This window comes from Netta rufina (genome assembly GCF_964035555.1).
Source record: "Netta rufina genome assembly, chromosome: 22".
Lineage (NCBI taxonomy): Eukaryota > Metazoa > Chordata > Aves > Anseriformes > Anatidae > Netta > Netta rufina.
The window spans coordinates 7916405-8038300 of record NC_140146.1 but is presented as its reverse complement, the minus strand read 5'-3'; the positions used below and the strand labels follow the sequence as shown (position 1 = coordinate 8038300).

Below are 121896 nucleotides of genomic sequence, written 5' to 3'. Positions count from 1 at the left end.
TGTGGAGTGACCCACCTCATGGACCCGGCACTCTCTGCACCGGAGGCAGTCGGCAGCATGAGGAGAATGAGCTGTGCCTAATTGGGATGGTCGCAGCTTCATGGGCTCGGTGCGCGTTTCTCTCGTGTTTTCCCGTGCTGTGTGTTGCAGAGGGTGACTTAAAGCTTTTGTAGAAATGGACACGGGCTCCCTAACCTCTTGTATATGCAAACTGGGGTGTGCCTGCACTGGAGAAACCCGGCTAAAGGCAAAGGGCAGCTGTGAGCATCCTTAGGAGAAAACCCTGCCTGCGGAGCTCGGAGGTGCTCGGCACCTCAAGCTCTGGTTCCCCTCTCAGATGCGGGCACTGCAGCTCCTGGCATGTGCCGCATCCCCAGGCAGCTTTTCCTTTCATGGCATAGAGGCTGGAAGGGTAGAGCAGGTGAAATAGCACCTGTGCTTGCGGGCAGCAGAGTTTTGTCCCTGTCCTCCAGGGCTGAGGCTGCTTTCTTAGTCAAAAGGTTTTTGGATCTGCTGTCTGGTGTCCAAAAGCACTTAGATACAGACGCAGATACAGACAGAAAGGTGTGCTGTTGCACTTCCCAACCAGAAATTATTTCATTTCTCCTTTTTGTCTGATGTGAGTAGTAGAAGCATGTACGTCCTGGGTTCTTTGTAATGCTGCTGCTTGGGATGCTATCACTGCATCCCTGTGGATATTTATATAGGTGTGTGTATGAACACATATAGATATATATATATTTGCATATACACACACACAAGCACTGCGTTGGATTTGTTGACATACATACACACAAACACCCATGCTTGGATTGGTCTGCTAAGAGAACGTCTCCAAAATTAACTCAGTCTTAAAAGACGAGTCAGTCATGTACTCACTTGGCTCTGTGTATCCCTGCCGGGTACCTGGGGGCTTTGCCTGGTGCTTTGTAACCAAAATGTACCACGAGTCGGATAGACTAGTGAGACTGCTTATAAAAACCCTATAAAACATGCAGAGAAATAGTATTAATTGGGGTGAAAAAGGCTTAAGGAGATCTTCTAATCAGCTACAGCTGGCTTTCGCACCTTTATATAGCCCAAGAAGCATCAGCTGACTCAAATGAACCTGATTCACTTAATTCAGGTGTTGAATTTTCTAGGAGAAAGCACTCTTTTATGTCATACATCTTCACTTGTACCAAAATTAACCTGAACGCTGCAGTTGAGGACGGTGGCCTAAGTCGGCCCCGTTCTCCAGCTTCCCTTCCCTCTGCACATCTCCAGCCATCCTCCCTGCCATTTCCAGGGGACGCCTTCCCTCTTTGCGCTGCAGCTCCAGCGTGCTAGCTCCCGAGCAGCAGGCATCGCCAGGAGGCAAAAAGCTTCCTGTTTATTTCCCATTTCGACAGGATATGAGTAACTGGGCCGGCACCCGCTCCTGAGCTGCCTGGCAGTGCGAACCCAGCCTGCTTTTGTCTGGCTGTGTCCATGCGTGTGCAGTGTCAGTGCTAAAAGTCGGCTTGTTTGCTCCTTGGTACTCTCCGATTATTCCTAAAAATCCGCCCGTGGCTGGGCAGAGGGTGTGCACTCCGCGTGTTCCCTGCAGTCCTTCCACGTCCCGGTCACTGCAGGAGAACAAAACGGTGCAGTCTCAATTTCCATGGGTTATTCGGGCTGTGGTTTCGCAGTGCTCCCTTAAAAATCAACAATCCTTGTTCCTCTTGTGTTTCTCCTCCTGTGCGACGTGCCTCACACCTCCCAGCCCCGCCGCGGTGCCACCAGGGCTGCCCCGTCCCTGGGGTCCTGCTGACAGCCGGCGGTGGGGGGCAGGCTCCCAGCTGGGTGGCAGCGGCTCTCCACGGGCACTTTTAATTCCCATTTTGCTGCAGTTTCTTGTAAATTTTTCTCCAGGTAAATTCTGGGATTGTGGAAAGCCCGGATGGGCGTTGTTTATCATTAGCAGGGCTATTTATAGAGCAGCGAGGAGGAATAGAGGGGTTTTTGCACATGTTTTTAGGGGAGAAAATGGCTGTATTTGTAAAAGCAAGTCGGATCTTGTTCAGCATTCCTCCAGTTAGTCACAGACTCCAACGACCTTGCGAGAGATGCAGACAACAGGAGAACTTTCCTGGGGAAGGATGATTGCGTTTAAGCCATTATACATCGTACGCGTTTGGGTGAGGTTTGGATCCCAAGTCAAAACACGTCTCTTGATTCCTAAGTTGTGAGCCTCGCAGCCCGGCAGCCTTCCGAGGGAAAAGGCAGATCACCGAGCCTGCTGCTCCTGGCCGGGGGTGGGCTGACAAATATCACTGCCTTCTGGTGCCTCCTGGCTTCCAGGGCTGCCGTCGGTGGTGCTCAGCAGCCGGGCGGCAGCCCCTGAGCAATTCAGGGATTGCAGATCTGGGGGAAAAACATTCTACCTGCTTGGCGAAGCAGTTAGCTTTAGGATTTTTTCTCTCTTTTGAATATTAGTTTACCTGTCTACCACAGAAAAAGGAAAAATAAAAGGTCTGATTTTCAGATGAAAGGTTAAGGCTGCTTTAGCCGTGCTAATTTTGAGAATGTCCTTTGCTGAGGCTACACCTGCAGATAAAAGAGCTGCCAGCTCTTTACTGGAAATATCTGATGATAATTGTTCAGAAGATGAATAAGAAAAAACAGTAAAAAGCAAGGTTTTGGCCCGGTGTGCATGGAACAAGAGCCAGTAGATGTGCAAATCGGGACCTTTGCTCTGTGACCTTATTTGCAGTGTGCCGCATCACAGCTATGCACTTGTAGGTTTGAGGTTTTCCCCAAATTAAACTTGCATCAGTGAAAGCCACTAAAAGCAAACACCCCAACTAGGAAATGAATTACACAAACCACCATTCAGAGCTCCTTCTTCATATTCATGGCAGGGCAATCCTTCCAGAAACGGTGCGCACGTGTGCACGCATGAGAGGTGAATGAATGCAGAAAATATGTCTGGAAACCAGGTCGGATTTTCAGAAATGCGATGGGAACGAGCTGTCGGCAAACAGGGTGGCTGCTCAGGGGTTTAGGTACCGACCAGCTCGGGTGGGCAGTGCCACCCGATGAGGCTGAGCTGCTCGCAGGGTCCAGCTGGAGGCGTCCAGGGGCTGGGGCTGGCTGCCAGAGCACCACAAAGCTCCGGCTACTGGGGACAGGGCATCTCCTTCCCGCTGCAGGAGCGAGGTCTTTGCTCGGGGCAGCCAGCATCCCACAGCCCAGATGGAGCCCAGTGGCTCCCAGCAGCTCCCAGTGGTTCCCAGCATCGCTGCGGGACCCTCGGTCCCCTCCTGCCCCGCGTGAGGTCTGGCCCTGCTTTACAGGGCATGGTTTTGGCTGGTGTTACTGCCGTGGAGGTGTGGCACTGAGCAGTCCTTTACTGGAAATCTGTAACCTTGATGGGTCTGGTGGGGTGCTGGGAACCTGCTGAACTTTGAGGACAAAAAGAGCCTTTCTGTGGTCCTTGCCTAGCAGAGTTTGTAGTGCAGCGATCATCGCTCCCCCCCCTCGGTGCAGTAGGACATTGCCCCTATCCTAGCAAAACCCCCAAAACGCATTCCTGCTCCCCCTGCTAACAACAAAAAAAAAGTTATCTGCAGCCACACGTGCAACAAATCCGGGGATCTCGGCATCTGGCTGCCTGCGGTGGGGATGAGGCTGGTAGAAGGGGGTGACTTACATGTATTAGGTTCACCCTTCACGCAAGTGGTGACCTGTTTAAAAACCACACGGACCCAGAACAGCTCCTCTGGCTCCTCTTCCCCGCATGCTGGCCCTTTAAGGAGGCTGTAACAGGACACCCGAAGTCCTGAAGAAGTGCAGCTGAGGTTTCCATGTCTCTAAACTGGCTGGTGTTGTCTTTTTTTTTTTTTTTTTTTCCTCCCTCCTCCCCTTTTCCCTTCCTCCAGTCCCAGTTTAATTTGCTCAACAACAGCATGGATCAGAGCATCGGCAGCAGAGCAGCCTCCGCCAGCCCCTACAGCTCCGAGCACACCTCCAATGTCCCCACGCACTCGCCCTACTCGCAGCCCAGCTCTACCTTCGACGCCATGTCCCCGGCTCCCGTCATCCCCTCCAACACCGACTACCCGGGTCCCCACCACTTCGAGGTGACCTTCCAGCAATCCAGCACAGCCAAGTCGGCCACCTGGACAGTAAGTTGCATGTCTTCCTCGCTCCCCTGGAGGGATGCTTGCTGCTCCAGGTTGCGTTTTCGGCCAGCCCGCCGCAGACACGTGAGTGCCCGGGTGCTGTTTCGCGGCGGGATGCACGGGGCACGCTGGCTCGTGCACAGCCTAAAACACGGGGGCTCTGCCTGCGCAGGTGACCCTGAGAAGCAAAGCGTGCAGGACACATCAGGGCTTGCTTTTAAGCCGGTTTTCGTTTGTTTTCCCAACTGGATCGTTAAACGCGGTGATTTGAATATAACCACCAGTGCAGGAATCCCCTAAAGTGAGGCTAAATGTCCACAAATATCACAAAGCTGGAAAAATGCACGGGGAAAAGCGCCTGCCACGTTCTTGTGGCAATTCTCAAAGCATTTTCCAGCAACTGCTGTCAGGTGAGGCAGGAGGTGAGATGGACCTTCGCTGTGATCTGCTGGGGCCGTTCTTAGCTGTGCCTTAAGTTCTTGCTTTTCATGCGTAGTCCTCTTTCATCCTGTGTCAGAAGGGTAACTCAATCTCTAGGAGTCACAGCAAAATAACAGCTTAGATTTGGAACCACAAAGGGATGGCTGCACAGCATCACGCGGTGTGGGCTCAGCACCTTGGTACTTGGGAGCTGAAGCACAGCTTTGGGCCAAAAGTCCTCCTGCATGTCCACAGCCAGGCAGGGGACTCCTCTGCACTGATCAAGAATTACCCTTAGCACAGGGCAGCTGGTTGTTGTGGAAAAAAGGTCGTAAAGTCCAGCTCCCGGTTTTGTGTAATGCTGTCTGCAGTTGTAAGGGCAGCACCCGCAGCTGTTACCGGGCATTGCTGCCGTGGAGGTTTCCCCGCCACGCGGTGAGCACCTTCAGCCCTCCTCACTGCCACCTGAACGCCTGCAAGAGCTCCTCGTGGGCATGCCTGTGGCGGGCGTTTGTGTTCCTTAGGGAACGTTTCAGAGCGGAGAGGCTGAGATGAGACAAGTGACACAGGGAGGGAGCAACCGGGCTTCCTCCGAGGCTGTCACTTGACGTTATGGTGAGGCAGGCAGGACCCATCGGGGCAATGCGTCAGCTCAAGGTGCGATAATGGCTTTTATTTTTGGGAGCTGATGTGTTTAATTGCTAAGAAAGTCCTTTCCATGGCAAATAGGAAGCATCTTGGGATGCTTTTGTGCAGGGACACAGCGAGCTCACTGCCCTGTGGGTGCTGGCACAGTGCTGGGACTTGTGCCCATGGAGCATACGGGTGGGATGGGATGGGATGGGATGGGATGAGGTGGGATGAGACAGCCTGCAGCAGCCTCAGCAGCGCCGTGTCCATCCCTCCTGTGAATCCAGGAGCTGACCTGGGCAAGAGGAGCCCCGTGGCAGGGTGTTGCTCTCCCCCAGTGCTGCGCTCAGCGTTGGGACCCCCGGTCAGGGTGAGGAGTCCCTGCCTGCCCCCCAGGGGACGGGCTGGCAGGGCAGAGCAGTGCAGCACCGCGCTGACAGCTCGGCTCGCTGCGGCAGCCACGTCTCCAGCAAGCTGTCAGCAAACTGCCGCTTGAATCCAGCCAAGGTTGTGGCTTCACTGCAGACTTGTGCTGACCCGTGGCCAGGATGAGCACCAGGATTAGATACGGCTCGCCCTCCTGGGAGTGGTTGGTCCGTCACTTTTTTCACTGTCTTTCCTTGCAAGCTACTGCTAAAGGATGCACGTGTTAGGTCTGAAGCTCCCTGGGGCAGGACATGGCTCCATCCCACTCGTACCCATGTTGGGGGATAAGTCCTGCCAGTTAAATGTAAAGCTGTGCAGAAAGAGAGGTGTTCAAAAAGGTATTCCCATGCCTCAAAACCACAGAGGCATCCGGAGAGAGGAGAGGAGCAGCCATGAGCCAGGACATCCTGCTGAACCTCTCGGGGTGATGCCAGCCGTGATGGGTAAAGAACCAAAGGAGAAGGTTGTGCTCCTTGGTGTGGGTTTGGAAAGCAGAACATCGGAACGGAAACCACACACCAGTGCTGTGTGTCTCACCCAGCTGTCCTGATGTGGAGGGAAAAGGCAGGGAAATGTCGTGTGCTTGCCTGCCACTGTCCCTGGCTGGACAGGCTGGGGAGACAGCTGGGGGATGCAGTGGGCTGGGCACTGCAGGGTACCCCTGGGCAGAGCTGTCAACAGGATAGGTTTGTGCACGCCAAAATATGGAGAGTGCACCTACTGAAAACACACCGTGCTCACCTTTAGTGTAGCAGGAAGACCCTTCCCTTGTCCCAGATGAGGCACATTGCTACTGCAGGGAGTAAACTGAAAAAGATCTTTTTGACTGCTTGTCCCCAAAACAGCAAAGGAGGGAGCAGCAAGAGGCTTCCTGAGCTGGTGCCATGCAGTTAGCAAGCCCGTGGTGGCACCTCTGCCTCGCTGGAGCCACCCTCGGTGGTGACACCACGTCCTGCTGGTGGCTGCACCCCAGCCTGCGAGTGCCCCATTGCTTCTGGGACGGGCTGGGAGGAGAGGGTCTGGCAGGCCCTGGTTCAGCTGCTGAAGTCTGTGCTGGGCATCACCTGCACAGGGCTAACTCCTGTGCAAAGCCTTGTCATGGGCACGGAGAGCTCTGCAGACAAGAAGGGGTCGGGAGCCAGGGTCTTTGACTCTAGTTGAACGTAGCCCAGCCTGTCTGAGCATCGCCCTGTGCTGCCTGCGATCCTGTAGCTGCTGTGTCCTGCTGGGAGCTGTGCTGATCACGAAGGGCTTTTAATCTCAAGGCTTTGCATTAAGGTCTCCTGTGGATGTCGGAGCACCCAGTGCCACAATAACCTCGGGGAAGCCCTGGGACACAAGAGATCCTTGGCAGATGCTCTGTGGGCAGCCGAATGTGCCACAGAGGATGCGCCCCACCAGCCAGCGCCAGGAGCTGACATTTCTGAGCACCAGCCCAGCTTTCACTGCACCACTGCTGAGCCTCGTGGCGAGCAGGAAAGCCAGCAGTGCCTTGCACCCAGCAGAGCGTGGGGGATGCTTGGTTTGAGACAGTGATGCTGCAGGACCCCCAAAGGACCGCTGTCTGGCTCCCTGAGGGCGCTGCCTGCCCGAGGTCCTGCTGTGCTGACAGGCAGATTTGCTCCCAATCGTGTTTCGTGTGCTGGAAGAGGGCTGCTTCCTTCTTCCCTCTCAGCTCAAAATCTGCATTAAAACTGCTTGAAAAATCCATCCTGGTTAAAAGCAGGGACGAATTCAGCAAAACATCGTACCCTGTATGTTGCCCATCAGTCGGTGTACAAATACCAGTGTTTGTATGCAGTGTGATTCTCTGCATAAGTTGTGGACATGAATACAGAGGCATGCAAGGAAGAAATGGGAAAGCTGTTAGGAAATACAGGCACCTGGCAATGAAAGCTAAAACGTATGGTCAGTAGGAACAGGGACAGTGACACTGCACAGCTCAGTAATGGCCCAGTGCTTGCCAGGAGTAGCTGAATTAACAATCCTGGCGTGGTAAGGGGCGTGTATGGTTTGCACACGGAAAGAAAAAGCAGTAAAATATGCTTCCTATTTCATCGGTAGCTAAGGAAGCCTCATGGCTTCTGAATATTTTAAGACTCACTGCACCAGATGATGCACACTAAGAAAGCTGCAAGCCACAAACTCCCCTGCACGGCTTTGTCCCACTTCAATTCAGAGCCCCGGGGAGCAAACCACCACGAGAGCAAGGCTTCATCAGACCAGCAGCTCCAGAGCCTCTTGCAGTATTGGGCTGAATCATTGAGAATCCAGCCAACAAAGAGCTGGCGGTGCACAGGCAATGCCAACCCAAGTAATTCAGCGCAAACAGCCTTATCAAAAGATTTGACATAGTTTTTTGATACAATCATAGCATGGAGCCTAACAGGCTCCTATTTTTGAAGGGTTTAGCCTGAATCCCTCTGGAGGCCATTCCTCTGGGACACGTACAGTTATCCATCCTCGGATAGCACAGTTCACACCGACGGATAGGTCACAGCTGGAAAAGGGAACGTGGCAGGGAACCACATCCCATATTCTGAGATCCCATGGAGCCCGACCACGCAGTTACCCCTAGGCTTGGAGACCTGTATGTGCAGCTCAAGCAAGCAATGGCAAACAGGTGAGACAAAACCGAGGTGAACGTGGCTCCCACATTTAGGAAGGGAGAATCCTAAGAGCCTAGGGCTCCTGGATGAGAATCCACGTGGACACGAGCTCTCCACGCCGCGGGTGGTCTGGGCAGGACGGGGTCACCCACCGCGATTGGGGCTGCCTCCAACCACGGCACCGCCGAGACCACGGCCGCAGCGTGTGCAGCTCGTGTCCACACCTCCAACAGCCTGTTGACAAAATAGAAACGGTTTGGGAGGCAGATCCAAAGAAGATGAAAGATTTGGAACAGATGCCTTGTAGGAAGATACCATACGGCATGAAAGGTCTCCCAGAGAAGAGTAAGGGTGGCTTGATCGCAGTCTGCAAGTACCTGCACAGGAGATGGTTTCTGATAGCAGACAGCTCTTTAATCTAACAGAGAGAGACATAATGAGATCCAGTGCTTGGAAGCTGAAGCCAGGCAAATTCAGACTAGAAACACGGTGGAAATTTTTTAGCAGTGAGGATAATTAACCATAGGAACAATTTACCAAGGAATGTGGTGGATTCTCCAACTCGTGCAGTATTTAAATTAAGAGTCTACATATCTTCTGAGAGATAAGCTCTACTTCAAGCAGATATTGTTGGCTCCATCCAAGATGAGTAGGCATGGGGCTTAGGCAAGCAGTGCAGGAAATCCAACCAGAGGATCAAAATTTGTTCTTTCTAACCTTAAAAATGTGAATTTGTTAATTTATGAAACGGACAGATGGATAGAGCTGAAGACTTTGAGCATGAATTTGGGGCCCACATTTGCCACAAACAGCTCTGTTTTTGCAAAAGGATGCCAGGCAGCCGGTGGGCAGGGGGTCCTGAGTCCCCGTGCTGGCCCTGACCGCTTTTGGGAATGACCACTGGCCCAGCTTTTGGGAATCTCACCAACCTCTGAACCGAAGTCACTGTGCTAGCCTGTTCCCTACGAAGCCCTCGAGGCTGCTGCCGCCTTCGTTTTCATTTTTAATGGCCTCTTATCAGCAGAGAGCGAAGAGCAGATGCTGAAAATAAGGTTTTTGAAGCCCCCCTCCAGCAGGCTGTGCCGATGGGGCTGGGAGGAGGACGGGGAGCTGGGGCTGTGCAAGACGAGGCACGCCGGCAGCCTGCCTGTTTGTTGGAAGCTATCAGGGCTCTCGGTTCCCCAGAGCTGCCCGTACATGCAAGAGCCGCGAGCTGATCTTGGCTGTTTTCTCGCAGGCAGCCCCTCGCCACGCCGGCCAGCTGGTAACTGATAGATAATTAGTATTTTTCTCAAGTCTGGTTCGAGGTGGAGCCGCGCGCCCTCCCCTTTAAAGCGCTCGCAGAAGCGTTAATGGGGTCTTTGGCCTCCCGTGGCCTGGCTGCAAAGGGGCAAGGCCTCGGTGCTGGCAGCTGGGGCTTCTGCTGCAGGAGGGGATGAGCCCAACACTACGCAGGGAATGGGACACCCCTAACCCCAGTGAGCGTGCATGGTGGTGCCCAGGCCACGTACAGCACCGTGCCTGCTGCTCTGGGGCACCAACAGCCGGGGGTGGAAATACTCCAAGGCTGGAGAGGGTCAGAGGCAAGGGGAGGAAGCCCTGGCACTGGGGATGTCATTGAGCAGCTACTCAAAGCAATCCAGCCAGCATCCTGTGCTCGGCCGGCCCCGTTCTGGTGGTTCCATCAATACTGCACTGGGAGACGGGGAGCTGAACTGGTTCCTCCGATGTAGCTGAACGGGGAGGATGGAAACAACTGGTGCCGTTGGAGGGAGGTTCTCCTTGCTGGCTGCTCTCTGAAGTATGTTGAGATAGGCAGGTGTAAAGAGGAGGGGGAGATCTTCAGGAGAATCTGTATTAAATGCTTCAAACTCCAGCAGCTTACCGCATTTCTGAGAGGTCTCCATACAACAGCAGTAGCCTAAAAATGAACAAGGGCAGGCGTAGCTCGGTGCTCTCCATCTGAGCCATAAACATCTTTGTTTTTACGTGAGTGGTTGGGCAGAAGAGCACGGGTATTTTGGCATGCCAGAAATAGGAAAGCAACCTCAGCATCAGCCTGCTCCAAAGCCATTGAAGCCAGCCCACTGGAGGCTTTCCATGAGCTTTTGCAGGGCGTGGATGAGGCTCCAGGAGCCCCAGACACAATGGAATTAAGAAAAAAAAGGCGAAGGAATTTGGTGTGCGATGTTCCAACACGATCACACTATCAGCCCCACTATCTCGAACGTGTATGGTATGCACGGGTCAAGGGAACGACTCGCTGGCAGCTGCCTCTCCAGCAGGAAGGTAGCACGGTCCCACGGGGACGGCTGGGAAGGGAGAGGGGACGGGGACATGCCGTGATGAAGCAGCAGCAGTGGCTTTGGCCAGCTCCCTCCTGGTCTGCCAGGAGCCCAGGGGTGGAGGACGCCTCCCGGCCAGCCGTGCCACCTCGAGCACAGCTGGTGGGGACCTGTGGAGCTCTGCAAAGAGCCCGTACCCAACGGCTGCACCTGCGAGGCTGCTCAGGGTCCTCTCTGTCCAGGCACCTTCTCGGGCTGGCTGCCTGGAGGGGGAGATGCCGTGCTGGGCACCGCAGCAGGTCCTGGGCTGCTCCCGTGTGTGTGTGCCCAGAGGAGCCAGCACCAGACCCTGCAGGAGATGGGCTTCCCTTCCTCCCTGGCTCTTCGATGTCCAGTCTTCATAATGCAACGTGAAATAACCGAGCTGGTAGATTCCTGGTTTCCTTTCTGGACGCTGCTGAGCACCGGTGCAGGCTTGGTCAGAGGACCCAAGCACCCAGATGCGTAGGGGAGGCAGACTTACCAGAAATGATTAAAAAAATCCCCCGGTGTGCCAGTGCTGGCTGCCGAGGCAGTGACTAAGAAAGGCAGCAAGCCCGGCTGGCAGTTATTTTAGGGATGTAGGCACTGGGGAAGGAAGGGAGAGGAGTCCTTTGGGGGTGCCCGATGTGTCCGGCACCGGTGGGGGCTTTTCTCTTCGGCACCGGTGATGCTCTGGGCATCTGTGAACCCCAGCTCATAGCAAACGAGCAGCGAGGTCACTCCGGGAGGAATTTCCAACTCAGTGAGAAGTTGTACAGGCTAGTGATTAAAAAATGGTTATTAAAAAAAAAAAAATTAGAAAGGGAAAAATAAGCTCTGCAGTCGGCATGTCTTCCAGGATCTGTCGTAACAGATTCGTCCGAGCCGGTTAACGGTATTTGCGGTTTGCAAGATGCTACATGTCTGGGGAAGATGACAGACACATTATTATCACCTCTCCACTGCGATCTGTCCAAACCTGTCCCAGGATGCAGCTCCGCAGCTGCTTGCTCGGGAGTGCAAGGAAATTAGCAGCCGGAGGCAGCACTTTTCTTCTCTCTCTCTTGCCAGGCTAGTGGCTTTATTGGGATCCATTGACTGCAGTCCTGGACACGTCTTGAGTAGAGCTAATGAGGAGACTGGAATGTAAAGGAGGAGGAGGAGAAGGCTGGTAGGGAGGAGGGGGGGAGGATTTGTGGAAAAAGTAATTGTTGAGCAAATCATTTCCTTCAAGAGAGAAAGGAGGACTTGGCTGCAGCCCTCCCGAAGCAGGCAAGTCTAGACGCTTCGGTGTCAACAGTTGAAGATAAATAAGATTTTATCAGCTCCGAATCTGTTGGGACACATCCTCCTAGCGGTTCTGCTGCCCTGGGAGGAGTGCAGCAGATGGACTTCTCTGCTAGGTCTCTCCACGCAGAAGGTTCAGGCTATTTCTTGAGCGAGGCTCTTAACATACACGGGGAAACACACCTCTGCCACCTCCTGCATCCTGCGTGGTGGCTGCAGGTCCAAGCAGGGCACTGGCCTCTTCCAGAGGGAATGTCTGCAGGGGGTGAAAGGACAGGAATCTGAAGACTTAATTCAGTGCTGTTTCACAGCAGCCACCGCATTAATCTCCCTGAATTTCTCTAGGGCATGAGGTCCTCGTAGTGCACAAACCATTTCCTTGGATGCAGCAGCAATGGCACTGAGATAACTGCTGGAAGGGAGAACCGAGGGGTCTCCACAGGGGCCGATTACACCATGGAGCTTCATCACTCCGGTGTGTTTGTGTCCCGTTGTGTTCAGCATGGATACAGCAGGGTCTCAGTCTCACCCAAGTAGCCGTGTTTCAAACACAAAGGTGAAACAAGTCCCATCCAGAGACCCTTTGGGATAGCAAGTTCCTTGAAAAACAGAGGCTCATGCTGATAAACGGCTAGCATTTAATGATTGTGCTTCTCCATTTGTTCTTACTGCTCTGGACTTGCACTACAAGACATTACAGTGGCAGGGAAGGAGCAGCTAAAGGTGCCGTTGAATTTTCGCTGCAGCAAACCAGGGTATGATGACATTAAGAGCCCCATGACTGTAGGGAGAAAATGGGCACGTACGTTCTGCAGGTTTATGGAAGCGTAGGGCAGGCTGCTCCTGTTTGCACCATGCTGTCAGCCACAAGCCACACCGAGGTGAACCTGTTGTGCTCCGCAGACGTACGGGCCTGCCTGTGCAGAGATGGCACAGCAAGAGCTGGAAGAACAAAACCGACGGTCCAATGCACAGACCGGGAATGGGAGGCACAGGAAGGAGGCGCCCAAAGGCAGAACAGACTCAAACTTGTGTAGGTGTGGAAGAACTCTTAGGGCTGACACCTTCCAGCCTTGCTGCAGCAGTGCTGCTGATGCTGGGGACTGCACTTGGGCATCCCGGGGAGCTGCTCCCAGCTGAGGCTCCGACACCGCTGCGCAGACACAGCCCCGGCTGCGCTCGCTTCCCACATACCAGGGACAGCTCCTCTGGCCGGGGGCCAAGGAGTTTCCGCAGCACGCTCCCCCGCCAGCGCATGAACCTCTGCTCCTGGGGGTGCAGCCCGGCCTGGGACAGCAACGGGAGCTTTTTACGCATGGATGAGAGCAGAAGTCGTGGCTGCTGCCAGCTTGCAAAGCCGTGCACAAACAGGCAGGACACGAGTGAGCAGCCAGAGGCTTGCCCTTAGCCCAGGTGGCAGAGAAGTGGCCATGGCAAAAAGAAGACTGAAGCATCAAGGTGACAGCACCAGTCCATGTGATAAGTGCTGGGATTTCGGTCTCCCAGGTTCTGCTTTTCGCTTTGCAGCCGCCCTGTTTTGTGCTTGAGGAAGGCTCAGCACCACTCTGCAAGCCAGGTGCACGCACTTCAGCTGCAGCTCATAAAGCACCAGCAACTCATAGCACCAGCCTGCACATAAATCACCTGTGCTGCATTATTGGTGATAAATCAGCAACTACAGATTACCAGAGAGGAGCAGAGGCACCTGTTTGCCTCTCTGCTTGGAGCCTGAACAGGACATGCATTTTGCTGTCCCTTAGGGAGAGCACACATCACTCTTCTTGGCTGAAAATACAGCTGGGGATGGAAAATAAGGCTGGAAGCATACTCTGGGGATGTGGAGTCTCTGGGTTGTAAACACGTAGTGAAATGAGATGCTCATTCCCGTGGTGGCCATGCAGAAGCTGGGGCTGCAGGACGGGGAGCGCTTTGCTCCAGCAGCTGCAGGGCGTGCAGGGGGCCCACGTGCTGCCGTGCTCAGCCCGCGCTGTGGGCACAGGCTCACGGGACGCGGCCCTGATCCTTCTTGCCCAGAGTTATCGGCACGGAGTTCCTTAAAAGAAGGGTTTGTTATTGTTGAAGGATCTTTGAAGGCAATCCTGGAGCTGTTAAGACACGATAAGGTTATCAGCGGAGGCATGCCTGTGTTGAGCGGCAGCCTTTCTCCCTGCGGGGCAATCGCTGTGCTATTTAACAGAGATTTATCCATGTCATAACATGGTATAATGAGAGAATTTGTTACCAAAGAGCTTGCCATAATGCACCTCTGCTCCTCCAGAGCAGTTTTATTTCCCAGGCATGTTGAGGGCTGCCCGGGAATGTCTACATGAAAGGATCCTTTGACAGGAGTTGTCAGTATTTTAACACCTGGCAAGGAAGAGCCCCCTCCAAATAACCCTTGTTTTGCCATGTTGTCTCCTCAAAATGGGAGTGCTGAATCCTGAGTGCACCCGTGAGAGCAGGTTACGTGGGCTCAGGCTTCTCTTCCATCCAGAGATGGGATCCGTGGTGCTGCAGGGGGGCTGCGTTCTCCATCTCGGCACAGTCCCTGGTGGTGCACAGGGAGCTGATCTGACCCCGGAGTCACTGTGTAGTCAGAGTTAGCTGGAACCCAAGGAAAATGTAGGGATTTTGGTGAAAGGCAGTGTTACTGAGCATCAGCCTGCTGGCAAGGCTGTATGCTCCAGATACTCCAGGTTAATTCTTGCTGCCAGGCTCAGCTTTGTCACATCTCCACATCACTGACAGCCTCCAGCAGGCACAGCATCCTCCTGCTCTGTCTCCTGTGCCCTGCAGCTTGCTGTGCCGGAGTTGTCATCTTGCTGGAAACGTGCTGCACCTTCCCAGGCTCCTCTTCTGCCAGAACGAGTCCCAAATACCCCCACATCCTACAGCGGCCCCATGTGCAAGCCTTGCTGCAGTGCCCCAATGCTCCTGCTTCAGGGCAGGTTTCCTGCCACAGGGAAAGCTCAGCAGCCCTATATAGCGCTGCACCACGCTGGCAGCAGGAGCCTTGCTAGCCCTTGCACACCTGTATTTTGATGGCTCAGGACAAGCTTTAACATCCTCACAAATATTCTGCACGGTGGTATTTTCTTGGCACAGAGCGCGTGTTGTGGGGATGAGATAAAACCCTCTGAGCAGAGGCATGCCCTGCCGTGCAGGAACTAGCTGCGCTCCGTGCAGCAGGGGTGGGCTCTCACACAGCAAACACATTCCTTGGGAGATGGAAAACAGCATGGCACTGGCAAGGCGGAAGGGAACTGCATCTCCTCGCACGTGTGCCCCAGACACATTTAAGGGAAGGCAAGGGATGAGCTGTGCACCCCCTGCCCCTGCTCTCCTGCCCAGCCTGCAGCTCCCTCCCACCCACCCCAGTGCACACTGCCACCACCACTCGACCCCATGGGGTCCTAAACTGCCCTGAGAAGTGTCCTGGGGCTGTGCACAGGGCAAGCACCAACAGACCCAAGAGCAAACCCACATTGTGACCCATCTCTGTAGGCTGTCCCTACCTTTAAGGGCTCAGAGCCCCCCATGCTCTCCGGCTTTCTCCGGCTTTCTCCAGCTTCCCCCGCTGCCCTGGAGAGGTTTGGGCTCACAACGCAGCATTCCCTTGCTTCTTCTTGTGCTCCATCCCCAGCTCTCACACATGTTGCCAACCCCTTGGAATTAGGGTGCTGCCCCAGTGCCTTTTGTAGGCTCTGCCCTCACAACTCAGCACACCTGAGCGGGGAGGGCAGGGGGCAGCAGGTAACCCCTTCCCGTGCCAGCCACGGTCCAGGGTGAGATGGGGCTGCACTGTGTGGGGACAATCACTGCTCTTGCAAGAGGAGTTTGTCCCTTGCTGGTGATCAGACAACCCCTGTTGTGTCTGCACAGTGAGTGTTTTGGTGCTTACAGCCCGTTTTCTATGAACACACCACTCCAGGGGTGAGCCCCAGCTGCTGCCCAGCATCCTCCCCTGCTGCTGGCCCTAGCTGAGCTGCTGCTACCACCACAAGTGAAGAACTGAGTCATGGTGAGGAGAAACCCTATTCAGCATTGCACTTGCTAGACATAATCAAACTCTGAGGTCTTGCATAATTAGCTGTAATTCTGTTACGCAATGGTAAGCATGGGTTCCTCAGCCGGCTGGGAAACCCTCCCTAGAAGGCCCCGCGCTGCATCAAGCAGTTGGTGGTGTGTGTGCATTAAAGCTGTGTGTTTCTAGGGAGAAAAAAAGTACTGAGCAAGAAGTTAGTGCCGAGACAGCTTCCACACGAGGTCCTGTGGCCTCTCCACGACACGCACGGGGGATGCACGACTGCAGGGCAGGGACCTGCTGCGCGGCGTCCCAGCAGCACGGGCAGCGCCGCTGCGGTTCCTCCCCCGGCACGCAGGGAATCTTCGCTCTGGCACAGCACCCCCGGAGTGGTTACAATACAATAGGCAGTAATTGGTTTTGTAACAAGCCATTATTTTAATTTTCTGGGCTGTTGCCACGTTGGCGGTTCACTTGGAGCATTCAGCAGCAGACGGTGGCTGGATCCGAAGGGCTGCGGCTGGGCTGCCTGGGCACAGGGCGAGGTGCTGCAGCTCTGCCCATGCTGGTGCCTAGCTGGATTTACACCCTAACAGCTTTACCCCACGGAAGCAGTGCTTTAGGGCTAGAGGCAAACTGCCCAGTGCAGAGTTAATGCAGTTCCACTCACCAAAAAGGAGGGAGGACGGCCGTGCGCACTGCGGTTAGCAGCGCAGCAGAGCTCACAGTGCCTCTGGCCTGCACATTTCATGGTTGAGCTGGTGGACAGGCATGATAACGGGGAAAGGAGTGCTGAGGGCAGCTCCTTCAGGGCTCAGTGCATCCCGCGTGCCTGTTTGAAGCAGAGCTGGTCCATACAGAGGTTGTTGGAGAGGATGTGACCTGTGCTTGTGGTACTTGTGGCTGGGAATGCCTGCTGTGCTTCCTTCTCCTGCTGAAAATGTGACTGCTGGCAGCACCCCTCCTCCTGCCGAGAACACCAGGGGAGGTTCCAGCTCCCTCGCAGGCTGGGAATTCCCAGTTCTGTTCAGTGAGAAGCCAGCAGCTGAAGAACAAACATGGGGTTTAGGCGGGGGGTGGCTGGGGCAGGCTCGGCCGCTGTGGGCAGGGCTGGCTGAGCTCAAGCCCTCGGGCAGGGACACGGGTCCCAAGCACACAGCAGCCCTCACACGAGGGGTCCAGCAGGGATCCCGCTGTCCTTATTACACGTTTGTGTTCTCCCTTCCCTGCTCCCAAGCTCTGCAGACACATCTCTCTCTTCTTTTCCAGTACTCCCCCCTGCTGAAGAAACTCTACTGTCAGATCGCCAAGACATGCCCCATCCAGATCAAGGTGTCCACCCCGCCGCCCCCGGGCACCATCATCCGGGCCATGCCCGTCTACAAGAAGGCCGAGCACGTCACGGAGGTGGTGAAACGCTGCCCCAACCACGAGCTGGGCCGAGACTTCAACGACGGTGAGCGCTGGCATCACCCCTGTGGGGAGCAGCCCCAGCCCTGGCCAGCAGGCCTCAAAACCGGGCGGCCACACGGCATCGCCGGGCCCCGGGACCTGGGTAACTGGGAGCTGGGTAACTGGGACCAGCACAAACCCCCCAGTCCAGGCTTGTTCGCCGTGTTTCCGCACCAGGATGGGGGCCCCTGGGTCTGGGGGGTTGCTGCAGCCCTCACACGGTTCCTCTGACTCCAGCACTTGCCTTGCAGGCCAGTCAGCCCCAGCCAGCCACCTCATCCGGGTGGAGGGCAACAACCTCTCCCAGTACGTGGACGACCCCGTGACGGGACGGCAGAGCGTGTTGGTGCCCTACGAGCCCCCGCAGGTACCCCACTGACCCCGGGGATGGTCCCTGTGCCGAGGGCTGAACCCAAGTAGCACCCCAAGAGCTCCTCTGCTCGCCCTGCAAAGGCTCTGGGGGCACAGCCCTGCCCAGAGGGCTGCCCCCCAGCTCCCTGCTCAGTGTCCGCTCCCCTCTCCCGGGCAGGTGGGCACCGAGTTCACCACCATCCTGTACAACTTCATGTGCAACAGCAGCTGCGTGGGAGGAATGAACAGGAGACCCATCCTCATCATCATCACCCTGGAGATGAGAGAGTAAGTGGCTGTCCCTGCACTGTCCCTGCTGCCGTGGGGGGAGAGGCTGCTTTCTGCCAGCTAGGAAGAGGGCGGGTGGCAGGGAGGGACCCAGCACCACGCTGGTTTCTCCCCGTGGAGCTGAAGCCTTCCTCTTGGGTTCTTTCTCCTCCCAGCGGCCAGGTCCTAGGAAGGAGGTCGTTTGAGGGACGGATCTGTGCCTGTCCAGGCAGGGACCGGAAAGCTGATGAAGATCATTACCGAGAGCAGCAAGCCCTTAATGAGAGTGCAGCTAAAAACGGCAACGCCAACAAACGCAGTGAGTCCCCTTTTTGGGACGGGGAGGGTGGCTCAGGGCTCTGCTCTGTCACAGTCCCAAGCTCCTAGATGCTTCTGAGAGCTGCAGATGCTTCTGCCTTAGCACCTTTACCGTTACAACCAAAATCACCATGCTCCAGAAGTTCTGGCCCAAACCTGCACTGGGACATGATGCTTTGATCCATCTCAACAAAATTTCAAATCCCAGAAGTAGGACCTATTCCCTCTTACCACCAGAGTGCAATGACATCAGTGCAGAGCTTTCCTGTCCAGATGTATTTGTTCTTTGCTATTTGTTCTTTGCTATTATTCTTTTAAAGGGAGACATCTTCAGTGAGAGAACACAGGTAAACAGCAAGCACCTTGCATGGCTTGAGCCTAAATGCTGCAGGGAACCAAGGTGTTTTCAGCTGTATTTGCTCTCCCAAGGACAGCCTACAAATGTCCAGGAGAATGGAAAGGAGGGAAAAGGGGAAATTTCATCAAAAACACACACAAAAATATCCTAAAGCCACAAGCCCTGAATGAGAGCACACATCTGGCATGTGTCAAGCTAATTCTCTCAGAAGTGGTTATTTCACTCTTCTCAGTGAAGGCTTGCAAGCACTGCAGGACATTGCTCTGCTCCTGCCCCACGGCTGTGGGCTGCACAACCCCACCGTGTGCCTGGAGGACAGAGCTGTTCCCCCAGCCAGACCTCACTTTCATTTTCCACTAACATTTTTCCTCCTCTTTCCTTTCCAGCATTCAAACAGAGCCCCCAGGGGATCCCAGCACTGGGGACAGGCATTAAGAAACGGAGACACGGGGAGGAGGAGATGTATTACGTGCCTGTAAGTGTCAGCGAGCCGCAGTGGGGAGCAGCTGCCTCTGAGGGAAACCCCTTCGGGATGCAGTTGCAGGAAGGATGGGGCTGCAGGTCTGCCACGTGCCAGCACGGGGGGTTAAGCAGAGAGAGCTGGAGGACATGAGCATCTGTAAATGCCTGCGTGTGAGAGTCGTGGGCCCCTGAGTAGTCCCTGGTTGCGGCGACACTGTGTCTGCGTGGCTGGGTGGAAAAAGGGTCCACAAGAAAGGTGGCCAGGTGAGACATGGGCTTGTTCCGTTCTCCAGGTGCGGGGCCGGGAGAACTTTGAGATCCTGATGAAGATAAAGGAGAGCCTGGAGCTGGTGGAGCTGGTCCCGCAGCAGCTGGTGGACTCCTACCGGCAGCAGCAGCAGCAGCTCTTGCAGAGGCAGTAAGTGCCAGCACGGCTCCCCAGTGGGCAGCACGGTGCAGGGAGGCTGTGGGGCTGCTCTGGCTCGGCCGTGAGGCTGGGAGAAGCCCTCGAGCAGCCCCCAAACCATCACAGAAAGCCTGGTCAGCCCGCAGGGAGGTCTGGGGCGAGGCCGGCTGGCTCCTCACCTCCTTGCTGGACGCTCATCCCTGCCTTCTTTTTCCCGAGCAGGAGCCAGCTGCAGACGCCTTCGTCCTACGGTCCTGTCCTCTCCCCTATGAACAAAGTCCATGGAGGAGGAATCAACAAGCTGCCCTCCGTCAACCAGCTGGTGGGGCAGCCCCCGCAGCACAGCTCCAGCTCGGCGCCCAGCCTGGGGCCCATGGGTAAGGTCCCCCCCGTGCCCCGAGCTGTGGGGCCAGCAGCTGCGAGGCGCGACGGAGAGACGGCGCTCCCCGCTCGTGGAGGCCCTGCCTGCCCAGCAGGCAGCAGGCTCCTCGAGGAGGACAGGGTTGTTCTAAGTGCGTGGGTTACGTCTAATTGATCTGTCTGTTGCGTTGACATGGCTGCTGCCTAGGACCCGGAATGCTAAACAGCCACCCCATGCAACCCAACGGAGAAATGAACGGGGGCCACTCGTCCCAGTCCATGGTCTCGGGATCACACTGCACCCCTCCTCCACCCTACAACCCCGATCCCAGCCTCGTCAGGTAGGAGAGGCATCTGATGCCCGTTTTGTGTTGTCCTCTGATGTTTCTTGCTGTTGTCCCTTACTCTAACCTTCGGATCTGTCTAGCAACTGGTCAACTGGCCACTGGTTCCAACTGAGAAATCACTGCTCATGAAATCATTAGTCCATTCTTCTCATCTCAGAAATCAAAGCCCAGCTACCTACTAGTTAGAAACACCTATTGCCCTCGTAGACCTCTGGTAATCCATCCTTGGTCAATTAAAAATCAAGTCCACCTGAACAAGAATCTTTTCCTGCATGTCAGACTGCCACGTAGCTTTGTGAGCTTCCCCTTCCTTCTCAGTGATGTCTGCAACTCAGTCCGCATGGTTTATTTCCATACGTTAACGGGTCTGCAGTCACTTTGTAATGTTCATCTTTAAAAAGAACATAGATGTTTCACCAGACATCCTACCAGGACTGGGGAGCCTGTACAGCCAGTCCCCAGTTGCACAGCCGCAGCCCAGCGCTATGTGCACAGCACCCCTGCACCAGGCATGCCCCCACTCCCTCCTCAACTAGCTCAAGCTCCCTCCAGTTATTCAGTGTAGGTTATTCAGCTGAAGCCTCTGAAGATGAGGAGAGGGAAAAAGAAAAAGAGAGTAATATTTAGAATGAACATAGTCCCATTCTTCATTTTGACGTTAATGGAAATTTAGGTCATGCTTATAGACTGCAACAGCCAGAGAAAAAGAAAAAACAAAAAGTCAGGCCAAGCATTCAGAGCATCCCCAAGCAAGTTCCCTCCTACGCTCATTTGCCCACATCCCATCTGTACTGCAGGGGTTTGGAAGTGTTGCCAGGGCTGGAGGCAGCAGCAGCTCGCTGCAGTCTCCTCCTGCCTTTTCAATGAGCTGAACATGGTTTGCCACTACAGTGACGGTTGAGAGCACAGCTTATATTCGTGAGAAGTTAATGCCACTTTATTTTCCAAATTTTTTCTGCAGTTTTTTAACAGGATTGGGGTGTCCAAACTGCATCGACTATTTCACCTCACAAGGGTTACAGAATATTTACCATCTGCAGAACCTATCCATAGAGGTAAATGCTTTGGGAAGATCTGTTCTTACCACTTGTTTCTATCAGCTGTTGATCTTAAAAGCAAGGACAAAACTGTTTTAAAGGAAAGGAAAAACTGTGCACCAACCTGTTACAGAATTATGCTCCCCATTATTTATGTTTTTCATTTATTCATCCCTTCTAGTCCTTCAGCTTTAGCAGTAGTTCAGCTGTTGGTAGCAACCACAATTGTCTGTCCATTGTTGTTTTGTTTTTTTTTCCAGACTGTCAGAAACGAGGTCTGACAAGCTCACAGGCTAATGGGGAGAAACAAATCAGTAACTCAGTGCACTTGTTCTTTCTGGGACATCTGAAAAGAGCTAAATAATCCCGAAACCAGACCTCAATTAGGTTTTGAAAGGAAAGCTGAGGTATTTGGCAAAATAACCCAAAGCCCACTGAATCAGCAGAAACACTTCCATTGGATTTTAACGTGTTTTAAATCAGACCCTAAGATCTGATCTGAAGTCTTCCCCTGTTAACACATAAGACAAAAGCAGGTGAAGAAGGGAGTCAAATGCAGGGTAGCTGTGTTGTGGGAACAATTGTTTCAGCCTTGGAATGAAATAGCACAGGTCAGGCACGAGCTGGAATGAAAAGAGGGAGACCTGTGTTAGCTGTACCTGCTCTGTGTGTCAGCCCTGCGCTGCTGGGAGGAGAGGAGCTGGCTCCTGCAGTTCTTGGTTAAACCACAGCCTCTGGGTGATGATACTGAGGCTGCTGAGCCTAGGACAGTGTCTAGGCAGGGACTTCCCCATCCGTCAGGGTAACGAGAAGAAAATACTTAAACCTGTGGAGCCATAGCGAGCCCTGTAAATCCTTTCCAGTATTTTGGCCAAGGCAAAGCTTCTGCCCTGATACCGTTTTGCCCCCAAGTGGTTTGTTTGTAGTAGTAATCTTCCACCCAGCAGCTACAGTACAGTAAGGGACCACATTTTGGTGCTGCAGCTGCTGAAGACACAATGATTTTTCATTGGTAGCTGGGGCCAGTTGCATAATCCTAGCCTGGTTTTGGACCATTCTCTGAACTAACGCTGTTATTACCTGTGAGCTGTCAAAGGAAACGTTTGGTATGGCCAAAACTTGGTATCAGGTTGCTGAGCTGTCTGTCCAAGTTGCCTTGTGTAATTACTAATTGCATACTCGCTGTCCTCTCCAGTTAACATTCACACGGGTCTCTGTGTTTGGCATTAACGCGGCGCTCTGGCAGCTCTCCACTACCGGGGGATTTGTGGTGGTGCAGCCCCCGTTGCTGTAAGATCGAACTCTCAGCATTATGCCCACAGCCTGTAACGCCTGTTAAAGCCCCCTGCTGCCTGCATCAGAGGCAGATATGACACAGGAGGGGCCCAGCCCAGCCCCCAGCAGGGGTTTTCAGGGAATACACCAAATCCCACAGAGCCACCGAAGCCCACATGCGGTGGCTGCCTGACGCCACCCCAGCCTCCTGGTCTGGGACCCGAGGAGACGTGGGGATGGGCAGCCAGGCTGCTGGGTCCTCGCCCCGCGAGCAGACAACGTGCTGCTCCACGTGCTGCTCTGCCGTCTGCATCCAGGGGGATTCCTCCCATTGTCACTGTAACTTTATGTGAAACAGTGAACTTACAGCACCACCCCCTTGTCCCCAAATACAAAGATACTCAGATATAACAGAAAGTTAGCAAAAAAATGTGAGTGGTCAGCTGGCAGACGGTTACAAGCGAGATGCCGCCCCTGGTAGAAGGACCCCTGGGCTCAGTGCTGTGGCATAGGGAGGGCCAGGACCAGGACCTCGTGCTCAGTCCTGGTGGCCACGTCCCCTGTGAGCCATGAGCTGTGGTCCCGGGGCTCCTTCCCGGCAGTGCTCGCATCTCTGCCTCCCGTGGGACACGCTTCAGAATCCTTGTTCTTCCAGGATCTCGGAGCACTGAAGATCCCGGAGCAGTACAGGATGATCATCTGGAGAGGTCTTCAGGAACTCAAGCAGAGCCACGACTACGGGGCCCAGCAGCTCATCCGCTCCAGCAGCAACGCCTCCACCATCTCCATCGGCAGCTCCGGCGAGCTGCAGCGGCAGCGCGTGATGGAGGCCGTGCACTTCCGCGTGCGCCACACCATCACCATCCCCAACCGCGGCGGCGCCGACGAGTGGGCGGACTTTGGCTTTGACCTCCCAGACTGCAAGTCCCGCAAACAGTCCATAAAAGAGGAATTCACGGAGGGAGAGATCAACTGAGGGTCTCCGGGGTGCGACAGTAGGAGACCGGACACGGAGTTAAAGGAACAGGTGGGGGGGAACCAAACCCCATATGAAAAATGGGAGAACACTTTCGGCCGTGAGCGTCTGTGTAATTTTGCTGGACAGATGGGAACTCTAAGCCATGAGAGAAGGCACGGCCCTGATCCGTTCTCTAGGGACCTTTCCCAGAGAGGAAATCCCAGCGGGTTTGTCAGAGGACCGAGGGAGAAGAGGGCGGCTGAGACAACTCATGAAATGGAGGACAGACTGACTGCACGTGGCAGAGGAGTCACCTGCTGGCTCACGACACTATTTTGTATTTTACTGGAAGATCCTTGCATCAAACAGATGCAGCCTAGAGATAGCACATTTTCTGTTAGTGAGACTGGCCTTGCCTTCTGACTTATCCCTCTTCTGTGTTCTCAGTGGCGTCAAAAACCAACGGGTTCTTTATCATGGTAAGAATTGATTTAGCCCTTACCTGCTCCATTTTCTATAAAAGTATCTGCCATTGACTGATGATACAAAGCATCAAAATCTGCTTTCCTGATGGACTGCCAAAAAGCATCTGTTTCATTCAGCTCCTTGTAGAGCAGGAACCAACCCGTTTGTCAGTTCCAGATGTGTTCATGTACTTAAATATTTGTGTATATAAACAGAACAAAGTGTACATACAGTATACTCATTGTGCCGCAAGGATAAGAAAAGATTTATTTTCATGTAAGCTATAAAAATTGATACTTACTCCTGAAACAATACGGTGTCAAGTAAATTAATTTCATGTTCTAGCATGTAAACATGCAGAAAATCATGTCTCAAGCCTTATCTATTCAGAATTCAGATGTGTTTTTTCCCTCCTCTGAATATCACACAATTGCAGAGGGGGCAGGCCTGTGAATTCCCCTCAGAAGGCAGAGCTCTGCACAATTACCCCGCACCGTAGGGGGAGTTTGGAGGCAGATTAATGAGGTAGGTGTAAATTTGATCCTACCTTGGAGCGAGGAGACGGACTAAGCAACCACGTGAGGTCTTTCCAGTTCTCTTTGCTGTTTCTGGTCATTTCTTTCCAGGCGTATGTAATTTGTCTGTTGATTCAGGCTGAAAAAAGCTCCGCAGAAAGCAACGACGGGAGCGAATGCGCTCCCTTCCCTCCCTCCTCTTACTAGCGAGCTGGTGCTGGACGTTTCGAGAGGTGAGATCTCCCGACAGGTCCCCACGAGGCACAGCACCGAGGCTGAGGTTTGGGATGCACAGAGGGAGGGAAGACAACGAGCTCCTTCCTGCAGCTCGGGTAGCGCAGGGGAGCCCAGGTGGGAATGCTGCTGCCCGGCACCTTCCCACTGCTGTGTCTCATCCCCTGCCCTGTCCCTGGGCCAGAGACCACTGAGGGCAGACCTGCAGCTATGCCCCAGAGCTGGCACCAGTCGGTGCAGCAGCAGCATCCCTGCCATCCCTCTGCCACCTTCCTCTGGGTGCCCAAGGCAGGGGGCTGCCACCTCTCCCCCATCCCACCCGGCCCCGTGCTGCTGCCCCGGGAGCGGCAGGGATGCGCGCACCTCTTCCAAGCCCTGCGCCCCCGTACACTACACCCAGGGGGATCCTGACCCCACTTTGGTCTCACTGAAATGTGAACGTGTCCTGAAGCAACAGCTGATTAAAGCACTTTAATGCTTTAAAGGTTTGGAAACAATCAGTCATGTCTTCAAAGTTAACTAAGGCTTCTTCAGCAGTATTAACTGATACACTCCGAACATGTTACGAGTGGTAATTTTTGTAATGTTATCTTTGGAAAACGTGTTATTTTTATAGCTGTGGTTCCTTTTTTTTTTTTTTTTGTAACACAATAAAAACATGTCTGAATTACAACACCTGGTAACCAAAGTCTTGCTTGTATTGTACCGAAAATGTTCTCCTAATACTACTGCTAAATCATGAACCATGACGTTTAAGGGCCTGAATGTTTTCTTGCTTCATCAAACAACCATAAAGCTACAAAGACACAAGAACAAGAACAAAGAACAAGAACACCTGGCAAGGCAAGAGTGCCATGGATGCACAGATGTGATCGCCTTAAAACACCACCAAAATGAGAACACCACCCTTGCTGTTAATAAGTTGCGATTGAAAGAGGTAAATGTCTGCTTCATCGTGGGCGTAGGTTGTTCTCCCCCCCCAGTAAATGACTAGAAAAGAGAGCACGAAATTAGTAACAATCTTTATCATTAAGACATCACTTTTCCGAGTTTGAAAAATTACACCATTAAAAACAATTTCCACAAGAGAGTTGTCTTTAGTTGTAACTGTCATCGCTCTAGTTTTAGTAATATATACTGCATATATTGGAATCGGAAATCAATTAACTAAAGAATCTTCCAAGGAGGGATGTCTATAAACACTCAAGGCAAAACTGTTATTTTAATACAATAAAAAAAACTTTCAAAAGGTTTTGAAAACCGACATGTGAGAAATAAACAACAGCCAAATCTATATACCAGCAACAAGCTCAACGTAAGAGTAAAAAGGTAGAAATAACCTGGTTTAAAAGCAGACTTGCCTCTTGTTGAAGGCACTATCCTTTTCTGTGCTGTATATTCCCAGTCTTCTAGACTGTAAAAAAATACCTTTAAGATATGCAGAGTGCCCTTTGTGCACTCAAAGAAAGTGATTATTAGTTCATTTTTGCTACTAAAATATTAACGTATGTGCTTGCACTTAGGCACAGAAAGCAAAAGCCTCCAGCCAGCTCCCCTGCCTTGCAGCAGGCGCTGAGGAACCCATGCAATGGACACGTCTCAGTCACAGCTGTTGTACAGGGCCCCTGCACAATTTACAAATTGCATTCTGATTTTTTTTTCTTTAAATAACACAGTGCTTATTATCAAAATGCCCAGTGTGTTGATTCTCTATGAAATGGTCTTAGTTTACAACCTTACTACGAAGTTTCTCACCTCTCAGCACTGTTGGAGGTTTCCCTCCCCGTTTTTTTCACTTCTCTCCACTATCCCCCAAGAAAGTTAGACCCTAACTTCTCAGCTAGGCATTTGCAATCTATAGCATAGATTTAGAACACCCAGTAAAAGCAACAAACAAAACAATAAATATGAGGCCGGGGCTGAGCTCAGCACAGCAGTCACACTCCAGCACACACCGATAGGAAGCGCACGGCCCAGCCGGGTGCTCTCCCTCCCTCCCTTGTGAGCACGGCATCACCTGCACAAAAAGCTGCCACAAAGCTGCCAGAGCACGGTGCCCACTGTGGCAGGGGGCAGTTTATGGCCCCTCACCATGTCCTGAGGAGCACTGGATGTGCTACAAGGCATCCGCAGCAGCGCTAAGCACTTCTAGTTTGAATACGCTTCCGTGCTCTGGGCATTTCCAGTGGAAATGCAAGTCTAAGGTGACAGTGAAGACATCACCAGGTGAAAAGACTTCACCGTAGCGCAGCTTAAAGATTATCCTTCACCTCAGAAATCAGCAGCATGAGTCACATTATCTCAGTCTTGACCACAGCCGAATCCATTGCTTCGTTGCGCAGGTCAACAGCGGATCCGTTTCTCCAAGACTGCTCGGCAGCTGCAGCCACCTGGACGGCCCAGAGGAACTGCTCTTTGGTTATCGCGGGAGGCTCTTTGCCTGCAGGGACAGAACGGAAGAATTCATCCCCCTCTTTCCTGTTCCTGAAACTCAAATCCTGTATTTTTGTCGCTGAGGTCAACAGAACGGAACCGTTTAATTCCATAAGGACAACCAGGATTTTGGATGAGGCTCTCCCACGCTATTGCAAACGGCTGCTTCCCTCGTAAAAGACATTAAGGTCCCACACAACGTTTCCTCCCCACTTTCATTTATTCTTGGAACACAAGTTTTCGGATCAACACTCCTTCCCTCACCCATCTCACTGACTCAGAAGTGAGAAAAGCCCCTGTACTGCAGCAGCACACCCCTATAATGCAGCTGACCCGTTCAGTTTCAGTCCCTGAAACAAGAATTGCTGTTTGCTCATCCATCGAGCTGCCACCTCCTCCTGCGGCCGTCAGGACAGCAGGCCTGCATGCAAAAGCCTGGGTTTGCTTACAGGGAGCTCTCTGACCACTGCACAATGCTGGATTAAGCCTAACCATGATGAATCTCACTCCTGATTTTCACATCTACGCATATTTTTTTCTGGGGATTTCAGACACAAACATCAAATTGCAGTTGCTACTGGAACAACTTCCCAGTGAAGTTTTCACTCAAAGTGAATCCAAAGCAATAATAATGCAAGCTTTCATCTTACCTTTCAGGGTTCTCAGAAAGTGTCGAAAGAGCCCCCGGTGTGCCTCCCTGTAACGATCAGCTTGGGTCTGTGTACATATGGACACAGAAGTTCCGTGCTCTGTAATCCCCAGGGGATTCTGGTTATCTACCCGTAACGTTCCTTGAGAACCGTGAACCTGCAGGGAAAGCAAAAAGTTAGAAGAACGAGGTTTTCATCTCACTGTCCGTTTGATCTTAAACCTGGCTAGTGTACAAAAGTGCAGGTTTGTATGACCAAGTAAAAAGCAGCTGCTGATTTTTGGAGTTGACAGGTGATAATGCCTCTGATTTTACACTTCTCTTCCCCTTTAACGTCTTTTATACTTGCAAGGCTATAGCCCTTGCTGCAGTCCTAGACACACCCTGGGAAGACAACGACAAGATAGAGAACAACACTGCAGCCTCGAGAGCTGACATCAATTCCTGCTCCAGCATGACCGCGTGCAGCTAATAACCCCTGCAGAATAACGTACAGGAGGCAGAATCTGGGTACCAGAAGAGAAAAGAGACTGTAAGTTAACCAAACACAAGCAGCTGCTGAGGTACAGAGGTGTTCTGTGACACGGGTCTGCGGGTGTATGCACGGGGCACAGCACATGCTGCTCCAGGCAAACATACACAGGGAAAACTTGTTCTAGCCTGTGGCGTCACGACAGACGTATCTTAAAAGCAAGAACGCACCTCTAGTCTCTGATCACAGCTTTTAGTGCAGTGCTGACTGATGTCCAAAGTAACAATTGCTCCGCTAGGAAATTTCATGCTGACTGCTACAGTGTCTGCGTCCTTCAAGCAGGCCATATCTGAGTGACAAAAAAGGCACTCGCTCACACCAGAACAGCAAACACTACTACGACACAGTGATTTTCTTCCTTTAAGAGGCAATGCAGGGTCCAGAATACTTTCAAACAGGAAGCGAGGAGACAGCAAAGTGCTTTTGGGAGCATACGCCAGCTGGTTTACCTTCACCATCACTTCTGGAGGAAAACTGCCAGGACTCCACTATCCAAGCCCACGGCTTTCCCTGCAGCTGACTTCACTTCCTCCTCCAAACACATTTGCTTTTGCAACTTATCAATACCAAGAATAAGCAACTTTCAGCACTTTGCTAGAAAGAGGCAGATTGTATAAATTCCTCTCCGGGGCATTTTGCTTGCTGCATTTCACAGATGACAGCATTGCATACCTTACCTCCTGACAGCAGCAAGCCAATGTTGGCAGCGGCTGACATTAATTAAAGCTTTAAATTTCCATTTAAAAACTGGAAGTTAATTTAAATTTGTCTGGTAACCCAGGGAGTGTTGGTCAATCCAGCACAAATTGACATTTTTAACTGTGTTGAGCTCAGCAGGAAAGCACTGGAGAAAAATTCAAGCAGAGAACTGAGAATACTGCGATAACGTTTGTGTAACCGTAAGGCTTTGCTGATTATTTTCTGTATTCTGGTTTTCAAGTGGCAAACCATCAAAGTTCAGCAACAGTTCTACGGCAACTATTTCACATCAGTGGGAAAGAGACAATTCTGAAACATTTGGTAAATATTCTGTCTAAAATGATTTTTTTTTTAGGAACTTGCTTCCTACTTCACTGACTATTTTTGTGGCAGTTCTATCATGGAACAATCACAGCATGGCTACCATGCTCTTCACAGAATCACAGAATCACAGAATTTCTAGGTTGGAAGAGACCTCAAGGTCATCGAGTCCAACTTGTAACAATTCTTCCCAATTTTAGTACTGAAGTAACTGAGAAGCCCAGAGGTACACAATAAACTATCAAAATATTTGGTCTTACCTGTGCAGAACGCATGCCCCAGTGAAAATATCGTGTCTGGTGCACTCTCTCCCAACAACAAACTGACAATATCTATATCGTGCACAGCAGCATTATAAAAAATTCCACCTGGAAGAAGCAAAACTGGTCATTAAGGCCTTCACACTGAAAACCCATGGCTAATGTACATTTCTGAACTGCACTGGGATTGATATTAAAGCCACCTACATCCCAGAAGCCAATACTAAGGGCAGATAGCAGTATGCAGCTGAAATCAATTCTAGTAAAGAAAATACTCTTCTAGAGAAAGAGACACGCACCTTACAGCCACACAGACCTAAGGAACCTTCCAGCAGCACACAGGACAAGACCCGTTTCCAGCCCTGTCAGATGAACGAGCCGCGCAGTACCTGACGTTTTGAGGAAGCCCAGGGAAGCCGCCGGGTACACGCTGCTGGTCGTCGCTATCCGGTGGATCCTCCCCAGGGCCTGGCAGCCACGCACCTTTTTGCAGAGGAACTGCAGCGCGGGGTCGAAACGCCTGCAGAGGGGAACAAGCAACGTGGAACACTGCTGGGGCACAGCAAGGTCGCTGGGCCCCTCTGCCAGCGTGGCGCAAGAGGCCGACTTGAACACAGACAGCGGCGAGCGTGCGACGCCTGAACCTCACCAGACTGGCAGGGTGACACCCCGCTTTCTAATTTGAGCCCCTCAGTATGTATTAATTCTGCCTCTGGCAAACGAGCCTCATGTCTGTACTTTGGGAGACTTAGGCTAACAATTTTATGGAAGAAATTAAACTCTGGGGACTGAAAGCCCCCCGCAAGTCCAGCAAGTTACCTACAGTTCTTCTCAGAGCCCTACTTACAGGTTTAAATTCAGTTGAGTGTTGACCAAAACCTCAGTTCAGATTCAACCTTATGGCTGGGGAACAGACCTGCACATGTAGCACTCAAATGGAAAAGGCAAATGTTAGGGCAAGCATTTTGTGTAATTACGCATTAGTATATATAATATACTAATATATATTTATTAGCATATATATACATAATATGTGTATCTCTCCGAGTAAGTTTTGTTTGCAATGAGATTAACTGCTCTCGAGAGAGAAGCACCAGGCAATCATGGTTGTTTACTAACTACCTACATCCACATTCACCAGAGGGTGTTAAATCCTGAGCGTAAGTTTAAAGCAGCATTCCTGCCTCGTAGCAGAGCTCCCCGAATCCCCGTAAGTTTAACAGTGCAGAAATTAATTGAAATTAATCTACTTTCCTTCTCTTTCAATTACTTAATCTTAAGGGTCCAGATGTAAAGTCACAAGTGGAAATATCACTTTATCAAGATTAATAGGTCTATTTCCACCAGATGGGCCAATAATTCTAACACCAACCAGAGGCTTCACAGCCTTGGAGTTTGCTGCGAGTGGCAAGTTGAAGTAACAGATGAGCTCAATGTCTCCCTGAAGATGGTGCTCTAAAAGGAATTGAAAAGGTTGCTGAAAGGTTCTTCTCTTAGAGTTACTCTAAACTTTCATTGTTATTTGCTAGCACAGGTATTTCAGTTTCATGGGATCAACGTTCTTCAAGTCAGTACAGTTAGAGATCTAATTAACAAATCAGTGAAAATTGGAAAAAGTTACAAAAAGAGATCAGTTTTTGGTATTACAAAGGCACATTCAAACTTTGAAAGAGTCTGTTTCTACGCTATTGTGAAGATTACAGCTAATGCCTTCTTCCCATGTTATTTCTAGTGTAGTGCAGCAGAGCTGTCAAACAGGAAGAAAGGACACCCTCAGAAGTTTCATGAAGAAGTCTACTTCATGAGCAAAGTTTAATGCCACAGCGTTCCTACGATGAACAGGGTTGTAAACCAAATGCTTTCCAACAGAGCAATAACAAACAGATCTCAGTGGCTGTATGCTTAATAAAACCACAGAGCTGCCTGACCTGGTGGTTGTATGTGCATAAAAAACTACAAAAGAAGATCCTGTTTTCCCTAAAACTACGGAGCAAGGAGTTGTCTCAGAGAATGGCACAGCGTCACCAGAACGTTTCCTCCTCTGAAGCTCAAACACGAGCTGTAGCATTTGCAAAACCTTGAAGGGACTGATGAAATCTGGACCCCCAATTACCATCGTCTATTCTAAAAATTAGAATCGAGCTTTCATGCCTTGAAAGCTTTGCTGTTTGACTATCATTCCACTAGATTTTATTTTAATCTCATGACAGCTAAGATTTTATCTCCATTAAGCATGAAGAAGCCAATTAACTCCCAGATAATAAGCAATGCTCAATAGGCAGCAGCAAAACTAAATGTATCTGAGGACGAATAAAGGACAGCTTGAGAAATCAATGCTACTTTCAGACATGAGCTTCTTAATGAGTACAAATCCTAAAGAAAAATCAGGTCTTACTTGTAGAATCCACAAACCAATGGTCTTCCACATCTGTTGGCTTCATCGAAGCACGTCTCTGCTGTCTGCCTGTCAAAACTGGGCAGCCTCTCACAAAATACACCTTTTCCTGTGCAAAAGGTCAGAGAACACAGAATTAAAGGCAGAACAGTCTGCACTACACATTTTCATCTTGAAATATTGTACATGTTGTTATATTCTAGAAAATCCGTTTCATGAATCCAGTGCTTCCTATCTGTTGATGCCAATAATTTCCTTTTTTCTGCCAGCTACGATCATTTTATTAGCTAGTTACAAGCCACAAGAAGCACAGCTGTTGATATAAGCAGCTTTCTTTTGATTCCCAGCTGTATTTCTAGGACTGGGCTTTCTGGGTGAGAAAGGTGTAGTACAGACCCCACTGGTGTTCAAGCCATCAATGTGAGTGCAGGAGGTAGCAGTTAGTAGGCTGACTTCTCTTCAACTGCACAATTAGTTTGCACAACTCAAGGGACACTGCTGAAATGAGAAAGCAGTAATTCTTAATTAAAATTAAAAAGGAAAAAAAAAGTAAAGAGCTGCTGCAGTTGCTATGAAATTAGGAGTGGAGGAGACAGACAAGTAAGGCAAATGTAAAGATCCTCCCAGTTTTGCTGAGCTTTGCAGCAACAGTATGAAGTCTGCAGCTGAGAATGGAAACAGGAGCTCTACAGCCCCAATCCAGACACTGAGCTCTCTTACACAGCCATCACAAGCAGAAAGTTTGGCTGATTTCCTTTAAATCTTACATCAAAAGATAAACTTTGCATTCTGCAAGCATTTAGCAAGCACACAAGGCCTCCTTCAGTGTGCGTTACCACTACAAATAAAAGCTGAGTTTGCAGCAGCTCCTCTTACCAGCTCGCAGAGCATCTATCACGACCTCAGAAGCTTCTTCAGGAGGTGAACAAACGATGACTCCAGAAACTCTGCAAAAGTCAAAAGAAAGTTCTTCAGTGAAGACAACATTTAGAGGAACAGTCAGTGCCTCCTTCCAACTACAGCTGTTTTTATGCTAGCTTTAACTTCTGAGGATGAATTTTAAACAGGCATAAAACCCCATCACTCTGGAAGAGCGTATTATGTTACAGAAGGAACTCAGTACCCACTTGCAGGGATGCAGACTGTAGGGCACTGATGCTCAGAAGTGACAGCAGTACAGTAATGAGAGTTTTAACCTGATCTCTTAATTCAAGGTCAGTAACCGCATTAGGTTTTCTCAAAAACCTCTTGTTAAAGTACACAATCCCTTAGCTAAAATGAAAACCTGTACAATGAAGCTGCATTGTTTTTCCTGCACCTTAAAGGGGAAAGCTTTTCAAGTGTCTCCAAGACTACTTGCATTCTGCTGGTTAGAACATGCAGTGAAACCTAAAACCATTTACAAGGCAGAGCTGTTGAAGTGACAGGTACATCTTAGCTTATTTTCATTTTTTAAATTTCTAATATTGAGCCCATCTTTTTTTAAAAAAGTCTGCCTTTCAGTTTTGCAATGACATTTAAAACACTCATTTGAGAAGTGGCTGGTACCGCTGGTCGTTGAGCACGATGTCGGCGTCCTGCTGCCGCAGCACCCGCGTGCCAGCCAGGAACTCGGCGCTGAAGGCACGTTCCACCTCGTGCAGCCGGTCCTCCACGACGTACAGCAAGCAGCAGCCGTTTTCTTCCACTAAGCTTTGGAACAAGGCGTTATCGCCGAGCTCTGTGCCAAAGAGGGCGAGGCCGAGGCCACCAGCACCGCAGCGTCCCAGCACCGCGCTGTCACGGGCCTGGGGCACGGCCGGGCTCCGGCTGCTCCTCTCAGCGGGCACGGGTGCGATCCTGACGCGTAAGGCGGTGAAGGCTGAGGTGGACGGGGCTTGGTCTGGGGCCGTGGTGGATCCGACGGCACCGGGGAGCAGCGAGGGGCCCCCGGCGGTGGTGGTGGCGAGGACGAGAGGCGGCTGGGCGAGCAGGGACGGGGCGTCGAGCTGCAGCGGCAGGCTGATGTCGGGGCCTGCGGAGCTGGAGGGAGGAAAGGGGGAAGGTGAGGGGAGAGGGGAGAGGGCAGGGAAAGGGGAAGGTGAGGGGAGAGGTAAAGGGAAAGGTAAAGGGGCAGGTGAGGGCAGAGGTAAGGGGGCAAGAAAAGGAGCAGGTGAGAGGAGAGGTAAAGGGAAAGGTAAAGGGGCAGGTGAGGGGAGAGGTGAGGGGGTAGATGAGGGGAGAAGTAAGAGGAGAAAGGGGCAGGTAAAGGGGACAGGTAAAGGGGATAAGTAAGAGAGTAGGTGAGGGGACAGGTGAGGGGAGAGGTAAGGGGACAGGTAGAGGTGAAGGTAAGGGGAGAAGTGAGGGGAGAAGGGGGCAGGTTAGGAGACAGGTAAAGGGGACAGGTAAGGGAGTAAGTGAGAGGAGCAGTAAGAGGAGCCCTGCGCCCTCCCTCACCCCCTCTGGCTCGGATCACGAAGGGACCCGTCCCCGGAGCAGCTCGGAGCGGATCCCCATGCCCCCTCCATATCCCCCCCGTGTCCCCCCCTCTCACAGCAGCAGCGGGGCGCGCTGCCGGGCCAGGCGGCGGTTGCGGTAGTGGCGGCCGGAGGCGAGGTGCTCGAGGATGCGGTCGCGGCGCACCCGCAGCGGCAGCTGGCAGGACGAGCACCACAGCGACTCGGCCACCGCCTCCCCCCCGCCGCCGCCGACGCCTCCGCCTCTCTCCGGCCGCTGCCGCTTGACGGCCAGCTCCGAGAACTCGGCGGCGTAGTCGTGCAGCGTCTTCTTCCTCCGCCCCATGGCGGCGGCGGCTCCGGCCGCGGAAGCGGAAGGCGATGCCGGGCACGGCGGGCAGGGGGCGGCCGAAACCGGGCCCGGCTCCACGATGGGTTCCCCGATGGGTTCCCCGAGGGGCTCCTCACACCGCCGGGACGCGGCCGCGGAGCCCCCCTGGCCGTGGGGAGAGGAGCGGGGCCCCCCCCGGCTGCCCCTCGCCCGCTGTCCCGGCACCAGCCACAGGGCGACGTCGCCGTCCCCGCCCGGTAGGGGCGGCCCGAATCCCCCCCCCCCCGGGCCGTTGGGAGCCCCCCGGGGTCGTTGGGAGCCGCTCGGGGCCGCCGTCTGAGCCCGGCTGTCCCCGCAGGTGGCCGCCGCGACGCCCCGGGCTCCCCCGGAGCCCCCACGATGGAGTGGGACAGGAGGGGGACGAGTGTAGGGGTAGGGCCCGGCCCCGACCCCCGCGGGGGCGACCTGTGGTGTGTGAGCACCGTCGATGAAAAGGTGAGGGGGAGCCCGGCCGCTGCCCCTTCCTTCCATCCCTGTCCATCCCCATTTATCCCCTTCCATCCCCGTCCATTCCCTCGGACGGCCTGGCTGTGTTATGGCCCCGTGTTCCCTAGGAACAGAGCCTGGCAGCGCTGAGGGAGGAGGTCGAGCGGCTCTCCAAGTACAAGGCGGAGTGCGCGCAGAAGGACGAGGTGATCTCCGGGCTGCTGAAGGAAACAGAAAGCCTGAAGAAGGAGCTGGAGCTGCTCAAGGGCGGCGGAGACGCGGAGCTGGTAACTGTCGGGGTGCTGAGGCTGCTCCCTGCCAAGCCATCGTCTGCTGTGGGTGGCAGGGAGGCAGGCTGCTCTTCAAGCACAAACATCCTGCAGGCAGGAGTGGCGGACAGGCAGGGATGTTTGGAAAAGCCACTGTGCCAGCGAGACCTCCGGGACGTGGGGATGCGATTTGTACTCCCCCCGTCGGGGCTCATCATCCCAGCAGGGCGGGGAGCACAGGGCTTCAGCCCCAGTTCTGAAACTCCCTCTCTCCACACAAGGCTTTAGCACAGCTTCTTAAGTCCTTATTTCTTCTTTACAGTATGCAGAAATGGAACAAGAGAGCTCAAATGAAGAAGCCGCCGAAGAAGCCGCTGAAGAAGCTGCCGAAGAAGCCACCAAAGAAGCTGCCGAAGAGGCCACTGAAGAAGCCGCTGAAGAAGCCGCTGAAGAAGCTGCCGAAGAAGCCACCGAAGAAGCTGTCGAAGAGGCCACTGAAGAAGCCACTGAAGAAGCCGCCGAAGAAGCACTCAGTGACACCAGCGCTCCAGGGCTCTTTCTGGAGCAGGCAGAAGGAGAGGAGACACTGATTGCCCAGCTCATTGCGTTCCAGGATGCCAACGAAGAACTCTGTGCAGAACTGCAAAATGCACGCGACGACTACAACCTAGCCACAGGTACCATGGGAGAAGGCATCCCCAGAACAGACTACTAGAGACCAAGGTTGTCTTCTTGCAGTTCTGTTTCTCTTATCTAGAAAACAATTCTAGGTTAGTTTCTCATGAGGGTGAAACCACCTGCTTTCAATTGTTGCTTACAGAGTGAGTCAGAAATGCCATGTATTTTGAAACCACTTTCGCTCTCCCCTTAGAAGTACAAGAAAATTGTGCAGAAAGGCCTGACTGGTATTATGGGGTGCTTGCTAGTGTTTCAGCAATCTGGCAAGCCCCTGTGCTTGTGTTACTGGCTCTGTTAGTCCTCAGAATTGCTTCTCCCTCACAGTGAATTGACTTAAATTTATTATATATCACAGCAAAGTACTATGAAATGCATTATTAACCAGTGTCATCATGGCTGTACATTAACTTCACCCACAGTCTGTTTGTGGATGGCAACAACAGCTCTGCTTCTGCTTACCTTAAAAAGACTCCATGAGGTCTCTGGCAGGAATTCTGTTTGCTTACAGTAGTACTCCAACGTTACAGGTGTCATGTGTTCCTTGCAACGACAACTGGAGATCCAAGAATCCCAGCTTCGGAAAACTGAATCTGAAAATGAAAGGCTTGAAAAGGAGCTCAGAGAGCGAGAAAGTCAGCTACAGGCCATGTCTGCCAAGGTACTACAGAGCTGAGTGGCCACAATCAGGAGAGCTGGCAGCAGGGAATTCAGTTTTTATGAAACATTTCCCTTCCTAATGAGACAGGAGTTGATTAGTGAACTACAAAACTGAAGTGTAAAATATTTTCCCTTAAGTTTTGCAGTCTGAGAGAAGAACGGAAACATGAAGAAATGATAGTGACAACAGAGAAGGAAAACTGCAGTCTTCGACAGGTGAATCTGGTGCAAGCCCAACATGCTTTTATGGAAAACTCTAGTGTCATCTGCTTCACTGTGCTTGTTTTAGGCTTGGAAGAGTGAATTTGCCCCATGAAAAAAACCCACACAGTGAAGTTATTTTGAAAATCTGAATTCTTGAGTTTGTTTTACCACTCATTTTTTTCCTAATAGCAAACTTGCCCCTTTTAGCTATTCAAGTACTCAATACAGTGGTTTTGGAGAAAACCCCAAGTAGTAATAGTTAGCTGTACTGACAAGATTGTAAGTCTGTAGACTGTCCAGGAAATACAAGAAGCATTTGACCCAGATACTGGGGAGATGTGGCCAAGTCTGCTCACTTTCTTCCTCACTGTAATGGCTTGATTTATGTATCTCCTCAGGTTGTCACAGAACAAGAATCCAAACTGGCTGAGCAGAACAAGCTGATCAGTGATCTGCAGGGTGCAGTCAGCCAGCTAGAGGCAGAGGCTCTGACCAGTCGATACCAGATCCACAAGCAGCAGCGTGCCCAGGAAGAGATGCAGAGCCAAGCTGAAACACTGCAGCACACGGAGCTGCAAACTAGAGTGGCACTCGAGTGCCTCACCAGCAGGGTAAATACAGCCTCTTTCACTTCAGATTCCTACCTCCCTGGTAAGAGATGCTTCAACCATTTCAAGCAGTCTGAAAGCTTAGAAACATTCCCAGGCAGAAGCACAGCAGGAGGCTCACTGGGGCACTGAAATCCTTTGCTCCCAGGGCTGATTTTCCTTTGCAGCTACAGGGCTGAAGGAGAAAGAAAATCAGCCCATTTGCTTGCCTGCTTTCTAGCACGCAGCCCATATTTCAATGACAAAGCACACTAGCCTCAAATACTGGAAACCCTCAAGAAACAGTTTTGAATTCACAGCAGTTCTGTCACCAGATTTCTAGTATCTTCCTGACACGAAGTAATAGATACCACCTTAAAGCCATTTCCTGCAGGCATGCTCACTCTGGGCCTCACTCAAGGTTGCCACAATGAGCACAGCAGCCCAAAAAGGGTCTGGGTCCATCCAGAAACACATCATTAGCACAGTACGTACAGTGAAGCCCAGTAAACCCGCCCAGTTTCACACGCACAGACTTCCCATTTCATCATCAACTCATACTTTTTCTAAGTCTGACAGTGTGGTCTCTGTCCTAGCCAACTCCATGCAAGTGACAAAGAATCATATATAAAGGCTTAACGGACCTCTTTTCTTTCCTCTTTTATCAAAAGTTTGAAAGATTTCGAAGCAAAATAATTCAGGCTACATTCGGTACAGCAGGCAACAAGCCTCCCCAGGCAGAACTCACTGATGAGGAGCTGCTGGAGGCAATGCAGGTAGGTAGCTCGCTGGAATTCTGCTCTCAGGAGCCCACGGGGAACTGGTAAGAGAGCACTACAGCACTGCTGTACACCCAGTGCTTTTCTACCCCTTTACATGTCTTTGATTTTCAGAAGATAATTAATGAGCGGATAGAGTTTCATCAGATGCTGAAACAAAAAGGTGTCAGGGTCCCATCTCTCTACAACATTGACACGGTTACTTCATCACCTACCAATTCTAAGGGTAGGAGGAAGAGTCCTGCAAGGTAGCTTCTCTTAATGCCTGCGAAATAGCCCTAGTGGTTAAGTCTCAACATGGCACCAACTTCAGGCTTCTGTTTGTTTGTTTTCTGGTGATGATTTGATAGCAAATTAAACTTATTTTACTTGATTCAAGTTGTGTGGAATTCAGTTGTTTTCTAATTGCTGAAACCGATTAAACAGCATTCGTAAATCACTGGTCTGTAGAATTATTCTATTTCACAGGGAATTGTGAAGTACTACTTAGGACTGCTCAGATACAAGTAGCTTGAAAAAGTTACCACTGTGCCAAGTTTGTACAGTTACACGACTGGAAAACTCAGCAATGCCCAAACAAGTGACAGTGACATGTGACTGCAAGAACCGTTTTATTTTCCATTCAATATGCAACACGTTGACATATTTGACACAGTATCTGAAAGTTTTGTTAGAGCTCTACATTGTTTCTAATGGGGAAAAAAAGTAAATCCACGGGTCACCCTAGTTTATGGACAGCTCTACATTCATAGTTAGCAGCCAGGATGTAAAAATCACCCAGAGGCTGCAAAATTTAAAAGAACTACGTGTATTTTGGAAGGAGTCCTCAGTCCTCAGCGCTCTCCACACTGGAGTGTGACTGAGTGCTCCACCAGCATCACTCTGGGCAAAAACGCTTACCTTCTGGGGAGGCGGGGAGCTTTAGTGGTGTCACTGTAAGACAGTATTGGCCCTCTGAACAGAACTGAAGTTCATAACCAAGAACAAATTCAGATCCTGACCAACAGCTAAGCTGATGAGTGCACAACAAATTCACCATGACTGGTATTTCCACATGGCTGGATTATGGCTCTAAAACATCCCGGGGAACACAAGCCCCTGCAGTCATTACCTGACTTCACTTAAAAATGAAAGCTGTGTTAAATGTGTTAACACGGAAAAAAAACATCAGAGTAAAACTCATTGCTCAAGTTCTGGCAGTGGTTAGGTTGAAGATTTTTAAAATAGGCAGAATTTTCAGTTTCCTGGTTACTCCAGATATAAAACTATGCAAAATGAGATGTTAGCTAAGTACTTCTGCATCCTGTCTTCAGAACTGGCACACAGAACGTAACTCAGCATCAGTGCTGTCACCTACTGGACTTCTCAGTTCAGCTACTAAAATAATCCAGGTAAAACATACCAGGAAGAAATAGTTACCTTGCAGAGAAATATGACTCTGTTCATTTTACAAACTGCTATGATGTTGTAATGATTCTCCTTACACATTTGTACATTCTGACTTGAATACGTTGACTACTTTTCTGTTTGCATTTGACGATGATCTTGTCTCCACCTAGTCAGAAAACTGATGACTTCCTATTAAGGCTGAGAGAATGCAACACTCCTTACCACGACTTGATCGAACTTTAAAGTTTTTACACACCCAGGCAGGACACACTCCATCTTTTCTTTAAAACAAACAATCTCACTGCGTGCAAGTTGCATTATTGAATACGGAAAAAAAAAAAAAAAAGAACAATTTTCTTAGCTTTGACAGCTGCTAGCGTATTACAGTCAGAAGAGAAGAAACTGTGGTTAGGTCAGTTTTTGAAGGATAAAGTACTTTCAGGTTCCCATCTGTGTCCACCACTCGAACCTGCTCCACTACCAACGGAAAACTCTGCTGTGTATTTTGGCCGGGGTTCACGTTCACTGGTCCACAAAGAGCATCGGGTTCGTTATCTGAGCCTGAGCCTTCTTCCTTATTTTCCAAGGTGAATTTGTTCAGTTCTGCTATTTTCTGTTACAAGCGAAACACAGAAAGCAAGGTTAATTCTGTAGCTAAGCCCTTGGAGCAACTCAAAGTTGTTTTCCACGATGTGAATCTGGCCGGCCTCTGGAGGAATATTTGCATGAAAGCATTCTACAGGGAGGGGAAGAAAGAAAAAAACACCAATTTCTCTCCCTCAAAAAAAACCCACAGCTTCTGTATTCTTCTACACATGAGCAATTAAACATTTTGCTGAGAAGCACCCAAGAACAGACAGGATTATTTTACTGAATTACTTACCAGAATTAGAGTGTCCATGACATCTTTGCATATCTGTAAGCTGGTATCACTTGTCACTTCCAGAAACAGATCATGGGTGGTTTTTCTAATCTGTAGGAGTATCACAGGTAAAGTGAGTAATGAATCAGAGCACACAGACTCACCCACAGCCACTTGGCAATATTTCAGTAGAAAAACATAATTAAAGGCTTTCATTCAGTTCAACCACAAGCAAAGCACTGCCTTTCTTTACAAGTCAAAAACTGTATTCCCACTCTTGTCTTGGCCATTCAATAAAGCCTCCTCTGCAAAAGGAGGCTGGTGCCTTTGGAACAGCTTGCTAGAGGTTTACAAATTTACAAAGGTAAAAATATAACTGAGATTCATTGCAATCCAATAGTCAAGCGGAGAAGAGTAGGGCTTTGGAGATTTGTGTTTGGAACACAATCACAAGTTTCTCTCTCTCAGGAGAAAGAAAGGCTGTTTAATTCTGATTAACCTATTTCCACTAGCAGCTAGTACCTTTGTTTTCTCACTGTTGGTTATTGGTGGGAAAGAAATCACAACACCTTCAGCATCCACAAGACACGGGTAGTTATCTTTGCCATCCAGTAACTGGAGATACCTGCCAAAAAAAAGAAAGGGACAATCAAAAAATAACTGAAACAGCAGCTGGACAAAGCGCCAGAAAATGGTGACAAAAATGAATTAGTGTGCTCCTGATCTACCACATGACAAAAACAGAAGTCAGAGCACTAAAATTCAGCAAGGTGATGTCACAGTGATGCAGCTAATAACACGAAAGCCACTAGCTACAGGAACTGATGGGCTAGAACCATGAAATAACTCACATCTTCATATCCACACTGTTAAAGTAGTCAGACAGGCTTCTAGCGCCTTCAGAGATTGCAGTGCTTGAGCAGGAGTATCAGAGTCCATCGTCTGATTCTTCCAGACAGCTTACTTATTTAATTCTCCCTCTTACTTACTATGGTGGTACACAGTTCTCCATTTTGTACTTGGCAAATTTCTCCAAGGTGCGTGACTGATGGATATGGGTGGTGATCTCTACATGAGCAGTAAACAGAACAGGGTAGCGTGATGCTCTGCTTCACAGCTCGTCTGCTCTTACACGCAGATTGGCAGCACCTCTGATTCGCTTCAGCTACTGAACATGCATGACAAACTTCATTTCTCTTTGGTACCCTTCGACTTGCTGTTTTAAGTACAAGAACTACTCTTAAAGGTGATAAATATGACAAGAATTTACTCTTGATATAACTAAAAATAATGGAAGTCACTCATCACCATCGTTTTACTCTGGGTTACTCTGCAAGCAAAGATTCAGCTCAGTGTTTTTCATACCACCTCCTACAAGCTCATGCTGAGTTTGTTAGCCCAATCACCATTACAGAACATACTTCGTCATACATTTGAGCACATTTCTTTCAGTGCTGTTTTTCCATGCAAGAATGAGTCGCCAAAATTGACATGAAGAAAAACAACAAAATACTGACTTGTGCAACCCAGAAACGTTCTGACGCTTCTTCTGTTTCCTCTGCTCCTCTGCTTCTAGCTGCAGCTGACGGAGAAGATCCTTTGCCTTGATCTCCTTTCGACCCAGGGGCGTTATCTACACCATACAAGAAAAAAGAAACAATTTTATGAGTGACTCGGACACCAGGATTATTAAAACTCCCTTGTAAGCAGGATGAAAATTAAAACCATGCATCAAGTAGAATTTCTTACAATCAATTTTGTATTTCTACATGTTGCATGGAATTAAGCAACAGCAAATTCTCAGGTGCTCACATGCATCACTGTTCTCCTTAATGGCTTTTCCAGACTTTCTGGTGCAGTTCTATTGTATACTTTAATTTGTTAAGGCAGCTACAAAATGCAATTCCTCAATGCATGTTCCATTTTTTGGAGCAGGAGTTGCACTTCCAATCATATTGCAAAATATTTGCTGCTAGTACTTCTTCATTTCTGCTACTTGATAACAGAAAACCAAAGGCCAGGCGTTACTCCCAGTTCTTTTCCAGTACTGAAGACTGTTCACCAGATTTTGTTACTATTCAGACTGTCCAGCAACAAGTTCATACATTTCACACCATTACTCAAAGCCTCTACGGATTGAAGGTATTTTCTATTTGATCACGCAGCACATTAGACCAAACAGCCCAGGCAATGGAGATAAATGGCTTCTCACCCTAACCTGGGGCACAGCGTTACTAAAACTAAAGTTTCAGTAAATCCTGTGCCTCTTTGCAACAGGATTTTCTAATGTAGAGGGTATCAGCAACAACAACACAAAATATCTCCAAGTTTCGGCTAGATCTCATACACAGGGAGGGTTTTTGTTATTGAAGATGTGCCATTGTTCTTAACAATTTATTCAGGCTGGAAGTGCACTTTCTACTTAATGTGCACAGAGCAGCTACACACAAGTCTAGACAGCAGAATGCAATGGAAACTTTGGGTCAACCCCAAAGTCAGAGCACCCTAACAGGTCAGTCTTACAGCAACATTGCTTCTGGAGGCAGGATATTAAAGGGCCTAAACAAATAAGGGTCACAAATTTGAAGTAACATTTTGGTGTTCTGGATTGCAAGTACAGCCTAAGAGTTTGACACGCAAATGTACTGCAATCTTTTTTTTTTTTTTTTTCTTTGAAAGCAGCAACATAAATAACCCAAGCCTGGGTAAACCAACAAAACCTGAATTATTTTAATTAGGTTACCTGGAAGGCTGCTGCCGATCGAGGCACACTCAATGAATGAGCACCTGCTCTGCTGTCTGACACTCCAGGCACATCCTAACACATACGAGACCTCCAGGGAACATTAAGATGGAAACACCACAACATAGGAGAAAGGATCAACAGTGAAACACCAGTACCTCAACCACCCTAAGCAAAGGCACACGTTAAGCTACATAAGAACGTTTGTAGAGGAAAAAAAGCCTATGCCAGCTTCCCTCACTGGTTTAAGTCCCCAGACAGATGGGCTTATAACTGGTCCTGGAGTACCACCAGGCAGCTGTGCAAGGCTTGCTCAAGCGAGGCTCATGACAGCAGGATGGCAAGAACATTAGCTTCAAAATTCCTGGAGTTATTTTTTTTCCTTGCATCTATGGGGTAAGAAGAAAGTTCCTTCCACTCTAAAAGTTCCAGAAAATTAAAGAAAAAAAAGAAAAAACAGGGAAAGATCCACAGTTGGCACTGCCCCCTACCTTCAGCTCACCAGGAGGCTGAACATCATATGTCAGGGGACCTTTGACCAACTGCAAGTCATGGGTGGCAATTGTGGCTGCTGTCCGCTTTTCACAGATGTCTTCGTGCAGTTTAGTCTAAAACATAAAGAATGCAATCAAAATACAACAAAGATATCAATGTGATTTACTCCTCCTAGGCTCAGCGTTCTCCTCTATTGAATGTTTGCAGCACTTCCAACTGAGCAACCCTCATTTGCATGGCGTCTGGGCGCGTCCTCGTACAGCACTTGAAAGCTCTGCAGTCTGCACGTTTTGTTTACCCTTTTGGACCAAACCCAGCGTTCCTCTTCACCTGCAGAATAATTTCACCCAAATTACAACCGAAGCGTAAGGAGAGTGAAGCAGAGCACACGAGATGTTTCCCAACCGGGCAGTAAGCACTTTGAGATGGGAAAGCAAGCGCCCAGCACTCGCATCTGCCACCCAAAGGGCCTGTGAGCAGCCCGCCAGGCCACAAACCGTCTCCTTTCAGCGCTGCTGACAACTTTCCCCTAATAAATGAGAATAAGGAGGCCCCAGCAGCTACCTGCGCAGTCAGGAACCTCTTCAGGGCATTGCCCGGGTTCAGGTTTACTCCTTTCAGCACGCAGCACACGATGAAGGGCCGGACGTCTCTGACGCCCGGGCTGACTTTGACAACCAGCGGCGTGGGATTTTCAGAGACGTGCAGCACCTTCACCAGCAGCTTGCTGACGGCCTCCAGCTCGTCCTGCTCCCCTTCCCCGCCGTCCTTTTTCTGCTGCTTCTCCCTTTTCTTCTTCCTGGCCTCCTCCCTGGTGTTCTCGCCCTTGCCCTTGCCGCGGCCGCCGGCCCGCAGGTACTCCAGGATGGCCTTGGTCTGGCAGCCGTTGACCATCTTCTCCAGCCGCTTGTCCCTCAGCTGGTTGCCCCTGAAGTTGGCCTCCTTCAGCCTGGGGCAGTCGGCCAGCGCGGCGGGCAGCTCCGTCAGCCGGTTGTTGGCCAGGTCCAGGCTCTGCAAGAGACGGCCACGGTCAGCGGGGTGACGGAGGATACTGGGAGGTACTGGGGGGTACTGGGGAGGACTGGGGACTGAGCTGCCCGCACCTTGAGGGCCGGCAGAGCGGCGATGTCAGCACCCAGCTCCTCCACCTCGTTGTCGGCGGCCTCGAGGCGGCTGAGGAGGGGGAAGGCGGCGGCGGGCGGCAGGAGGCGGCCGGGCAGGGCCCGCAGGCGGTTGCCCGAGAGCAGCAGCGCCTGGAGCTGAGGCGCGGCTCGGGCCAGCCCCGGGCCCAGCTCCCGCAGCCGGTTACCGCTCAGGTTGAGGCTGCGGAGCTGCGGGAAGGCTGCGGGTTGTTGTTGCTGCTGCTCCCCGCAGCCCTCCGCGCCGCCCAGCTCGGCGGGCAGCTCCTCCAGGCCGTTCCCGGAGAGGTCGAGCAGGCGGAGGGCCGGCAGCTGCCCGCCCAGCCCCGGGCCCAGCCCGGCGGGGCCCAGCGCGTTGCAGCGCAGCACCAGCGTGTGCAGGGCGGGCAGGGAGGCCGCCAGCCCCGGGCCCAGCTCCCGCAGAGCCGCGCAGCCGCTCAGCTCCAGCGACTGCAGCAGCGGCAGCCCCAGCAGCGCCGCCGGCAGCCGCCCGCCGCCCGCCGCCACCCGCTCCGACACCGCCGCGCCCGGCAGACACAGCTCCCGCCGCCGCTCCCGGGCAGCAGCCTCCAGCTCCGGCCACGCCGCCTCCATCCCGAGCCGTGCCGTGTTATTCCGTGCTGTTCCGAGCTGTTCCGAGCCCTACGGATCCGCCCCGAGCCGCGCCCGCCGCCACCGAGCCTGCGCCGGCAGCCGGGGGCGGGCGCCCCGCTCACTCCTCGCCCGCAAAAGTGGGTTCCCCCCGGCCTGCGAGCCCGGTAATTGGGTTTTAAAAAGAGGTTATGGGGCTGATGGAAGGGCTTTTTTCTCCCGAGGCGGTGGTGACAAAAGGAAAGGCCCTGGTTGAGTATCCAGGGACCGCGGGACGAGAGCACTGGTGCCGGAGCTCGGTGCTGGAGTTCGGTGAATCCCCGCCGGCAGGGCCGCTGGCTGCGCTCCTGCAGTCTCTGCTGGCCGGAAGGATGCAAAGGGTCTGGCAGAGCACCGGGTACAGCATGGAAGAAGCCATCGGATGGGAAAAAAACACAGGGTGGGAAAAAAACACAGGGTGGGGACCACGGCTTCATTCCTGCTTTAACAGCGATGCTCCATCACTCCAGACTCCAGTCTTCCACCCTTCTCTCGGTTCACCAGACCTGCTCACCTGTAACATGCCTTACTTTGGCCATTTTGTGGCACAAAACCAAACTTCACTTTGTTCTTTACTCCAGTGTTTATTTTGCCGTAGCAGAAAAGAGATGTTAAATGAAAGGCAGCAGCCCAGGTAAATTGTCCTTTTAAATTGACATAAAGGGCACTACTTTGCCCAAAAAAGGTCCTTTCAAGTCCTAAAAACTCCTTCCATCTTCTCACTTGGAAGTATTTCTCATTCTTACACTTGAGTAGTTAATATTATCTTTAAACCTTGCTTTGGGGGTGCAAAGTAGTCTAAAGCTACCTCCCCATCTCCCCGAATATTACACGCTATAAAATACATGTACGCAATAACAGATTCCTGTAAGATGTTGCTAGAAAGCCATTCCAGATTTGAAAAAAATTACACAGATCAGCCAGCAGAACACGACCCTCACTCCAATAAACAGCTTTTTAAACTTTGTTTGAATCAAGCCTTTTATTTATTTATTTGTAAAAACATGTTTAAAAAGGTTGGTACATAATATTACCAAATACAAGGACACATCCTGCTACATACAGGACAACTGATTAAGTATTTTAATTACGTGTTGTTTGGCTGGGTTTAAAAGCCATGCTTGAGGAGCAACAGAGAGCTGCATTTACCAATCTAAAGTATACACTGTATTGGTCAGTGCAGAAAATATGGAGGACCTTTGCAAACATTTTTTTTTTTTTAATTTTTATTATTATTCATTGAATTTGCACAAGGGAAAGCTCCCAGATTTGCTTCCAAAAGAAATGAAAATGCTCTGGGCAATAGCTCATGAGCCTGCAGCCCATTGCACAGCCTAATCTCTGAGCAAAATCCATGATTACTTTGCTTGCATAAGGAATAAGGTTCTAAAGTAGGAACCTGTGTCACTAAAGTAAACACATATATATATATAAATATATATATATTCATTGTGGTTGTGTATTTATTAATATATACTAGGAATAAAGAAAATTTATATAAAGACTTTGAAAATACAAGTGCACTGATCTACCTGTAAAAATCACGAGCTTGTAGATAGGCTGCACGCAAACTATAAAACCTGTGTGTTATAAAATCAGTGCTATATGTATACAAAGCAACACCACAAATTCACTCCGTGATAGCAAACAGCACCACCCCCAAATCTCCTACTTCTATCATCATGATCACTCATTCCTGTACCTGTGGTGGACATCAGCACGGGAGCAATTAATTCTGTCCTGGAAAGCAGTTGCCTAAACGCTACCAGCAGAAACGCTAGGATTGTTGCTTTAGGTCCAAGGCTTCACACATCGCGCCTCAATATAATCTGTTCTCTTTGAAGCTACTAAACAGTCACATGCTGATCTAACAGATCTAATTAGAGAAACTCCGTATTAGAGCTGCCTTTAGAAGGGAGCTGAGAGGACATACATTAAAGTAGAAAAAAAGGACTAAACTTACTAATTCAAGCTTTTCAGGCCTTTTTTTTTTTTTTTTTTTTTTTTCTAAGAGGTCAGCTCCTAGGTAAATATCTCAGTATTAACTGTATGAGATTTTAAAGCATGGCTCTAATTTTACAGTAGCTCCATAGGTACACACACTTCTTATATACCAAATGGGATTCTTGCAGTTTAGCTTAATCCTCTTGTCAAGCGGACTAATAAGGCACTTCGAGCACAGCGAGGCAGCACGGAAGAGCTGTTTCATGTTCCTGCCTGCGTAACGGCATGTCATGCAGCAATACTCAGCCAGCCCTTCAGCTTTTGTATTTGGTGCTAATTCTTGGTGTCCAGTAGCACTTTGGGTACCGTGCTACTAGCTTTGAGATTCTAAACCTGAAATATATGTAAAGGCCAGGCTTCAGCAGCGAAACCACATCTCAGCCATGCATGGGTTGTGTTACTCCCAGAGCCTGGGCTGACCCAAGGAGAGATCCATTCACTGGGCATTATTATCATGCTTGAACTCAAAAAATTACAGACTCTGGTATTCCTAAGGAGAGTGAAGTTATCTTTCAAAGTAGTGCATGCATTTTTCATTTCACCTTATGCCAGATACACAGCAATACCCTCATTCATCTGCTACAGTAAGGTAGTAACTCCATCCCACCAAGGGACCTGGACAACTGCCTCAAGTCTATTTTGCTCACTATATATTCATTTTTCATTGGTATTTCCTCAAGTTTAATTATGATGAAATCTCTGTAAATGTACAGATGTAGTGCAAAAATACATACATGATACCTATCTCCTCGTCCAGCCAGTACACACAGTGTAAACTCATAACCCATTTGTGTACTGCCTGCATCTGATGGGAAGACAGACAAAAATTGAAGCTAGTTCTTTCAGCACGTTATAAAGTTAATTTTGGCAGAAAACTGTTAGCAATATATGGTGCAATTTTTACATTGAAGTGACCAAGTGGTAAAGCCAACTAATGTAAGTATTATTTCCCAAACTTCCGGAATGTACAATGTCAAACAAGCATTAGACTTAGCTCAAAAGAAAATTTCTTTTCAGCTCTGTCCTGAAAGCCTAGTACAGTTTCTGCTTGGTAACTTTCTTGTGATTCTCCAAGAAAAAAAAAAATCAAACCAGAAATGACTGGCTTTTGGATCTTAAGGAAATTCCCCACTGGATCTCAAAACCAGACTGTGAGAACCACAGCCTGAGACTAAGCCACTAGCTAGGGCACAGCTCTGCTGCTGATTGTGCTCCATGTTAACTCTAGCCTAGTTAGATTTTTTTTATTATTATTTTTTTAATGCGAGGAACCAGTCATTGACCAACGCAGAGCCTTCCTTGTGCCAGCCACGAAATGAGGCAGGATAGGTCTGTCCCAGAAAACGTGCCTATTTCTAACAGGTACATTTCTAGGACAAAACCACAGTGCTGCACGGAAAGCGACAAAAGTTATGGATTGCAGTTCTCAGAGGCAAGTACTGCTCAAGGCTGAAAAATAACTTTGGGTAGTCAAATGAAAAAGATGATATGTTGCCCACAATTTTAAACAACTGTTAATAACTACATGGCCAGTTATTACGACAAAGAATACCGTACTTGTCCTGTCATCGCTTTGAGTATGGTTTGCCAGTGCCTTTATTTGGGCCCCCTCTTGGGGTTGGGATCTTGCTTCCCATAGAAGGAGGTCGAGCTTTTGCTCCTGAAGGATCTGGTTTCCTTAAATAGTGGCCACCTATTTTGCCTGTGAAGAGATCACACAGATCATTATTTGCAAGCACATCTGGTCTGAGCCTTGAATTTTATTTAGCATTCTGATTCTCAAGAAACATTAAGTCTGAACGACTAATATCAGTAACTAAAAGTTGGCAGGCATCCAGTCCAAGAATCCTTCACCTCTCAGTGTATCAAAGTGCATCTTGTACCAAAAGTGGTAGGACTAAATGGTCAAAGTTCGTACCTCTAGGAAATTGCTCTCAAGTTTTAGCTTTATTGAGGCAGGATTTAAGTTCCTTCTAACATCTTCAAATTCTAAACAGCAGCAAACTAACTAGCCTTCTCATTAGTGAGTAGCAACAGCAAGGCTGAAGACAGAGAGACATGACTGTAGGTGGCAAACTGTACTCACTTATGACAGCTGAGAGACAATTTAACGGTTCTTTCCAGGAATTTGGGAGCAGTTGTGAAATGAAGATAGGAGCAAAGCAAAATTCAGACAGAGAAGGTTAACTCTAGCGATGGCCTGAACATGCAATGGATTAAGCAATCCTGAAAATAGCCTGAAGGGAGGAAAGTTTTGGATGGTACCTGCCAAAACAGTTCTGGTGCTGCAAGCAGTGAAAATAGCTTTTTTACTTATTTTCTGTGTTCATGCAATAAGAGGATTTTGCATGTACTAAATAAACAAAGTCAACTTAAAAAAAAAATCTGATGAGCATCAATTTTGCTTTGCTGGTGAAGAAACTGCAGAGTCATAAATTCTGCCCAGTTCCAGGCTACAAGCTGAAAAGGAAAAAACAGTATACAGCAGCACTAACTATTCAATTCATCTTGTGGTTAGGATTAGATTAGCATTCTCTGATGGGTCATTAAAAGACAAAACAGGCTCTCAATTCACCATGTCAGTGTTCAGGGGCTTTCTGGAATGGTAACTGGTTAGCATCATTGCTGATTGTTCTATCCACAGCCATACTATTAAGTAGAAAGAAGACTGAAATGATAAAATTAACAGAAATGCCTGCTTCCTCCATCAGTTGACCTTTAAATTATTATTATTGAAATTATTGTTACTGAATGATTTTGAGAACTTGCTTCCTAAGTGTACTGTATTCTATAACAGCCTAAGAAATATCACTGATGTTACACAAACACAAAAAGCATGTAAAAAAAAGCCAGGTTGCTTTCAAGGGTGAAATACTTTTCTTAAGCAGTGGCAACATAGTAAGGAAGCATAATCGTTATCCCCCTTCCTCCCAAAAAAATCTTACCAGGCTGTATCAGAAGAGTTTTATTTATTGTGGGTAATCTCCGTGGATTCATTTTACAGCCATCTTTGCCCATTAGGTGAGACTTCCAGGCCTAAAATCAATTAAAAAGAAGTGATATTACAAACCCAGCAAAACTATCCAGTCTTTTATCTAGTCGCATAGTATGCACAAACATTTTTTCTTAAACATGGAGAAAAACGATATGGTGATAGATAAAGCATTCAATGAATAAAAAGAATATGAGCTGCCATTACTAGAAAGCATGAGAACCCCTTCAATCTAGAGAAACATTTGAGCAGAAGTAAGAAAAAATTATACATTCCCCAAATTCAAACACTACATACATTTCTCAACTGATATTCCAGGCTTGGTTACAGTATTTTCTGGGCTCCCCACCCTGGGCAAAGCCAGAAAGATTTAGGAAAAAAATATTTTTGAGAATAGAAGCACTACTCAATGGTCATATCTTGCTGGAAGGAAGAAAACGACACAGATGATGTATCACACTGACATTTAACTGGAACTAACACTCAAAACAAAGTTGCTGTTTTGAGTGTCAGATGATTCACAAAAAGGACAGAACAGATACGTTAAATGTTTTCTGAACTACTAACTTTTGATAGATTATCAATAGTTATTTTCCACTGCTGGAAGCACATTTTAGAGCTGAGATTTCATTCACAGCATTACGCTGTTAAAGGAAACAACACGTAGGAAGGAGAGAGAGGCCATCTCAACTATCTTGCCAATCATAGCCAGTCTTGCTTGCTTCCCTCGTATCAATTTTTTGTGACACCCGTATCAACAGCATCTTAATCCTGAATGCCCTGTTGGATGTGCTTAGTCCAGCATAATTTAAGCTTAACTTTAAGCTGCATAACTTTAAGCATAATTTTAAGCTGCATAATTCCACTTGGAATATTAGGGCTGGTAAGTGAACACACAGAGCCTGGTAGTAGTTGGGAATTGGGAAAGCTGTGAAGTGTGCAGTTGCCTGTAGAGGAGGAAGACCAACACCAAATAGCTTGTAGCCCTGTGGCTCCCATATATACCTGGGAGAGAAGACCCAGTTTCAAATATTGTACCCAGAGAATGAGGTAGCCGTGACAGACCCCACAATGTAATAAATCCCCACAATGTAATAAAATCAGACCAATCTAGAAGGCAGTCTTACCTCTTCTCCAGGAGCAAAGTTGTCATGGCACAGAGGGCAATGGTTTGCCACTTGTTCTGGTTTGGCAGCTGAAAGGATTAGAAAAAAAGTGCAAGAATGGCAAAGACGAGCTGATTTCAAATATACAAGGAGGATCTGCACAACAAAGAGCGTAAGGCTGCCCTATGACTAAACCAGCTTCTCCTCTATTATCATTAATTTCTCCCAAAGAAGTCCCATGTTTAATCATCAGCTATATAACAACGAGATCAAAAGGAATGATGGACAGTTATCACAGAAGTGTATGGGCCTTACTTTACAAGGATGTGACACAGGCTTTCTTTTCTGTTCTCACTCATCCTCCCCACATGCATTGATGGAAGCAAAGCAGTTCAAGCAATGAAAAACACAGGGATTTATTCTAAAAATGTTCTCTCCTGAAGATTTATTAAAATTCTAAATCCACAGTGCAGTACCTAAATAGAAGTGGTTTGACTTTCCAAAAATATACAGTACTAGAAAGTCTGACAGACTTTACTTTTTAAAGTTCAACCTTCCTGTTTGAAATTACTCACCATTGCAAATCTTGCTCTTAATATGTTTGGGCAACTCATCCTTTGGAAGGGCCTCACTGCATCTCTGACATTTCCCAAAGCTATCCTTTTTATCACACTCAGTCAACAAGTGCTCTGTCAGGCTTGCTATTTCCACCACCTTCAACAGAGCAAGAGGTAAACAAGAAGATTTATACTGTACCGAGTAAATAAGAACAGTATTTAAAAAAGCTGCTCGTATGATTTGTGGAAGTTAACATCACTTTTCAAAGTGACACACAAAAAAAGTGAGATTTTAGTCCAGTTGTTGATACAATTTATAAGGCTGTTCTCTTCTAAAAGTACTATCCAAGATCACACAGCTGTGCTGAGAATTCATCTACCTTAGTTTTAAATGTTTTACACCACCTTAAAAGCAGAATAAAAAGTTAATGACCCATAGTCGCTCTAGAAAGTTTATGTCTGACCTGTCTGCAGTGCTCACATCTGGTTAACATAGGACAATGTTTCCAGTAATGGAGATCCAGTCCTTCGTCTGTGAAGGATTCATCCCTTTCACCACAAAAAATGCATAAGCTGGGGAGGAAAAAAAAACAAAACAGACATATATCACAACAATATCAGTAACACTATATACTGAAATGGATGATCCCCACTTCTCTTAGAAATTATTCTGAAAAATAGCTAACGTTTTGATAGACCTTACTTTCCCTGTGTAGTGCTGACCTTAGGATAGGACACAAACACGTACTACTATATAATTTATGGTAAATAAAATTTAAAAGCATTTGTTCATATAGAAAGACAATTCCACAGAAGCACCGAGATAAGCTCAGTTAACTGGCTTTCATGACTCCAGAATTTTCAGATGCTTTCTCTGTGCCCTTATCCTACAATACACATAAAAACTTCCAATATGTCTTTGCCTTATTTTATACTGGTAGCGGAACGTTAAACTGTGGCAATTTTTCATCCCACAAGCAGCTACTCAGAAAACAAGTTCAAGGTTGTGCCATCCATGCAGTTAAAAATCAACACCTAGGATTGCTTGGTGATAATTCCATATCTATTAGAGGAGATTTTCTTTTTCATTGTTTAAATGTTGAGGCTTTGACCTATTGGAGAAATGTTATTGTTATTAGCAGGTCATACAAGGTACTTGAGGCAATTAGAAGCTGCTCATCTAACTTACTTATCCAAGTAATTTGCAACAGAGGAATGATCATCTGGGATCTCTGGCGCTGCAGACTGTGGACTTCTGTTTACTGGGTAACCTGTAAAAAGAAAACTATTAAAACCAAGATCACATTTTAATTAGTTTTTGTGCATGCACAGAACACTCCAAAAGCAAGGCACACTTCAGATTCCGTAGCACACTGCTTCAAAAACATCTAGAAATTGCCCTATTTTTCTTAATATTACTTGAAGTTACCTACCTTGATCCTTTGGCTTCTGAAAATCAGACTCCCTTTCCTATTGAACAAAGACATTTTTTAGTCAGAAATGTTCTTAATGACTGTGATGCTAACCATGGAGAAAAGTAATAGACTGTATCCTGATTTTGCTCTAGAATTAAAGGCTAAGAAGCAGAGCCAGCATTTTACAACATTCATGCCTCAGGTTCTAGAATTGGAGGGATCCAAATTTTAGACTACATTAGGAAAAACAAACCCCAGAATGAAACTAGACTGCTCAGGATGAAAATCAGTCTCTTAATGCATGTCATGGAGTCCCTCTTCCTTCTGCATCCCCTCGCCCCTCTTAAAATTGAAATTACTGTTGTCTCATTGCAAACTATCCAAGCCCAGGATACTTGAGGAACAAAAAAGGATTGGAAAAACACATCAAAATCAAACCCAAAACACCCTGACCTTTCCAGATTGAACTTCTGCTTGTATCTCCTTTAGAGCTGCCAGCTGATCTTGTAGAACTTTTATTTCTTCCTTCTTCTGTTTCTCTGCTTCTTCTGTTGCTGCCTTTTTCTGTGCCTGTCAAGAAAGACTCTTTCAGTCACAAAAGTTTTTGAACTGTATGTCATAAAGGAGAGACTGCAAAATATAAAATATCAGCATAGAACAAATGGTCAGTGCAGCACAAGAAATGGCCTGGTTGCTTTTAGATGCTCTCCTATGTGTGTCATTCAAGGTCTAACGTATCTATGAAATTGGTACATTGCTCAGTTGAATTCAATGTTTAAAGTAGCCAAGTACCTTCTACCTTCTTATTACGTACCCTGATTTCAGCGTCAGAAAGTTTACCATCTATTTTAGCAAATCCATCAAAGAGTGTTTTATAGAGAACAGTCTTGCGAATGCTTGCATCATCAGGAGGAAGATATTCCAGTATGGCAGCTTTGTGCTTCCTGTACATATCGAAGATAATCCGCAAAGCTACATCACGAACTTCATAAACTCTGTGTTCCAAAGCTCCTGTTGCAAACTTAAAAGAACAAACAAACAAACAAAAAGGCCTTGTTTACTAGTGTAAGACAGCTATACTGCAGTGGCAGAAATCTTCATACAGACAATTTTTTTTCCAAACAATTTTTGACCTAGTGATTATTTTTCCCCCCATATTAGCATTGTGCTTCCTCACAAGGCTGTGTACCACCTTGGAGGTACCTCTTGGAGGTACCACCTCCAAGAGGCTCATAAATTCTCTTTAACAATTCACCAAGCACTCCAAAACAGACAAACAAACACAAATCCAACAGAAAAGAACTTTAAGTGCTGTAAACTCAGGCTCCTACCTTCATGACGTTGCTGATGGTAAACCCAGAGTTTTCAGTTCCCATATCTTTCAAGAGGCATTCCACTAATTCCACTTGACTCATTGCCAGATGTATTGGGGAATTCGGTTTTAGTGGTTGAACCAAATGAACTGGAACAATCTGAAGAGGTTTAACTTCACTACACAGTGCCATTTCCTATAAGCAAACGGAGAGTCAGTGTGCATGTAGGAACACTAAATAAGGAAAACGAACCATCTTTGCAAAGCAGAGTTATTTTAAGTTACTTATAAAAAGTTCAGCAAAATGAAATAAGACTTCCATAAAAAGTGGCTGCCTATTTGTTATTTTAGCAGAGAGAATTTGTTATTTGTATTTGGTACCTTCTCTAGGGAACTGCTTATTAGGGCAGTGCATCCTCTAGTAGCAGTGATACAAAAAAAACCCACATCTTTCTTCTCTTCAGGCTACTTCCAATCTATGAAAATACATTTGTAACCATTTCTCATTTTCTTTCAAATATTCAATTACAAACCTATTGCAAAGAATCCAAGCAGTAGGAATAAAGTAATCAGTCATTTTGGGGGTTCTAGTGACAGGCCAGAGCATTTCATACAATAACCTTGCTGCAATTTTAGTTATATCCCCAGCAAAAAGAAAACAAATTTTTCTTCTTTGTATAGATGCAAGTCAGCTTAGATGTTACCCAGTTGTTATCTCTGTGATGTTCTTAATGCTAAACAAGCTGCAATTTGAAGAAAAACTCCAACCTGAATAAAGTTAGAAGCAACAAGGCGAAGACGGGATGAAGAGTCTCCTGTTCTAGACAGCAAACTTGGAAGTGTTTTTTCCACACAATGAGAAGTTTCTTGTTTTCCTAGTTTATGTTTTGGTATATATTGTGTAACAATCATTTTTAAAAGTTTCAGGGAAGCTTGAAAAACCTAAATAAAAAAGAAAGAAACACTGAACAAAAATACCATACATATCCCTGTTTTCAGAGAACACTGTGAAATCATTTCTGTAGTTCCTACGAAGAGCAGCAACAGAAAATAATTACGGTATCTGAAATAGCTTCCATTAACAGTGATAACTCTCCTCCGGGAAGCATGCTGTTAGGACATAGGTGAAAGGCTTCAGAATTCATTTTATAAACAGCAATATAGCTCTTTTCTTTTTTTTTTTCTTGTTCGAGTCCCCTTAGGCTAACTGTAGTCTCCAAAGTTGGAAACTAGAAGTTGCTCCATTGCTGTATTTCAACTTTATTTAAAAACAAACAAAAAAAACTCAACCACAGCATTTACTACATCAGCAGTTGTTTCTCAGGCTCATTACTCAGCCCAGGATGCTATTTTCCATGCTGTTGAATGCTAGACTTTGACAAATCCTTGATTCTAACTAAAAGCTGACATTCCACTTTTTTGTTTGTTTTTTTTAAAACTCATTTAATAGTAGTTTTACAAACTACTTGTTTAAATTATTTAAAATATCTTAACTACGGTTTTACAATTTTTGCTGTTCTTCACTGGAGCATTGTACATTATTTAAACTGATGGTTTTAAAGATATTCAGCATCTTTACTGCTGCAATAATAATTGCTTATCAGTCTCTGGAAAAGATACGTAATGTTAGGAATAGTACTTCACACAGATTCTATGAAAATTATTGCATACTACACTTGTTAATTCATTTTTTTCAATGCTACGAAGTGTACAGGATCTAGTCTGCAGCAATTACAATGTAAAAGGGGGAATACATAGCATACATAGCTGCTCTCCTCTTCTATGTGTGCACTTCCCTACATTCCAAGTGTAAGAAGTATATGCATTAACACTTTTTTCCATTATAGCTGTACTTTAAAAAAAAAAAGTACATTCCATAATATGACAGTATTTTTGTATTTAAAATTATTCTGCTAGTTTGGGATTTGCTGCTGAGTAATCCTGACAAAACACTGAGTGGGTCCTTGCTGATTTCACTGGGACAGAGCTGATGTAACACATGGAGCAAATTGCAGGCTAGGGACCTTTTCTTATCAAACATATCACTACTTACTGAAGACACTATGTCTTTTATGGCTCTCCTTACAAGAAAAATGGCAGCCCTCATCATGTTCTTTAAATCCTCCTTTGGAGTGCTCACTGACATTTCCATCAGCTTCTGATATACAGCTAGTAACGCATCTTCTCGATATGACCAAGTTTTGGAATATGCTCCTGAGACCTGAACACAGAACAAGATTATCTTTTAAAAGGTCAGTACTGATATTTCAATATTTATTCAACATTCATATACAGAAACAGCTTCAAAAGAGCACATGAACTTAAGTATCCAATCCCCAGCCATTTTCTACAGGAATCTGCCTTTTATTAAAAGTGGTGTTTCTGCGCATAGTTTTTGAGAAATGAGTAGTAAAATGGATTAACAGGTCAGGCTCTAGGAGCCACTTCAGGCACAGTAATGGTTTCTCTCCTTACGAAAGACCATACGCAGTGGCAAGTTACAGCTATTCTGGTAGGGGGTGCTCCTAAAGCTGACAACCAGACAACATATGCTTAATAGCTTATCAAGTAATCAATCCTAAAAGCTACATTGTCATACCACTGGTGAAAACAGACATCCATATTTCCAGTTTTTAATTTCAGAATTTTAGGTAACAGCTTTGAACTTGTAAAATTTGTATCAGTGAGTATTTGTTAACTGAGTGAAATCAAGTCAAAACAGGTCACAATAATCTACACGCTTATTTTGTTGTTCTTTACCAAGGCTTCTCCAAAAACTTCAATGGCAGGGCTGGCCTCTCTCAGTGCCTTCTCAGTTAATGGTTCTGGTTCCCCAGGAATGCCACTTCTTGGAGGATTATTGATATCCCCTTCAGTCATCTCTGGCTCAAGGTATGTAATTGCTTCCTCAGAATGTTTACGGACAGCTGGAAGAGGTCTCTCATCGTAAGGTAAAAATTCAACCTAACAGACAAGATAAAAATCTCCTGTTCTAGAAATGACTTAGATGTGAAGTTGTTTCATCATTAATCACACTTGCCTCAAGTCAATTCATTTTTTCCCCTCAAAGCGGTAGCACTTTACAATTAAGTACGGATGTTGAGGTTCCCATGAAAACATCACAAAGAAATGGAATCAGTGCTTGTAAGCAGTACTTATTTCTTATATACAGAATATCATAGAGCACACACAAAATGCCTTTTGTGGAAGTGCACACACCTACAGAAGAAATTATCTGTCGGTAGAAAGACAGCAAGTCTCAGAGCTTTGTTTGTTTGTTAAATTATTTCATGTCAACATTCCATTAAGAGAGAATATTACTGCTACTAAAGTCAAAGCAACTCTTCATTAGATTTGCAAAGACTGTGCTCCTTACCTTACAGTCACATTCCAATAAATTTGCTTCCTGCTGTAGATAAAATACGATCTCCAAGAAGATTTATTAAGCTACTAATGGAGCAGGCAAAATTCAGCTGCCTGTCCTGCTCCAAAACTGGCTGTGTGACCTCTGAATAGTTATTTAATGTCTATTTTTCATTCATTTGTTTGTAAATCAGGTATAATCCCTTTTTGCTTCAATCTCAATAAACATTTGTAACAAGCTTCCAAAGAAATTTGGGAGAGAAAGGCCAATACCAATGGTTAGATTGGCACTGTTCAGCAAGACAGTCAGTTTCAGATACTGTACAAGCAATGACGACGATAACCCTAACAGACCCTGTTGATTTGGAAGGCTGAATGCAAGATCATTTGCTGTGGTAGATTTTTGTGGTAATGGGTATGTTACTCACGTTTTCTTTGGGAAATGCCTCCCTGGAAGTTGTGGGATGAGCCACAGCGGGAGGAGAAGACTGATGGGGAAAAACGGGCTCAGGAGAAGCAGGCTGTCCTGCCTTTTCTTCTAGCAAAGACTCTGCATTCCAAACCTCTTCTTTTTGTGGTTCCATCTGCTCACAAGAAGGTGAATTTGTAGCTTTTATGTTAGCATAGATCATAGACTCCAAAGGCAATTCAGCTGGCTTTCGAATCTGAAAAGGAGACAGATAATTTGAAAGTAAGGCTAACAATGTACTAAAACCAAAGTTGTTACAGTTACAGCTTTGACAGTAAACAAGATTCTGGGGCTTTCTAATAAATATCAGACTTTACTCACAGATGTGCAACAACTTCCACTGGATGAAGCTTTATGAAACAATTTGAAAACAATTCCCTGTTGGGTGCGTGTGTGGAGAGATTATAAATGTTTCCATTCTGAGAACAACAGAAAATTTTAACCATCTTACGACATTTTCTGTATGGTTACTCATCACGGCAGCGTAAGCCTATTATACCCCCAATGAGAAATATGTCAAAATACGAAGAAAGTACTTTATGAATCTGCATTGGGTAGCCCTGGAATAATGCAGAACATTCAGGAATCTAATGTCATTTGCTTTAGACCTTAGCATTGTAATGTAATTTATGGAGAACTAAGCATGTTCATAAAATGACACATACAACTCTTTGGTTAGGGAAATCCACAATCCAAAGAGAAAGCTTAAAAATCCTTATGTAATTATCATAAAATATCTGTGCAACAACTCTTATTCTCTGAATTTATCTTGGATGCTCTGCCATTTCTATTTACAATACCCGTGCGACTGAATCAGGAGTAACAGCCTCCTGAATCAGGAATAAAAGCACTCACCATCAGCTCAGCATCCAGAAGGTTGTGGAGCTGCAGTTGCTGATACACTTTCAGGCGGTATGCTTCCATTTGTTGTTTTTTCTTTTTAGCAAGATCATAATCCTCTTTCTCTACAGCATAGCGTTTCTCTACTTCATACCGTCCAAGTCGTTCCCCTACCTAGAAAACATTTTAACAAGTTAGCTTGGAATCACATTATTGCGTACACATAGACATAGTATTTCCAACCAAATTATTAAATCAAGTTGTCTGAATTTACAATTATTATTTTTACAACATACTGGAAGTAATTACAATACCACATTAAGCTAGGGCTCCTGATGGATCACTGGAGAACCATGTGACTTCAGAGATAAACAGTCTTTACCAATACCTTTTGCAAGTCTGCAATTGCTTGTTTGAGTTTCTTGGCATAATCGTAGCGTTCATGATGGACAGCTTCACGCTTTTTCTCATCTAGTCTACGTATTATCTGAGCAACTTCTGGATCCTGGTACATATCAAAAGCCAAATCATCCAGAGGCGAAATGAAATCAGGTTTCCTGAAGATATAAAATGAAAAAAATAAATCCGAATTGACCTATCAGAGAGTTTGTTTTCTGTTTTCACTAGCAGGAAACCAACAAAATACAGAGACTGAACACTAATTCAGACCAAGAAGTTTCGGCAGGGTATATACAAAAGAGTATCTTTACCCGAGGTATGTTCCATCTAAGGCAGGATCATCTGATTTACTTCCTAAGTAGTGGTCTATCAGCTTTTCTCTGGAAGGCTTTGTGGGGAAAGAAATAAATCTTAATACATACTCATCAACAACACGTATGTTCAGGACAGAAATTCTGACTTACAACAATCAATGTAAGCTATGCACCTCATCCTACTTCTGTGTTGGGTCATATTGAAATATGAGAATTCTAAGATGCTGAAAATGCAAATGTTCCAATTAATTATCTTTTTTTTTTTTTTTTTTTTGCACCCACAAGTTAGGCTCAATTTTTGAGATCTTTCTGGCTTCAAAGTAAGATAAAAATCAATACAGGGCAGCTCTGCTGAAGCATGAAACTACCAGAAGAAAAATGCATTCATTATCTCAGAAACCCTGCAACTGAACATGTGTAGCAACAGTAAAAAGACAGGGATGCTTTGCACTTACATTATTATTGCTGTCATTACTGTAGTCTGCTGGATCTCCAATGATATTTATAGCAACTAGGGCAACCTGGGATAGATTTAAAGGAAATGGAAATGCAAAAGGTCATTAACTTTTCCTCATCTTACAAAAAATTGAAATGGCATGCTTAAATACACAAGCACAATTAGTCACTAGATAGTTTGTGCTGATATTCCTTCAGAAGTGTCATCATCTGAAAATTATCAAGTAGTGATTTATTTAAATTCATACCACCTCTCCTTTTTCCTTTTTTTTTTACTTTAATATAGGAAAACGTTTAATGTCAATATTGTCTACAAAATTAATCTGAAAACAACCATTTGGTAAAATACCTTTGGATGTTAACATTATTGTTTGTCCACTTGATTGCTGAAAGTTAAAAACAAGATCTGCTTTGAGGTTGTTTTGTTTACTTGTTTTGTGAAAAAACACAGACCACGTTTCTGTTATCAAACATGCCCTTTTTATTTAATATGAAGATACCCACATATTCTTCATATTGACACACTTGTTTTGTGTCTCTCTTCACCTTCCATGAATTTGACATCAGTGAGTTGGTAACAACATTTTTCTTAAGCAGAAGTACTTTCACTTGAAAAATACCTTAAGCAGTGGAAATATTTTAGCCACCATTTTAGCTCAGTTGGGACTGTTGTGTAAGATCTTCTGCAAAATCTTCTTATAGTGTTGCAAACAAACAAATTAGGACCTGTGATCTCCAGGGTGGTATGATTGCAAAACACTAAGTGAAGTGCTAAATGCACTTCAAGCTTCATTAAAAATTTATTACCAAATCTGTAGATCACATTGTACAGTCATCAGTTGTTCCCTTTCCTTGTCTGGGATGGAAGTGAATAGTCACTACAGAATTAAGAGGCCAATATTCACTTTTTCTGTATTTGGATGGCTGTACAACACCTTTGCTTAATGCCACATAAGACCCTAAAGACTAAGAGTGGGTATGAAGTGACCACAAAACTGTACTGAGAGGAAGTGCTTTGTCTTCAGCACAGAACCTGCTTTGCATGCTAAAACTCAAAATGAAAGAGAACCATACAACATGCACTTGACTCGTTTGTTCTAGATAAGTTGCATGCATTTGATCACGAACAAAAATAAACCCAGGAGCTTTCAAACAGCATTTTCAGCTTCTGAAATTAAGGGAGCAGATTTCTATGTCAGCTCTGTGCTACTGAAACCTCATCTAGCTTACAAAATAAGGGCTAACTCAACTTACCTGACTGTACAAGTTGTATTTATTGACATAATTTTTATGGAAAATCAGCTTCAGGTACTGGCCAACTGCATCCATATAAACAGATTTTAACTCTCGTGCTTTGAAACCAGTCTTTTCATTGTCTGAGAGAGGGACATAACTGAGAAGGAAAATGTAGCAAGTAAGCAAAGCAAATGTACATAAAAAGAGATGTGCATAAATAAAGAGAGAGAGCTCTAAAGCTAAAGTGTTTCAGAAAAAGCTCCATTAAAGACAAAAGGCAACTTGTGTGATTTGAACACCCGGAGTAAAATTCTATCCCCAATTATACCTGAGCCTCCTATTTAGCCTCCAGCCTCAAGGAAGTATGGTATGCTTTGGTGTATCAATGTTGCATGCAATACATTGTGAGTATTATTTCCTTCTGAGGCCTTTCTGATTAAGGTAATACAACAATTTAGAGCTTTTTGACTTACCCTAGTCTGTGAAACCTCTCTGACTGATAAGGAGCAAAGTATTCAGGTAAGCTTTCACTGATGTAGAACTCGATTTTGCTTGAAATCATGTATTGGTGGGCAAGCAACTGCAGTTTTCGTATTCGGCATCTTTCCACCAACTGCAGAACAATTTCCTGGGGATACTGACAGAGTCTGAAAGCATACACAATTTTGAGTCATCTTTTTAAAGGAGGACTTCACTTCCAACTTGAATAACATTTAATTATGAAACTTTCCAAAGTTTGTTGTCATTACATATACTGTAAAAACAAAGAGTTCCAAAGAGTTGAAACAATTTTTCTCTTCTCTTTATTGCATGCATATGTTAAAGTGCCCCATATGCCTCAAGAAGATGTGCTGAGAAGACTATACTTTTAATGCTAAGCCAAAGCAAATTCTAAGATGACTGACAAGAACAAAAATAGCTCCTTTTATTTTCTTTTAAAGGTCTCTTTTAAATGTAATGCTGTCTTCAGGTGGTAACCAAGGCTTTTTTGTCTTCTTTTTTTTTTTAACCCCAGCATAAGGATTGTATGGGGTTGAAGTAACTTAAAGATTTTTCGGTTTTATAATGGATTTGGATGTGGTAAACTGCTCTGAACATGCATGCTACACCTCCCATGCATTTTAAACTCAGTGCCTTAACACAACACACGTTCCTCTCCCTGGTAGTACCTTGGTGATCGCCAGCCGTTCACTGTTGGCGCGTGAACCATCAGCTCTTTTGCGCTGAAGCCATCTTCGTGTCCTGATGAGCTAACGACTATAAAACCGATCTTGTGTGGCATCCTGCAGAAGTGAGCTAGACAAAACAAGGATGTTTTAAACTTAAGCTAGATCCCTAGAAGGGCAATAAAGGAACACTGAAATACTACAGGCTAGGAATTCCACCTCGTGGTCCATCAAATCAGCAGCTGATGACTATAAATCTAGTTTTTCTTTAATACTAGCACCATAAAGCACACTAGGTATATTCTTATGCTGAGTGTTTTACTAGTAGTTAGTGTTTGGTTAACTTGTGCAGCAATTTGACTATAAACTCAATTAAATCTACTAGTCCAAGACAGAGCTTGAAACTACTTGCTCTGGCATGCCCAGGAGCAACCCCTTTGGTCTTCAGGGCAGCCTGAGGCGCACGGTGAGCAGCCAGACGTACGGAGTGCGTTTGAACCAAGATGAAAATAATAATAAAATAACGATAATAGAAAGGAAGAGAATTAATTCAGCCGAAAGCTGCCCGACACTGCTTCACAACTGTGCATGCATCCAGGCCGCTGACAGGGACAGCAGCAGAAGGAAGATCCTGACGGGCAGGACAGACCCCACAGACCCCCAGGCCCTTGCCGACATGAAGTAATTAATTAAGCAATTAATTCCCCTCCTCCCTTCCTCCCTCCTCCGCGCCCCCAGCCGGCCTGGCGTGGGGGGCGCGCACAGCGTCCCGCAGGCCTCTGCCACAGCGGCTCGGGAGGGAGCCTGGCCGGGCCGTGGACAACCCCAGCCCCACACAGAGACCCTGTAGGGTCCCGGGCAGGGCCCCTCAGCCGTTCCCAACCCGGTCGCCCCCCGCCATGCCCCGTCCCCCTCAGCCGGGCCGGGCCGAGCCCGTCCCCTCACCTCAGCGCGGCCCCGCGGCCGGGCCGCCCGTCGCCTTGGCAACGCCTCCCCCCCCTCCCCCCTCCGCTTCCCCCTGTGGCGCATGCGCACAGCGGCGGCGGGAGCGCGGGCGGGAAGGCGGCAGGAAAATGGCGGCCGAGGCGCCGCTGAGGGGGTTCCGCCTGAGGCGGGCGGGCAGCGCGCAGAAATTCGGGGTGGCGGCCGGCAGCCTGCGAGGGCTGCTGAGGAAAGGCTGCCGCCTGCTGCAGGTGCCGGCCGGGTAGCCGGGGAGAGGGTCCCCGGGTTGCCGGCACCCCCCCTGACCCGCCCGCGGGGCAGGTTCCGTTGGCAGGCAGCCGGCTGTGCCTGTACGAGGACGGCACGGAGCTGAGCGAGGGCTTCTTCCGCACGCTGCCGCCGCAGACGGAGCTGGTGCTGCTGGGCGCCGGGGAGAGCTGGCAGGGCTGTGAGTGGGCCGGGGGGGGAGCTCGGGGGGCGCTGGGGATGCCCCGTCCCTGAGGCGTCGGGGCTGGGTTGGGTGAGGAGCTGGGCGACGCGATCAAAGGATCAGACAGCTTGGAAGAGACCTCCGAGGTCACCCAGTCCAACCTAACACTAACCAGTCCTTCACTGAACCCTGTCACCAAGCTCTACATCTAAACGGCTTTTAAAGAGCTCCCTGGAGGTATTTAACCTCAACCGCTTCCCAGGGCAGCCCATCCCAATGCCTAACAACCCTTTCCGTAAAGAACTTCCTAATGTGGTTGTGGCATCCCTGCCCACAGCAGGGGGTTGGATCTGGTGATCCTTGAGGTCCCTTCCAGCCCAAACCGTGCTGTGAATCTATGAAGGACCCACACCAGCATCTCCCTGAGCTGTTCCTGCTTCATCCCCAACAGGTGTCAGCGATGTGGAGCGGCTCCTGGCCGCCTTCCACAGCCAGCGGGATGCTGTCGTCGAGGCTGCACGAAAGCTGCTCTCTGACGAGCAAGCGCCCAGGAGGCAGAAGTTGCTGGCAGACCTCATCCACAACCTCCAGGAGAACATCGCAGCGGAAGACAGGCAGGAGGACAGCAAATGGTTTGAAGGTAGGTGCTTCAGGCTGGACCTAGCTCCCCCAGGCGTGGTGTTCATCAGGAGTAACAGAAAGATTTTAAAGTTTTTTTAAAGTATGTACATATTTCTGTATCAGGAGAGGGTTTAAAAAAACCCTCCCTATTGCTTTATCCAGTACAGTTTTAAAATGCAGGTAACTTTTTTTCCCCACTGACATATCATAGAGCACATTTACATTCATCTAACAACTTGCTGATAACATGTTGATAATTTGCACACATCAGCCAGCCAATCTTTAGACTTTGTGAGTTCACTCTCCAGTTTCCAGGTCATTGGCACAGGTCTTTCAGTCATTTTCTCACAGTCTGAGTGTTCCATGTGTACACGTTAATGAAAAACATTTAACAACTAAAACATCAGCTACTGTTCTCGAAACAGATGGTCCTTTTAAGTCATGACAGCAGGATAGCCTTGAACCAGTAAAATAAATATGGAAAGGAAAAAATACCCATGCATACTGATTTTGTGAAAAGAAGGGATAAATATCCAGCTAAGCAGATGCAGAGAACTGAAAGCATTGCACTAAGTTACAGCTCTCTTATCTAACTCTCTCTAGGCCTAGAGTCTCGTTTTAAGAACAAATCAAGCTACATGCGGTACAGTTGTGAAAGCAGAATACGAAGCTACATGAAAGAGGTAAAAGTTTCTGTTGAGGTAACTTATTTTCAACTTGCTAATAACAGTAATTCTGTGACTACATATATATTAAATGATTTATAGTCCAACACGGTGGTTGTAAAAGAATCTCAGACTGCTATAAGAACTAAATTGTTTTTATTTTTTTTTAGGTTAATAATTTTATTTCAAACGTTCATCCTACAGCAAGGGATGCATATAAAAGGATAATAGACCTGATGTCGGATAAACTGAAATCTGCGAAATACAACGGCTGCTACTTTGACAGGAGAGAGGAGGAAGCAGTCCGCTTGTGCACTATGGAGGGATGGTTCTCCTGTCAGGTACGTTCAGCCCTGTTTAAAGCAGAGTCTCAGTGTGTGGCTTGGAGTGACAACATTAGATGTTAGGGGAAGGAGATGGTTATTTGGATGCTTGCGTAGAGAAGCAGGAGGTTTGGCAGGGTGGTGTTATCACAGCATGCATGATCTGTCTCTGGTCACAGCAAGTGGAAGCTGTGACAGTCCTGGGCTCGGACTGAGCTGGCACGATGAACACTTTACCTTTCATTGTAACTACTTTGTTTTACAGGGACCTTTTGACAGAGATGACTGCCCGTGTAAGCATTCCATCAATCCCTACAGCAACAAGGAAAGCAGAATCCTCTTCAGTACCTGGAATCTTGATCACATGTAGGTATAATGCATCTCCATACGTGTCCCTGGTGAAAACCATCAGACCTGTTTTCAGGCATTGTGCGCTTGTGAAGCAAATGGGATTTGCTAAACTAATTTCTTCAAGGAAAAGTAAACAACAAACCTAGTTATGGTGAAAGAATTCAACATCTATGTTGCCCTAAAAGGAAGATGAAGAAATATCATGAGACAGTTGTGCTGGCAATGTTGCTTTCTCTTTTGCATTTTACAGAATAGAGAAGAAACGTACTGTTGTCCCAGAACTGGCAGAAGCTGTCAAAACACGAGATGGAAGAGAAGTGAACTGGGAATACTTCTATCAGCTACTGTTTACCATAGATAATCTAAAACTTGTACATATTGCTTGCCATAAGAAAACGGGTCATAATCTCAGCTGTGACAAGACTAAAATTTACAGAAAAAGGAAGCAAACCCACGAGATTTCATAGTGCTATCTCTGAAAGTGACTTGTTTTTTTTACAAAATCATGTGAGATGGTGGCGTTTTTAAATAGCTCATTTCTTAAAAACTTATTTAGCAAGTCTATCCTGGCAAGGACTTCTTCCTTTATCACCACCAGTGCCTTAATTCAATTGCAATCTCAGAAAGCATACGTTCAGATCATGCCTGATTCTCCCACCTTCTCACTTACTACCAGCCTTCCTTAAACGACAGTGTGGTAGTCTGACTCATAACTGTGTCGCGTGAAAATGAGGCCAGGGGCTGACACTGATTATACCTTATGATCTCTTTCTCAGTATAAGTGTAGGCCTAAAACTTACAGTAAACAGAAACTTACACAAAATACTTCTTAAAAACTGAGTAGACTATTTTTATGAACATTATGCCAAACAAAGAGTACTTGAAGGTGATTATTTTGCGTTGTGCCTTTTCCAGGTAGACAACCTGTGTCATTTCAGAGGTGCTAAGTGATTCAGCGGCAGAGCTGCTGCCTCTTCTGTTGCAAAATAGCTGCACTCATCCATGATCCTTCCATTTACTGTTGCATAGCTGCAGATCCTCTAGAAGGAATCGCAAGGCTCTGGTACATCTTTGCATCTGCCACCTTTGTTCTTTATCATCTCTCTCCCTGATTTCCTTCTCCCTAGTCTTCACCTCTTTAGCTTGAGCTTGCTTGAAGTAGCGCATGCAGTTTTATTACATAACAATCATGTTTGCTGCCTTCAAAAATGTTGCTTCCGTAAAACACTCCCTACCTCTCAGGTAACAAAATCCAAATAGATCATTTTCTATTTTTAAATACCAGCTGATAACAACTGAACATTCAGGGCCCGTCAATGGAAACAACATGAGTATTTTTTAAATAAAAAAAATCACTGCCATCTTTGTGTGTGTATGTGTGTGTGTGCAGGTAGAGGTGCATGAGTAGTTAATAAGGTATAACGTAGCATGACCAACGCAGCCTAGAAAGATTTCGCATGGGGGAAGGTGCTTATGAATGAAGCAATAGATACTTTGTGCTGTGTAAATGACATACTTCACTTACTTCTGTGGAAGAGCTCTTTTAATTTCTCTTATCAGTGGTTCTGTTACTTCTCCGGGTAAATTCAGCTAGTCTAGACAGAATTGTATTAAGACAGTAGTGCTGTGTGAGCCAGAGCTTACATTTCTAGGTCTTGGAAATGCAATTTTGCTACAGACAGCATTAACCTACTTCAAGTACAAAATGTGATCCCCTTCCCAAACATTTCAACATGAAATCTAAGTAGGTGCATTTTCAATACAGGATTTCCAGTACCAATGTATTGAATTGATCCTAATCACCTTACTGAATATACACAAACTAACAGGTGAAAACACATACTGTTTTGTACTGTTTTGACTTCGGTGAAGGAATCGCAGCAATGTCATCTAAAACACCATTTTGCTCTGTGTGAAACTAAAATGAGTGTCTGTGTGTGAAGACATTGGCTAGAAAAAAGGCAACATATATGGCATTTAAGGAAAGCTGGGAAAAACTTCAAGATGGAGTAGTGCTGAAAACCGTGAATAAACTATTAAAATATTAAGATTTTTCTGTGTTACAGAATTAGAGTAAAAATGAGCCAAGAACTATCGTTGACAGAAACAATGCATCAACTGGAGTGGGAATGTGAATAAATTAACATGTCATGCATATACAATTTGTTTGGCTTTTGATTTTTGAATGTTTAACATGCTATAGCTGTAGAAATTAATATTTATTTAAACCATCTGCTGACTATATTTTCTCTGTATTTTTAGAAATAGTTTCTTCTACATTTATAACAATATCTGGAAGCCTATTGCATAATCACACTTTCAAAGTATTATCATAAACATTGGATGAGTTAGCAATTCCTGAAATCATCTGAGGCTGCTCACTATTTTTTAAAAATGCAGGCCAGAAATACATTTGGAGGACTGACCTACATCTCCCCAGCGATCAATATTCATTGGTCTATTGATGAAGTCCTGCACCAAGAGGACTTAATTCTTCCTTTATCACCATCAATGCATTTGTTTACAAAAATTTCATAACCCTTGGAAGTGAACTGAAAATACAGCACAAGCTGCATTACAAAACTATTAAAAAGAGCAACTCTTAAAGCTTATCTGATGGAAGAGGGAAGCAGTCAGCTTCATTCCATGTGGTGGTTGTTCAGAGAACTGAGGAGCAATACAAAGTTACCTAACATCCAGAAATTAAAACCACTGCACTCCTGTTGGCATACGTGCATTGAGTTTTGCCAGCAGAACTGCATTTTAAAGGTTCAGTCGTATTTTTAGATGAAAACAATGCAATGCAACAAAACTTACACAACAGAGGCTGGTGTCCCTCTTTGGACTGTGCTATCAGCTGGTTGCTTTACTAGCTATAATGGCAGGCATCACAGAATTAAAAGAAAAAGGACTGTGTTCTAAGATAATTTTTAGAAAGGAGGGAGAATAGACCAAATGTTCCCTGTAAGTATGAACTCTAGTTTATAACAAAATAATAAAAACTTGTGCTTTCCATGCTTTATTATAAGTAATAGTGATAAAATGATAAATTACAATTTATTTTCAAATTCACTGAAAATTCAAACTGCCACAGAAAATTGTGGGAGAACACTGCATCTGACAGTTCTAGGGAAACAAACTATACCCGTTCTCTGTTTTAAGAAAAGGCAAACACTGACAAATCACGCTAGTGATACAGCCAACCACCATTACACCATCAGAAAGAAAAAAGGTTTTTGTTTTACAGTTTCTTGCTAGAGCACATCCTCTTCCTCCTCCTCATCTTCCTTTGCAATGAAGTGTAGCCTTCTGAATTCCCGCCTGCTCATTGTTGTGCTTGGGAGTGCAACTGCTGGCTGATCCTTTAAGGAAAAGATAAAATCATTACGTCAAGTTGCTGCAAATAGCAGACCTCCCACATCTCCAGCAGTTCCCATTCTTCCACACCGATACACGAGGCATTAACACACACCTCTTCACTTGGAAGTGGTGGCATCCAATTAAACCCTTAGCTAAAGCAGAAGGGCTTGGAGGGGAGCCTGTCTGAATCAGCCAAGGCTCATGGTCAAAGTGAGGGCTGGCATTCCTTCTGCAGTCTTGAAAAGGATTCAGAGAGGGTTAAGCACTCTACAGACAAATCCTTACTACTCCCACTAAACTATAAATTGTCTCCCACTAAACACTAATCCTCATTAAACACCTGAAAGATGAAAGCATCATTTGTCCAAAGGCAAATAATGTTCAATGCAGACCTGAGATTCAAATTTAAAGTTTTGGTCCCTGAGCATTCCAAAAGCACAGGTGGCCACAAACCAATTTCCATCCCAAAGAATTAAAACATTCCTGGATAAGAACCAGAGACCAATGAAAAACTGTTTTGAAAGGATAACACTGTTCTACCGTAACACAGCCATGTATATTTTTGTGAGTAAAAAGGCTACCTCAGAGAACTGGAATAATAAAATCTAACCAAGAAGGATTTTGCGTCTGAAATAAATTCAGCTTGTCTCTGACAGAGACAAATCATTCCATTTGGTGGATGGGGATATTTCTCTATCCGACTACCAACACTGGTCACGCTTGCCAACAATTTTGAGACTAGCCTAATATTGAAACAGAACAGAACTGAGTCTATAAAAAGTGAACAGGCTTTCACCATCTTACCTGTATAAAGTCAATGTTTCCAAAGAACCTGTCCACTGGCATTGGCTGGTTACTGTCTTCATCCAAGAAAGCGCTGTTATCTAGTTCCGTCAGTTTCTTTGGGACATCTCCATCCTTCAAGCTAGACTTATCTGAAAGTACAGTCTCACAGCTCTCCTCTTCACTGCTGACATGACTTTGCAGATTTTCGTTGCTTTCTGTTTTTGAAGCAGCACTACTTGATTTCTCTGCAAATGGCTTCAAAGAAACTTTATGTTCCTTTTCCTGTCTCTCTTCACCAGTCTCTGGAATGCTTTCACCTTTTTTCTGTTGAATTGTATTACAGTCTCCTGAATCTTCTGAATGTGAATCCTCAGCAGATGTTTTTGGTGCTGCTTTCCTCACTGCAAGGTTCCCAGTCCCACATGTACGACCTTCTAGTTCTGATTTTACTTGACTGTTTTTTTCACATTTTAGCCTCTTTGAGGGTTGTCTGTCAGCTGCTTTGCGTGAAGAAGACTGTTAGAAGAAAAATCAGATCATGAAGCTATTTAAAAAAAACCTAACTAAATAAATAAATCACCAAATCTCATTAGTGGCAAGGCTAGATGTGAAACTGAATAGCTCCATCAGGTGAGCAGCCAGCGTTTGTCAAGGAACTGCAGCCTGATTCTAACCCGCAACACTAAACAAAATAATTACTAGAAAATGCATGTAAAAAAGAGGCGCAGATAGGTTATGCTAGACCACAACGTGTAGCTCATCACCAACAGGAATCTTCTCAAACAATAAACTAGTGCAGGACATGGCTAATCACCATCTTCAGGTTTTCTTAGGGATGCTATAGATCATAATTAGCGTAACAGAACGAACTACCATCTGCTGGCAGAGCCTGCTGGTAGGGTAACACCACTCTGCACAGACTCCTTCCACAGTACTTCAAATAATTAATTATGAATCCAAAAATTAACTCTGTAGCACACAGCCCCACTCAGGCTCTGCATTTTTGCACACACGCTTAATAAAAGGTGGGAAAGGTGGAGCACTCACGTAAGCCCTGTGGGTAAACCCAACAGAGCATCACTCAGCTGGCAGCTGTTTATAATTAGTCTCCCTGCAGTTCCTAGGGCAGATTTTAAGTCTTTTGGAAGCCACGGGTGCCAGAGCAGCCGTGTACACCTCACTGTACGCTCCCACATCCCACACCATGCACGGCAGTGATGGCAGGGAAGCAGTTGATATTTCCTTGCAATTTGCAACTTGCACGGGGCACTGAGGGGCTATTTCACTAAACATTAATCGCACAGAACTGCCCGAACGGTTACAACCCATGAAACCACACGGAAAACTAAGCTATTTTACAAAGCGCAAGACAAACTACATCTGTAGGGACTGCTCGCCAGCCGGGGCCACACCACCAAACGCCACCAGGAGGGCCAAAGGCTCCCCGGGCGGGCGCTGGGAGGCACAGGCAGCACCCAGAGGCCGCCCCGGAGGCTCCCCCCGGGGCCCCGAGCCCGCAGCGCCCCTCACCTGGCGGCTCCTCCCGCGGCCGGCCCCACGCGAGGCCCCGGCTCCGGCCCGCCGCGCCAGGCCGCCCGCCGCCATCTTGGGGGGGGAGGGCGGGAAGCTCCGGCCGCCATTTTGGGGCCGGGCCTTGGCCTCGGGCGGCCCTCGCTGAGGAGGGGCGAGGGGAGGCCTCGGCCCCCGGGGCGGGGAGAGGGGGGCTCCGGGCCGGCCTTTGGGGGCACCACACAGACCAACGCAGCCCCCGGCTTTGCCCCCCGGGCAGGGTGCTGTTAAAACCGGCCTTTGGCAAGCCAAAACCGAAGAGCCGGCGCCCCGCTCCTCCCCGGTGCGCCGCTGCCTGTGAAAAACAGCGAGCTGTGCCCGCTGGCTGTGTGGGGTATAAACATTGCAGGTCTTCCACTTGCATCTGGAACAGCACTAGCTTCGGTTTTAAGATGTGCGGTTGGGGACTTATTATTCAGATATGCCTCTCGGTTCGCTTCCGCAGCCCTCGGGGAACGAATTATGTTAGAAACTCAAATCCCTCTTTAACTTCAAGGACTCTGACGATAGCAGATGAATTTCTGTGTAGCAAAGCAGCGAGACACCTAGATTTAAGTATGTAATTATCTTCGCTCATTTTACAGGGGGAGGTGAGGTAGGAGGCTCGCCCGCTGCAGGGAATCGAGGGTCCAACACTGCAGGTTGCGGTGAGGGGACAGCAGGGTCCTCCTGGACTTTTTTTTTTTTAATAGCAAACCTTTAACATTCTCACTCGATTCAGAGCCATGCCACAATTCTCTAAGGTTTGAGGATGTCACCTGTGCTCCTCAATCCAAGTCAGCAGACAAAACTCTTGTCCCTGCAACCTGCCCTTAAAAAACGTGAGCAACAATTTGAATCTCAGAAATGTGGCAACAACGTACCTCTGAGAATATTCAGGTAAGGCATTTTTTCTCAAAACCAGAATGTCTCCCAGTTAAGCTGCCGAGGGTCAGAGACATTCCTGGTATGTTGTTTTGCAATTTCACTTAGTGCTCAGGGGTCTTCTGCGCTTTGTTCTGCAGCTGAGATAATTCATATTCTCCTCCAAAAGCATCAAGTCTTGCTCCACTCTCTCACAGTGTTGTTGCTTGCAGCCAAAGAATACAGATGATTGTTTTTATTATACAGTGAAAACTTATAGTGTCTCGTAAACAGAAGAGGACTGGAGCTGGCTGCAGAACAGAATTTCTGTTGCTGGAAAACTTGGTTGCTGTTTTAATTCCCCCCATGAACTGAAAATACTAAGAAAAAAAAAGAATTTTGAGGATTTTAATAAATTCTTTCCATAACACTTTGCATTTCTCATTCTTTATGCTGCTTGGTAAAGTTGACATGCATATCAGAGTGACAAGGTGGCTCAGCCCTCTGCAGCCTGGCAGGCTTTGGTAGCCCAGCATGGCCATGGCCACACAGCAGCCAGGGCTAACCCTTGCACCTCTGCCTGGATACGGATCCAGTCTTCTGTTCTCCTTTCAAAATTCTTATCTCTGACTGCCAAATAACACATGCCAAAAATAGACCACTGAGATGCTTTCTACAAGGGATGTCCTTCCCCTCTTTCTTTCTGGGTGCCAGGCTCACCAGGGAGTGAGGGGATGCAGCACCTTACACACACAAATCCAGAATGTTGGGGTTTTTGGCAGAGCTCTTGTATTCTGGTCACTGCATTCTCTCTCCAACAATAACCTTACTTCATGAGAAAATGATGGCAATTTTACAACTGCAGATGTTGCATTTTCTGAAATACAGCTGATCCCTCTCTGAGAAAACATCCATCGCGTAGTGCAGAGAGCATCCCAGGAGAGGCAGCAAGAATGGAGACCCCCTCCAAGATCAGTCCACATCTCGGCAGCAGTCAGTGTCTCCTGAGTGACTTGAAAGACTGCGGAAAGACTGCTAGCAGCCAAGAAGCCCTTAAAGAGAATCAGAGCAGCACAAACTATTTACATTAAATTCACATTTCCACATAAAAGATGACTTAGTCTCAACAATATTATAAAGTGCTTTTTATTAGAATCTGTTGTCTAAGCAAGCAGGCCAGGAAAAAAATAAAAAAGGAAAAAAAAAAAAAAAAGGAGATTTTGTGATCTCCCTCAGTTTTATGAAAGCTGGCTGGCAGGTACAAAGCAGCAGCTGATGAGCTTATTGTGCAGGAAGGGAGGGTCAGGCTGTGAAACTCGATGTGTAAATTAGCTTCTTGCAGCACTTGTCTCTGTGCCTGTCACTTCCACCAGTGTCCCTGTCTGTTATAATCCTCCAAGTTCATTTGGTTAAACATTAGTGACATGCTGGGGACAGCAGCCAAAAATAATGTTGCCTGTAAACACGACGGCTGTGAACTGTTGAATGAGAGATCTATCAAGCCAGCCAAGCATCCAGCAGGAGCGCGGACTGGTCTTTTCCTGCTCTGGAAAAGTTATTTTTAGCTCAGGTGGCCACATCCTTCTTCATTAACTGCACCTGGGGAAAAAGCTGAATGAGGTTCTCCCGCCTCGTAGCTGGGATGGGGAGAGCTGGGCTGCAGCATCCTCCTGCTCCCAACACCTCCTTGCAGAGCCAGCCTCGGCGGGATGAATTAGCCAAGCTGGGATTTGGAGACTCAGCCCTTCCACCATCCTTCCTGCCAGTTGCGCAGCCACGATGTTGTCATGCCAACTCAGGTAATGACTGCATATTGAGCTGCTGATTTGGGGCTGCCAGAGCCGCTGTCTCCTGGAAGAATTGCCGATGAGTTGACAGAACGAGCTGGAACCGAAACATTCAGGCGAGTCTGCAGCCCTCTGACACCGGCTGCCCAGGGCAGTGCTATCTGGAGTGCCTTCGCACCACTCAAACCCAACTAAAACCTTCATATTAACTGCCAAGGAACGTTCACACCCTGAACTAGGGAGTCCAGACAGAGCAGCAACAGGGAACTGATGACGTGCAATTAAATTTTGTACTTGCCAGATGAAAAACCTCTATTTGAGCCTTATTTTGGATTTCTTTCTAATCTCTTATCAAGAGCCAAATTCAGAATCCTAGAATCTGAAGAAATTAATACAACTGAGCAGAGTACATTGGCTTTGCATGAAAGAGCAGCAAAGAAAAGTTATGAAATTCATTACTTTAATGAAAAACCTTAAGGGGTAGCTGGGGATCCAGAGAAGGAGCATGCAGCGGGACAGCTGTGGTGCTGGGCTGGCAGAGGAGCTGCACCACACCACCCTCCCTGCCACCCCTACAGCCACAGATGCCAGATCCCAAGCAGAGCTGGCAATAAGATCCTCCCAAATCCTGATGCAAATACCTGTTTTTTATTACTGTCCCTCGTGGTTTTGTGGCAGACCCCTCCCAAGGCACTCAGCAAGCACCAGCCGATTCAGGGCACCCGATCTGCCCAAGGCGTCCTCCCCTTCCAGAGGCTTTAACTGCTTTAAGCAGTGTTGATTTTTTAAAAGCGTTTCACAAAACCCAAGGAAATCTCTCCCAGCACAAAGCATCCCACTGAGACCGAATCATTACCATTGCTGCAGGAACCTGCCTGATTACGAGGGCTGTGGCAACCTGGAGCTGCTGCTCCACAGCCCCACAGCAGCTTACAGAGGGTTTTTTCCTGACTCCATCTAACAGCAGCCGTGCAAGCAGGCGTTCTCTTTCCAACCCTATTTATTTATTATTATTATTTTTTGCAGGAAGGTTGGTGCGGGGTTTGACTGCCGTCCCGTTAGGAGCTGGGGGAGGCTGCTGCAGACACTGGGGGTCACTGTGACACCGGAGATGCAGCGCGGCTGTGGGAAAAGCAGCTCCTGGCCACGGCCACGGCCAGGCACAGGGCAGCTGCCCTCATCCTGCAAGGCGGGGAGGCTCTGGGAAACCTCCTGGCTTTCCCTCTCCCTTTTCTCTGCTTCCCTCTCTGCACCCCGCAGGGCAGCAGGCAGCCCGAGCACAGCGTTAAAACGGGGTTGGGAGCATTACTGGGAGCATTACTGGGAGCAGCTCAACCCCAAACGGGGCTGGGAGGTGGCGAGGAGCAGCCCTGGTGCCCGCTGCTCCCAGCTGGGATCAGAGCAGCTTCACCATCTCCCCCAGCCCCTCGCTGCCCGCAGGTACCCGGCCGGCTGTCGGTGGGAGCAATCCCCCCGTGCTCAGCCCAAAACACAGCCCCGAGGTGCTCCCAGCATCATTTCTTTGCTTAGTCACGGTCGCACTGCTTTATATTAGGTGGAAGGAGGTGAAGGCAGCTCCCACACAAACCTGCGGATGGTGCAGGGGTGGCACAGCTCGGTCTCGTCTCCCCTCCTGATAGCATCAGTCATTCACGTTGGAAAAGGCCTTTAAGATCATCCAGTCCAACCCTTACTACCAAATCCTTCGGGCGTGCTCGTGGCAGCTTGCCCCACACTCATCCTGGTGCACGGCCACCCCAAAAAGCATCCGTGGAGGGGTGGGTGTGCAGAGCCAGCCCCAAATCCTGAGCAGAAACCTCCCCTGCGAGCCCACCCTGCTCAGAAAGTGCTGCCCGAGCTGCCAGGGCAGCGGCCACAAGGCAGGAACCCTCCTCTTCCTCCACCCCAAGCACCCAACTCGCTGAGCCCAACATCGGTTCTCTACCAGTGACAGGCAGCATTTTGGTAAACGCTCTGCATTATTTAACACCGTTTCTTTGGGGAGATTAAAAGTGCTCTGAGTAAACATACTTCTCTTCCACGCACACCTGACAATGACAGAAGAGGCTGTTTTACAGAAGGCTCATTAAAAATAAAAACACTGTGTTGATTTCGGCAGCTTAAATTACTTAAGCCACTGTAATGGGATAAATATTTGATGGTGAAGTTTATTAAATTTCCACTGATATTATGTGGCTGCTAAAAATATAAAGGGTTTTTAAAGCCTGCTCGGCGTCTCCGAAGGGAGATGGTTGGAAACCTGCCTCAAAATCTGCCTGCAGGGACCACTTTTGGGATGCAAACAAATTATCTTCTTCCCTCTGTCGTCCGCAGGTACCGGCGAGCTCTCTCTGTTCCCACCAGAATTTGTCAAGTCCCTGCTAGCCACGCGGCAGGAGCACGGGGCAGCCTGCAGCTGCTGGAAAAGCGTGTCGCTGTGTGATCCTGCTGGGCACTGCTCTGCTCCATGGGGTCCCCAGCCCCAGGACAGCCCCTGCAGCAGCGCAGGGAAGCAAGGAGCCTGCTGCGGGCAGGGGGAGAGGGGCAGCCACCCCCAGCTGAGCATTTGTGGGGTTTGGAGCCTGCCTCTCAGCACACGCAGGCTCCCAGGACCACGTTCATCACCCCCCAGCACAGGGAAATCTAAAGAGCTTGGACATGGAAGGCTGCCAGGATATTTCACATTCTGATTTTACAGCATTTTACCTGATCTTAACATGAGCACATCCCTTTGAACCCAGCTGGAGACGAGCCTTGCCTTTTAGCTGAGCAATGCCCACGTGCCTGCAAAGCCCCGTCCCGAGGCATTGCTCTGGGAACCCACAGCACATCTCCTGCCAGGGTGCTGGCACATCGAGCAGCCCCGAGTCTATAGACATTTCTATTTGCCTTTGAAATGATTGCTGTGCAGAGATATACTCTGTCTCTGCCATGGAATTAACTCCTGTCCCTTTTGTCACTTGTGATAATTCAATACATGAAGTTATAAAACCTTAACAGTTTCATTCCTGGCTCTCAGGAATCACCAGTTGCTGGGCAGATGAGCGGTGTCCCCGAGGACAGAGCAGGTCCGAGCAGAAGTGCTGGGCCAGGACTTATCAGAGGAAAAAAACTATCAGTATTTCCATTGAGAGACATCTTTTTTTTCCCTGGTATCTTACAGGAGTGGCAGTTTAAGCTACTTGGGGAATATCGCTACAGTTCAATAGCTCCCCAAATTAAAAAAGGATAATTACAGCTGAAACACCCTAGAGAGGGACCACAGAATGGGCCACCAAGGCCAGTCTCTTGCCAAGTCTCACCGATTCCTTGCAGAAAAGGAGCAAGCTTCATCCACAAAGCACTTAAAGGCTTTTTTTTCCCCCCTCCAGTACCGATACCAGAGATTTCACGTTAAAAGCTGCCTCCGCACCTCAGAAAAGACCTTCTACCAATGGGGCTCCTCAGACAGCATCCGTCTCAAAAGAGCAGGGAAAAACAATCAGAGGAGACATGTTCCGTTCATGCAACAGCAAGCAATATTGTTCCATGGGCAAGATTCACGCTAAGACAACTGCTGCGGTGCCCTCGAGCGCAGCACGCTCATGCATCCATTCCAACGGGGGACTTGAGTGCAGCAGGAGCGATCCGGTTATCAGCCCTACACGGCTCCAGTAATGAAGCCAGGCCCTCATTACAACCTGTTTAAATATTTTCTACATGGCAAGCACGCTGCCACCACCCTCATTAGGTGGGTCTCCTAGGTTTTCTTTGGGAGCAGCTCCGCTCTGTCACAGCACACACATCACCTCCTGCCTCGTGAGGGCTGTGCCTCGCCACCCACACACCTGCATGCTGTAAGGAGGAGAGTGCAAGCACCCAGACCCTGCCCTGGGTGCACTGCATCCCTCCCTGGGAGATCGTGGTGGTTGGCCTCAGCCAAAACATCCATCCCTCAGGTGCCCGCCAGGCAGCCAGCAGCAGCACCAGCACGCTGTGGTGTCCTTCTGACAACTGGGTTGGACGTGAGGATGCCTGAATAGGAAACCACCCGTGAGCAGAGGAATAACACCACATATTCCGTGTTGTCATTTCGACTAGAAAGCAAAGCCGGCAGCTCTCTATCTTTAGGGAATTAGAGGCTGTTTGGACAAAAGTTTCCCCACGGGTAGCACACTTGCGGGAACAAAGCCGTAGGGTTCACAGCGCAAACAAGTTTCCTACAGCCCGCGTGATCAAAAGGCAGCACCGAAGCGGTGTGTAAACCAGGTTAGGCAGGAAAGATTAAACAATAATCAGGCTGCAAAGAAATGCCTTCTGATATCGGGTTCTGAGAGAATTTAAACAAGCTCCATCATTTCCAGAGAGGTCCCTGCAGACAACAGCGGTGTTTAAGGAGAAGCTGTGAGATCCCTGGGGCTGTAGTTCTGCCATCCTGCTTGCCAGGGGAAGGAACCAAGTCACCAGGCAGGGCCCTGCAAGGCAGCTCGGCTCACCAGTGCCACCCCAGCTCTTTCTGTGTGGTTGCTGGAGCTCGTTGTCACTTTAGGTCCTGCAGAGGAGCACCCACAACATGACCAGGGACTCCTGCTGCCATGCTTAATTCAGCACATTTCGACATCCAAAGTTTTTTTCAGGGTGGATGTGAGCATTAGAAGCAGCAAATGGCAAAGCTGCACCAGCATCCCAGTTCAGACCAGTTTGGAGCATCCCGTGCTGCTCCATGCTGTGGAGCCTCGTCCTCACACCCCACACCTGTGTGGGGCTGATCCTCTCCATCAAGGGCTTCTCACTGCAAACAGAAGACATCAGATGCCCCTCGTTGTCCTGGCCAGCCCTCAGCGAAGCGCTGGCTTCTCCTCCTTCCCTCGAAGCTCTCCAGAGGCAAGCATCACTGGCCAACAAGCCTGAATGCACATTAGCAGCTCTTCCAGCCCCTGGACCTTGTCGCTCCCCAGGGAACATGTTTTTACCTCTGCTCGTTGTTTCTGCTGTGTGGCTGGGGCCAAGCTCCGTGTACTCGATGTGCCGCTTCCCCAGCACTTGACCCGTGGCTGTGCTCTGCCTGCACATCTCCCCCCGCTTCGTGCCTTGGGTCATGCTCCTCGGTAGGAAACATGCGAATCCTTCAGTTTTGCCTCTACGCTTAGCAGCCGGGGAAGGAAAATCCCCTGAAGAATTGCCTAGGTTGCATCTCCGGGAAGCAGAAACGTACAGGTGTGCACTTCCATAAATATTTCAGGACGGGGTTTGTGAGATTCCACTGACGTGGCAGCTGCAGCAGTACAGATGCTGAGGCTCTGGAAGGAGGCAGCCCCCGTTCCACAAGGAACACTTGGAAAGGGAACACGCTGGGCAGAGCGGGGCCGCCTCCTCCCACACGGATAGCTGCTCAGGAGGAAGAGAGGGGCCGCCAGCCTCCTGCCAAAGCAATTTTTCCTCCTGTAGCCTAATCCTCCTCCTTCCCCCCGACATGCAGTTTATTTAATTGCAGAGCCAGGATGCATTTCTTTCTTGAGGGATTGTGGGAGAATATTTGTAATCCAGGGGCTGTAATTGAACTCGGTAATAATAATTATACTTCTCTTCATTAATGTGTCTTAAAGCTCATTACAAACTATTCTTGTGCCAGCATCTTTGCCAAATCCCTGCAGGGTTGGAGATAACTTTTTATTCCACTACAGTAGCAACTTTAAAGAGTGCTCCTGCAGTTGGAGGGTAACAGCCACACCACAAACCCAATTTTAGGGGTGGGGGAGCCAAGCCCCAGGCAGCACAGGGAATTGCCCGAGAGTCCCAGGTGGCTGCAGGCTGCCCCAGGAGCAGTGAGCAGCAACGCTGCTTCCCTGAACACCATGCTTGGGGTCATCCATACAGGGGTCTTGCTGGAGACACCCCACTTTTGGGGATTTTCTGGCTGGCTGAAGCAAGCCCTGAGATGCAAAGCGCTGCTGGGACACAGCCGGGTCCCCACGTACAGCGTGCAGACAGCAGGCACACGCCTCTGCTGTTACATACCCCGAAGAAAGAGGATGCTTTTCAGTACAAGAATGTCTATGCCAGATCGCAGGTCTGCAATTAAGATGAAAAATTCAGACTTGTTTTACTTAGACGGGAGATACCAGGGAGGCAGCACATTAGGATATGTTCCAAACTCACAAATCCCATTAACGCTGAAGTGAGGTCCCCATGCAAATCCCTGTGTGCAGAGAGGAAAACATGCCTCAGATTTAAGGTAATTTTAAGCCCCTCTTAGATACAGGGATGCTGCTCTTTCAATATTTAAGCTCAGTCTGTGAAACAACACAAGTTATCTAACATTCATTATCCCGTTTGTGCCAGCATCTTTGCCGAGTCCCCAATGCATTGGGGAGAACCATTTTCTTGCTACGGCAACAGCACTGAGGTGTGCTGCTGCAATTACAGGGGAATATAAATTTATAGCTCTCCTGAAATCACAGCCCTCCTGTTGCAGCAGCCCACTGGCTATGTGCTAAATCTGCCCAGACAGTGGCACAGCCAGACAATGACAGCCTGTGGAGATGTTCCCAAATAGACCAGGTGCCTCCGAGTTTTCTTTCGGATAAAATGAACTCCTCTTTCACCATCTCCCCAGCTCATATCAATTTCAAGAGAAAAAGATATGAAAAAGGAGCAGAACGAGCGACAGCAGCCACAATAGGCTCTCTCTGAGACGATTCTTCCAGGTATATATGCACTCGCTCTAGGTCTGCAAGTATTTGTCATAGAAGTTCAATTAATTTTCCCCAACCAACCCTCACTGCCTTTCCTCAGAAACTCTCCCGTTGAGCTTGGAGCAGTCGCTCCCCAGGCCCTGCCAGCACGCTGCACGCTCCCGGTCGCGTGAACAAGGCAAGCCCCGAGCTGCACCAGGTGCAGTTTGCAGGGGCAGAAGAGAAGCAGATGAAAGTGTGCTTAAAATGATGAAGCCAGGAGGTTTTACGGGCAGACACAGATGTCTGGAAAATCCTTTCTGTGTTTTGGAGTAGAGCAAAGCACAAGAAGTGTCCACGGGCATCCCGGCTGCCAGGGACCGTCCCCTCCTCTCTGTCCCTGAGACCTGTGGCTGCACAACCTTCAGCCACAAGAGCTTCAGGGAGCCCCAAAGCACGCCAGGAACATCAGAGAGCCCCTGCAGCACAGTCAGCTGAAAACAAGAGCGTGCACAAAGACAAAGCAACAACCTGGAGATCATTTCTGCCTGTCTGCTGCTGCGGAGAGTGGCAGGGAGCGGCGCCAGCCTGTGCGTGAGCCCAGCAGCTGGGTCCGGGCAGGCACAGCACTGCCAAGCTGGGGCCCATCGGTGCTTTCTGAGGGGGTGCTGAGGAGCTCAAGGAGCACACTCCTGCCCTTGCTGGAGCCTCATCTCCTCTGGGTGAAACACCAGTGAGCCATCACCTGAGGGACACTCACACGCTGCCCCCTCCCCTGTCCCGGTGCCGGTGGCAGAGGACCAGAGGACCTGATTCTCCAGGGACATCGCCCACAGCCCACCCCTCCCCAAAGCAGCCTGCTCTTCAGGGATCTCTGCCTTTCTGATTTAGCCTGAATTGTATCCACCTGAAATGATTTCACTGCTTGAATCTCAGTTCTAGCCTCCAGAGACTAATTACCTGCTTCCTGCATTTGCATCATTACATTCAAGTCCGTTTAAGGGATATGCAATTTCTGGAAGGGGAACTGAAACTGATAGGTGAAAATCTTCTAAGCAGCAAATGGCTCGGAAGGAAGAAGCGAGAGTGTGCGTGTGGTGAGCGTGGCTGTTCTGAGATGGGTTTGGTCCATCCCTCCCGAATGGAGCTGCAGGCACTGCACATAACCGGGGCCTGTCTGGGTGTCGGCACACAGAGAATGTGGGTGAAACCCCTGCAGGCTTTCTGAAAGGCTTTTAAATACCAAAAGCAAAGAGAAAACCTCGACAGGCTGCGGGATCACATGTTGTTCTTGCACCCTTCCCAGCAAGAAGGGTCTCAGATATAATCGGGGTTAAAGGCTCGGCTACACAAAGCAAAATGTGAGACTGGGCTCTGGAAGCCCAGACGCTGCCTCCCGCACCCAGGTGCTCAACCAGTGGGCTCCATGCTCCCGACTGCAAAAAACTTCTGCCCTCAGCTCACCTTGGAGCCCCACGAGCCGTCACCCACCCTGGACCAGGAGCTGCAGTCAACTGGCAGGGCTCTCGTGCTCCGATCACCCTAATGGCACTTTGGAAATGCCAATGAAAGTGAGTTTATGATATTTGATGTAAATAAGCAACGTGGCAGTCCCATTCTGGCTTGGCCTGCCAGGGAAACTCACTGGAGGGATATTAACACCGAAATATATGAGCATGTTCGCGTGGAACATTTATTGTTTAACTCCGGGCTCCAGTAACGGCTTGTATAAATTATTCATTTTGGGATGGAGATGAAATGCCCCAAACCCCACCCACCCACCCAGGGAATGCTTTTACTGCTACCAGAGCTCCAGGCTCGGTGTGCTTGGAGCCCTGCGCGCTGAGCGGCCACCTCGCCACGAGCCCGGCTGCCCAGAGCCCCATGCAGGGCGTTTGTGTGAGCCAGAGCTGCTTGGATCCTCAGGGCCAGGTGTAAAAATTGCCCCCCACATTTTGGGAACCCTCTGCAGCACCAGGTGGATGGGGCAAGAGCACGCATGGCCCCAGGCAGCCGCCCACTGCCCTGCAGGACACCGGCTGCACAGCGCTGACATGGCCCATACCAGTACACTAAAAGAATGCCTGGCAGTTACCATGGCAACCTTTTTTTTTTTTTTTTAAACCCTGCTGTTAAGCAGTTGTGTCAGCCCTCTGCGAGCATCATCACGAGCATCATCGAGGGGCCGCAGTGCCCCCGAGGTGGCTGCAGCACCCCCGCACCCTGCCTGGCCACGTCCTGGCGCGGTGAGGAGAGGTGTCCCACCCTGCTGCTGGGGCTGTAGGCATGGTGCTGAGGGACCAGGTCCTTGCTTTTTACACCAGGAATGCCTGCAGCACCCCCAGCCCCAAGGTGCAGCTGCAAATTGCCCTTCCCTGGGCCCCTTCCCTCCTCACACCTCCCCTTCTGCTGGGGACGAGGAGGCACAGAGAGCCTCCAAGAACCAAACTGAGGTGATGGAGCATCCCCCAGCAGGTCGTGGTCACTGCCTCCCCCCGACTCACCTCCAAACCACCCTGTAGGCAGCAGTCCCGTCCTTCCAACCCCACACCGCCAGCTCTCCTCCTCCAGGCTGGGGAAAGCAGCTCTCCAAGCCCTGCTCCCACCTGCAGCCTTTTGTAACCTTGCTCCTGAGGGTAATCAGGCCATCCTGGTGCCTCTTTAACCCTCTCCTGCCCCCTGTGATGGGTCTGTTGCTGGTTCTGTCCTGAGACACCCAGCCCTGTGGGCACACAGAGCTCTGGGGCTGCACCAGCAGCAGGGCTTGTGCAGGAGCAGCACGGCGCTGCAGCCACAGCCACCCCTTACAACCACTGTAACTTCTCCTTACAAACTGCAACTCTTTTATTGGCAACTGTGTCCTTCCAGCAGTGTTTTATGGGCCATAAGAAAGGCTAAGTGGAAGTTTCCCCTTTTGTCTATTTATTTATTTATTTATTTTTATTTTTTTTTTGACTAGCAGCACGAGGCAAACAGCTCCATGTGGCCTGGAGCAGGAGCCGTGGTGGCAGCCCCCTGCTGCGGGTGCCCTCGGCGGGAGGCAGCAGCACCAGGGCAGCATCGTGGGTGCATGCACCAGCCCGTGCCTGGCTCAGCTCCTTCAGGGGGGGAATTATCTCACTGCCGAGAACGCTAATGAGAGTTTTGTATGGGAGAAACGGAGAGGTGAAGCTACCTATCACAATACTGAGCAATGAAATTAGGAGGGTAATAATTATCCGTGCATGAGATTCCAAGCAGAGGAATTATCCCAGGAGCTGTGCGACTAACTGCCTGGGGTTCCCGCAGGTGCCTCCCACCCCCGGGTTGTTTCCACACAGCAGTTCGGGTGGCTCCATCCCCCCGAGGCTGCCGGCTCCTGTCCGGCACGCGCAGCCAGGCACGTTGCAGGCAAATCACAGCACGCAAATGTGTGGGATCCAAGGAAATCAATGGCATTAAAAATTAAATCTGGAATCATCCCGAGAGTGAGAAAACACTTGCTAACATTTTGTTTGCACGGGCAGATACCGGAGCTGAGGTATCTGCCAGCCTGTGAGCATTGCCAGCCCATCCTGGCGGGTGTCACAGCCAGAGAAGCCTCCCCTCGCCCCGCTGCTATCACGGGGGAAGCAGCCGAGCTTTTTTTCCCCTCTTCTAACCCTGTGTTTAGAAGCTGAAGCCAAACAAGGCTGTGCTCAGGGTGGGGTCATAGTGCAGCTAGGTTCATCAGGCACAGAAAGTACCTGCTGCAGCTCAATGCCCCTCTCTGGAGGGGGTTTTGCCCTGCAGCCCCTCATGTGCAGCATCGCTCCCCAGCTGCCGACGTCTCTGTGTTGGGTTGGGGATAGGCCCTGCAACGCTCACTGCTCCAGTGCTTTTACAAGATATAAAGGCACAAAATGCAGCTGGGGGGCATGTGCCTGTGAAGTGACACCAGCCTCCTCCCCGAGCTTAGCTTCAAAGCCTGCACACCATAGGGGAAGGCTGATGGGGGCACCTGCGGCTGCCTCTGCCACCTCTGCCCGGTGTCCACCAGCGGGGTCTGCCTGGGCAGGGGCAGGGGAAGGGGCTCGGGGCTGGGTCAGAGCTGTGCCACCACCAGCATCCCAAGCGCGCCGCTGCCAGATGGGGTACGTGCGTGTGCCCAGCACAGCCTCACCGAGAGTCGGCTCCGCAGAATCCAAACAATGAGGAAAGTGTCAATAAACATATATTTTTTACAGTCCATTATCTTACCCTTGCCAGCTTTTCGGCTGTTATTGTACCAAGCCATTAAATCCCCTCCACGAGCACCACGCGCCGTTTGTGTAACGCCGCGTAATGGGACCGCTAATGCCTCCCCCCCGCTGCCGAGCGCTTCGGGAGAGGCATTAATACCAGCGTCCGCAGAAACAATCCCTTCGTTCCAGGTTATTTGCACTTAATGCCATGACATTGCCGAAATCCCTCCTAAAATTAGCACGGATGATTTTTAAAAAGCATAATAAAACATTAATTAATATTCTCTGTGACGAATGCATGAATAGAAGCAGGTCATTACAGCTAGCTGTAGGCTCCTTCGGGGGCAGAAGGGCGCACAGTTTCTTGACAACAGTCATCAGAGGACACGAGTAATTAGTAGCCCAGTGGCCAGCTCACGTCACAGCCAGCTGGCCCTAAGAGCAGAGGACACACTTGCTGCTGAAGGACCAGCAGCACGGCCTGCGTTCACTGCTGTTTCCACCACTTGACCTTCCGGAGCCTATTTAAAAAAAAAATAATTAAGTGACATTTCCAGTTCAATAATGTTTCGCGCTATTAGCGGCAGGATCTAAGATGCAGAATTAAGATAATGAAGAGCAATAAGCAGCGTGCACAGCCTCACGACACCAGCAGCCCCCCACCCCGTCGTGGCCCAGTCTCCCAGCCTCGCAGCTGCCCCTTTCCCTGCTGAACCATCTCACCATTTACCCTTACACGGTTCCCTGTGGTCGCTCTGCTTTTGAAGCATGATTAGAAGGGGGGTGAGGGTCCCAGCTGCAGGGCACACACAGGAGCAGGTCAGGAGCACGGCACCCCGAGGCCCCCAGCCCCTGCTGCGGGACCCTGCAGCCCAGCGCGGCGCGGGGAACCCCGCGCTCGTGGCCTCGGCACTTTGTGCTCATGTTTTATTTCTCCTGAGCAAGATTCCTTAACTAACATTTCTCTCCAAGCAGCCCAGGCAGAGTAACTAAGAATTCATGGTGCCATGGTCCAGCTTAGCCTTTCAGTTTGCCCCAGCCGCAGCCTGGCTGCTGCATCGCCCTGCGCCGAGCACCCTGCCAAGCCCAGCAGCAGGCTGAGGGAGGGGATGCAGCCCCAGGAGCCTCCCATCTCCTTCCCAAGGCTCTCTTTGTGGCATTTGGCCGTGCCCACAGCCGTCTGAGGCCGGCAAAGCCATCTGGCTCAACACCCTGCTGCAAGGGCTGCATGTCAAACAGGGCGCGGGGCTCCAACGCTCATCCCCTAATGTGTTGTTGAGGCCTGATTATTAGGCAGCAGAGCTCAGGCGTGCTGGAATTTGCAAATTTGTATGTACATGCCGCCAGTGTTTGTTAAAGAGCTCTCGAACAATTGACAAGAATTTGAGAAAGATGCTGCTGCCTTTCTCCTGTGGCATCTTGAGGACGCTGCAAACAAATTGTCTCGCCGCAGACAATGCCCTTGATGCATAATAGCAGAGCCGTCTCTAAACAATTGGGGGTTGATTTTTATTTTGGCTTTAACTCAGCTTTCCCAGTGCAGGTGTCCAATTTGCTCCTGCCTGTGTAAATCCCACCATGTGAATAGCTCAGCTGTAGGCACGGATCATACCAGGAGGTATTTCCTGGTCGGGCCTGCACCTCGCGGAGGTGGAAGCTCCTCACCTGCAAACCAGGCGGCTGGGATGTGTGCAGGGCCTGCAGGAGGTTCATCAAGGAGTCAGCACACGGGGCTAAAGCAGCCTAAAGTGACCCTGGATGGTGCATTTGCAGCCTCACGGCAGGGCGATGAACCTGCAGGAGACTCACGCTGTTCCCTGGGGGTTATCAACCCTTTTTTTTTCAGGGGAGGCCAAGACACGCCTTGTTTTATGATAGACAAAAACCAAAGGCAACCTCCCTGGCACAACTACTCAGGAAATTATTAGGTGAAAGGGTTGCACCCAGCCTGCCCACACCTGCGAGCACTTCACTTCCAGAGCCACTGTCGGTATTGGGGTGTCTGTGTTCTGCAGCTCTCACACGGGTTGTAATCCTCACCCTGCTCTTATCTCTGTGCAAACCCTGGCTAAAAGCTGGAGAAACATCACAAAATATCAAAGTGCTCTTTGTTTTGCTGGGTGGTCTCTGCCGCTCCACCTTAGTTCCTTTTGCAGAGGACACGGAGCCGTGCAGGACACTGCTCAGCCCCACGCCGCTCGCAGCCCCAGCAGGGAAGGCAAGGAGGGTTTCCCATTGCTGAGGCTGAGGAGCAGTCTGCATTGTGTAAAGTAATTAAAGAAAGCTATCGGTCTTCCCTGTGAAGTGGCTCATGCTAGCTGTTTCATTATGGCTTTCACACTTTAGAATATGACCCAGACAACGCTTATACCATTGTAAGGTTTCACTTCAAGGGTCTTAAGAGGAAATCAATTATTTTCAGAAATATAAATATTTTACAAAGCCGCTTCTCTTTCTAATGGTGGGATAAAGGCAAACACGGCCATTTTGCTCTTCAGCGGTAGAAAGCAATGCAGTGATCCAGCCTCAAAGCCTGCAGCACTTCACCTGAGTCACCTTCTCGAGGCAAAGGATCCTGAGATACAGAATTTTCTGCTAAATTATGCACACTGGAGTTGGCCATGCTCCACCACCAGCCCTTGGCTTTCTTCGAGGGGTGTTTTTTATAATCCCATCCACCTGTTTGCTCCCTGATGCTCGCAGGAGACGGGGAGGAGCACCAGGCAGCGAGCTGCTGCCCAAGACCAGGGGTTGTTGGCTCCAGACGGGCTTTTGTGTTCAGGACAGAAGGCAAAATGTGGCAGAGATGGACAAAGGACGGAGCTGGGGCACGCTTCAAAGAGCCTGTCACAGCTGTGTGTGTGTGATTAAACCTCATGGCCCTGGTGCCCGGCAGGACAGGCACTGGGGGCAGCTTTCCCCCCCAGCCTGGGGCCCAAGAGCAGCTGAGGAATGCCGGCATTTAGATTTTTGTATTATTATTGTTTGTATCAAATGAGCAAATTCCCCAGCGCTTTGGTTTGCTCTTACATAATTTAGACCAATCAGTGCACTTCCTAATGCAACATGCTCTTAACTTTGCTGAGCCCTAAGGCATCAAATTTATATTCTGTTCTGCCGCTGTGAAAATGAGTGGTGTAACGGTGACAGGAGGAAGAAGGGGCTTTAAGGAGGGAGAGGCAGCAGAAGGGGAAGAAAGATAGTTGAAAGCAGCAGAAAGACAGGGAGAGGAGAAGATACAGAACAGCAAAGTGGTTTATAATGGAAGGACTGTAATTTATTTTGACACTAATCATGTATTATTCATTTGGAACAAAAATAAACCTTATTAACCAGGAAAAACAGATCTCCCATCTCCAGCCCACGTTGTGACGAGCGATTCGTGGTGCTGAGGATGCTGACAGCCGCCGGGCTGGCTCCGTGCCTCATCCTGCGCCCGCCGGCCCGATCTCGCCTGGCGGAGCAGCACCCATGGGTGCCACGGGTAGGAGTGGTGACGTGAGGGATTATTGTCCTTGGTCACTGAGGGGAAAGGTGACCGGCTCTCAGGGAGGGCAGATGATGCACTTGCATTGCTTCCATCCCCAGCTGATGTCGCCCATCCCCAGGGCTCACAAACCACTTACCAGGCTGTAATTAGCCAGGTCACCCTGTGCAGTGCTCAGGCACCGTGGAGGTGGGCCAGTGGTCCCAGCACTTGGAGGGTCAGAGGACAACCACAGTGCCCCTGCAAAACCACAGCTGGCTGGAGAGGCCCAGAGCAGCCGGCATGGACACGGAGCCAGACAGCTCCACTGGGAAAGTGACGGGGATTTAAAGCAGGCTATGTCCTACAGAAGATAGGGTACAATGAATTCTCCCTCAGGGCACTGCCTGTAGGAGCAGATACTGCTGAGGGAAATCAAAATCTGTGTCTCCCCAAGCACAGCCCTGCTTACAGAGACGTGCTGCCTTCTGCTGCACCCTGTGCAGGTAGCTGCAGAGTGGGGAAATGGATTTTTTCCCCAGAATGAACCACCTGCACGGGAGATTGCTGTGCTATTCTCAGCCACAGGCCCTGCTTCAGAAGAAAGACCCAGCTGGTAGGTGCTGGCTGGCCAAGGGGAGCACTGAGGCTGCCTGGAGCATCGTGTGGGGCTGAGCAGAGGCAGCACCTACCCCAGGAATGGTCTGATGGTGTCGGACAGACGGCCAGGGACAGACAACCACAGGCAGAGAGCACCTCCGAGTCACCTCGTGCTCTGCGCAAACAAGTTTTGTTCCTGCGAGGCAGACAGGGACGGGCAGGAGAAATTAAAACCCAGCTCATTTACGGGTAATGGGCCCTGTGGGCATCGGCTGCGGGAGGGGAAATCAGCAGGAAAGAGCTGGCAGGGCTGGGACCGCTCCTTCCTCGGGCTGCTGGCTCACAGAGGTGGCTGGCAAGGGGCGGGCAGCGGTCCTGGTCCTGTGCCCTCCCAGCTCCTCCCCAGCCCTTCTCCGAGCTTTGTTTCCTTAACACACTTCGTTCACAAGACATAAAACGCAGCTCCTCAGCTCCCGGTGTCAAACAGACCCTCCCTCGCTCCTGGTAAGATTTAGGATGGATTTTAAAGTGTTATTACTGGCTTATGAGGCTTTAAATAATATTGGACTCTGCATATCTTTCAAATCTACTTTGTTTTAATATCCCTGATCAGTTTTTAAGGTCTAAGTCTGGAGATTTATGGGGCTGTCTGCTCGGTAATTCAGAATCATGTGTGGCTCACGATTTCAGCGTTTATGTTCCTAGTTTGTGAAGCAAGTTTTGCTTCACGCTTTGGGGTTTCTGTTTTAAAAAGGAAAGCAAACACATTTTCTGCAATGCTTCCACCAGCAGCGGGCCCAGCACTGCCCCACGCTCTCAATGCCCGGTCCCAGCTCCGCCAGCAGCTCAGCGCACACTGTGGCAGCACGGAGCACTGCTGGGCTTTGTATTTGCCCACTCATCTTTGCACACTTCAGGCCATCGGCGGACAAGCTTATTTACTTCTTAAAGCACAAAGCAAATGACAAAGGGGCTCATTAAGTCCCTTAGGCAGAAACAAGAGCAAGCAGTGCACTTGGTAGGCGCGTAGGGCTGATGGAGCGCTGGTTGGAGCAGGCAGCAGGACAGCGTGCTTCAGGAAGCGACAAATTATAAACTGAGGTATTCAATCTCTAGAAAGCTTACACATTTAATTATCCAGCCAGACCTTCAGGGAAAAGGATTAGAACAATAATTATCAATTTGTTCTCTGTGTCCAAGGGCAAATTTAGCATTTAGAGGACAGAGTTGTTGTTGGTTTTTTTTCCTACTCTTTGTAATTCTGATTAGCAAAATGCACTTTAGTCTTTGAAATGAATGATTCTTCTTTCTCCTCCTGTTTCCTTGGAAAATTGCCTGGGCCGTGGGATGTTTGCAGGGGCAGTGCTGGGTTTGGGGAGGGGGTGCTGGGATGCTTACCCCAGCACACTGTCATGCGAGCAGGGCTCAGCTCTCCCACTTCCCTCTCCTCAGCCTCTTTGCAAGGACTGCAGCATCGCCGAGGTGCCAGGACAATATTTCTGCTTTCTCTGCAGCAAGTGGCCCAGGCAGCTCAGGGAAAGGCACCCGGGCTCTGCACCCACCACCCTGGAGCAGCAGCACTGCCCACGTCCCACTGCCACCCACCAGCTGGGGCAGAAATGCACAGTGCTGCCCACGGGCTCTGCAGCGATGGCAGGGCACACATGGTGCCACCCACCATGGTGACAAGCCACCAGGTACCTGCACATGTGAGCACCAGGCTGGCCATCGCCATGCAGAGCATGTACACCCTGCTGCAGCTCGGCGCTCCGCGGCCATATAAAACACCTTTCTGCGATGGGATTTCCATTACACAGCGCCTTCCCTGCAAGTTCTCTCATTATTGATTCAATTTCATGTTAATGGCCACCTGTCATAAACCACATCGACAATAATGAGCCATTTTATGTTGATTGTTGATCTATGGTAATTTCCAGAAACTGTATTCTTTATTTATTCATCAGCGTAATGGTAATTCAATATTGCAGCTATGTAAATTAAGGGTCTTTTCTTTTTTTTTTCCTTCTAGGGTTGGAAGCTAGGCAGGATGTGGTTTTCAAAGGCAGAATTGCTCCTGAGCAGCAAAACGAGGAGTTATGTGCCAAGGCATTGTCAGTCCAATGGGTTCCCTCTGCATTTAACCCCAATACCCTGGGATGAGGAGGGTTGCTCTTCCTCCCCACTGCAACACAGCAGCTCACAGCCCCACAACAGGCTCCCCCCAGCCATGGCAGTGCCTCTTGGGTCACAAATCCCACCTTTCCCCAGTGTTTTGCTGGGTCACAAGGAAATCCTCCTTGTGCCAGAGCAGCCCCAGAGCCCTCAGCCCCCTCCTGTGGAGGCTCCCTGGGGCCATGGGTGCAGATGGAGATCCCCAGCCTGACAGCATGAGATGCCAGGGCTTACTGCTTCACAGCTATCTGCTCCCGGCAGGCCTTAATTTACAGATAATGGACACTTTTTACAGTTAATATTTGAATACATCAGTTTCCACTTGACCTGTCTGAGCAAATTCTTGATGGATATTCAACCTCTTTCATAAACGGAGCTTATCCTTCAGCTCGAGGAGAAAATGAAACATTAACAAGAAATATAAAATGCAATTCAGGCTCTTTGCGAGCAGAATAACTCCCGCTTACAGCCGGCTGTGTAGACCTCCTGCAGCGTGCCGCCGGAGCCGCTCTGCCCAACGCACAGCACCCCAGGGACCACGGGGCTCAGCCCTGCCCTCAGCTCTGTGCTGGTGGCAGGAGCAAAGCAGCAGAGCAGCCCTTGCCCATCGCAGGTGTATGCCAACACATACTTTACTCCATGCGCTGAATCCCGTGGAGCTCTTGCTGCTTATTTTTTCCTTTTGGGTAGTTTTTAAAGGTATCGAAAGGATAAAGATGAAACTGGCGAGGAAAGCCTCCTGGAATGAGCTCCATTATTAAAAATGCTCTATTTAATTCAGATTGATAACCGCGTTCAGGTAGCGGGCTTTCCCTCCTGTAATTGAGTTACACCTACAGCATTGAAGTCAAAGCGATTTTAATCACCGCCACTGGTAGGTGATGTATCCTGAATTCCTGGTGTCGATGCGAGGGCTTGGAAACATCAGTTAGGGACACTGCTTGTCAATTCCCCCTCACCTGCCTTCAGGCCTCAGGTGTGCTCTGGTTAGGGTGGCTCAGGACCCTCTGTGCCCCACCACGAGCTGCGTCCCATGCAGTGGGGACAGCTCAGCGTGACCCTCTCCTGAAGCCAGAGCCCCGTCCCCATTCCCTCTCCTGCCCCCATTGGGAATAGCTGGGTTTTGGCATCTCTCTGGGTTTTGTTGCTCCCACCTGTATTCGGGACTTGGCAGTACAACGTGGACAGGCACAAACACGGCGTCCCCCCTACGGTGAGTTGAAAGAGCCAGGCTCTCTTTCATTTTGACATCAGATAACCTTGATAAATTTTCTTATTAAATTTAATATCTTTGATCAATCACAGTAAAACTTGAGAGATTATTAAAATGAGGAATCGCTTTGTAGGGTTTATGGTTATTGTGCTACCTAAATTAAAAATGTAGGTGCTGTTATTTAAAGGAAGAAATACTCCCACCCTCCCTGAAGCCACATATATCATTTTTGCTCCGGCCAGAGACCTGCGATAAGCAGAAATCTCTCTGCATGCCCCAATTAACCCCCTGCCCCTCATCCCAAGGCTGTGGGGGCTGGGCAGAGCATGGGGGTTCCCCATCACCAGCCAGACCAGTGCCTGCAAACCCCTCAGCAAGGGCGAGCAGGGACTGCACCAGGGGCTCGTGCAGGGGAGGTGGCACAGGGCTCTTTGGGACAGCTGTGCCACCTCAGGGCAGTTTTAAGAGGCTGGTGGGTGGCTTTCCACTGTGTTTTATTCCCCACACTTCACGTCCTGCCAACTGGGAGACATCCACAGCAGCTTTCCACTGAGGCTTTGCCTGGGGTCTTGCAGGAGCAGAAATAGCTGAGTTCAGCCCCAATCTGTTGCGATGAAGACAAGAGTTGGCCAACAGAAAGGGCAAGTCATCCTAACACAGCCCGGCTGCTGTCCTCCTCGGTTATCTCTGCGTGTGCCTAATCCTGGCTGCTGCTGCCCTGCAGAGCACACGCAGCTCCCTGCACGGGTCACGCCACTGCCTCTTGGGCCACTGACATTTTTAAGAGCCACCACTTCCCTAGTAGGTGTTCTGACAACACTTTGGTTTTCTTCCCTGAATGTTTCCCTATAAACCCTTAAAGACATCAGTAAATAGAGACACTGTGGAATTATTATTAGAAACAGCCATCCACCCCCTAACCCCCCTCCAAAAGCTTCAGGGCACAGAGAGCAATTATTCCACCCAGGAGACCCCAAATTTTTCAATTTCTTCCAGTGTTACTTCAGTGCCTGGAAAGCCAAGACTTTATTTTTTAATGAAAACTCATAGAACAAGTTAGATTTTAGGGCACACATCTGGGTCTGCCCCTGCCCAGACGGCTGTGCTCACACCTCCGCCAGGAGCTCTCAGAGAGGTGCATTTGAATCAGACAAGACTTTGAAAATCCAGCTCCTTAGACTGAGAAGCTGACAGCTTTACTTTTACAGCTTTCCTCCTACCCCCCCAGATTGCAGGCAAAGACAATTAGAAGGGATGAAATCAGATGTTTCTTTAAAAGAAACCATTATTAGGCTTACGCAGCACTGCTTTGTCAGAATGAGCTGCGAGGGACCAGCAGGGTTCAGGGGTGGATTATGTGTTTAGAGGGATAAAGAAAATCCACAGCCACAGTTCTTAGCAAGGGAAACTGCAAGAGTATGAGGAGGAGGGGAGGCTGCGGAGCAGGCAGGGAGCTGTAATTGCCTGCTGTCACATCACCTGGAACCGCGTGCAACATCACTTACTGGTTATTTTGAGAGACAAGACACCGAATATGATGGACATGCTCCTGCCTTTGCTACCTGCAGAGAGGCTTGGCAGGCAGACCCGGTGTGGGAGATCTGTTCCCAGCACCTTTTCAGTTCAGGAAGCTTTGGCAGTGTCATAAGAAATAACGATCAGCCCAGCTGCTAGAACAGAGCAGCACAGCGAGCCCCTGTACTCCAGGTTCAAAGCGAACCTGTACATTTCTCACCCATCACGAAATTCTCTGTCCTTAAAACCAGCTCCCAGCCTGCAAGGTCTGGGGACTGAGCTGCGGGATGGATCAGTGCAGCGCAGGTCCTCGTGCAGCACCGGGCATGCTGAAACATTTTGAACATTTGAACAATTTTGTTCCTGACAGCAACACGTCCAGCAGCTCCTGGGAGCTGTGACAGTGGCTTTTAGGAGCTCCTGTTCTCCTGTGTACCCTCACAGCTTTAGGTCTCAGGCTGAAACCTGAAGGCTATAATTACCACAGTCACTGGTGCAGGCAGATGATGAGCGGGTGCTTGGCCACATGCAGCTGCCCCCTGCAAATGAGACCATGACATTAACTGCTCTGCTGCTTTGGCACCTGGAACTGATTTTGTGTTTGTTTGGGCCATGAGTGTTTTAACCTACAGTAACAACAAACTTTTGCCAACCCAAGGCAGTTTAATAGCCAAAACCACTGATTAAAATTTTGAATAATCCCAGAATGATGGAACAGCTCCTGTCTACAATATATTAAGCTGCTGGCATTCAAATTTATAGGCAGTGTAAGCTTCCTTTATGAGGAAAAGGTTTCCTTTCTCACATCCAAAGCAGAGCTCTGCAGAGCAGACTTCTCCCAAACACTGCCTGAACTGGACAGCCCATGCCAGCAGGCAGCTGCGTGCCATTCAGCAGCTGTGCACACTGAGACTTTCTGAAGGACCCCAAAGCAAGCATATTTCCAATGGAAATTGCACCAGGGAGTTCTCTGCTATCAACTCAGTGTCCAGTCCAGCTTTTGTGCCAGGACTTCACTGGACTCACACCAGGCATCCCCCCAACATCCCACAGAGCTGCTCTTTGGTACCTCGCACCCAGGTGCACTTGGTAGGAGCCTAAATAAACTCTTGTCACTGCAGACCTCAATCAATCTTCATTACCATTTGCTTCAGCTGTTGCCAAACATTTCTCCTCTCCCTGAGGGTTCCCAAAGTGGCCATAACTCCTTGCTGAGTCAAGGAGTTAATGTTTTATAGCAGATGGATGCATTCAGTTTATCCTTTACTTCCCAGCCTCAAGTCTTTAGGCAAAGATGGTCATTTTATGCAGGAGGAAAAGTCGACCAAAGATAAGAGCTGGGGCCATTTCCCAGAAGAGGCAAAGCCCAGACAGGCTCAGCATGGGGCAGAGCAGGGAGGAGTCCCCAGGGACCAAGCCAGGAGCAGACCCTTTGCCTCGGTGCCAGCACACAGCAGCTCTGCTCCTGCAAACCCCTGCTTCTGCAGAGGCACCCGCAGAGCCTCCCCCGCTCACCTTTATCTGGAGAAGCTGGCATTTAATTTCACATCGCTCTTAATCCTCTTACTCCTCCAGGCTTCGCAAGGGCAGGTTTGGAGCTGTTTTTAGCTATATCATAATGGCAAGGAGAAATGAGGGCTTTAGGCTCTGCTGTTGGACTCAGATTTTGTCCCCTGGAGCAGTCCCAGTGGGGGCACAGCCCCCAGCTCACCCTGGCCAAGCAGCACCAGCAGCAGGGCTGCAGGAACCAAGCACCTTCAGCTACACTCCAGTAGTGCAGAACAGTTCCCACACCATCCCAATTGTCTTTAGATGAGACTGCGTGAAGTATTGTGAGGTACTAGTACTATGAATTATTATCCCAGAAAGGTGTATGCATTCACTTTGCCTAAAAAAAACAAACAAAAAAAAAAACACAAGACAAGCAGATGTTGGGTAATTTATAACTCTGTGCTGCTGCTCCTCCCCAGCCACACCAGTGCTATCACTCGAGGATTTTGGGTTCTGCACTGGGAAAATGCTTTGTTTGAATCCTTCAGTTCTGTTGTTCAGGCTACAATAGGGCTTTTAAAGCTGAAAAACAATTTGGAAAGCATACAAACCCTCCCCTGATAATATCATATCCCTGAGATGAAGCCGCATTTGTACCTGTTTTGATATGCAGGCTAATTAAGGATTGCCAACAGAACTAGAGAATTTGCATCAAAATGTTGTTCCCATCATGATAAATAAGGCTTCGTAGCTATATTCCACCTAGAGGACAATCTCATGCCATTTATAGTCACCGTGCATATGACTTTAAGCAATAGTCACTCAGCTATAGAAAATTCATTTGTTTCTCTTAAGAAGATTTTATTGCATGCTGAGGATCAATCACATGTCCGTAACTCAGGCTCAGATGAAAAACTATTTGCTCATAGGTGACTTTTCTCAATAGCTATTTCATGTAGTACTGCAGAAGCTGTTACTGAAGAATAGCAATTTTTTGAATCCTACAAACACAAGAACTTATCAAGAGCAGCCCCTAGTTCCTAGCTGCCACAGATGTTTCCAAGCTCCCTTTTACTGGTTAACTGCATATCCTTAGATGCCTCATCATACTCCTTTAAAGTTTCATTTCCTCTAGAAGATGTCTCAGATTTTGCAGGAGGACCTGGCACTGGTTCCTGTGGCACACTAAAGAAAGCAAATAACTCAAATTCCAAGCCCAGCCTGACCTTGCGGGTAAGTTTAGCTTAAAAAGTTCCATCATTTCCAGGTTTTGCTGACCACTATTTATACAATGCAGCAATTTAAGGTCTCCATTTCTGGGAGAAAGCAATTCACTGTCAGAGCAAAGCTGGCCTCACCTCCAGGCTCTGCAAAGGCTTTTCCTTTCCCGGAGCAAACAGCATGGCAGCTCTCTGTTTGCTTTCTCTCCTGCTCACAAAATTGAATGATTATCCCTGCAGTGATATTCTTAAAGTTAAGAACAAATAAGTGTAGGAATGTTACAGAAAATGTGTCCACTTAAGAGTCAACAGAATAGCACAATATTTAAAGCTGTCTTAACAGTTTCTCCATCTCAGCAGCAAGATTTTTCATTTCATTAGCACTAAGTGCACTCATCAAGCAGTTATTTTAAAGCAGGATCCTGAATAAAAACCAGAAGGAGCCTCCACATCAGGCCACATGCTGTGGGGCAGCCCTTGAGCTGAACACATCAGTGTCCTGCACTGTCCCCAAAGCAGGGCAGCAGCAAAGCCAAGCCAACACCCCCCCCTTCTGCAAATCAAGCTGTAAGAGCTGGAATCAAGCTGGAATTAGGATTTATTGCAACATACAGACATTTCTTCAATACTTTAAGTCAATGACCTTAGTGTTGGTTTTGAGCTATTGTTCAATTTGCACTCATCGCAATTTAAAACTCACCACAATGATTAATCATCAGCCCAGAACATTGCAGGGCTGCACTAACAGGGATATGGAGATTAATTAGCAGAGGCTGTTTGAGCACGCCGTTCAGAAGCCCAAACCAGCAAAGCTGCTGCACCCCAAGCCCTGCCTGCACCACACTGACCTGCTGCAGGAGCACACAGCTCCTTCCACGAGTTGCTCTGCACACACAATGAGCTTGATGGAGATAGAACTGGAGTCCTCAGGTACAAATCCCCACCCATAAAGATTCATCCCTTATTAATTGAGGGCCCCCACCCAGCCCGCTTTTATGCAGCGCTGGGAAATATTTCAGCTGCAGCTCACAGGTGTCCTTCCTCCCGGCTGTCACCTGTTTAAAAGGGAGATTTAAAAGGGAGATGTGCAGCATTAACATTAATTGCAATTTCCCTCCTCTGCTCATTTCTGGATTTGTTATTCTTTATCAGGAAAAAAAAAAAAAAAAAAAAAAAAGCACACCCAGAAGGATGAAGTTATTGTTTGTGTAACTCCAAATAAATACTCTTGATGACGTACCTGTCAGAGGTTTCACAGAGCTGTTTTCTCCCAGCTAATAACTCAAACAATGAGTTGTGAGACAGTGACTTTTTTTTTAAAAGGTCATTTTAATAAAGTTGTCGTTGAGATTTACGTTTGCAGGTTAAAAGCGCGCTCCCACTTTCCTCTGGCTGCAGAGGAGTCTCCTCCTGCTGCCATGGCGTGGACACTTCCCTGGTGAGCAGCTCGAGGGGACCCCCGCTGTCCTCCCTCACAAGGAAACCCATGTGGTTGTTGGGGATCTCTGGATGGAGGAGGGAGGCGTAAACTCCTCAGTGGTTAAGAGTGGGTGTACTGAGTGGGTGTTTTGGGGCTAAAATACGCCCTTGTTGGCACCGCTCCGTGCTGTAATAAACACAAAGTGCCTTTTCCTCCGTGGTGAGCCCATGGAGTGCACCAACACGGAGCTGTGCCTGGCAGAACGGGGAGCACCCATCCCACTAACGATGTCTGGGGTTTCTGGAGCAGTGTGTGGGGTCCCTGAGGGCCAAGGGCAGAGTGGGCACCCAGGGACCACGGTGGCTGCTCTCTGAGGCTGCCCTACGCAGCACCGAGCGCTGGAAGCAGCAGCACCGGGACCATCACCAGCAGCGCCCCGCGTAACCAACGCTGACTCCCAGCCTGCTTTTATTAACTGTATTCATCACAAGGCAGCGGGGCTGGGAGGACGGCAGGAAAATCAATAGGTGAGGACTAAAGTTATGGGAAACAATCAGGCAGTTTAAGTTGCTTCTCGCTCCCTTTTTCACCCACCGCTCGGGAGCGGTGCGCAAACAGCCCATGGATCTTCCTGGCGGCACCCCGGACTGATGGAAAGTGTTGATTTACAGGGATTTGTGGGCACTTCCTGGACCAAGGCCAAAGCCTTTTCTCTGCTTGCATTCTCACAATGGAGCACACAAGGGGAGACTTTCTCCAGAGGGAGCATCCCTGGTGGGGGCAAGGCTGCAGCCTGGCCCCCTACAGCCCCGGGCACAGGGGACCAGGATTTCTCCTCCACTGGTGCCAGGTTCGCTGGTGCCATGTCCCCTTGGCTCAGTGCCTGCCAGCTACTCCACAAGACCTTGACTTTTAGCTCCCAGTCCTCTAAGACCTTTCTTTTTTCTTTTTTTTTTTAAACAAAAATATAAATTATAATCAAAGGTAATGCATGGGAATGATCAGAGCCCAGAGGTGGTGTCAGTCTTGATGGCTTTATTAAAGTTTTAATATTCTCTTCACCTCTAGCTAATCTTGCAGTCATTATGATCAGGGAGAGGAGACAACCAGGCTGCCGAGACCACCCGCACCGTGCCTGGAGCAGCTCGGGGGGGCTCACACCCCACATCCCTGGGCATCCGCCTGGCCCCGTCCCACACACCTCGGCCCCCCAGGGGCAGGAGCAGGGAGCGAGCCAAGTCTGGTGCCAACACATGCAGTGAAAAAAGCAATTCTTGATGTTTGAGAGGCAGAAGTGAAGGAAACCTGCATTTATGCTCAATCATGTTGTATTACCTAAGCACCAGATACTGCCACAAGTGGTGTGGTGGCTGCGAGTGTTAATAACGCCGTTAAAATATAGTTCAAGCAGAATGTATTGATTTGCTGAAAATGCCTGCACCTCTCGCAGCTTCTGCAAGGACATATTTCAGAACGGAAATGAAACTCTGAACAGAACCTAATTTGCTTAAAATAACTGCAGAGGGTGAATTGTTTTGTATTGGAAGAACAAATAAACAAATGGAAGATGTGGAATTTGAGTAACGAGTGCAAGCTCCATATGACACTTTTTAATATAGAATTATGGATGGAATCCATCCAGAAGTACATCCGATTTGTATTGTAAAACATGCCTGCTTGTTTAAACAATTGCATCACGGGCCCGAAATCCAGCAGTCTTTGAGAGATTATTAATGAGGGCCTCACCAGGACTTTCTCTTTCGGAGTTTCTAATAACTGTTTAATAAATATGTAAATACGGATCCATCCATTACCGCAGCACGTGGCGGTGAAGCCAAGTGCTCCGCCGTGGAAGGAGCACGCGTGGGTTTTCTGGGGGTGCTTCTGCAAAAAATGAATTTTCCTTTGCAGGGCAGACAAGACACATGGACAGCTTCACCGGGCTGCATCCACCCCATCACCAAGGGCCCCCCCTCGCTCCCACCAGCTCCAGCGGGCATCGGCCACTCCGTCTGCAGGCAACACAATGCCAGGTTCTCCGAATTGCTTTTTCATGGTCACAGCTCCAGGCAGTAAGAGGCTGGCAATAAAAATAATTTGTCGGAGGAATGTTGATAAAACCCTGCTTATTGCGAGCTGTAAATCCAACGTCGACACTTCCACCTTTATTTCCCACCCAGGGAACAATATCCACTCGCACCAAACTTGGAGGAGAGCGAAGGATATACGGCAATCATTCTGCTCCACCAGTCTTACCAAGGAGCTCGTAAAAATTAAGGAATGGCTTTTATTCAGGGAGATAAGGGCTCTATCATTGCCAGAAACGAAGCACAAAATTGCTCCAGCCCAGAGGAGGTGATTGTAGCGTAGCAAGGTTTCCTCTTCCATGTCCAATTTACCAAACTTGTGCCAACTACAATTAAAGAAGCCACGGCAACCCCAGAGGTCTAGACTTGTGGTGTTTCTCTCTAACTCTCACTTGGGTCAGAGGAGGGTGATTTTTGGTGGGCTGCTCACACAGCAGCTGCAAGGCGCTGGTGCTGCTCTCTTTGCTCACTGGCAGGGCCGCAGGGCTCCCTGGCGCACACTGCACTCCTCCAAGCAGCTGATCAATTACCCTTTATTAGGTTTATTTCTTTCATTAGTCATTTCTTCAATGCTTTCGATGTTTCATTAGTCTCCTCTCAAGTTACAGTGGATTTCGAGCACTGTGTAGAAGAGGATAATTCATTTTATTAGGTCATTTATTTTGTGGGTACATTTTTAAAGGTCAATTAATCAATCTAAATGGGTGAGGAAGTATAGGACACCATATAGAGCCTCCTTCAGCCGCTGCCAGGGGAGCCCAGTACTGGTTTACTTGTCCAGGCAGGGAAAGGTGCACCGGTAGGGGTGAGTGCCACACATCTGTGTGTCCTTCCAGTGGGGCTGGTGCTGTCGTAGCTGCCCAGGGTGCTCGGTGGCTTCTCCTTGGTGATGGAGCAGCTCCTGGGGCCCGTGTGAGTGCAGCCCACGCTGTCCTGGTTTGCTGAACATCATCGGATCAACTGCAAAAACCTTCCCGTGGGGTGGCCCTGCACTGCCGAGCGGGATGGGGGCTGCACGGATCTGCTGGGGGTCTGGGGCTGGCCAAGACCTTGCTGCCTTCACCCACTGGGTGAATATTGCCATGCAAGAGATCAGAATGGTCATTTTGTACACACTTTTACCAAAACAAGTGATTTATCCAGTCCTAGAGCCGTGACCATTACAGAAATCGGGAAGCAGAAGGCTACTCACCCTGCTGGTGTGAACCATCCCATTAACTGCCAGGAGCTGCCAGGGCCGTGCACCAGGCAGGGCGCACAGGGAGGGATGCAGAGGGAACCGAGAGCTGCCACGAGGCCGCCGCACAAGTCAGGACTGCAGCAATAACGAGGGGAAAAGAGGCTCAGCAACAAGAGCCGAGAATCTGAAACGGCTTTGGCAAAACCTTGGTAATGAGGCTTAATCAAGGAGCTGGCCGGCTCCACTTAGACATTTCATTACTATTCCCTACGGGGAATCAGAGATCTGCAAGTTCAACCCGGGGAGCAAAAGCCAGAAAATCCATTGCTGCCACTGCCTTTCCTGTTTGTATTTACATTTTTATTGATGCCATACAGTGAAAAACACCCATTATTTTAACCACAAAACCCACTGAGCGGTCTAACAGGGCTCCCCTTCGGGAAGGTGGAGTGTGATGGAAAGCACGAGCAGCTGGATGCCTCCCCTGAAAAGGAAGAGGTGTGCTTGGCTCAGAGTGGGAAATGCCTGGAAATCTCGGGAAAATCCAGTCTTGCAGGGGCTGAGGCACCCGTTGGCACAGCTCAGCAGAACAGCAGTGAGGATGTGCGATTAATGCCAGTTTATGTGAACGGCCAGGGCCGGGGGCAGAGCCGTGCTGGGGTGCCAGGGTGAGCCCCAGAAGAGGGTGTGGGCAGGGCAGGACTCTATCAGGGATGAGTTTTTCTGTCTTGAGGGTGGCCAGGGCACGTGAATTAGCACGCGCACGAGGGCCGTGGCACAGATGAGTTTTCACTTATTCCGTCTTCTCTCGTTCTCATTAAATGTGTTAAAAAGCTTTGCCAAGGGCTCCGTAAAAAAAAAAAAACACAAAACACTGACAACAGATAAAATATTTTCTGATATTCACTGCAGCGATTTCGGTGTCCTGCTTCGGACGGAGAAACCCAGGGGGCCTGGAGCATTTCAAGGCGCCGGGCGGGCGCAGCTCATGCTGCACATGTGCCATGTGTGGTATGGTTATGCTGCATGGATTTATCACTCCCCTGACCTCAAGGGACCCTTGCATTTTCTTTTTTTCCTTGTATTCTTGTGGTGCTTTTTGACCCAGCTCACCCATCCATGCTGCCATCAGCCACAAGCCACTCAGTCAGTGCAGCTGAGGCCACCTCAGGCTGCAATGGGGAGGTTTTTGCCATTGCCAAAAACATTCACACTTTTTCCTCTTCCAGTGCAGGACTGATTTTTAAAATCTTGTGATGCAAGAAGGGTTTCAAACCGCTTAATAAATAATGCACAAGGGAAATTTAAAAATTGATGCTAAACTTTATTTTCCTTGGTCTGCTGAGAAGCTGCTCGACTTGTTACAGCCCAGCATCTTCGCAGGTTATCAGGGGCTCTATCAGCACTTGCAGCATGTTAATGCTCAACCAAGTGTTTGCAGTAAGCTGCTGGTAAATCTCCTTTCCTTCATTTACTTTCCCATTCCTGGCTTTTTCAGTGCAATAAGATGAGTTTTCTGGATGAACCCTGGAGCAACAAGGCCAGAAGATGCTCGCTGTGCTGTGCTCCTTTTGATAACAACAGTGATGGGATGTTTTCTGACCAGAACAGGTGCCCCACAAATGGAAGGGAATCACGGGTGGAAAGCAGACTTCTGCTGAGAGCCACCTTCCCTCCGGGTGATTTATCCTGCTGGCATTGTCACCGCAAAACTTCTGTCTGCACGGTGCTAACAGCAGCCTCGTGAGCCCTCCGCAGGATTATTAGGCAATTAGGCTTCCCCTTCTCTCAGTGCAGTGCCGGTGCCTTCGACATCTGGGTTTATAGCCATGCAGCTTTAAATAGTGACGTGCTTGAAGTAGGACAGTAAGGAGACAACGTAACAGACAGCCACACAGCCACTACCTGGCAGAGGGAAGGCAGAAACATCCCGTCAGTGCTAGATGATACTGAGGGCTTACATGTGCCAAAGAGAAACACTGTGTGTCCCCCTCTATGTGCTCTCTGACTGCAAAGCCCATGGTGTCCATCCCGGTGGTGCAGGAGGAGCAGGAGGGTTCCCCAGAATTGGGCAGGCAGTGGGGTGGAGGGAAAAACCCCGACCACCAAAGTCTGTGCCCTCACGCAGCTGGAAAAATGCCCAGGACACGTGGGACCAGTGTTCTGGGCACAAGAGATGCTCCCGTGCAGTGTGTGTGTGCTCAGTGTGTGTGCCCGCTGGCAGCTGAGCAAGGAAATCCTTCTGAGAACAGCCTGCGTGACCCTCCGGGAGAGCACTGGGCTGAGCTGGGAGCTCACATCATCACAGGCGTGTCACAAGTCTCCTGCAACACGCTTACGCTTTAAACAGGCTAAGTAAATATTAATAAACCATAAAGAACACAGGCTCCGCTAGGAAAGTAGAGGATAACAGATGGTCTGTAGTTAACCATAGCATTATTTGCAGCCGAGGAGCCGTGGTGGTACAGCAGAGCGTGGGAGCAGAGCCTGGGCTCGTCTCAGCGCTCCTCAGACGGGGAGGTTGGGGCGCTGTGCTGGGCTCCAGCCCTTCTGCTGCTCCGCTGCACGTGGATGGCGAGGCTGGGCACATGGACGGGGCAAATGTGGGCACATGGACAGGGCGAATCTGTGCACATGCATGGGGTGAGCCCATGCTCTGTGTGAAGGGTGGAAGTCTCCTCTGTGACGCTGCTTAGTGGTGAGTGCAAAAAGCAATTAACAGGGAAGGAAAATTCCCTCTGACAGGAGTGGCCAGAAACCAGCCACAAGCAGAGCAATTTTCAAAGAAGCCGCTGAACCAAATGAGAGCAGAAAAACCCATTACACTTTTTAATACTTTGCGCCAGGCTTGGAAGAAAAAATATTAATGTAAAAAGGAGCGTAATGTAGCATCCTCTAAATTAGCAAAAGAAATATAATTCAGAGCCGAAAGCCTTTAGTGATGGCCTGCGGGGCTGAGCTCTGAGAAGAAGCTTTTCCTTCACCCATGAAGCACAGAACAAAGTGTGTCCCTCCCCAGAGGCCTGCCCAGGCAGGGCACAGGCTGACCCAGTGCCACCTCTGTCCCCAGAGCCTCATCTGGCACTTGGGGACGCGTTGGTGGCGACCTCCGGGGCTGCCATGGGCTCTTGTGCACCTGCAGAAACGCTCTGTGAAATCTGCAGCTCGGGAAAGGATGAAAGGGAAAGTGGGAGGGAACGTGCTTTCTGAGTTTGTTTGCTGTTTTCTTCTAGCAAGGCAAATAATGTAAGAAAAATGGCCTGGCCACCTCTAATAACCATCAGGGGGAGATCAGAAGGATCCCGGGTTTATTACAAGTGTGGAGGAGACGAGGAAACAAGAGAGAGGGTGGCGTTTATGAATTGGAGCTGTTAAATCCAAAGGGGGGGGAACCAAACAGGAGGTAATTGAGCTAACCGCTTACTATAAGAATAAAATTTAAATTTAAGCAGTCAGCAAGAAAGTTTTCACAAGCAGAATTGCCAACTGTTCAGGTGGAGAGCTTACAGATCTCCGTGGAAGGGGATGATAAAAGAATTGCTTGAATATATTCAGAGCCCATTGTTCGGAAAAAGAAAGCAGAAAAGAAGAGGAAAATAGGCCTCAAAAAAGTAATGAGTGGAGCAGATGAGCGAGAACAAAGGCCTGGCAGCTCTCGCACCCAGTTAATTTGTTCCTATCTCATTGAGGAGAATGAGAAGCCGGGCGAGGCAGGAACGTAGCTGTTTGATACGACAAAGAGGCTGCTGTTATTAAACCTTAGACAAATAACCTAAAAGGCAGTCAACGGCTGATAAAACAAATCAGGTGTTAGAAACTGAGTTTGGCGAGCAAGTTGTTGCCGAGGGGGCTTAAAGTCTCTGCTGTATTTACCAGGACCTGGCTGCATGGAGGTGTCTGCCAAGGGGACGGGGGTGTTTGGCCAGGAGATGGGCACGGCCTCGAGTCCCGCAGAGCATCCAGCCCTGCACAGAACCCCACGAACCATCCCTGGGGGCTGCAAGGTGGGGAGGCAGCAATAAATCAGGCAGCTGGCTTCATTTGCAGAGCAAAGCTCAGACACCCAACCTTGTCCAGTGGCTTTGGAAGCACCAAGCTCTGGGTGTTTGGGGCTGTGGGTAGCATCGTCCCTGGGGGGCCCTGGGGAGGTGGAGAGGGGAAAGCTGCCCTCGGAGCCCCAGCTCAGAGCCCGCTGCCCACAGCCTCCCCTCCCACTAACTTTACTGGGCTGTGCTACTCTTATTCCCAATCACGATTCAGTTTATCCCAATTAAATGCCACTTTTACTTCAATGCAGTTATCCAGTCCAATACTCTTAATTAGTTTGTAAAGTATTAAAAGTCAATTTTAATTATTTCCAGTGGGTTTCAGTGAAATCTCAATTAGATGTCTTATGTGTTTACTCCAAGCAGTAGCTCTTCCTTCATGCCCCTAAATGCCATCTACAGGTTTTCATTCACCCTCTCGCAGCCTCAGCAAGTGAAACCTGTGGGCACACGATGGGCCGCAGGGACCATCCCGGCCAGCCAGACCCCCAAAAATCACAGGAGAGATCGTGGTCCAGCCACCCCACCCTGCCATAGGGCAGAGCATCGTCGGTGCAGGACGAGGGGAGCCACGGCTCTGCTGTAGGGACCGTCAGGGACTGGGGTGTCAGGGACAAAGGATCCGGCTGGGCATGGGGTGAGCACCGCGGGCCTCTGCCAGCTACCTGGGGAGCCCCTGTGCTGATCATTATCTCATATTCATATGGCAGCTTTTTGGGTAATTGCTTCATTTTGCATGGAATTTAATTAAAGGAATCCACATGGGGAAAGAGCTACATGGTTCGATTTTATGTGGCTTATTTGCTTCCCGGTAGAGCTGCGGCGGGGGAGATGGCACACGCTTCCCCTTCTCCTTCAGGCAGTCCTGGAGCTGGGAGCTGTGGGTTGCCCCTGCCCAGCACGGGGTCCTGCTTGTCCCAGCAGCCCTGGCATCCACCCATGCAACTCCTAAATCCCTTAGGATCTGCTTTTTCCTTCTTATTCCATCTCAGATGGGTAAAATATTAGAGAGGAAGGAAGCAGCTGCTTTCAAGGTCTCCCCCAGCTGAGCGATGAACCCATCTGGAGGCAGCAAACTTGAGCAGGATGCTATTTGTTCGGCGTAAAGCACAGCCACAGGCTGCATCCCAACCCCGGGGCACCTGGCCGGGCTTCTGCACAAAGCCAGCTGTGGCTTCTTGCTGAAAGTCTGGCAATTTGGGGCTGCTGCTTTTGATGTAGAGCCTGACATTTCTACCTGGAGCAGGCCCGGCATGGGGTGGCGAGGCCAGCGCTGGAGCCTGATGGATATTGATGATATTTGCAATGCAGACCAGCTGGGGGTGTGATGCTGAACAGATTGTTCCGGGCTTATTTTACAGAGAGGGCTGCCGAAAAGTGGCTCCAGCCGGGGCCTTGCTGGCGGTGGACCTCAGGCTTGGGCTTTGTGCAGCGAAGCTGCTGCTTCCCTTCCCTTGCAGGGCTGAGACGCACGGACCCGGCTGTGGGATGTGGGAGGGAGTGCACACGTGGGGACCCGGTCCCTGTGCCATGCCATGACACATCGTCTCGTGCCATGTTGTCCCAAACCATGCAGTCCCAAACCATGCCATGCCATGCCCCAGCTCCTGTGCACAGGACGTGGGAAACGATTCATGACGGCTCCGCTTGTCAGCAGTCACTGGAGAAGCAGTTATAAATGGAAATGAGGGGGAAAGATGACTCCTTAAAATGATGAAAAATAGTCTCCAAAGTGCCCTTTTAAGTGTTATTTAAATGTAGCCTTGCTGTGCAACATCTCTGCAGATGTCCAAAATCATTTGTGGGAACAGCACGTTAAAAACCCTGTCGCTTCAGATGCTGATGAGCGGCTGTCTGGCAATCGTGTCTTCGCATTCGGATAAATGCTCCTCGCTTGATCTTTGTGGGCTGGGAAATCTGAGCAGCAGAATTCCCCCTTTAGGGTAACAAAATAACAACACCAAGAAAAGATAAAGCAATTCTCAGCTCTGACTGAAGATGAAACCTCCTTTCTGCTCATTATAAAATACCTATTATCTCCCTTTATCTCCTAGCCAACAGTGTTATTTCAATTTAACAGTGTATGAGAAATGCAAGGAAATATAATAAAAGAGCCATGGATGCACTATTTAATGTCAGAATGACAGATGCTTCAATTAGGCAGACAGGGCTATTTCTCCCCAAAATAGATAAAGATGAAACTTTTATAAGATTGCACTGCTTGTGTTTATGATACAGTACTGTTACAAGCTTTCATTACAATATAAATTAAAATAAAGTCTCCGGGTTCAGTGGAAGCCCGAATGGATTCCCCGGTGACTCTGAAGCCAGTTTGCCCCGGATGCTGCGAGCACGGGGCGAGGGCTGGCACGGGGACAGCAGCAGGGAGGTGCCAAGCAAAACAAGAGCTCAGGTGGGCAAAAAGCAAAGGGACTGACCCCAAACCAGCTGTAAGTTTTGTGAACTTGGTTCTGTTCTCCTTGCCAAAATCACTTTTTTTCCTCCATACTTCACTTGTGTCACCTCCAGCACCCGGCGGTGCCCTGCCAGCGGTGTGAAGGACGCTGGTGCCATCAACACTAGGGATCGGGGCTGACACCTCCTGGCCGTTTGCTCCTCCTGGGTGCGCACAGCTTGCCTGCGAGCCCTTGAAATTTCTGAAGGTCTCGCCTTTTTATCACTGCTAAATTCCAAGGCATATTTGTACAGTAAGTGGGTCAAGGAATAGTCAACAGAAAAGTTATGTCTGTGTTTACCCTGGAATTATATATGGCTTGAATTATGCATGAATTAAAAAAGTCAACATGAGCGGCACAGCAAACATTGTGGCTTTGCTGGTTACTCGAGCAGGGTGGGTCGGGGGGGCACCGTGCCGGGAAGCGCACGCACTGCTGGAGCCAGAGGTGGAGAGGTGCCGGAGGGTGCTGGGATGCAGGTGCTGTGCCGTGCCGTGGGGCTCTGCAAGGAGCCTGTTCTGCAAGGAGCCAGTGCTTTGGGTGCTTTGGGGTCAGTGTTGGGCCTGGGCCCCCCTCTCTGCCCCGTTCAGCCCATCGCAGGGCCAGGTTTGCCCGGCACAACGGCAGCGCGGGGCCAGCTCTGCCTTTGTGCACCCCCTGCTTCGCCCGTGTTGTTGAGTTTATTTATGGCTTGAGCCTGACTTTAATTGTTTCCATCTTGTATATTTTAGCCATTTAGCTTGTATCTGATTTGTCACATAGTGCTGAGGATGTTTTGGTAACTAAGCACTATAAACATTATTTATTATTATATTTCAGCCAAAACAAGCATTACTCTAATTTATTTATTAATCACTTTTCAAATTCAAAGGAAACATCTGTGCGGATTTGCAATTAAGTGGGTTTATGGCTCGAGAGAGATTTCCCTAGAATTTCTATAAATAGATCCAGTGTTTATTCTTTATTGTCTTAATATTTCTGAACAATAATAATAATCATAATCCTTTCAGCCTGCTGTAACCCATTCATTCTCATAGCCCATATGACCCGGCTGCATTTTGCCAGCAGCATGTAATTATGCAGCAGCGCTGTTTTTTCCTTTCCCCCCTTTGTGTGGATCCGCAGCAGCCCAGTTGGCGGCTTCTGCTCACCCTGAGCCCCCCGGCAGCAGCAGTGGCAGCTCCCAGGGGAAGCACGGGCACCCTCTGGGCAGGGATCCTCACGCAGAACAGCCCTGAGCCTGCAGCCAGGCTCCCAGCATTGTCTCCAACTCTCTTGGCAAAAACCCTGTCCCTCCTCGCCCTGATGCCTGGGGTCGGGAGCAGGGGTGCACTGCTGACTGACCCCCTCCTCGGCATCACTCTGGGTAACCCCAGCAGTGCCAGCAGCACCTCTGCTGCTTCAAGAAGTCCGCAGCTGCTCTGCAAATCCTGAATAAGCAGCTGAAGCCCGAACGCCACATTAGTGCTGTCCATTTTAATCTGGTTTTACTCCACCTGCCTGCTAATTGAGCCCCAACGTGTCACCAATCCGTCACGGCCTGAAGCCACCTCTTCCCGTTGGAGCAATGCGCCTTAATAATCAATGGCCCCGCTTTCCCCGAGACTTCGGGGCGCACCGAGCTTCTCAGAAACGTTGTTTTATTCATGAACGAGCCCAGACCGGGCTCCCCAAAGCCCCACGTGTCATCTGCCATTTGATACGGGATGTGTGTTTCTAATCCGACAGCGTCCTTGGGGACACGAATTATAAACGAGGTGTTACAACTCAGCGGTTTTATTCAGTTCTCAAACTTAATAGATTTGTTAATGATAAATGTATTAATGCTATTAGCATTTCAGAGAAAGAGGGGATGATTGAGCGCGAGAGAGACCTCAGGGTATGTATACGGCTTAATTGCAAGGCGGTGACTTCTGATAGATGGGCTGATGCTGCCTCCCCTTTATAAGCCAGTGCACACCGTGCTGCCGAGGCTGGGACTTCAGCGCAGTGCTCTCCAGCCTCGTCCTCAAAACCTCCACGTCGAGGACCTAAACCTCTTTTACAATCCTGGTAAACAGACACCGTATTTCAATGAGTCCTTCCATTTCGTTTTGGGCCTATCAATCACGCTGCTTTAAACAGGAATTTCCATATTCCGGCCCTGCTGCAATCCGCCAGCCAGCTCCCCCGTGCGGGGCTGTAACCCGGTTTGCTACCTGCAGCCCGAAGTAACACGTTTAACCTTTTTTTATGAGGCATATTTATTGCTTTCAAAGGCCACCCTTTCAAAAGCTCCTCCAAACAGACATTTGTCTTTCCTACGTTTCCAGTGTTTCCAGTGCGAAGCCTTAAAATCAATACATCTCACATCATTTCAGCTTTCCCAGATGCGAGATCCAGATTGGATTTAAGCTGGGCCTCGGCCCCTGTTTATGTTTTAAGTATCCCAAGACGGTGCGAGCTCGCACAGCTTTATTGACTATGGTGGGGAAAGCATGATTTATCCTTGCTGATGATCAGTTCAATTTGCCCAAAGGAACCCCTCCTCGGGATGGTTGTAAGTAGGGCTATAAACGTATTTCATACTCTTCTCCTGCAGTGGAAGAGGTAAAATATAGAGTAGATGGCTCTATTATATCAGCCCCTGGTTATTTTCTCTAATATTTATTTCAGAAGTCCTGTGCAAAAAACACTTTGTGCAGAGAGGAGATAAACCTGCTTTTGAACTAATTGCAAATCACTTTTATTGGCAGGGAAGTCGTGCAAGGGAGGATTTACTCAGACAACAGCGGGCTCAGCCACTGGGAAGCCCAGCGAGGAGAAGGCAGGCGCTGGGCAGTCGCTGCACTGAGCCCCCATGAATTCAGAGCATGATAAGGGGGCACCATGAGCGTGGGTAGCAGGATGAGTGGTCGCAGCTCTGCTCCTTGCTTGGTGCATGTAAGGCTCACGAAAAGGATGGGCTTGCATGCACGGTAGCTGACCCCGTGTGTGAAGCCTGGAGATGTTTGGTGCCCCACCATGCCCCGAGGCCAGGCTTTGCCTCGCCGCCCACCGGCTCAGACCCATTTCCACACCATCCTCTAGGAAGAAAGCTGACAGCAGCATCGTGTCCATGCGGGCTCGGGATGCTGAGCAAACGGCAGCTGCGTGCACAGCTGGCTCTGCCTCTCCCGGCACCGGAGCTGGCCGTGAGGAGCGCCATATGCCTGGCGCGGGACGGCTCCGAGCTCTGCCGGCAGCGCGCCCGGGGGACTGCACCGTGCCGGGACGCTCGGCGCAGCTGCTTCTGCTTCTCCTCGCTGCCGTTTGCACGGAGCCCACTTTGGGAAGGACGGATGCCAGCGCTGGAATTGCAGAAGAGCTGGCACGCGGGCAGAGGAGCATGGAGGAGCGCCAGGCTGGCTGCCCGCCGCTCGGCTGCTGGCCCAGGGAAATTGCTCTGGGGCGTCTCTGGCCGGCGCAGAAGGCAGCGTGCACCGCGTGTGCGGCTGCGGTGTGAGCAGGGCTCCCACATGGGGCTGTGGCTTCTGCGGCAGCTGGCGGCGTCTCGCTGCTCCTCACATCTCGCTTCGGATGATCTGGGGGCAGCTGCCCCACGTAGCCACTGCCCCAAAAAATCTGCGGCCGCGTGGGCTGGGTGCCGGCACGAAGCACTGCGCTGCGTCCTGCAGCACCCGCGGGGCAGAGCACAGATCCTCCATGTGCGAGCCTCGGCCTTCTGTGCTGCAAATGGGGAAGGGGACCTGATCTCATTAGAAACTCCGCTATTAATGACAATTTCCATAATTATTTGTTTGCAAATAGTTTACCCAAGAAGTTCTGCTTCCTCCCAGGAGAGGGCAATAACGCACACCCACGCTGGCCATCCCGTGGCCCTAGGCCAGCCGGCTGCACGGAACAGCCCGTGGTCCGAGCGGTGCTGCCTGCTCCTGTGGCTCCTGTTGCTCATCGTCAGCACATACCGGCAGTCCCAGAGCAGGCAAATTTAGTTAAAAACAAACTTTCATCGGTCTTGATTGAAGATGGCCAGAAAATCCCTGAATACGTGTGCTTTATCAAATCAGTGGAAATTAAAACAGCTTATTCTCAGGAAATCATTCATTTCCCAGACAGTCCGAAATGACTGCTTCTGGCTTCCACCCAGCTCGTAGCTAACAAGCAAGCCCTGAATATGTGGCAATGATATCTGAGCGCGAATTATTTGTGTAAAGCTGGAAGATTTCATCTCAGATGAGCTGCCAAAGTGGGAAGTTTTAATAAATGAAATCCTCTAACATAATTAGGCAGCCAGGAGGTTGGTGCTGGAAGGTTTGAGCACCAGGGACCCATGGAGCTGAGGACGAGCGGTGTCCCAGGGCTGCTGGACAGGGACCTGGGACAGGAGCTGGGGGCAGCAGTGGGGCAGGAGCTGGCCAGGGAAGGGGAACCAGGGGCAGTTGGGGCAGGGGGCAGGGGCCGGGGGTCCTGCAGCACACAGATCTCAGGCTGTGCAGGAGCCCAGCGCTGTCCTTACCTCAGTATTGCTTCTTGTTGAGTTTAACTGTCTGGCTAAACACACACGCCCTTAGGGACACCTGAACGCTGTCCTGGTGTGTCTGTTTTGAAGAGGAGCCAAGAGGAAAAAATAAGCAACAGCACTATAAATACCTGCTTTTCTCCTTCCTCATTCATTTCCTCTTTGTCTCAGGATCAATAACCACCAAAAATAGAGGCCAAGGGCAGCAAACAAACCTGCTGAAGCTCAGCTCCATCCCCAGGAGCACCCCGGTGATGCTGCCTGGCTGCTCACAGCCCCTGCAGGGCCGGGCTGCAGGGGGGGACACACTGGGCTTGATTTGGAGGTCTGCAAGGGGGCACCAAAGATACCCAGGGCTCAGTTTAGCTCACAGAAACATCCCATCCCCAAGGGCTGAGGAGCTCCCACCAGCTGGTTTTCAGGCACAGACACCCCCAGCATCTGGTGCTCAGCCAGCGGTCCCCGCAGAGGCAGGACAAGGACGGACAAGGGATGGAGCCAGTCAGGCCTCCAGAATGCGCAGCACTGGGCTAATTCACAATCGACATGTTATTAACTGGGGCTTTGCCTCCTCTGCTGCTTGCAGAGAGCCGGCTGAACTCCTGCCTTCTCCTCTTGTTCGCTAATGCACGCATTAATTTGCTAACCAGCTCCCTCCCCGCAACCTGCTGTGCGTTTGGGTGCGAGCACCCCGCTGCCAGCTCTCTAGAAGATTTTTGCAGCCAGGAGATCAGGCTGAGGTCCTGTCCCAGCACAGGACAAGTGCAGGAGTGGACCTGAGTGAGTGAAAAGCAGAAATCAGATAAATCCTGTGCTGCCCAGTGCAGGCAGCGCACACAGAGAGGAACCATTTGATTATTTTTTTTGCTACAAACCACGCTTCAGGGTTCTCAATTAAAGTGAGCTCTTTGGAAAAAAAATATAACAAAGCTTCCATTTAAGCAGCTCAGTAGAAACATCTCTTCCATGCAGAGCACAAGCGAGGAAGCAGAGGTATTAGTTTGTTTAATAGAGGAAGAGGAAGCAGCACTGAGGTGGCCGTGTGCCCTCAGGCTGTGCCCTGCACCGCCTGGCCTGGTCGGCCGTGCCCAGCTCAGATAATTCAGCCTCTATCCAAGCAAGAGATTAACACAGAGGGAATGAAACCCGCTCACAGGATGGAAAATGAATCAAACGAAGGAGGTAAAATCAGCACAGTGCTAAATGGAAGGACTTTTACTGGGTCGGCCACTGGGTAGCTGCATTATAAGGCTGCCGGCTGACCCCGTCGGATCGTGGCCAGGGCGGGCATTTCCCAGGGAGCTCCTCTGTGTGCCCCCCATCAGCAGGGCTGTGCCCAGCACCACACAACTTAAATCCAGAGCAAGAGCAATCATCTCGTTGTATCTCTTCTGCTTCTTCACACCCAGCAAGTCTTCCCTGCAGCGGGCAGCGAGAAGGGAGAAGCAAGGAACATTACCAGATTTTCACCTTCGTTGAAACAGTGGGATATTAGCTCCTGACGTATGAGACAAAGTGGGAATAAAGGGTCACATTTCCATTAGCTCTTCGTAATTGGGCTTTTCCCTGAAAGCACAAAATCAATGTTTTCATCTACATGAACCCAATAACCTATTTGGGTCTGCTATAATAATGCAAATATGGACTCTGGGCGTGCAGACAGATGGGGACGGGACAGATGCTTCCTGCAGCACTGCCGGGTGCACACTGGGGACATGGCACGTCCCGGGGGCTGCCCCATGGCACCAGCCCCACGGCACCAACCAGGCCCTGCCAGCTCCTGCAGGCTGTGTGCGAGCAGCTGAGGACACCAAACATGGAGCAAAATCCTGCTCAGAGCCTGGCGATCTCAGTCAATACCTGCCAATTTATAAGAAATTGGCTACCTCGAAGCAACCGAAGTGACAAAATAGAGCAGATTAGAAAAATTAAACTCAAACTGAGATGGAGAAAAGGCCATTCAGCTCAGTGAAAACATTATATGCTCTAATTGGGAGCTTTGTTTAATTTGGCTTTGAAATTGAATTCTTTTTCCTTCCTGGAGAACTGTTATTACCTTAATTCTGTGCTTGGAATAAGACCATTTATATGGTCAGATACGTCTCTTTTCAGCACGGCACACGCACCGAGCAAAGCAGCTACTGACCTCTTGCATGGCTTTGAGCAAGCCAGGTTCGTCAGGCCCTTGGATTTTTACTTAATATTAATACGTTTTCACCCCTTTTGTCTTACCTTAGCTTGGCAATTGCATTGTTTGTGAGAAGATTGATGAACTCTGCCCTTTTCCATGGGGTGCAGGCGCATGCCCAGCTCCCCACCAGCGCTGTCGGTGACAACAGCAGCGCTGCTGCTCCTGTGCCTCCCAACGAGCCGCTCTCTTGGGTCATGAATTTACACGGGTTTCATGAATTGAGCGGGTTTCACCAGCCCCTGGAATAGCTCGTTTTACAAATTTTAGTTGGATGAGTGTAACTCATTTGCAGAATGGCAATAGAGTGGCAACAACAGCATAATGAAAGTATTGCGTCCCAATTTCAAAGTGTGGCCAACAAGATCAATCAGGCACTTTGGAAAAAATCAAGAACTTTATCTCCAATCAGGCAGCTTTTATCTATTTAAGAATAAACAAGGCTGAGGAAGCTGGTGGTAGCAACAGCTGCATCATAAATAAGCCTGAAGCCAGACCCTTCTGCTGGAAGTAAATAATTGATCTCAGAAAAATTCTGCTTAGGCAAAGCCATTTCAATTACCTGGCAGATGACAATGAGCGCTGAGAGAGGTTAATGGCTCTAAAATATTTAAAGAGAAGATGTTTCTCCGGGTGCACCGTAGTTTGTCTTTCATTTACCCAATAGATGGAGATTATTCGTGAAACTAAATGGCAGGTAGGTGTCCCTGCCTGGGCTGCAGACAGGCAGCCTGCTCCAGGGAGATTTACGGGGACACCCTGCTCACCAGGAGGGCAGCGCCTGGCACCAGCTGTGTGGGTGCAGATGCAGATCCCCCTCCCAGAGTGCTGCCTTGGATTTTTTATTATTTTCCATGAAAAAAAAATATAGCTTTGGCTTCCCATTATGCTGCCCAGCTGCCTGTGTCCTTTCCTCCTTGCTCTGCTGCAGCTGCCGCAGCTGGGGCAGCGTCCCCGTGCTGCTCGGCACGGCGGTGATGCTCCACTGGTGCCTTCCCCGTCCCTTACAGAGCCCCCCGCACGCCTTTATTTGCTGCTTCAGTGGGAATAAAGTAGAAAAGTGGAAGGAAGAATCCTTCTGTGCATCCACAAAAAAGGCAAAATCAGTCTGAATTTTGATCTGAAGCGCTTTGCTGGAGACACAGTCCTTCATTCCGTTTTGGGTGGCTGTGTAATTCGGACACCTGCCCAGGACAGAATGGAAATTCCAGCTTGCTGCCACGTCCCGTCGTGTGCAGGTGCCTGTAGCTGCTCCCTCACGCAGGGCAATGAAAGAACCTGGAACCTGTTAGCATTTCTCAGCCCGAGCTGCCTCCCGCTGCAGCCACTTCATGTGGAAAGGACTGCTGAGAGACTGCGTCCGAGGGACTCGCTGTACAGTCATTTATAACAAAATGAATTAACAGAGCATGATTCTGTAGTCCAGCAGCATTTCTGCTGACGGTTTTAGGTGGTTGCGCCAGCCTTAACTAAGACTTCTCGAGGCCCCTGGGTGCATTCAGGGCCGCGAGCTTTTTCTCTGAATTTATCTCCAGCACAGCAGCAGCCGGGCACTGCTGGGCGAGGCGGGTGAGACATAAAGGGGAGTTACTGCAAGCGAGGAGCCGCTGTGCAGAGTGCCCAGGGGCTGAGAGCCTGGCGGTGAGCTCAGTGCTGTGATATTTCTCCCCCAGCATGTTCTCCCCATCATGTGCCGGGGCTGTCTCTGCCCTGCACCGACCTGCCCCCAGCACCACTCCTTCAGCTGGGACCAGGCTCAGCACCACGCCAAAGCACAGCGAGTGCTGCTCTTCTGCTCTTAGCATCGCCAGGAGCAAGCTTTTTTTTTTTTTTTTTTGGGGGGGGGGGGATGAAGGGGTTAACCCTCATCTCATTTACATCTAGGTTGGAAGAATCATAAATTTTATTGCAGAAGACGTTAAATAAGATATTAGTGAAATATTGGCTCTCGATGAGCACAGAGGTGAGGAGCATCCCTGGGTTGGTGAGCGTGGCTGTGCGGTGCCGAGGCAGAAGAAAAGCCTTCCTCCTCCTCCTCCTCCTCACCACCATGTAAAGTCAAGGGAAGGCAGCAGCCCCTGGCACAGTGCTGGGGATCACACAGGACCCGGTCTCACCATGCACAAGGTGCTATCAAAGCTCTTGGCTGATGGCCACAGCAGGTGGCTCCGTGATCAGCTTTGGTTTTGGGAGCGCTTTGATCGCCATACCTCAGCTGCGGGAAGCGCCTGGCTCCCTTTGTTTCGGTTAACTTTCCCTTCTTCGCCTTCATCCTCGTAAATAATTTATTCTTGTTTATTCTATTCACTTTCATATTTTTGTTTTCTTTCCCCATTAAAATTCTGCTTCACGGGCTGGTGGTGGGACTTTGAAGCTCTCTCCTTGCCCTCGACCTTTCCAAAGACCTTTCCAAGTGCCCCCCCAGGACCCGGTGGGAGGGGAACACGGATTTCTATGCAGGGGGCTTGCCCCACGCAGCCCCCAGCCCCATGTGCCCCGGTCGGCAGCTTCCTCATGAGGCTGTGCCCAGCACAGGCAGTGTGAGGAAGGGAAGGCAATGGTGCTTCTTTAGAAGGCTCTGCCACTTTCCACTGAGGGCAGGAGCAGGGCTGGGCAGAGAAGCGGGCTGTGACAACGAAACCATTCTTGCCATTTATAACATATTCAGCTTCTGATATGCTTGGTCAATAAAAGCCCTCCCCAAGGATGTTTCGCTTCTCTGATGTTAAAAAGATTTTAAATTTTCAAAGCAGAAATGCCCTTATGCACAGCTACTGAGGAGGCCTCTCAACCACAGCATTTCTTGTCCCCTGCTGTAACAACAGCATCCCTCAGCCAGTTTTTCCTTTCCCTGTCCATGCAACCGCTTCTCTAGTTGCTCTCTTCTTAGTTGAGCTTTATTTTTTTAACCTTTTGTTATTTTTTTCCCCATTGAAAGATGGATTTTTTTACATTCACTTTTAAACGAATCTTCCAAAAATACATGAGGTGCACCTGCCACACGCCATCGGGCACATCGTACCCACATGCTTGATCTCAGGGTTAGTGACTCCACCTGTGCTGGCTGTGGAACCTGTGGGGCTTGTGGTGCCTAGCTGAAGGAGGGGATGAGCCACGGTGCTGTCACAGGGAGGAAGCGCTTCCCAAAAATGCTGTTTTGTGGCACCAGAACAGGTAATGAGGCACAGCCCCCGGAGGCAGGGTCAGCGATGCGATGTGCAGTGGTGGAGGACAGCCTGCGAGCAGGGGATGGGCCCTGGATGAGCAGGTCATTTGCAGTCTTCTACAAGAATCAGCGAGGTAATTACTTGGCCGTAAAGTGAAATGCCTTCGCGTTAGCAGGTATCATTTGTTCTCGGGTAGCAAATTGCGCTGCTGTTGCCATTATTGTTTTGACAGCAGTACCCAGGGCCCTTCCGAGGAGGGAGGCAGCGCTCCTCGCCTTGATGAGCGTGGAGGCTCTTGTCTCATCTCGTTACCATCAATATTTATAAGTGTATTGTGGAGAACCGGGCGCGCTTTCCAGTTTGTGGAGGCTCATTGTGTGTGCCACCTCAAGCTATCCGGTACAATAAAAGCGCAATTAATTATTATCAAACATTTCAATGACACTTACCTCGGGGGATCTCGGAGTGCTTCTGAAACTACTGTCCCTACTGCTGCAGCCTGCATTCAAGGAAAGAGCCCATGAAAACTGGCTGAGAGCAGCTCTGACCTGTTGTGCAGCATGAAACATCCCCGTGCTGCTGCAGGGCTGCCCGAGGGCAGGCTGCTCTGCCTGCAGCCCCCCTCTGAGGTGCCTGGGCTGTGGTTATTGATCAGGATCACTGACCCTCACTGGGCTCTGGTGTCTCTACTTTGTGGGTCTGCTGGAGATGGTGCTGGTGGATTGCTGCATTTTTCTGTCCATCTCTCACCACTTTATAAATATCCCTGCAAGCTTCCTTCCGTATTTCCCAGCCCCTGCATGGCGTACCTGGCTCCCTGCCTAATTCCTCAGCATGTGACACTTTAGCCTGGTATCACTGCTGGCCATCAGGGCTCCTAGGGCACTGGGGGAGCTGGTGCATGACCCTGAGGTGCTGCCACTGATGTGCAGGTCTCTGTTTGAGGCCCTGAATAAAGCCTGTGCCATTGCCTTCTCCCAGAGGAGAGAGGATGCAACCCCACTGGTGAGAATCTGAGTTCATTTGTACGCAAACTCATAGCCACAGCTCTCCTGACAAAGATATTTCAAGCTCAAGGGCTTATGGCAATAATAACCCTTTGGATATCTCCTTTTTCTTCATGTCTTTGGGATTTATAGCATCCAGAACGCTCTCGAGCCCAGGATAGCACCTTCACCAACACGTATTATGTCACTTAGCATCGCGTTACCCTCCCCGCACGCTCCCCATAGTAATCGGATTTGACTGTTTCCTTGCAAATTGACGGAACATAAGGGAGCAAGCTGAGCTCACAGGCTGGCACATAGGCAGAAACAAGTCTTTGAATTAAAAATAGTTCTCTGTCAGGGCTCATCTCTGGTAATCAGCACCACCGGGGAGCTTTGATCTCAATCCCATGCACACGGCGCTGACTGCAGCTCCTGTTGCACGCGCGCTGGGTGTGCAAGCACCGAGCAGTGCGTGGTGTGGGAGGTGCTGGCAGAGCACTGCTAGAGCTACAGGTCCTGCTCTGGTGACAAGGGCACAAATTATTGGCATGTCAGGCTCAGCCATGGGGTGCAGTGTTCTGGGCACTGCATTCATTCTGCCATTCATCATGGTAAGCACTTCGCTACCTGCGAGGCAGGGGAAGGTCTGCAAGCAGCCCTCCTCCCTTTGGCTGGCTGCAGGGAGAGGCAGGTGTATTTTGCATCCCAACTTCCAGCCTTATTTTGTTGTGATGGGCAGAGAAAAAGGCGCTGCCAAAAACCCAACTCCCAGTTGCGATTTTTTTTTTTTCAGGAATGTTGCCTGGTTTCAAAGAAATTGGAGTTTCTTAGCCCGCAGGAGGGAGTAAAGACAATAGATACAGTTCAGTTAAACAGTAATCACAGGTTGAGCAAAAGAGCTTAGAAAATTAAAGCTAATTAAAAGTATCTGAGGTTTTCTGAAATCTCTTCTAAAGCAGACAAATGGAAATAACCCACCAGGTGATGATGAGCTTTGGATTTTCTTAGAAATCAAAGAAGAATAAATTTAGTAAATCACCAGGAAAGGATAATGCAACACTGGAGCTACAGCACACAGCAGGCACTGGTAATTCTCCAAATTCCTGACAATTATACATTTCAGGAGACATTTCCACTTATCTGGCTTCACCTTAAAGCCTTCCTGTTGAGCCCCGTCTGAGTAATACCTGTGCATGTTCACCTTTCTCTGCCCCCCATGATTACTTTGCTGTTTCTCAGCACAGCAGCATCCATCCTCACCTGCTTGTCCCTTCTGCCATTGTTCCACTTGAGGAGGATTAAGCTTTAATTGCGGATTTCTTTGCCGTGGTGTCCTGTCAGAGCTGTCTGGTGGGGTCTGCCCTGTGGTGTGGGTCACCTGGTGCGTGCTTTTCCCCTCCCTGGGGCTTTTTATGGCTTTGTTTCTGGTAGAATTGAACCAACCTGTTTCAGAAAAAAAAGAAGGGATGAGACCCCTCTGGGGGATGGGGGCAGGGGGTCCTGTCCTGACCCCGGCCATGCACACCAGTGAGGATAGCAACTTCTTGGGCTTTATAGCTAACACAGGGATGCTGACTTTTTTTTTTTTTTTTCTTTTTTTTTTTTCTGAAGGCACATAGAAGGGGGAATGTTCCAGAAACAGTTTTTAAAGGACAAATGCAAAACAGAAGGAATGCAGAGCGAGCAAGAACGCCAGCGTCTGGATGTCCCAGCATCCCTGCTGCAGGCTGGGGGATTGAGAGGGAAAAATGGGATGGCATAGTAAGGGAGGGGAGATAATAAAAAGGGAAATGAAATAAACACAAGGGAAAAAAAAATAGCCAAGCTGCATCTCAATAGGCTATGGGGTTCAATGAGCAGCTGGGACAAAAAAAAAAAAAAAAATCAAACATCGTGCTTTCTGAATAATACAGAGATCGGAGCACAGGTGATAAGAAAATGAAGGAAGGAGGAAAAAAATAGGAGAAATTACTGAAGGGAGGAAACTGCAGGTGATGTGCTATTTTGCTATGCTAATAAAGAGATGAAAGCAAATGGAATAGGAGCAGAGACTGGCAAAAGTCTTACTTTTGTTGGGAAGACTAAGAGGATAAACGTTTTTAACATTTATGAAGTAGCAAAATAAAGCAAAGAAAGGCTCAGAACATCAAGCCTGTAGATGAGGAAATTAAAGTACATAAAATATTTATTCATTTGTGCTTAGTGGCTGTCAGCCATGCATGCATTGGAGAAATGGTATGTTTCTAGGCACAGTTTTATTCTTTCTCCTATTTTTTTCCCTCCTCTCCCAGAGATGAACAAGAACAATTTGCTAAATAGTGGCTGAACGCTCAGCTCGTTTTCTACATCCCATTAATGTTTCATTTCTTAATACCCTCGAAACAAAAATGGGAAGT

At 48.9% G+C, this 121896-nt stretch overlaps 7 protein-coding genes across 8 annotated transcripts; 3 read left to right on the top strand and 4 right to left on the bottom strand.

Moving 5' to 3' along the window:
• Positions 1-3914: 3914 nt before the first annotated feature.
• Positions 3915-23456, top strand: TP73 (tumor protein p73; the record flags this gene model as incomplete). The annotated part of the gene is made up of 11 exons (XM_084300128.1): positions 3915-4148; positions 17117-17303; positions 17551-17666; positions 17829-17938; positions 18094-18236; positions 18980-19068; positions 19349-19473; positions 19684-19838; positions 20030-20162; positions 21130-21223; positions 23136-23456. The coding sequence occupies exons 1-11, from the start codon at positions 3930-3932 to the stop codon at positions 23454-23456; spliced, it is 1692 nt and encodes a 563-aa protein (XP_084156254.1). The 5' UTR covers positions 3915-3929.
• Positions 23457-25634: 2178 nt separating this feature from the next.
• On the bottom strand, positions 25635-34725 carry LOC311217888 (myo-inositol 2-dehydrogenase-like; the record flags this gene model as incomplete). The annotated part of the gene is made up of 9 exons (XM_084300245.1): positions 25635-27092; positions 27736-27892; positions 28437-28555; positions 29547-29654; positions 29936-30066; positions 31942-32050; positions 32818-32888; positions 33490-33963; positions 34478-34725. 9 exons carry the CDS (start codon positions 34723-34725, stop codon positions 26944-26946), a joined length of 1566 nt encoding a protein of 521 aa, XP_084156371.1. The 3' UTR covers positions 25635-26943.
• Positions 34724-38743, top strand: CCDC27 (coiled-coil domain containing 27; the record flags this gene model as incomplete). The annotated part of the gene is made up of 9 exons (XM_084300244.1): positions 34724-34967; positions 35069-35205; positions 35325-35483; positions 35788-36142; positions 36671-36801; positions 36939-37016; positions 37403-37615; positions 38263-38367; positions 38485-38743. The coding sequence occupies 9 exons, from the start codon at positions 34724-34726 to the stop codon at positions 38620-38622; spliced, it is 1560 nt and encodes a 519-aa protein (XP_084156370.1). The 3' UTR covers positions 38623-38743.
• A 219-nt stretch (positions 38744-38962) lies between these two features.
• On the bottom strand, positions 38963-45600 carry LRRC47 (leucine rich repeat containing 47). The gene is made up of 7 exons (XM_084300386.1): positions 44963-45600; positions 44424-44870; positions 43856-43972; positions 42139-42254; positions 41144-41246; positions 40643-40732; positions 38963-40372 (listed from the first exon to the last, which is right to left on the bottom strand). The coding sequence occupies exons 1-7, from the start codon at positions 45590-45592 to the stop codon at positions 40133-40135; spliced, it is 1743 nt and encodes a 580-aa protein (XP_084156512.1). The 5' UTR covers positions 45593-45600; the 3' UTR covers positions 38963-40132.
• Positions 45601-46666: 1066 nt separating this feature from the next.
• Positions 46667-64245, bottom strand: CEP104 (centrosomal protein 104). 2 transcript variants are annotated; one of them, XM_084299992.1, is made up of 23 exons: positions 64203-64245; positions 63261-63387; positions 62565-62738; positions 62110-62248; positions 60855-60920; positions 60397-60473; positions 60075-60243; positions 59702-59860; positions 58806-59042; positions 57775-57978; positions 57068-57235; positions 55783-55956; positions 55034-55210; positions 54517-54723; positions 54156-54272; positions 53721-53757; positions 53477-53558; positions 52752-52860; positions 52306-52444; positions 51752-51819; positions 50578-50668; positions 49190-49334; positions 46667-47965 (listed from the first exon to the last, which is right to left on the bottom strand). In XM_084299992.1, the coding sequence occupies exons 2-22, from the start codon at positions 63371-63373 to the stop codon at positions 49198-49200; spliced, it is 2844 nt and encodes a 947-aa protein (XP_084156118.1). In that variant the 5' UTR covers positions 63374-63387; positions 64203-64245; the 3' UTR covers positions 46667-47965; positions 49190-49197. The 2 variants fall into 2 exon arrangements, with proteins under 2 accessions (XP_084156118.1, XP_084156117.1); XM_084299991.1 differs by having other exon boundaries at positions 46667-49334.
• Positions 64246-64324: 79 nt separating this feature from the next.
• Positions 64325-68695, top strand: DFFB (DNA fragmentation factor subunit beta). Its single transcript, XM_084300384.1, has 7 exons — positions 64325-64450; positions 64521-64647; positions 65081-65269; positions 65854-65933; positions 66086-66256; positions 66504-66604; positions 66840-68695. The coding sequence occupies exons 1-7, from the start codon at positions 64331-64333 to the stop codon at positions 67054-67056; spliced, it is 1005 nt and encodes a 334-aa protein (XP_084156510.1). The 5' UTR covers positions 64325-64330; the 3' UTR covers positions 67057-68695.
• An 897-nt stretch (positions 68696-69592) lies between these two features.
• LOC311217969 (UPF0688 protein C1orf174) lies at positions 69593-72353 on the bottom strand. The gene is made up of 3 exons (XM_084300385.1): positions 72266-72353; positions 70754-71251; positions 69593-69951 (listed from the first exon to the last, which is right to left on the bottom strand). The coding sequence occupies exons 1-3, from the start codon at positions 72338-72340 to the stop codon at positions 69844-69846; spliced, it is 681 nt and encodes a 226-aa protein (XP_084156511.1). The 5' UTR covers positions 72341-72353; the 3' UTR covers positions 69593-69843.
• Between the last annotated feature and the right edge of the window lie 49543 nt (positions 72354-121896).

Bases quoted from the DNA above. Each gene is read 5' to 3' on its own strand.
- LRRC47 (XM_084300386.1), bottom strand. From the start codon at position 45,592: ATGGAGGCGGCGTGGCCGGAGCTGGAGGCTGCTGCCCGGGAGCGGCGG. The intron at 41,247-42,138 runs GTCAGTATTTTG...TTTTTTTGGCAG, and splicing joins AACGTTTCTGGGTTGCACAA to GTATCTCCAGTTACTGGATG. The intron at 40,373-40,642 runs GTAAGTAATTCA...CGCTTGTAACAG, and splicing joins TCATGGACACTCTAATTCTG to AAAATAGCAGAACTGAACAA.
- CEP104 (XM_084299991.1), bottom strand. From the start codon at position 63,373: ATGCCACACAAGATCGGTTTTATAGTCGTTAGCTCATCAGGACACGAA. The intron at 62,249-62,564 runs GTAAGTCAAAAA...TTTCCTTCTCAG, and splicing joins GAGAGGTTTCACAGACTAGG to TTATGTCCCTCTCTCAGACA. The intron at 60,921-62,109 runs GTAAGTTGAGTT...AATCTATCCCAG, and splicing joins AATACAACTTGTACAGTCAG to GTTGCCCTAGTTGCTATAAA.
- DFFB (XM_084300384.1), top strand. From the start codon at position 64,331: ATGGCGGCCGAGGCGCCGCTGAGGGGGTTCCGCCTGAGGCGGGCGGGC. The intron at 65,270-65,853 runs GTAGGTGCTTCA...AACTCTCTCTAG, and splicing joins GGACAGCAAATGGTTTGAAG to GCCTAGAGTCTCGTTTTAAG. The intron at 66,605-66,839 runs GTAGGTATAATG...TGCATTTTACAG, and splicing joins ACCTGGAATCTTGATCACAT to AATAGAGAAGAAACGTACTG.
- LOC311217969 (XM_084300385.1), bottom strand. From the start codon at position 72,340: ATGGCGGCGGGCGGCCTGGCGCGGCGGGCCGGAGCCGGGGCCTCGCGT. The intron at 71,252-72,265 runs GTGAGGGGCGCT...TTCTTCTAACAG, and splicing joins GCCGCGGGAGGAGCCGCCAG to TCTTCTTCACGCAAAGCAGC. The intron at 69,952-70,753 runs GTAAGATGGTGA...TTTTCCTTAAAG, and splicing joins GAAACATTGACTTTATACAG to GATCAGCCAGCAGTTGCACT.